Here is a 144,179-nt window from a genome sequence, read left to right as displayed (position 1 = left end):
AAGGGCGTCATGATTCAACTCTGTTCATTCACTCCACCAGCTTCTTTGATTTCAGATGCTGCCACTTCTCTTTCCCTGGTTCCTAATCTCCCCCTCCTCCACTAGTCACCTGCATGTCATTCAGCAATCACCTGCCCAGCATATATCGCTGCTGTGTTTCTGCAGCTTTATAGCGTTCTATTACCTATTAGTGATGCCCAGTGTCCTTTTCTTTCTCTCTCTCTCTCTCTCTCTCTCTCTCTCTCTCTCTCTCTCTCTCTTTTCCATTCCCATGTCTCTGTTGTACTTCTGCGTGGATATTTCTGCTGATTGTGTTTTTGCCTCTTCCAACTCTGACTGACTTGACGTGCAGTTAAAGATAACACTTCTCTGATGCAAAGTAGCCAACAGCCAGTTTATATTCATTCTAACATCACATGGTATTGCAATCTTTGCATTCGTTGTTCAGTTGAACCATGTAGCTGTGCTTCCGTTGTCCTGAGTTGCCTTTTTGTGTCTTCCATCTCTGGCAGTATCTTAAATTCTTGTTGGCTGTTGCAGGATAATTTCCTCACAGCAGCACAGAAAAATATAAATTAATTAAATCACCCTGGATTAGCCATTGATGAGAAGCATGCAGAGCTCTATCACAACATGCGGTTTGATGATAATGCTCTTAACAATTAAGAGCAGCCACAATTTTCTCTGGCTGACCAGAACATACATGGTCTTAAAATGTGGATTTAAGATGGTGATTCAAATGTTCCTGTGGGATTCTGGTTAAAAGTGACTCCACAGTATTATGTATTATGTATCATGTCTGATGCTCGCTGATGCATTTGTGCTGTGATCCTATGCTTATGTCTCCCAAAGGATTCATATCTGGAGACTGAGCGAATAATTGAATAGAATAAATCAGTGTGTTTCTAAACACGTTGACATGATGTCTTATGACCTGACATAATAACATGAAGCATTATTCATAAGGTCTGGTCATGCTGGACGGACCAGACACTGAATCCCAGGTTGTCATTTTGTTTGTTTTTAGCCGCGCTTGAATCCCACAGGAACATTTCTAGCACTACGGATTCATGCTACAACTGGGGATGTGTGTACGTTGCACACAAGTCTACAAGTCTGAAAGACGTGCCTGGGCAGGAGCAAACCCAGAGAAGATCAATTGAGAAAAGCATCAGCAAACAGTGTCTGGATGTTTTCTGAAACCTGAATGCATATTCTAAATGTGCCCACAATACAATTCCACACGCTAACTAGAGCAGGAAGGAAGAACCAGCTCATCAGCTGTTGTGATGCAGGCCACTAATTTCATGCACATTTGTCATATTTTCACACCCAAGCTGCACCACGGGTTCCACTCAGGCAACACAATCAAGCTGTCAAGCAAAAGAAAGGACGTCTTCAGATGCAAAATACACAAAAAAACTTCTAGCCTTCCTTCTTACTGCTTTTCTTTCCTAGTTTTTGTTTTCAGTCTGTCATTTACTTTCCACTTCCTCTGTAATTTTCATGCAGTGCTCTATTGTTAGGAGAAAAAATTGGTAAAAAAAAGCTGGTGTGTTCGTGTCTTTCAGAATATCATCTTTACAAAAAAAAAACTTTGAATTTTAAACAAAAATAATGAGGTGTTCATATTAACTCAGTAAGATGATTCCTGCCACATTGTTGTGGAACTGTGATTTTGATACACACATTTACATCGTGTGACAGCTACCTAAGCTACTATGTGTCACACTGAAATGGTCCTTTACATTTGCCAGCTTATGCATGTACTATAAAAAATAGACAATGAGCTGGAAGGACACCAATACAGTGTTGAAGACAGCTGATGATACCGCGAACAAGGTCAGCATGGAGCAAACTGACAATATGACACATAACACTTTGGTTAATGTTGTCATTTTTACTGAGACGTAGCTACAAGAATGGCTCCCTATACAGTTTGTATGGGACCAGCTGTTGTGTATCGTTGTGGAAGAGCAGTTTTAATGTATTATATACCTCAGTAATTACAGTAAATAACCCTCAGGTCATTAACATTGGCATTCTTATTACACCTATTACCAGCTGGAGTGGTTGGCGATAGCAGAAGTTTTATAGTCCATACTGAGCCTTAAAGCTGGAAAAGGAAAGCTCGCCGGTTGGAGCACTGTGTCAGCAAAGCAAAAGGTTTAGCCCTGGATTATATTGAGAGATTTTGGCTCTCATAGATTTTGCTGTCCTTCAATGTAGAGATAAAAATATATATTTTTTATATTACTTATTTCTTATAAGATGATGAAACCATAGACAAACTAACAGTTAGGTTTAGGAAGACCAGACAGGTTGAACACATTTACAAAACATAAAGAAAGGTAGATTGATAGGTAGACCTGTGAGGACCGAAGAGGATGTGTACTGTAGATGTTACAGAAGATTTTATCCCACTTTAGAAGTTTTGTGCTACTTACAATAATCTACAGAAATAATTGCCTTATAGAGATGCATATCAGCTGAGGGAAGATAAGACTGACTCTGACTGTGCTGTATGGTGGCTGCTGACAGTCTGCACCCTACTTCCTCACAGAAAGAAGCAGCTGTTGTCAGTTTCAGCAATAGATGAAGGTAACAGATTTTTACAGCAGACATATCATCATCGTATTCAGTATTTTTTATTTATATTTTTTGCTTTTTATTTATTTATTTATTTTGGTCAAAACATAGTAATGAATTGAAAAATCTAATTGTTTTGCATCTGTTTCATGGTTTCATCCCTTTAAAGTCGTTTGCTTTTTTTCATGGACCCCCTGACTCTTGCACTCTTGCATGTAGTCTTGTCATTAATTTAATATTTGTTTCTTTTCATCAAACAGTGACTGCTTCCTTTTTTTGCTGCCTAGAAATCTATTACAGATGGCAACAACTGAGGACTTTAAGCTGAAGTATGACATGAAAGTCGACTAGACCTCTAACTGCCAACAAGTTTGGACTAATTATTGTCATGCTAATAGCAAGTGCAGTAGTAGTGAACACTATGCTCACTAAATACTGCAGAGACATGGGAAATAGCCACAGATTCTCTCACATGAATGCAACACGATCAAAGAGCTGATTTGCTTAAATGTCGGTGCACTCCCCACAGTCTGCATTTCAAAGTTTTGTCTCTGTACTGCTTCACAGTTGGGTTGAGTGAAGTGGAACAGAAGCTAATTGACTTGTAGTTGTGTTGCAGCTCTCAGCGTCAGTGTGGAAAAGGCTGTATGTGCGCACACACACACACACACAGATACAGACACACAGATACAGACAATTACACATGCTTAGAAGATCATGGGGTTTTAATTGATGTGTGTGTGAGAGAGAGAGACACAGAGAGAGAGAGAGATGGATTTCATTGTTTTCCTTGAGGGTTTTTGTATGCCGACACACTCACACCTGTTTCTATGGCTATACATACATACTGTAACCAGAGCAGGTCTCATTAGCAACTGATGACTCATTAAAGAAGGTTGACATGGTGCAAATGCATGTTTGCAGGGATGCTTATTTTCATTTCTCATGGGGACTTTACATTGACTTATTTTTTGGAGACATACACTAACTTTAAACACAACCACTAATCGCTAACCCTAGTCACTGTTGTTCAACATTGTTACACTAGAGGACTGACATTATCATATTTGTGTGTTACATGTCCAGGAAGCAATTAACCTAGCCTAGCTTAGCTAAAAGACCAGAAAGAGGTTCAAGACTTGACTCCCTCTAAAGCCTCATTCAGATGGGATTACCATTACAGGGGGAGGTGGGGAATGAAATATTGCTTATGCACCTTGTTAATTAACTAATCATTCCAGGCGGTATTTTAACCAATGGGGAAATTAAAGGATGTGGTCAGTAATAGGAACAAAGCCAAAAGCCAAGGAGGTGAATTTTAATCATAAATCATATTCTTTCTTGTTGAAGTCAAGTCTTGCTCAAGTCAAATTTTAACACACACACACAGTGGCAAGAAAAGTATCTGAACCTTAGGATTTGACAAAAACCACTCAATACGCTTATGTGAGCCATGCTCGCAAAATCAGTTTTCAGATGATCTATCACATTACAAAATTTACAAAAAGCTGGAAAGGGTTGCAAAGTAATGTCAAAGACTCTAAATATTCACTAGTCAGAAGTTAGGCAAACAACCTACAAATTGAGACACTTTGGAACTGTGGCTACTCTACTGAGAGGTGGGTCAAAATGACCACAAGTACGCAACAAATACTGATCAATGAGAAAAAGAAACAACACAGAGAGACAGCTGGAGATTTGAAGGCTTCACTGGAACTGGCTAACATCTTTGATCATGTGTCTACAGTAGGTGAAACATTGAATAAGCAGGGTGTATGGCAGGACTACAAGAAGAAAAGAACATTGCTGCACACTTGAAGTTTGCCAGAGAGCACATTGACTCCACAGCTTTACTGGCAAAATGTTTTGTTTACTGAAGAAACTATATTGAACTATTTGGAAAGAACATACAGCACTACATGTGGTGTAAAAAGGGCACTGCATATCATGATGAAAACATCATCCCAATCATAAAGTATGGTGGAGGTAATATCATGATTTGGGCCTGCTTTGCTTGTTCAGGGCCTGGCCAGCTTGCAGTGCTTGGGAAGAAGATGAAAGGACAATGAACGGAAACACCGGTCCACAACAGAATGTCCTTAGAAAAACTAAATCTGCCTTTTGGAGTGGTCGAGTCAGAGACAAGACTTCACACACAGGAGACCTCCAAACAATATGACAGAGGTAAAGCGGTTTTCATTGGTAGAATGGATTTTTAAGGTTGTTCTAAATATAGACCTTTTTTTTATTATTATTTTAGGCACATTATATTTGTTATTCCTGACTTTTATGAAGATCAGATCACATTTGTTGACAGATTAATGCAGAAAACCATGAAATTTAAAAAGGTACTTTTCTTGACACTGTAAATAAATGAATGTGACTGACACCTGCATTCATTATGTTATGTCTATAATGAAAAAACGTCCATAAATCAGTTTTGCAATCAAAGAAAGACCCTAGATCACTAGTTAATCTGTATCTGGTCTCAAAAACAAAAGCCTATCTATGGTCTCTTGAACTAACAGGCAACATGCTAACACACATTCACCTCAAGTTTTGGGCCTCTGAGTGTGGTACCCAGCTTCACAATAGTATATAAAGACAGAAAGAGAAAGAAAGAGCAAAACACACAATACCAATATGAAGTCTTTATACTTTTTTCATACAGATGTTGTGAAGGAATAGAACTGCATTATCATTCAGACCAAGCATGACAGCCCACATTCTACTTAAATTGCCTGAATTGAATTTCCATCATTTCACATTACTGTTTTGAAAAACAGTGGTTATAAACAAAATCATCCTCCTGATTGTGAATGCTGCAGAAATCAGTGCAATTTCCCAGGAAATAACAAGATAAAATTGATAGAAAATGTTATAGATATGTTTTTCTTTTTGGAATGGAAACATCAGAACTGCTGGTAAATGTAATGTTAGGACAAAAAAACAGCCTGTTGAGTCCTTGACACACATTCATGGTTCTCTTTTAGCCAGTAGGACGTGTGAAGAATTTGCTCCTAATTATTAGGCCCCCTTTACCTGGCAGAGATTAAAGTGGTTTTAATTACATAGTAAAATTAGTACTCCGGCAGAGACACACACTCTCACTGCTCCACATACAAATGCATCAGACCAGTTTTAATTTAACTTGAGGGCCTGAGGGAATCATTTAGAGTCAAGTTATTCAGCACATATCAGCTTTCACATGTTCAATATAATAAGGGTGATGATCTAAAACAAAATTCTTCCCTCTGCCCAGTGGTTATGGAAGGTTGTGCATGTATGTCTGTGTATGTGGACAGGATTTTAAGATGTGGATGAGAAATCGAGATTCGGTTGAACCTTGTGTCTGTGGGTATCTTATATACATCTTGGCATATCCTGAAGGCAAAACAAACTTGCCTACCTGACGACAATGTCAAAACACACATGCAAGCAAAGTGTATCTGCATTGAGTGGCTACCTGTTATTGTATGTTATCCATAGGGGAGACTTAAATGTTCCCACTGCAGCATGAATAGCTTTCATAAGAACTAATTGCTATGCAGCAATGCTGCTTACACTTAAGGAAGACAGAAGCTTATGTGGTCCACCTGCTCATTGCTATGCTGATATTATGCAGAGTGAAGGCTCACGGGAGAGTGAAACTCCCCAAACATATCATTTGGTGGATGCTTTTAGCTATGTGCTGCATTATAACCCTGACATATGGTTTTGGATGTGTGAAGTGTGAGATGGTTCTTTGTTACAGCACGATGAAGAATTCAGTTCTAGGCAGTAACATTTTAGTAAGCTACTGTGCACACACTGAGTCTTTATAGTGCTTTAAAGCCGCATATTCATTTTTTAATGACATGTCTCAAACTGTTGGATGGAGTGTCATGGTGCATTGTTTCAAAGTCATCTTGTCCTGGCAACATATCCACAAGGTCAGACCTGCTTGAGGCCAGGTTTATTTTTAGGTTTTACTCAGTGTAAACAAAATAACATTTTGGACTTAAATTAAAGTTTTGTACAAATGACATCTTTAAGTTCTTCACAACTGTCCAGCAGAAGCTTTTGCTCTGTTGTGGTGGCGATTTGTTGACATCTTATCAGTCAGCTTTAGTGGAGTGGGAAAACTGCTGTATATGGTTTCCAGTGTCAATACATTTGGTCTAACAATAACCACAAGAGTTCCCACTTATCCCAGAAGACTTCTGTAAATCCACTTTTGTGATCCACTTCTGAAGTGGATACTTAAAGATTCTCATATCCAGGATTAGAGCAATAAACATTTCTCAATGTATCTTGGCTCTATTTTTATTCTGGGATTTATTTCTGCTTTTCCGTGACTCTCTTTCAGTTTTTCATGATTATTTTTTGTGCCCCCTCTGCCTTTTTTCCACTCACCTCTATTTTTTCCACCTGCTTGGAGTTGCAGACAAATGAAGCGTGTTATACAAGGTACACAAGCGTGAATAATCAAACGCAATAGTTATCTTTCTCCAAGCCGACACCTGCAGCACCTAATCTGCAGACAAATACGCAGATGCATATGCATACGCCAAAACACACCCTGGAGCTAATACACACAATTATCCAGAGACAATGGAAGCAAAGTGTTGAGCAGACTTATAAGCAGCTTTATTTGACGGGGACGCATCTTTCTCAACATGTTCACTCCTCTCCTGCATCTTTCCGCCCTCTCCTGCCCTGGATTCTCCTCCAGAGACAGAGAATTGGCTCAGGGTTGGAGCGAGACAAAGAGATGGAGAGATGAGAGACAGAGGGGAGAAAGTAAATGTAGGGAGGTAGACCTGAGGGGGAGATAAGCAGAGACACAACTAGGCTCGAGAGTGAGGCTGTCTAACCCTGTCTCTCTCATTCCATGTGGTCTGTTGCATAGAGACATCTTGAAGTAGAGTCTATAATGAGTCATTAATTTGAACTGTTCTGCACACCGATGCTAATCACAGTTGTGAATTCATTTCCATTTAATTGGCACATATTTTTGCTTCTGTTTTGCCTCATCAAATCACATTACAGTGCTAAATTCAAAATACTTCAATACATACATTTTCACTTCCAAGCTGAGTTTGTATTCATTTTCTTTACCAGTGTCTCCCTATTTGGCTTCACAAGTAAATTTCCTGCAGCTGCTAGAAAGCTGTGAAATTCTCCAGACAGGCTACTAGTCCAGAGTCCCAACTTCAAAGTGCTGGAAATCGAGAGAAGATGAATTTGGTCATTTTTAGAATATGGGCATCAGAGGTATTGAAAACAGATCACAGTTATCCAGTGTATACACAGCATCTACAGCTGCGTCATGAACATATTCATGTGTCTTCACATTTAATACATTATACTGCAATGTCAATTTATTTTAAAATGGACAAATTGTAATTTTTTTCCCATCAGTCTACACACAGTAATCCATAATGAGAAAGTCAAAGCAAGGTATTAAAAATCAGAAACTCTAATCTCTCCTTTACAAAGGTATTCACACCCTGAAATCTGTACTGTATACTCATTAAGTCCCAATTACCTCACATGTTTTTATAGTAGTACATGGGCAGAACATGCTAGCCCCACACAGAAAGGCACATAACTTTCATAGTTATTACCTTACTGCCACTTTTACTATGCAAATGAAATATTTACTGCCTACAATATGCTTATCACTGTGTGAATCTCTAAAAAGGCAAAGTACTACCAAAGAAACAGCAGAGGAAAACAAATAACCAGGAAACACACAGTAAGTTAAGAACATGGAAAATTACAGATAGATTGTTTTCTACTACACATAATATTTCTTATTAAAGATTTAATTGTTTTATATATCACTGACTTTCATCAAATGGCACCTGCTTTATTGAAAAAAAAAAAGAAAAAGCACACACGCCCATTGCCCAGCCATCACCCTCTTGAGCTTGAGCCTTGGTGAACCTTTGAACCTCAAAGTCCACATTCAACTTCAAAAGTCATATGCGCTGACTTCACTCTGAGAGCTGCACAACTTCCACTTCCACCCAAAAGCAGAAAAATGTAGAAAACCAAGCCTGCCTTTGAAATATTCTAAGTATTCTGCAGCATTTTCAATTTTGGTTCAGACTTTTCACAGTACAATACTTCTACTGAGACTGAGACTGAGACTTTGGGTTTTCAAATTGAGACATCCAGTCCTGTCTGAGACAGCTGGTATCGAGTTAAACGAGATGACTGACAATTTAAACGCCTGCTACAGTTCCACCGACAACATGCCAAAATCAAATCAGGCTTTTTCTTGCCAGTGTGCACCATTTATCCCAGAAGGTGCTGTATTACTCTGCCCCAATGTAATGGTAATTGCAGCTCACGTGGAGAAGGAAGGTCAGTGCACTAGTTAGTCATTCAAAGTAGCTGTTATTATTTCTCTGTAGATACAATCTGCTGTCCACATGATGAAGGGGTGTACCTGTTGGAGAAAAAGTAGAACAGGGAAAGATGTGGTTATAGTTCTAGGTCTGGAATCAGACCCCGTCATTGGCCTCAATAATTCAGTGGCAGCTCTTTCAGTGGTCATTAAGCATTACCAAAGTAGGACAGTCATTCACAGAGATTGGATTGCTATTTTTGAAGCAGTTTCTACAAAAGCTCTGCCTCCCGAGACAATCGAAAGTTGATATCGACAACCTTGTTGCGATAGAGAACGTACAGAAGGTTGTGTAATAGGTTTCCCTGCAAACATAAGCATGTGTACTTTCTTTCTCTCTTGTTGAATAGAGTATTCAACTCCCCGCCTCAGCAAAGACAACAGTAATGTCAATCCTAAATCCGCCCCCACTGTGGAAAGACAAGAGTTACAGCTCAATAGAAGATGTAATGTACCAGCTGGTGAAAAAAAAAAAAGGGAGAAGGAACAGTGCAAAGGAGATGAAAGGAGAGATGGAGTGAGTGGTTTGAAATGTGCCCCATGCAGAGTTTGTGATGGACCATTACGGCATGGAGCACAGCTTATGCGGCAGTCACACACTGAACTGAATCGGCAAAACCCATTTTTTGGTGGTGGTGGTAGTATTCCTTAAATGCAATCTCGTGCTCATCACAATCAAACAGAGCTATGGAGGTTGCTGAAATGTGGTTTATGTAGATAGTCATTACATTACATTACATTACAAGAAAGCTCATACCTTTTGTACAAACCTCTTTCTAATTTTAAGACTGCGGTGTACTGTGATGGTGTTACGCAATCAGCGGTGGTTATCTAGCCGTTTAACATTTCAGGTTATCTGTCTTCTGCCAGGCTCTTTCTGTGAGCGCTCGCCGAGGTGTCGCTTTCACCACCTCGATCCCCAACAAACAGAAGAACAAGAACTTTTACCAGAAGGGCCAGATAATATGTAAATTGATGAGCCACACATCGTTTTAGTAGTATGCCGGCGTGTGGCAGTGGGAGATGAATTACCATTTTTATTTAACCATTCAGTTAAGAGTGTTTCAGCCAGATACATCAGTGATGGACAGTCTTTGTTCTCAGGAAACGTTTGAAACAGTGGGTCATTGATTTTCCTAAACTCTGCCATTATTGTGCATGTGGCGTGCTGTAACAGCTGTGTGGATGTCCACAGTGAATGTTCAAACTCATATGTGTAGGTGAAAACTACTAAACAATGGATCATGCAGGCATTTTCACGTGTCACTTTTCTAGCACAGTGCTCAGTAGGTTTTGTCACAAGGCAGCGTACTTGTCCGTGCTGTCAACTTGTGATGGTGAAAGAACTTAGAAACACCAGACAGCAGTTCTTTGCTTTTCATGAAACATCAGATATAACATACTTGTCGCTGCAGTCAGTGTCAGGCGAGGACGTAAACAATGCAGCAATTCATTGCTTTGTAATTGAAAGGAGGATTCGACCCTCTTTTCTCACTTAAAAACCAACACATTTGGAGATGGTAATATTCACCGATGCGTAGAGCAGCCTTGTTTAGGAAAACTGTTTCTTGATTGATTGTTTCTTATTGGATTATAATGTATTCATCGCTTTAATATTGCAGCTGGTAATGATGGAGCTTCTTTTAACAGATAAACAGAAAAACTGTTTGGCAGCTTGTGAATTTCACTTGATTATTCAGGACTTTCAAACACTGAATCATAAGTCAGTAAAGGAGTAAGTCATCAGATTAGGAAATGATAAATGTGTTGTATGTTGTGAAGTGACATAATAATAAAACCTTTTGAAAGCTATAAAATCCATGTTTAGGAACCTTCACGATTCTTGTTTTGGAATAAGAACGGTATTTTCAACTTGCTAACAGAGGTAATGTTACGTTGATATAGCACATTGCAAAACCATTTGGAAGACAGGACATGGCTTACAGAACCTGGTCAGTCCATAATGTGGCTTTTGATGTTGGTATTAGGCCCGCTGATATTGCTTCTTTAAATTCAAGCGATGTTGTCTGTAGCCTCCTTTGCTGCTATGTGTAATTCTGGTTATGTAAGAAAATCCTATCAAAATGCTATTTGGATAAAACATAATTGAAATTCAACGAGCACATGGTGTGTGTGGGGGATTGCTGGCTCTATCAGCGTTTCTCATGGTGTAGTCTGTTGCAGCATCTTGCAGTGGAGTCTATTAGGAGTCATTTATTTGAGCTGTATGTAAGATTGATGCTAATTGCACCTCTAAATCCATTTACTGTCAGAAAGAACGACAGACAGGGAGAGAGAGCAAAACCGAGAAGGAAATAGACTCCAATTTGTAGGCAAAGCAGTATCATTTCTTACCCATCACACAGTTTTGAGTTTTGAATTTTTTTATTTTTTTTAACTGAATAAACTTATAAAACTCACCTTAAATGGCATTAGAGGGAAGTTTGAAAGCAATAGATTAGATTGTTCCAGTGCAAGCCTTTTTGTACAAGGTATGCCCTTTAAAAACTTTTCAGATTTGACCTTTACCAACAGTAACAAAGGAGCCAGGACAGACTTTGTGAGTCACTAAGCGAAATTACCACCTCATAGCAGGAAGAAGATGAAGAAACAAAGTGGTTTGAAGTTTGTAAAACAAAAACAACCCCATCACTGCGGCTGTACGTTTGCAGCATTATTGCAGGTTGAACTGAAAATTGAAGACACAAGCAAAACTGGAACAGACAGAAATGATGTTGTTCATCACATACGCATCCCAATGAGGTAATACTTGATGTCTGAACACTGATTTATTCAGGCAAATATTCAGTCTCTCTGAAGGCCTTGGTGCACAGATGAAAAGTCGGCCTGTAAATTACGATACATGGACTATGCAAACGTTCACGTATGTATGCAGAACCTTGCAGGCAAAGAGAAACAGCACACTCACACACTCAACAACCTTTATCAGTGACATTTCCAAGAGAGGGAACATCAGTTGTAAATGACAACTTTGTCTCATATCACATAAATCCCAGACTCTGCCAGGCTACATGCAGATTAACATTAGTGCAAGGTATAATTACCCAGACCCATCATTCAGAGCCTCTGGTCATTTTCTGCTGCTGTTACAACCTGCAAAATACAACTTACAACTACAAATACATACATATATATATATATATATATATATAGTATAATTTTTTACATTACCAGCTTTAAGGTGAATAAGTGTACTTTCTCTGTTTCAGGTTCACAGTTCACAATATGTGACACGGTCACTGTCATGTTAACACACACCAGCTAATTAGGCTAGAAATATCTAGTATTAGTTCAGTGACTAACAGGAATAGGTTAACATATGTCTTCCTGTTAAGGCCCTTAGCCATATTGAAAGGATCCAAGACAATGAAACGCATCAATAAATAAAGCTGTTTGGTTGGCGCAACCCTTTTTTCTGTTTTATCATCTACCTGCCGCCTGTGTGCACTTGATGTAACACAGAAAGAGCAATTTGAACTGTACCTTCTTCAGCAACTATTAGTAAATCATCAGAATACTTGAGGCAAGAGATTCCATGAAGATAAATGGTTCTTATAACCTCTCAAAGTCACATCTCACAGTTAAGGATTCATCCCTAAAGCCAAGTCTGGAGGAGCTGAGAGCCTATCTGTCTCCAACGCGAAAAGGCCCTCGTGGGCTTTAAACCATAAGTGTGCATAAGTGTGCTCCTCCTCCTGGGCAGAGGTACTGCTGATAAGGATGTGTATGGAGCAGAGGAAACAAGTCGTTCAGGAGTGTAACCATGACTCTGGGTTCATTAGGACCTCTATAATGTGCACCATACTTGTTTCACCTCTTACTCGAGCATGCACTGACCTTCACTGACCCTCTCACATAATGTACAGTGATGCGGCTACTTGCCAGTACCCAGTTCAAAAATGCAGGAATGGGGTGGGATGGAGTGGGGCTATTCATCTAGGTACAACCTAGGAGAACAGTGGTGCCATATTGGCTGATATAAGTTATTTGATAGCCTACTTAAAACACTTAAAACACAACAACATCCTACAACAGTAATTTGAACTGCAGAAAATCCACAAACATCTCACAGCTTAAAGATACTCTGAGATTATGCATCATCACCTCTGTTCTAGAGCCTCCACAGTATCTATGCTAATCTGTCCCTGTCTGCTTAGATACACTGTCGCTGCTAACTCCGATATATTCTGCACGTGCGGCTGAAAAACAAGCTCTTGTTTTTATGTCTTAACACTGAAACAAAGAAGCAGGTGTTGAGCAGTATTAAAAATGTCTGTCCATCTGTAACACGAAAGTTTGCTGCAAAAAAACTATCCGGGTTTGTGTGCACCGGTCAGGGATACGAGGAAGACAGAATGACAAGTGACAGCTGCTAACAAAAATCTCCAAAGAAAGAACAAATGGTGAATATTTGAGTCTGTGTTTTAGGGATGATTCATCTAGGCGGCTCTCCAAAAACGACAATTGAAACATATTAAATATTCAGTCACTGCACCTAAGGGCTATTAATGACAAACTTTTTCTCAGCACCCTGTTGACTTGTTTTGTTGTACAAAAATGTCAGCAGTATTATTTCAGCCAAACTCCAGTAATGATTCCACACAGTTAACAAGTGTTTTTTCCATCTATCTCACGTTTCTCTTCTTATTCAATTTTTTTTTTTTACATAAAGACTTTGCCCTACTTTTCTATTTGTTTTTATCCACCCAGTGTGAAATTTAACTTTTGTCAGCAAAGTGGAGGAAGTCAACAATGTCTCTGCTAATCTGCTGTAGCTCAGGAGTTACTGCGCATTGTCTGCTAATTGCAGGTTGGCGGTTTGATCCTGTCAATATCATTGTTGAAGTTGAAGTGTCTCCTTGGAAAGAGAGTGAAAACTTACTGTGCTTACCACCGATGGTCAGCACCTTGCTTCACCACCAGCGCGTGTGTGTATGTGTGTGTGTGTGAGTGGAAAACTAAATTGCAAAGCACTTTGTCAAAGTAGAAAAGTGCTACGTGAGTGCATATGTGCGTGAATGGAGTCCATTCAGCTGGAGATTACCAAAAGTGCATTGCATATCTATTGCACATCATATCATGTAATTTAGTGGAGAAAATGCAGTAAATTAGTAAGTATAGAACTTGAAGGCTTCATGCAGCATCACAAAGAAAAAGAAACTTACTGACAAACAGAACAGTTTTTAAAAACTTTATAAAACATTCAGAAAGATTCAGGGCTTTTTAGAATTGACTTTAATCAATCAATCATTCAATCAATTAATCATTCAGTGAGCGTTTTGACCCTGTGCGAGTGAGAACTTCTCAGACAGAGATAGAAGAGACACGGTGAGAGAGATATCACTTCCCTGTTCTTAAAAAAAAAAAAAAAAAAAAAAAGGTGAATAAGTAAAACTGTGGAGGGAGGAGATTAGGAGGAAAGTTCTCCCGGTTTAATTTGCTATCTCGCTTATCCTGCAGTGACCCCGCTGCCTCTCTTGGCTCTAGCGGTTCAGTTATGAATATAGACCAAGCTTGAATCACTTCCTTATGTATTAAACAGCAGATAATGTTCATCTGCTCGGCATAGCGATAACAGCAGCAGGGCAGGCGCTCACGCTGAAAGCTTCAGCAGCAATGTGCCGCTGTTGCCGTGCAGCTTTAGCGTGGTGGGCGCCGTCGCCTCAGAATAAAAACTTCTCATCTCTGATAAGTGTGATGTCTGCTAATTAACAGTACACAACATGCTACAGTTTAGTTTAGTTATCTGTATTTATTTGACCTTTTACAGTTTATTTTTCCAATGTTGACTCCTGTGGGATTAAAGGCGTTACTGCCAACAGCTTTCTAGTTATGCTAAGACATGGATTTAGATGTAGTTAGTCTGTACTTTAGTAGTTTTAGTAATGAGTTGGGTAGGGATTCTACTTTTTCACCTGAATAATGTTGTTTTTCTGCAAAGAAATCCTTGCTGGCAGCACACTCCACTGATTTCCTACCAAGTTTAATGCTGACCTATGGCACCAGTGAGATTCTGATACTGACTGAATGATGTTGGGGAAAGTTTGTCTCGTAGTACACGCTCAGACAAAAAACAGCTCTGCGTTGCTTCAGGTGCTGCTGAAATAATGAAATACGATCCAAGACATCTGTTCGAAGCATCAGAACAATGAGTTTTAGAACTTATCAGACGCCAGACGCTGCGCTGCAGTTTATTATGATGTATCATGATATCACTGAGGAAAGCGTTTTATATTTCACGGATTTGTGGAGTAACTGTAGAATAATATGTATGGGGCTGATGTATGTAGCCACAGAGCTCTCCACACCACCTGGTTGTGTTAATGTTGTGGCTGCTCCAGGGTAAGCAGCACCGTCTGCATATCAGACAGTGGTTTTATTCAAAGTCAGGATCGAGGACCTGACTCTAATCATTCAGAGGTATGTCCATCTGAACAGACATTACTGAGCAGGTCAAATGTCGAGCATGAAGCCCTCATTTGCCAAGAATTATCAGTGCTATGAGGAGTTATCATGGAGAAGAAAGAACAAGCTCAGAAAATCTCAGCTGCCACTGTGACAAGAGTGTGGTGAACAATAAACTGACTATGAGTCAAAATGTCACAATACCCCTTTGGTGAGACAGGCAGCCACTTTAAATGGAATACATTACCAGTGTAAGTGGTAGTTCAGAAAGAGGCAGAGACAGAGATGGCAAGTAAATGAAGGACGTGGGAAAGAGAAATTGATATTCACAGCCTTTCATTGGCTTATTACTTATAGTATGTTGCTGTTGACACTGTTATTGTCTGCTTCAGAAAAAAATCCCTTGAATGGCATTAAATTGAAATGAGGTTGACTCCTGATGCATGGGCAGTATTGCTTTTTTTCCAGGTGCAGCTAGTACCTCAAGTCAAAACTGTGTTTAGAGTATATGTGAATTCTTATGTGAATTACATTTGTCTTAATACTATAACTCAGAGTGTCTTTTTTTTATGAGAACACCGCTGCAGGGGGACTTTAATCCCACCAGCACTGTGGATCTAGATACAACACTTATCTGTCGGTTGGTTGGTCCGTCACTTAGATCCATACTCATACAAGTCTGATATTTAAACTACTGGACTGATGGCCATGAAAGCATCATGAAAAGACCGTGCCGGCCCCCAGGTGACGAAGCCTACTGACTGTACTGATCCACTCATTTCTCTCTGTAGTGCCATTTCTGTTTTGCGTGACAACAGTCCAACACCTCAAACTCAAGCTAAGGGAGCTGACTCACTCATCCTGTTCTTTTTTGTTCCCACTCGCTGCCTCGTCTATGTCTCCGACTTCCTTCTTCTGTGGTGTCTAGTGGAGACAAACCCAGACAGTGCCAAGATTGAAGCTTTCTGTTAAATCGTGATTAGTTGCTCAACACTACAACTATTTTCTACATCACATCCTTCTATTATACTATTTCTAAACACACAGGTCAGATCCCACAATTCATCACAGCTTGCTGTCTATGGCTTTAAAGTGCTGCAGCTAAGCTACTAATTAGCTTCCAGCAAATATATAGAAATATCTGAAATTTAATTTGCAAATATCACAAAGTATAATAGTAAAGTATCTGCTTTTGTTCTCGAAGGTCACAGCAGATGTTAGTTACACAACAACAACAGTTATAGTTGCAGGAAAAGTGTGAGAGTTACATGATTTTCTGCATGAACTGATCATTAAGCGTGATTCTGACAGACACCATGAGCTTAAACTAATGACAAACATCTCTAATCTTTGAACAAACTCCTCGATCATTCAAAGTACTGGTGGAAAACAAACAGCTGGACCCTCAGGCTGCTGCTTTCAATAGCAGCTAGCCGGAGGCTTGTCAGGCGTTTGAGGTGCAAACTTCAAGTGCAATCGATGTAAGAAGGTTGGAGGTGTGATTTAGATCATGTTGCACTGTCAGTGTAATTACCCAGTGAGAATATGTTTGAGCTGAAGCAGTTATGCAGTTCAGTGATGAACAGTCCAATATGCCTCCTGAACAGGCAGGACTAATCCTCACCTACCAGACAAGATCCTCACCTACCAGACAAGGTCGCTATACTACAAATATAACTCCGGACTCTAGCGTTTTACTGGCTGCACAGGCTACTTGTTCAACTAATCAAATCCCTGTTTGTTTTAGTCCTTTTGCAAAGTCAGGTAGCGTTTTTTTTTTTTCAATTTCGACATCATTCCTCTCAGACTGCATGCATCGTAACATCGAGTCATTGTTTATAATGCGCGGGCATCTTGATGTGCCGCCGCTAACTGACTGCTGGGAATCACAAATTGATTCTAAAATGAGAACTAGTGCTTGATTAGCACCTCTAATCACCAGCCTCATCTTGGCAAATGCGTAGTGTGACTCATTTCAACGCCGTGCGCCGCTTCAAAACAGCTCTTAATAAGAATCTGATAATCGCAACTAAAAAAAGAAACTTACTATCTCACTTTTTTTTTTTTTTATTACACATGAAGTGATGACATATTTTGATCCACCTGTATTAGTCATGGTGCACACTCCTTTTTTTTCTGTGTGCAGCCATTGACAGAAAAATAATGTTAATAATAATGAAAACCTCCAAAATAATTCCCTGGCTCTCTTTCCTTTACCTTATCTCTCTCACCCTTGTTCCTCCCTGAAAATATGACTGTTGTGGGGCTTACAATGTGTCTGCCTTGCCCATGTGAGCCTCTTTGAGAAACTCTAAATTCGTTGCTCATATCAGAGCGTAGACTCTGAGTTTATTAGTAATGCCAGCCTTGTTGTTCAACGCTGAGCGAATAAGAGGCTTGCAAGGGAGGCTTATCTCTCAGCGTGCACCCACACACACACACACACACACACACACGCAAGAACAGGCGCAGCACAATACAGAAACACACAGGTACGAACAAAAAGGCAAATATGTTTACGCACAGACAAAGCCCACGGAAGCATGCATGTAAACACAAATAGGAAAACACACATGCGCTCACACAGTACACCTTAATGAAGGTGCACTCATGAAACTACATACGTGTACTCGCTGAGGTGCCAACCAGTGAAAGACAGTTTCAGAGTGATTGTGGTCTTGTCTTGTTTGGTGCTGCATGAATAAGAGGCTTGCAGTGAAGGCTTATCTGTTGGCAGTGCCGACACACACACACACGCACACACACACACACACACACACATCTATACACTTTTGGAAGTCTTATCTAAGTCACAGTAGATAACATTGCAAAGCAGAGACTAAGGAGCAGATCTCATCATGAATGGAACAAGTACCTGGCTTAGAAAACTCACTCAGTCAAACGCACACACACACACACACACACACACACGTGCAGTTCCCTAGGTTACGGAGCAGATGCTAGGACCTGGAGCACAGTTATCCGACAAGGCAAACATGACTAACAACGCTGTTAGCTTGGTGATATGTATGCACTGGGAAAGGCATATGGCGGGGCTGGCTGATAACGAGAGGGACGATATTGGGCAAATGCATGAATCTCGTATGAGAACAATCTGTTAACGATGGGAAACAATTAAAGCTGCAATGGATCATGTTTACTTTATTCTGATGTGTGTTGTGCTGCGTCGGTCATCAAATTGATTCAAATGGAATTAACAAAACGTTTTATTTATATTTTGAAATCAAAATCTCGCCAGTTAAACGTGAAACGATTAAAGAAAAGTTTCTGTGATGCAGTGATGTCATCAAGTCAGCATCTGAACCAATCAGCTCCTAGCTCAGTGGAGATCTGTTTGTGAGCTACTCGTGCCTCTAGCTCACTTCTTCTCTACAGAGGCCACAGTAGTTAGAGCCATTACCTCGAAGTCGTCTCTTTGATGTTGATCGGGGCTTAATGTGAACGGGAGAATTTGGTTTTCCCCCGACTTTAGGCTTTAGGACAGAATCTCCCGACATGCAACATATCCTGGTAAATCTGCATCCAGAGAGAAGCACTGCCTGAAGGACAAACTCTGGGGAAAAAAATATTTGCTTTGTGTCCTCAGTGTGACAACGATCACGCTGAGAACGCTGTGGTGTTTGTGTTGGAAGGGACTACTTTTTCCAGGAGGAGAAGATGAAACTAACACGACCTTATATCACAGGATCACTGTAGCAATGTGTTGATGAGCACTGAAGGGAATATTTAGATCCTAAAAGATGCAAAATGTACTTAACGCATGAGTTAGGAGTCAGAACTACTTTAATAATCATGCATTTGAAGGTGGATTCTGATCCTGATCAGACAATTTCTAAAATGAAAAACATGAATTAAAAACAAACTGTAACACTGTGGAACGTTTGTGCAGTTAAAAACTACACACACCACAGTAGAGAAGATCAGAACCAGACTCTCAGAACAGCGTACTATGACAAATATATTTCTACTATATTTTAGTATTTCGACTTTGTGACTCACCAACTTCTTAGTGTTTTCTAATATCAGTGGGTTTGAAATGAAACTCCAAAAAAAAAACTCCAAATCCACTTTTATAATAAAAACATACATTACAGCACGGTAGCCCCACTACTTTTTAAATTATCCAATACTTACTTACACAAAAAAATAAGAATTAGAATTTGGGTTTGACATTAAAAGTTCAACATTATACTGAAAACAGGAGATGTACAGTGTAGACTTTTAGCTTTACTGTGCTATTGCGGTGATAACTGTGTGCGCGCGTGCACTTCAGTATGGAGAAAGTGTTTCTCAGCCTTATTATTCTCGAACAAAGCTGACTGTGAGAGCTGTCAAAACTTGGGCTGCTAATGAACCTCATACTGGATCTGGAGCTGCTTCACGGACTATACATGACTCAACAGCTTAGGTTAAGTTTAGCGTCTAAATGCTTCACTGATGGAGGTATATTTTCATGACAGATGATAGTTTTATTGTTCTTTTTGATTATTTCTGTACATGTAGAACATACTGATGTCTTTGTTCTAATCAGTCATGCCGCCTGTTCCCTGTTCAGAAGCAGGTTGTGTTAGCCTCCCCTTTGCTCCAACTGGTTTCAAAAATCCATTTACAGCACAGAGACACGGTGTGCTACTCACAATTAACAATGAAATCGGTGTGATCCATTAGGGTTACACTGATGTTTTTTTTTTTGGGTGTGCTGGGACATCATTTGTTAGAAAATATCGGGCCTAGTTTTAGACAGTCATTTTCAGTTTAGTGCGACTGCAGTTGATATGATATTCTTGAAATGACTCCAGCGCCGTCAGTGCAGCTGGATCCTCTTTATCTGCGCATTTAGTTTGAAGATGTAAAACCATGCCTCTCTGTCAGAGCTTGCAGATTGTTCAAGATGCTTAAATTACTTCTACTTTCAACTTCCATGCTGACTTTAATGAGGGTGAACTCTCATTAACTCGAGTTTCACCACAGAATCAAATAAGGCCAGTGAGGGATTACTCATTAGTCTGGTTTCCATGTTGATAATGTGCACTTTCTCCAAAAAATGTCAAAGTTGATTTCTTTCTGTTGTTGCGTGTTGTTGTCAATTACCTGAATATTTAATAAAGTCATACATAATGTATGGTATATTCCGAACAGCGTTATGTGCTGTCGTAAAATTAACATGGCTCCAGATGAAATCAAATGTGCAGGGAACAAAGGTAATAATAATAAACTCCTTAAACTTTGAAGTTTTTTTGTTGTTGTTGTTGTCGTTTAATTTGTTTGTATCATAATGACTCATATGCATGAGCTGATTTCATTATAACCGCAGCACTACTGCCGTCAACTGTAGTAATGAAAGCAAAGGGGCAGCTTCGAGTCCCGTCATTCTACTGTATGTAACCTTAAGCCAGTTTACTGACAAAAGTACAGGTGTACATCTCATGTTAATGTGTTTACATGCATTGTATGCAAGAAACAGGACATTTCCTTCACTAGGCACCTTTTCTTTTGTGCTTGTGGTACATTCACACAGATTAGGATGTTTTGGTGCAAACCTATAGCTTCAGATACTGTATCAGGTCTGCACACATATTTATAATCAATGAAGATGTACAGTAATCTTGCTGCATACATGAGCAACATATAAATAGACGTTATTAATATGTGTGCATTTATAAAACCTGTCCACAGGTAAAAGCACCTGTTCAGGGGACTGTGCTGCTTTTTCGATTTTCTATTTTTGTCAATGGTTTCTTTTTAGTAAATCGACCATAGGTTATGGCATGATCTCTCTCGGGACCACATCTCCCAGAAGCCCTCATTCTACAGACTAATCCTGCTACAAACCCACTGACCCCGGGATTCATCAGTTGTTATTGTTGTATGTTACTACAGTGTAACATTAAATCTTTTCACCTTGATTGTTGGCATCTGGCAATTTAATCAGGTTCCCGAAAATCATACCCTCTTACAGATTGTACATGTCACCATAATTTGTCAGTTGCTGTACACTGAATGATACCATTTGGTTTAAAATAATACAATTTATTAATTCATTTCAGCTTTTCTTTCCTGGGATATACATCTACATGTAGATATATTAAACAACACAGGACAGAGCACCTTCTCAAATCAAATGATCCACTTTTTAAGTGAGCAAATATACTGTTATTACCCATGTGTCCTGTGAGATTGATTAGTTGAACAATAAATGGCTCTAAATGAGTCCTTGGTTTTAGCCTTGGGTTTTTCCTGGGGACTTCATTTGTAAAAATGAATAAATGACAAGAGAACTGTAAATGGGAGAAAAGCAAGATATTGTGATTCTGAGAAAAGACACTTTTAAACACAAATAATACCGGCCACAGCCAGACAACAGCCGATTGGCCATTTTTGCACAATTACAGGCTCTTAATGTTATTTCTGAAGCGACTGCGGTCCAATAAGTGAACGTGTAGGAAATAGAAAATAGATGCAATGAAGAAAATTTGGGTCTTTTTGCTGAGTGCATACTTTCTTAACCACTCATCTGTGTGCAAAGAGATTTCAGCCAATACAACCTGCTGCCGTTTGCAATAGTCATAACAGGTAATCAATAGCTCGATCCATGGTGACAGAAGGCTAAAGCTTCAGCGGCTTATGTTGATACTGACAGTGCCTTTGTGTGTGCTCCCTTCGACAGCTTTTTCCCTCAGTGGAGAAAGTATGACACAAACACTGCAAGGTTGAGGATTTTAGTGGAAGCCACTTGCATGAGAACACTGACCCAGTCAAATTCTGGTAAGCAGAGGGAATTGAAAAGATAAACTCCAAGGAGTCAGAGTTTACATTCATGTTATATAGGATAGCAATAATATGCTGAAATCTGTAAAGCTAAGTTTAAGATAAGATTGGGGTTAAGGAAGTAAAAAGAACTCCTCACTGTATAGCAGACCTTATCTTGAATTGGTTATCGGACCTTTCTGATCACTGATCCAAGTCTCATTGAGGGGATTTTCTATCTAGCCATCCAATTATTTCAGTCTTACCAGTGTTTCCAACATGGTCCCCAGATGATCAGACATTCAATGCACTGATCAACACCACTGGAAGCCGACAATTTCAGTGGCTTAGGATGTCAAGAGAGCTGGTCAGCGGCGCGGTTGTGACAATGTGCTTGTTAAGAGAAAACCCCTTTGTTATATAGGTTTTATGAGCAGTAGACACAACAAACTTAGTGTTATAGCAAATGACACATTAGCGAGCTGTACTCTGCAGAAACTGTGGTGCCAAGACAATGCTGACCACTTGACAAACCAAAATAAGGGCAGACTTTGGTAAGGAAAAAAGAGGGTTTTGAGGATTAAGCATGTGCTGAGGGTCGACTCTGGATTCGGTCATTATCTACAGAGGAATCTTGTGAGCCACATTCAGCCCCATAAATCCTACTCTAAGAGACACCTCCATATGTTTGAAGAGAATTCAAAGGGATAACCTTTTGGTGTGTATGTTTCTTTGCTGATCTAATCTGATTTACTGGTTATATAAATAAGTCACGTAAATGTTTACATGCTGTGGAACAACAACATGTTTTTTTACACTATTTTCTTACATTTAAAGACATACTAACACGTAAAATGGCAGCTTGAAGGGTTGACAGTAGCTGAGGAAAATTGTTATACATCACCAAAGCTTGTTTTTTTTCCTGCTGACCTGCAAGGAAGAAGATTGAAGTGTGTGACTGAAGCTTAATGTAGTGTGTGCACACAACCTTCATTTAACCTGCGCTGATTTTTAAGCCGTGGCCCACTGTGGGTTTCCATAGAAGGGACATGTTTGGAGTCTCAAGACTTGCTAATCAAACGAGGAACTGATATCCAGTTTAGACGGTTAGTAGCAGACCTCAGAGGCGTGCATTTAGCTGAGCAACTCCCAGCTGTAAATGTAAAGCTGTAAAGTGAGGACTGAAATGCAAACACCTCTGCACATAATGAGTAATGTTGAGTAATGATTGAGTCACGGGTGATCAACAATTCTATCAGGCTCCTGCAGGCCACCCTCCTCTGGTCTATTGTGTTCACTTTATTCATCGGGACAGCAAGAAAAAAAACGTAAAACGTGAAACATAAATTTATAGCAGCCATAAAATTACCTATAACCATAACAAAGAGTCTTTCACAGCTGATATATGACTGAGCGTAGACAACCAGATGAACCTGATTATGCTTTAAATGGTTAATCAACTGTCCATCTCGCACTTTTATGAGCACTCGGGCTAATACATGAAGAGCGATTTCAGCGGGGAGCTATCCCATCAGCCACCTGACAATGTCTCAATGACTTTAACAGCTGTTAAGAGCTAATCAATACATTGATTGGCAGCAGTAGTAGCCTAAGGGGTTAGATTACAACAGTTTATTGTCATGACCAATCCGTCTGTGGTCCTGAGGTAACACTGGTTGCATTGTTGCAGGATTTCCGGCAGTGTTTAGCTCATTCAACAGAGAAGTAATAACTATAAATATAACTCTTTCTGTCCTCCATGTTTCTGGTTCATTTCACATTTTTGTCATAAACATGTGCATGTGTCATCTTTGTTGTCGCTCAAGAAACGGCAAGATGAAAGTGAATCAAAACACCAGTGGTATCAACCTGACCCAGCATCCTCGGGGCGATTTATGTCCCCTTACCCCAACCCCACATCTGGATCGTAGCAGGTCAATCCATCATTTGTGGACACCGACTCACGTGATGTCAAATTTAGCTTTCACAGTTATTGACCAACAGGTGATGAAGAGGCCTCAGGGGTTAATGGCAGCAGGATGAGGGAATCGACCCGTCAGGGATTTCCCTGCACTTTATAATAGAAACGTTGACAATTTCAGACATGGGTTAAAAGACTCAAATAAAGCTCTAAAAGGGCATTTGATGAGAGTTTTTTAAGAATGCATGCAACTTCAGCGACATCCTGCCCTACGCTCCCTCCACATGTCCAGTTTTGTCTTTTGCAGTACTGAGCACTTATATGCACGGTCTGGCCGCTATTAGCGGGGGCATCGGCTCAATAAATACCTCCTTCATCTCATCAGTTGCTGCAAAAACTTGATAAATTCACTTGCTGCCAAAGCAGCAGTTCTCCTTTATCAGAACATTTCAATATTTCTGTGAAAAGGCAACATATACTTTATGATTCTCATTTGATTCCTGCTTATATGTTCAGTTCCCAAACTACAAATGGAAAATCACATATTTGTTCCATTAATGAAAGAAGTCTTTAGAGCTGTAAATGTTTAGCCTAATGTTGACAGATAGTATGGATTTTCTCTGCTCCGGTCTCCTATCCTCTTTCTGATCTCATTCACACTCATCCAGTTTACAGCAAAGGGAGAGAGGGAGAGAGAGAGACAGAGACATATATGAGTGGTACGCATCACTCCCTTATTCTGCAAGACTCTTTCACATTTCTAGATATAAGGGGAGAGGGAAAGGGAGACTATGGTTAGAAAAGCCAGTGCGGGGAGGTGATATGTGCGTCTGGTGTTACTGTGCTGCACAAAGGTGCCTGCAAATGATGGCAGTCGCACTTTCTCTTCCATTTGTATCGACAGCGGAGATAACTGATGAGCAGGGGAAGACTTGGAATCTAATTTATATAAAGCTGTCTGATTAAGTTTAATATGTAACCACGCACCATCCATCCAGATGAACACACGGGGTGTGGGCTGCCACAGTGCGCGTAAAAGGGAATAAGACGTTTTTCACCAACTTCCATGCAGCACGCTTAAAGCTGCGTCAAGTGGAACAAGGTTACCAAGGCGCAATCCGGAAATAAGGGGATTGGTACTTCAAAGTAAAAGTGTGGCTATTATTGGGTTGAAACCAGGTTAAAACAAAGTAATGAGGGGAAACATAGTTTGGGGTTATGTGAGGCAAAGTGAGCTTTCCAAAGTTATCTCTTCACATTATCCAACACTATGATTACTCAGTGCTCAAAGACAGTTGATAGGCTACACAGACTATTAACAGATTGGGATTAAAAGCTCAGTTTACTACATTCACATAAATTCAGACATTCAAATATAACTCGTCTCACAATCTTAGCACTTAGAGATTTATATTGTTAACCAGATAATATCCCTGAGACGTGAGTGAATTTAACTGGGTAGCATTCATTATTATTATAAACCACTGTGCAACATAGTGTAATACTGTATTAAGCTGTTCCTTTGGCCTACCACGTTTGTTTTAAGATAACCTCAAAGTAGTCATTTAATGAGGTCACAATATGAACTGGAATAAATAAAACTGTATTTTGACCCCTGGTTGGGTATTAATATATTCATTTATTTCTGTTTGGGTTATTTCATGGAGAATCATCCAAAACCTATTTACAGTCACAACTGAGTCAAACCAGTCAGATAAAGTGGGTCAACCATGCGTCTCTCTGGTGTGGAAGAAATAACGCACTTTATTAAGGTGGCCAGTGTGGGTGGGCTTTTATTTTGAAAACGGCAACAGGAAGTCGTGCACGGTGGCCCTGGCGCACTTGACATTGTCATGCCCGCTGCGCCGTGTGGATGAGCGGTGCTGGAGAAGCGCCCGGTGAGGAGGACGAGGATCAGCGGAGAGTGACCGGGCGAGCGCTTCAGACTCTATTTTACTCAGCTGAGTTTTTTTCCCCTCTATCTGCTCCTTCTCTTCAGAGTTCACAGAGGGTTGAGAGATATAAAGATAGACTAGGAGACAGGGAGAGAGAGAGGAGGAGGAGGTGGGAGAGCCAGGAGCTCACGCCTGTGAAGTCAAAATCCCAAAAATCTGTGGCACAGGAGCTTTAACGGTCTCCAGAAAGAGCTGCTGCTGTGGATTTCTAACCAACAAAGTCCGCTGGGGATGTGCTGCTGGAATTATTAGACTCCACCGCCCCTTTTTCTTTCTTTTTTTTTTTTTTTTTTTTTGCTGGGATACTGTTCTCTAGTGCTGGAATTTATCCTGCTTCACCTGCGCAGAGGGGAGGGGGGGGGAGGTTACAGCGAGCGGCAGGAGCAACCAGGAGCAAGAAAAGAAGCGGCTGAAAGGGGACGGAGAGGCGGGGGGGACCGTGTGAGTCTGTCTCGGATGGGCTTCTTCCCTCTGCCCGCGGATGGAGGGATGAAAGCGGGAGAAAAAAGACGGGGAGAGAGAGAAAGAGAGAGGAGGGAGAAGAGGAGGATGTAGTCGTCGGGCGCTGTGAGAATGCAAAACGGACGCACCCCTCTGGAAGACAGGATTGAACTATAAACCCATACGGAATTTACAGCCACCCAAGGGATACTACACGCATTTACCCTCAGCACATACCTATATGGGGCATCTTCTCTTACCTGGAACCTATTTGTGTGGAGTTACAACTACAATTACCGCTGCCATTCTAATTATGGGCTCTGGAAACCTTATTGCGCCCTGACGCTCGGCGAAGGGACCGTATCCGCAAAGAGGTAAAGTTGAAACTCTCCTATCTCTCTTAAACCTGCTCAGTGACGGCTCAGTCTCCAGCTCCCCTGCTCTCTCAGGGTGTCTCTGCGTCTTCAGGTTTCTTTCTGACTGTGTCGGATGGTGATGAGTAACAAAGAGATGATTATTTCTAGATCTCCTTGTAGAGACATTTAGTCTGGATGCTGAATTGGGGCGGGTGGAAGGGAGAGAGGCTGCACATTTGGATGACGAGGTGCAGAGGTGTAATACACACAACACGCTGCATATGTAGGATATGAAGCAGTGAGAACACCACAAGGTCAAAAATGAGCCCGCTATAAGTTAGACAGGCTCCGTGTGTGAGTGGATGTGCTGGTGGCCGCTCGAGCCAGACGTCGGCTCATTTCTGCAGCTCTGCGCCCGGTTGAGTGCTCTATGTGTGTGTGTGTGTGTGTGTGTGTGTGTGTGAGAGAGAGAGTGTGTGCGTGTGTGCACAGGCTACACGGTCGTTTTAGCACCCTGTAAGGTTAGTCATTGAGCAGCACAGGCGCGCAAAGCACACTGCGCCTTTGTGTGTGTGTGTGTGTGTGTGTGTGTGTGCGCCACACACTGCACCTGTACATCCACAAAAAAAAAAAAAAAAAAAAAAAAAAGGTGGGGGTGGGCAGTGAGCTAAAAGTTGAAACAGCAAAGCAACATAACCTGCCTGTGTGTGTGTGTGTGTGTGTGTGTGTGTGTGAACCCCAGCCCTATAGCATGGGCACAAAGCCTGATGACGATGATGATGATGATGATGATGATGGAGAGCCAGCCGTGCGCATGTCTGTGTGTGTTGACTCTCATGCCACTTGTCTTGACTAGTTTTATGTCAGGCGTGTGTGTGTGTGTGCGTGTGTGTGTGTGCCCTGACATGTATGTAGGTACTCTGTAGATGAGTCCAGTATCAGCTGGGACTGCCTCCAGCCTCCTGTGACCCTTAAGAGCGTGACAATGTCTTGACTAGCTTTGACTGGTATTCCTATTCATTGTGCTGGTCCACTCTCTGGTTTTGGTTTTGTCACCACAGAAGCCAACTGAAGTGAAAGCAAGGCTTCTTAAGTCCCGTGATTGTGTATGGGACTGACAAGTGAGTGATGAGTTTATTGAGTGATCATGATCTTCTATGCTACATCATTGCACCTCAATCAGTGACTGGACATCAGAATGGGTTGTGTTGACAATGGCGATCTTTCTGTGGAGCCCTCAGCAAATGGGAAGTTAATAAATTAAATTATAATGTCCAACTGATGTCAGATGATCAGTTTAATCCAACTTTTTACCAATGAGGGTGTGTGAAGTTTAATATAAATAAATACAAACAAACAGGACTGGGACCTATCATGAATTTTGTCTTTCTTTCTCGTGATTGCTAGATTGGAGTGTCATCGGTTCTGTACCGGTACAGTAGCTCGCATTGATTGATCAAGCTGGCAATACATTTATGCACACGAGCCACTCATGCTAGCGCTAATGGCCCGTGGATATGGAGGCATTATGCAAATGCTTCCCTGGCTCTAGAAAAAGAGTGTGGGTGAATGAGCGAGGGAGAGAAACTGGTGATTTTCAGTCCATTTTAGTTGTGTTTAGTCTCCTATTTACGTCTAAAAGGACTGGTTTGCCGTGCCATTAGGTTCACGATGAATGGCAGTGCATTTGTGCTACAGATTGTGTTTTATGTAAGACGGTGAAGAAAGAGGTTGTATTTTAAAAGCTACTCCTGACTTTCACTCTGTATTTTTCAATTTAATTTGCTTTGCCGGTGAATGAACGGCATTTAAGCAGCGCAGAAGTAAAGGATGAATGCGATCCACTCGTGTTTGGCTTTGCTGGGTGTGCATGTGTAGCGTTTTAAAATGAAGAGTCACTCCTCATTCCATAATGTGGTGCAGGCCGAGGTGAGGCAGAAGCAACATATCTCTTATCATACGGTGGTACAGGGCAGAAAAAAAAAAGGCTGTAAGGAGTGCTCTTTATTCTTTTTAGGGCGGGGGGGAATTTTTATTACGCCCGTCTTTCTTTTTGCCCTCTGTTTATCTCCCCGCAACCCTGTCGGTCTCTTCCTCTCTCTCTGTTTACCTATCTGACACAGGGCTGCAGGATCTTGCAGAGTGGGTGGTGGAGCTCTAATTCAATTTATTCTACTGCTCAGAGACAGAGGGTGGGGGGGGGGCATTGAGAAGAAAGAGTGAGATAGGGAGAGGGATGGAGACCACAGATGTTAGGGAACGTTTCCCATTACTAGTGACGAGGCAGAGCTTATAGGTAGCTGGCCTGGTGCCGTGACATCTGGATTGATTCTGCCATGTGAACGTGTGGTCGTTATACAACTGAAATAATATGTTCTTGAAATACCATGAGCAGTCTGAGGAGCAAAAACAAAAGCAAACCCACCGCCTTCCTCTATGGTTGAAACACAAACGATTGAAAATGAAGACTGAAGTTTTCAGATGACCTCAACTGGTGCCAAATATCTATGGATTGATTAAACAGTTGAGGATGAGTATTATGATGAATCTACACATATGATGGTTAGTGCATTTATCAATCCTCTGAGATTAATACCACTGTAGTTGTCTCTCTTATTGCAAATCAATAAGAAACCAAATGCATGTTGTTTCTATATAGATTTTACAGCAATGAGGTGAAATTCCAGCTTGCAACATATTACATTTGTATATCTGACAGTTTTAACAGTGTCTTGCAACAGTAATATTCATACATTATAAACACAACAGACTGTATATAAATATGTGGATTAAACAAAGTTTTGAGGCAAAAAAAAAATGCTTAAAAGTTAATTTTTATCAAGCTTTTTGAATTTCTTAAGGATTCATTTCAGCTTAACTTCACAAGGAAAAAAAATGTGGAATGGAAAATTTAGAAAACTTTTACCACTTTAAAGTTTATTTAATTCGTTTCAGACTACTCCAGTTCAAGGTATTTTAGTATTGGCTTACAAACCCTCTGCTGTTTACATCTGCTCCAAAGTATAGCATTAAGGTAACATTAGCTTTATGTGCACTGACACTTATTATATTTTGAAATAACTGTACAATATTGCTTTGCTGACATCTTAAACTACTGCTGTTGCCTCTTGGCACTGTTGAAAAACAAGTTACTCAAATAGTCTGTCGTTGCCAAGGCAGAATTAGTCTTCGGCTGTCTGGTAGCACTACTTACTCCCTGCTTAAAATCCATTAAAAAGTCTTTATTTACATTAGAACAAATGTATATGTTGTTCATTTGTAGCAGTCTTTGGCAAATGCTTTTAATTTCTTGTTGTTAGATATTGTGTTTTTGTCTGTTGCCTCCCTTTCTTCACACAACTCCTGCCATAAAATCACCATAATTTGTCTGACACTAGATCCTGCTTTTGGGGGATGTTTGTGTGAGTGTGTGCGTGTGTGTGTGTGTGTGTGTGTGAGTATGAGGAGTGGATGACATGACAGATGTGAGACACGTTGGGTGATAATGAGCTGTGTTCAGGATAGATAACTGTGGGTGAACGTGACACCATGCAGACAGACTCTTGGCACAGTGCCTACAATCCCACTATCCTGCAAGTTTATCCCCCCATTACTGTAATCTACAAGCAGGAAGAAAGTGCATACAGAGCTGATAAACGAGACATTCATGTCAACTTCTGTCTCATAAACTAAAGAACATAAAGAAAGAATTTATGAGTCTGGATTTAAAATCAAGGCTTTCCAGCTCTAATGTCACAGGTTGTATATTAGAACAAGGGAAGTAAGAGTGGGTCTAAACAGTTAACAGTTCCAAATTCATAAAGTTAATATGTAGTAAAATGCACAAATGGGGATTTTACACTGTAATTTTCCACCTTGGATCTTCATAGAATACAGAGGAGCTCATAGCCATTTAAACTCTGCACTAGTCCATATTTTCTGTCTGACATGAGTCGTAACTGACTGTGACCTCAGTATGCTGAATGATTGATGCTTATGTATCATGTTTACTGTGGCATTTCCTTTTGCATTTGCTTGTTTTATCCTTTTTGTCACTGCTTATTTAACCACAACAGCTACAGAATAGTACCTCTGTAAAAAAGTATCTGAACCTTTTGAATTTTCATGGTTTTCTGCAGTAAATTGTCATTAAATGTAATATGAAGTTAAGAGGAATAACGAATATGATGTACTTAAAGTAATAACAAAAATCAGATCTTTAATGTCTTTATCAAGAACAACCATAACAATGGTGACAGTGGAAAAAGTATGTGAACCCTTGGAATTAATAACTGGTTGATGCAGCAAAGCAGCCCAAGATCATCATACTTTACGATTGGGATGATAGGCAGTGCCCTTTTTTACGCCGAATGTAGTGAGGTGAGTTTAATAGTTCAATATAGTTTCATATAGTAGGCTGTCAGTAGCTGTCGGTGTTGTACATGTATGTTGTCATATCCATTGTTTAGTGTCTTGCATAAAACCCCCTGTAATTTGCCATCTTTTGATTGTATGCTGATGTATTGCAAAGGCCAATTTTTAAGCCTCTAATAGATTTGTCCTTTGATTATAGGCTTCTACAAAGCATCAATATGTTGTGTTGAGCACCATTTTGTTCTAGTCGAGCTGAAAAAAGACATACCTGCATACATATTATCGCTCAGTATAAAATCATGAGAAAAATCAGCAGAACAAGAGCTAACAACAACAAATTCTTGGTATGGAATAAGTACCACTATCCATTGCCAGGGCTGGAGAGCACTTACTGTACATGCAATGTGCTGAAAGAACAGGATAGGAGAGATAAAATACTTACTTACTCTGTAACCATAATTTTGACAAGATAGATGCCTAAAAGCCAACTCTTTAAAAGCACCCATTACATAAGGTTATTGCACTGTATATTCAGCCAATATTATGTAAAGGACAAAGCACAGCATTAGTGGGCCAATTCTAAGTGCATTTATGTGTGTGTTTGTGAGTGTTTACATCTATATTGATAGATGCAGTCACAACAACATGTTGTGACTGCTCTCTAGATCACCAAGCCATTTTATTGATGTGCATTTTGTGTGTGCACATGTATTTCAAGATAACTGATTAAACTATGGAAGTTTCTTAGGCAGCATTGAGAAGTGCATTATCCAGCTACAGCCTAAGGAAACTGTTGAGGACCAGCGATGTAGCTACTGTCTTGAGTAAGTTAGCATCATGGACAGCAACAGCATGTAGGTAAAGCCTGAAGCTGACATTTCAGGACCATGAACAGCTCAGTTGAAGTAGACATTTCAGAACAATAGACAGCTCAGTATGCAGCATCAGCTTTAAGTTGACATTTCAGGACCATGGACAGTTCAGCATGCAGTTACAGCTTGACGTAGACATTTAAGGACCATGGTCAACTCAGTTAAAGCAGACATTTCAGGACAATAGACAACTCAGCATGCAGCTACAGCTTGAAGCAGACATTTCACGGACAGCTCAGTGTGCAGCAGTAACTTGTTAACTGGGCTCAGTATAAAAAAAAAAATCATTAACTGGCAACATTAAAAATCCAAATCAGTCAGTAATAACAATTTGGATTTAAAACGACGTTGTCTTTGGTTACACAGTGAATAAATATGCACACTTTCCTGAATATTTTCTTTTGCTTTCACTGCTTGAAATTGAATGGGTTTCTGCAGGGATGTTTGAGACTTCCAGTGAAAACAGTGTCATATATCATATAGATAGTTTAATCTAAGGCTATGGATTTAATACACATGCTCAACAGAACTGCTCACTTTATATTATAGCAGAACTAAGTCAACTTAATTCTTTCATTACTGTTGAATTTATTTCAAAATGGAAAAAAAAAAACAAAGATAGATACCATTTGAATTAGGTGACTTGCTCTGATGCTATGTTATTGGGATGAATTACTGTGTGTTTGTTCATTTGTTTATGGCTGTGATGGTCCATAGCTGAGCTTTTGGTTGTGACAAATAGTTTAAAAAAAGCAGCTGTTAAAACGCTCTACATTAGGGGCTGACATTTCATTTGCAGCAACATCACAACTGGATGATAACATCTTAAAAACACCTGTCTGTAAATTGGAGCCTTTGTGTCAGTAGAGTGTCATCACCCTACTGTTGTTACTTCAGTAGTGTAATGTTGTAATCAGCGATGAGGAGGTCATCAATGATGAACAACGTTGGAGCAGCAGAGGGACTGAAAACTGAGTAGATTAAATGGTGCATTTAATTAAGAAGCTTGGGATCAGGAAGTCAGAGATCAGTCTTGGCCCATGCCAACAGTAGCTACATTTAGCCTAGCTTGTTAGCGCATGCCATCTGTTCACACACAGATTAACACTACACAGCAGGTGCTAGCTATGGGTACATTTTCTGGTTTAGCACTGTATAGGCTGCTATTCAGTAAACTTAATTTACTTAGAAACTCATTCAATACAAAGATGGAAAGTGATGAGCTCGCTCTGCTATTGTGTGCACGGTATGTGCCTTAATAATTTCAGAAAATAAATTAAAAACCACAGAGCAGGATGTGACTCGATGTGAAGGATTTTAATTTTCTTTACTTCACCTTCATATGCACTGCTTCTACCTCACATACCGTATGTCTGAGGTGCTGTGGTTCTCCTTAAACCTACCATATGTTACCTCTAAATTAGCTGTCAATCATGTTCAGGAGCCAGGGCAGAAGGAAATTTAGCCTAGAAGAGAAATCTTGTTATTCACGAGTGTCTCAGCATTTCTGGAACAAAATGCTGACAAGCAGAAACATTAATCATTATGTCTGAGGTGACATCAAAGGTCAGAGTTATTCGTTTCTTTTCATTCAGTATTGTGGTAGTGGTCCCATTTTTCAAAGTAAAGCTCGACTTCTACAATTTACTTCATAAACTCTGATTTATTATGTGTACTTTATACGGGTTGTTTACAGGTAATTAAATGAAACCTTTTTTGGTTAAAGACATACATCATATCACTTTCACTTGTTATAAAGTGCCTTTGTTTTTACATCAAATCAGTAGACTGTTGCAATGGCTAGTTAAGGTTTGTTAGTTAAGGCCATCTGCTTTATAAGCGGGGATGACTTCCAAATCACTACATCCGACTTAGCTAGCTTTTACACCAAATACTATAAATAGCAGCCAGCTAATCCTAGCTGTTGGCTGTGTTTTGATTTATTTTTTTTTATTCTTTCTACTTGGCAGTAGTGCGGGCTCAACAAACACTCCAAAATTTGACGGCTTGATATCTTTGGCTGAAGAATGTTGATATGATTTGAGGCAGTTGCCAGGAAATTCAGGAAATTTAGAGGATACTCTTATGATATTGAGCAATCAAGTTAATTATTTTTGAAGATAAACAACTCACTGCAGGGAGGTACAAGACAGCAAGACTTGAGCCCACTGGATGGATGTGAGAGCGAGCTCGTTTGGGTATGCGTTAGATCACGATTAGAACGGTTGCAGCATAGAGAAGAGCTGTGATATCAGAGTTTAGACTGTGGGTAGGTCCAGTGATGAATTTCTTTCATCCAGCCCTTGAAACTACTTGACTGTAATGATCCCAAAGCAACCATTACTTAGGAAAATCTATTTTTGTGGCACTGTTTTTTTTTTTCTCTCCCTCTGAGACCCATGAGTACACTCTCAGACAATGTGTCATGTTGACTTTTTTGAAGTGTCATCTTAACTAAGTATGTTTTTTAGAAGGCATTTGACCCCAAATGTTAACAGTTATCTTACAAACACATACGCTGTTTCACATATTACAGCTTCTGCTGAGGAGCTCCCTGACTCTTTGGCTCCAAAGCCTACTCAGGTGCTAGTCAGACGGCATCATACTCCGTTTCAAGTAGACTGCATGAAATATGACTTACTCTGAATTTATGTTATAGAATTGAATGTAATTATATAAAGTTAAATTTTAATGATTCTTTTTTGACAGTAAACATATATTTCTGTCTTTGTATGGAAACATGTTATTTCAATTTGTTCTTCTAGGGTTAAGACTTTGTGTTGTGGTTAAAGATTAGTTTAGGGTTAGGTGATGAAAGATGCATTATGTCAATGAATGTCCTCACAAGTGTAGCTTAATACAGTGTGGACTTAATGTTACTTATTTTTCTTATTTTTCACTTAGAGCAATTTGATGTTTGCATATTTCCTTCCCACTCTATTAAATCTGATTGCATTTCACGGCAGGTATGTAACAGCAGAACAGCGTTTAGCTGAATTTATGTTAAGATGTTTATAACTGGAACTTTTGAGCATACTAAAAGTTTAAGTTGTACACACTTTCGTCCATATGCTTCACTATACAGACACCCAACAGCTCTTTGAGCTACATTAGCCCCTACTGATATTGTTCAGATGTTGGATTACATACAGAATGCATGCTGTAAGTGAGATAAATTATTAAATATAAAGTTTAGGTGAGCAATCAGATGTGGTTGTTGTGAACTAAAACAAAAAATTCAACTTAAACTAATTACACAGAATGATTTGTAAATGGTGGAGGCATAAAATTCACAGGTTGGCCCTTAAAGTTTGAAATCATGACTTGCGATACGCTATCAGCAGTATATGTTGTGCAAGAAGGGATGAATACGCCATGATTAATGGAAGAGATGAAGAGAGAAGTAGATTGTGGATTCATAAAACGCATACTCATACTGTGAGAGTCAGATTGCACATACAAAATACAGCATGCACACAAAGCATCTACTTATGGAGGCAAGTATCGTCACACACACGCACACAAAGTGGGCCGATAAAAGGAAGTACAACATTACCGCAGCCGCCCCCCCACCCCCCCCCCCCGCCCCCGCCGGGAACTGAAGTCAAAGTGTGACTCAACAATTTTCCAGCACCACATAATGAGTCAGCACATTTACGAGATGCAGAAAAGGCATGTGAAACATTGGTTTTACAATGCCTGTGGGCACAAAACAGCATCAGCCATGTCGCCTCCAGGGTATGGTTGATTATTTTTTTGTCAGTCTGCCTTCATGCTGCAGCTAATACAAGGATTTACTCTGGTGTCTGTGTTTGAGAATACATACCTGGGAATTTGTTTAAAGGGTAATTCCATATTATGTGTTCTAAAAACCCTTATTACACTGTCTTACCACTTTAGCTGGAAATGAGGCTTGGTGCTTAAACTTGTGCAGCACCAGAGCAGATGCACAGCAGATGTTAAAGTTACCATTTGCTTTTTATAGCTATTAGTAGGACTAGAGCTTAATAACGAGGAATATTAGTTGGACTACTGCTATTCAGATCAAGCCAGTGTGGCGAACCACTTAGCCTGAACAGATACAATGTAGAGGCTGATTCAAGCTGCTGAGTATTTACTCTTCTCCTGGGTGAGGGTAGAAAGCAGCTTAACATGTTAGGTCAGGTAGGTTAGGTTAGGGATAGATAACAGTGGCCTCTATGATGGAACATTTTTAACCAAGGATATTGAGGTAGCGAAGAGGTGCCCGCCCCCATTTTGGCACATTTAACTCTATACTGATACTGACAATTTCAAACATATGAAGGGAACTTAGCCCATATAACTTTAACTTGGAAACCACCAAAACCAAGTTTATGTATTTTTATTTTTTTATACAGTATAATAAATCCACACACTACATTCAATTTAAAATCTTAAAGACCTGCTTGGCAGTAAGTAATTGATAGCCCAAGTCACTGAGAGCTCTGTGCCGATGCCTCCACGTTGGTGCTAGGTAGAGGTTTTACTGAGTCCAGGTATATTGCAACACACAGTGAGTCACAGCCTGTGACCCAGTTGAGCTTTGTCACTCAGCCTGACCTCGTTCTGGCTGCACAGTAAAACAAATCTGACACTACTGCAGCAGTTTTCATCAGGCACAACACAACATGGTAAAATTACTGAGGCCTTCCAGGTAATTTGTGCTTGATTTAAAGTGGGCTATAGGGGTTTTGACTCCACTGCAAAGCAAAGTCACTGCTTTCAGAGCTCTTCAGGTGTGTTTAATGCATTTAGTCTTTTGAATTAAAATAATTAATTACCCAACTTTCCCCAACCAAGATATTGGCATATAAAGACTGAAGCATGGATGTACATAAACAGTTCACAACACTAAGCATTTTATTGTGTGCATGTGATCTCAGGTAATGTCAAGCTTATAGACAACAGGCTAGTTGGCCTTAATCCCGCATCAGAAACAAGTACAGCTGTGTGTGTGTGTGTGTGTGTGTGTGTGTGTGTGTGTGTGTGTGTGTGTAGCCGTATTAGATGTAGCATGTTAACCACCACTTACAAGACTAGACACACACAGAAACTACACTGTAAGATAAGCTTGTTAGAAAGGCTTTGGCTCAAAGGAAGCATCTGATTGTTCTTATTGTATCTAGGCAGGTTTTGTTTGTGTGTGTGTGTGTGTGTGTGTGTGTGTGTGTGTGTGTGTGTGTGTGTGTGAGTGTGATCAGAAAAATCAAACCCATAGGAAATACTTCATGCCGCTGTCGAATTAACACAATGAAGGCAAAAGCTTCTGTTAGAAGTCACATTTGAAAAAGAACAGCATGGTAACATGGTAAACATCATACCTGCTGATGCACCTCTTCTGTCTGTGTGTGTGTCAATTCATTCAGCATTAAATTCTCTGTCAGTACTGACCTGATTTCAATACCAAGACAAGGGCAAAAGTATTCTGTAGTCAACATTATCAATAATCTTCATTGTCTATATGTCTGTACTTTAATATGTATGGTTTACTTTTAGAAGCCTGGATTTCTGTCTTTTTGGGGCATGTCAACATGTGTCTGTTGAGTGTCTTTATAGTTGCCTGTTCTGCTCGTGCCAATATATTCTCCATACTCAAGGTTTATTGGCAACTAAATTCTGTACACATTTCCAATCTCTCTCTTGTCTCCACTTTGTCTTTTGTGAGACAGGCTGAAAGACATCATGGTTTGAGTGTTTGCTTGCTTCTTTAAGAAAGTGTACATACGTGTGTGTATGTGTGTGTGTGATCATCATGTCGTGATCTGAAGCCATCTGGGTTGGCTGCCTGCCTCATTTGCATTTCTGGTGTTAACTATTATACATATTCATGGCCAGGGTCTAAAATGATATGAATATTCATTTTGCCTCTAGGCCGTAGACGGGTGGAGTGGCTGTAATTCCAATCAGAAGAACAAAAATTAAGTCAACCTTTTGTGTGGTGGACCAACATTTGATAACGTTTGATATGCAGAGGGACAGAAACAAACTTAACTTGTTCAACTCTTTGAGTGGTAACTAGCCACCATAATTCTGACACACAATGATGGCATTAGCCATAGGGTCAGCTTACATGAAACCATAAAACTAGCAGGCTGAATTCTTAATTACTTTAGTAGCATCATTAAAACTTTACTTGCTAAAGCGGTTTGGTTCGTTTCAGTTGTTAAATGTGCCACTGCACTATCTGGCGAATACATTTTGCAAATAATAAGTCTAACATTAGCAAAGCCATAGACAGTGGATTATGTTTCATATCGAGTCGTGTGCATTCAAACACGACTGCTTATCACATCAATGCACTATGTGGGTCTATATTTCATTTAGTTTGATAGTTATCTAGTGTCACTGTGGTTTTGTCCCTGATGTGATGACTGTGTTCTCTCACAACTTTGGATCTGTCTCACTGCTTGCTGTATGTGCTTTTGTTAAAGTAGGAAGTGACACGTGTGACAATGATGATAAATGAGGCTGAAAACAGCAACAAAGAGTGCTGGCTGGGTTGATAGCATTCAGACCTGTGCTGTTCATTTTGAAAAAAGTGGCATCAGTTACTCTACTAGACTCTGCAGGCCTCAGTACAGTACTCCCATAAGATTATTCTTTTAGCAATGTAATATAATATATGAATTATATTAAAGTGAAATCGATCTTTGCACAAAAGCCAAGTCATTTAGAGGGAAGGAATCCTGGGTGTAGCTGACGAGGTGGCACGTGGTAGGTGCCACCTCGTCAGCGCTCTCACATGCATAGTTGCTTGCATGCATAGAGATACACAGTCTTCTCAAGTACACAGCAAACTCTAATATGAATGCAAACTAGTAAAATTCAGAATTGACTATTTGTGAAATATTTGGGGTTGTGCAGTTCACATTCTGCAACACAGACAAACACACTCACTATGACACATATATATTTACAGCCAAGCTGGATTTACTTTCTCTTGACAGACATGTCAGAACACAAAGAAGAAAAAAAAAAAAAACAGTGATGCAGGAACAAGAGGTTGTTTTAGGAAATATGGCATGCCTTGAGTCTGTTGAGTGAAAGTAGAGGAATATGGGATGTGTTTAACTTCTAGCGGCCTCACAAATGCTGCACACATACACACACTATCCCAAGTGCTTTAAAAGAAAACACTTGGGGGGAGAACAAAGAACCTCCTTGAAGAATCAACATGAATTATTCAATCCATCAGACAAGAGGACAGAGAGCGAATGAAAGAGAGACACAGGGGGGAATTGGAGAAAGAGAGGTGGAGAGAGTGTGGGTGATACAAAGAGACAGATGGATTGACAAGGACAGAAGGTTATTATATTTTATTAGCAGCAATAATGACAGGGACATTGAGAAGGTTGTCAAGAGATTTTTGATAAAAGAACGCAGCGTGCCATCAGGTGAGGAAAAAAATACCAGAAAATATCAAATTGACAGTGAAGGAGTTTAAGTACTCATGAGTACTTGCACCATGAAGCCGGATACGTTGGATATGGGTCTTTTTCTGTCTTGGGAACCCAGGTACAGCGTCTGGACCTCGGCTGGAAACTGGCCAGCAGCAGTTCTGTGTGACTGTGACTATTTCTGAGTCAACTTAGGGGCCTAGGGGTTCAAATATTGATATGAACAGCATTATCCTTGGTTGGAGAACATCCCTCTTTGTGTCTCTCTCTCTCCTTGTTATTTCCTGCCATCTCTCATGTCTGTGTTATCAAGCAACAGAATCGCCCCCAAGAACAATACTATAGGAAGAGTTGTTTGGGTACTGGTAGTGCTAGTGCAGTGCTTTAGTAGTAATGTACTATAGTGTATTTATTGAGTGGCCAACAAAATATGTTTTTTCATATATGGCGTATTTTCTGCTTAGCTTTCTTCTCGATACTGTTTTTTTTTTTTTCGAAAACAAGTTGCTTTACAACTGACTGCTTTGCAACCAACCAAGCCATACCCAAGAAACTGCATCGGCAGAGATGCCAGGTTTACTAATTACGAGCTGTTGACTTGGAAAAATCATTCGCGTCAGTCTTCCAATTTCATTTCTGAGTCAGATCGGGAATTGTTCCTTCTTGGTGAAAAGCACTAGAGACGTGTCAATAGAAACTCGGTGCAAATAACAATAGCTGCAAATGCAGGTGAACAAATGATAATTCAGATAATGTTATAGGAGCTGTACACATTTTGTTTGTATCTACACTTGTTAAAAACACAACTTTTGCTTTATGTTGGCGAAGTTTTTTTCAAGTATAACAACTTTATGCTTTTAACCTTATAATGCAGCTTTGAAACTTTTGTGGAGCCAGATTGAATTTAATCATTTATTCAATAGTTTGGGAGAAAAACAGAGTAAGGCAGGAATGTAAAGTGAGAGTGAAGGGGGCTTACCATGCTTTAAAAATACCCTGCAAGAAGTTTAATATCAGCTTTCCTAATCTTCTTTCTCAATTTCATCCCTCGGTGATCAGCTCCACAGCTGGCAGCCAGCCAGTGCTACAGTGAGGACATTTGCATTTACTTAAAACATGTCCTTTGTACATTAAAGCACATTTTTGCCGGAAGGACACAAAACGGTCAGATTGCATGACGTGTGTCATCAGGGAACATAAAGATGTTTATTGTGAGCAGTCAATGATAGTAGATTGGGAATTTAAAAGGCGGGAAGTGATCAGTTTGGTCTATGCTCAATTTCTTAAAGGGCCCAAAGACTGATGGTCTTATAAAGAGGTCATTTTCATCAATGTGTGACCATTTGTTCAAGTTGGAGCCAGAGGCGACTCACAAAAGGTCCGTACTGAGTAATATGACTATGTTTCTAATTTGTCTCCAAAGCTGCGGGGAAGTCAGCTACTTGTTATCTGCTAGCAGCTGTTCTGTTCCGAATGACAAGAACCCGGTGCAACACGGCCCAGACACTTGGTCACCTACACACAGACACACACTGGGCCAGGCTGCCAGATGCTGCCCAGACAAGGTAATTGAGAGGAGGATTGCACGGGCAAAAGAAGAGACAACAACGAAGGGAAAAAAAAGAGAGTGTGAAAGAGAGCGAAAGATGCATGTTAAGTCACACGGGAGAGGATAACGGAGGTGTGAATGTGAAGAGGAGAGAAAACAGGAAACACAAGAAAGTCATCTTGGAAATGTGTGAAGGGATGAAAGAAGGCAAAGAACGGCAGAGAAGAGGAAGTGGCGCTCAAGTCACATGGGACATGGTGGATGGATGGATGGATGTAGCGATGGATTGCTTATCAGAGGTCAAATTAGCAACTGTGCACCACACCACCGCACCCGAGGACGAGGACGATGAGGACACAGAGGAGGGACACGAAGACTGCAGGAAGGACAGAAAAGATTGAGGAGACTAAATAGGAGAGAAGTAGCACAATGAAGGGAGTAAATGTGAGAAAGATGGTGTAGGTGAAGTAAAAAAAAAAAAAAAAAAAAAATTACATCCATTGGCAAGAAAATTACTTTTAACCTTGAACAAAAATGCAAAACTGCATTTATGAGACGGGGAGAAGATGTGATTTTCACCTGGGGACGTTTGTTACTTAGCTTTTATGCCAAGAGGTAGATGAGATAAATTCCCCTCTCATGGCTGACATTCAGCTTGTTCCCTTCCCTCTCCCATTGACTGAATACATACGTTATCTCTTTACATTGACTTACATCACCTGGTACAGTGCAGCTGTACTAATGTCGTCCACACGTTTGCTTCCAGCTTGTACTATCACAACATTAGGAGAACTGCGTTCCCTCTCTTAATCCTGCTGGAAAAGCTCTGTTGTTGAGCTGTTCTGCACCTTTTCTTAGCAGACATTTATATTTTAAATTATAAAATCAATAATCACTAATGACTAATACATTCTATTTTTTTTTAGGGTGTTGTTACTGTTATTATGAACTGAACACTGAGTCATAGCTAACAAAATATGCTTTTTGAGATATGCAGCAGATGAGTAACCTGACTTCTCCTCTAACTTCTCTATGTTTAGAGACAGTGGAGACTTTATTTACACGTGTCGGGGAGCTGACTGACAGTGCTGTGACAGAGACATGCAGACTTATTTAGACGTCTAGTGGGCACTTGTGCTGGTTTCAGCTTTAGTTGGATTTTTTTTTATTTAAAAACATGGCAGCATTGCTCCATGCAATGTATTGTTTTACATTTTGTGACACACACACACACACACACACTGCCATACATTAGTCTGAACGTTTAAAGGCTGTTTGTACAGCTCAATTCAGTTCACAGTGGGCAAGCTGGGAGCAGCTTCACAGCCAATTCTCTAAATACTCCTACCGTGTGTGTTTGTGTGTGCGCAAGTGTTTGCCAAAGGGAATATGGCAGCGGGTTACCTTTGCCAGCAAGATTCTTCATTAGAGTTATGACGTCAGCAGAGAGACACAGACAGAAATGACAGAGATTTATTCGGATTAGAGTGAGATTGAAGAAGCACCACACGCGCACACACGCACACACACACACACACACACACACACACACACACACGTGAACACATGCCTAAGGCAGTTTATTACCTCCCTTGTTAGAATGACCAAAATGAAGAGCGCCTCCACCTGTTTCATTCATTTCAATATGAATTTAGGGTCAAATCTGAACCCCCCCCCCCCACAATTCCCACGGTTAAGTCTTAATACATTTCCTATGGAGTGATGCACATGCACAAACACACATGATTGATAGGTCTCAGTCTTGGCAGCAAGCCCTACCTTTGTGTTTCCTGACTATTCAGGGGCATAATGGATCCCACTTACTGTAACATTGACACTTGTGCACACACACACACAGACACACAGGGGAAAACACACACCTGTGAAGGCTAAATTGAGATGTTTCAACATGAGACAGAGGGAATCGGCACACACAATGGTACGTATGCAAATCTAGACAAACAAATTGCAAACACACACACCCAGACACACAAAAGAAAGCTATACTAGTCAAACCGTTATTGTTCTCAAAGAAGAAGCTTTTTAAAGATTAGAGCCTTAAAAATGCAAGCTGGTGTACGGATGCTCCTTGTTTCTGAATCACTAAGCGTAGGCTTGTGAGATCACTAAAACATGACCTTTTGACAGTAGTTTTGCTGATTATTTCCAGGTTTCTATGAGAATATCACAGACTTTTGGGGACGGCTGTGGTTCAGGAGGTAGAGCAGTCATCTATTAATCGTGGGATCTGGGTTTTGATTCCTGGCTCCTCCTGTCACATGTCAGAGTGTCCTTGGGCAATAGACTGAACCCTAACGTTTCCCCTGGTCGGGTCAGCTGTGTGACAACTCTGCTATCGGTGTGTGAGTGCTTGTGTTTATGATTGGGTGAATGAGAAGCACTGTGAAAAGTAAAAGAGCACTATATAAATGCAGACTTTTGGACCACACTATGCATGTATCAACTTTATTAGCTATACTGGCAGTTTTCAATTGTGTCTTTCTCCTGTGTGTCACCTTTCCCAGTGATAATGTTGCAAATGAACCCCAATTATGCCCATAATTAGACTATTTTTCTGTCGTCTTTTTGCACTGAAATCCGTTTTTCTTAATGTCTTTCTATTACAGTTAATTTAATAATAATGATAATTACATACTTTATTGATCCCCTTGGGCAAATTGTGGTTGGACAGCTGCCAGACAGTACATATCGGCGCTACTACGGACTTTGTGTGTCTTGTCCAAGGACACCTTGACAAGTAGCCAGGGATTCATAGATGACTGCTCTACCAACTGAGCTGCTGCTGCCCCATAGTTATAGGAGGCAAACATTGATCACACAGCTGATGCTGTTCATGTTGATTTTTTTTAAAGATCTTGTTTGTGTGCTTCTTTATAGTAAACACACTTGTTGCTACTACTCTAAATAACACTTTCATAGGGTGCAGACCGACGATTGAACGTTTCATTCTCAATAGACTAAATGTAAATAACGAGAGATGAGACCTTTCTCTCTAGGTATAAACAAAACATCACTGAATAGAAACTCTTTATTAGAGACCCCAAGGACACTCTCAAAGAATGCTTATGAAGTCCTAGACCCTCTACTTGACTGATTTAGGTCACCACTCCCCACAGATGAGGGCGAGGTAAGTGGGGAGAGAGGAGAGCAAAAACATGTTGAGTACGTAAAGCTGACAGCTGTTAGAGTTACAGGGTCATTACCGCCATAATCACCCAGTAATGACACACTGGGAGAAATGGAAACAAAACACTCCCTTCTCTCTGTTTTACCCCGCTACTCTCTCTACCTCGCTTCACCTCTCAGTTTGACCTTGCAGCAATTAACCAGTGTGCAGCCCATTCCTCACTGATTGCAAACTGCGAGTGCACGACCGCCTTTGTGTGAAATAAGATTAGCTGGAAACACTGTGATTTCCAACTGTGTGTGAGCGACTCTTTGAAAGCATGTGTTCAAGCCAGTGCATGATGAGTCAAGAGGAAAGTGGTTGTGACATGCGGCATGCTTGGTGGGCAGCAACGTGGCAGGAAAGCAGAACACACACACACACACACACACACACACACACACACACACACACACACACACACACACACACACACACACTCACAGTGCACTAAACAACCTGTCACCAATGCATTAGAAGCTTTTAGCACTTCTTAGCAGAGCAGCCTTCCTTGAGACTGTGAAAACACACAGCACAAAACACCCTTAAACCTGCACACACACACACACACACACACACTCTCTCTCTGTGGGGATCGGCAGTTGGAAAACATGTTTATGATCATATGAAAGGTGTCTGTTTTGAGGACTTGGACTATGTTCAGGCACAGAGTGACAGGTCTTTCATCCAAATAAAAAAAAACCTCTCATGTCATGTTTTGTAAGCATTTTTTTTTGCAGCACAGGACTACAAGAGGACTCACCCAAAGCCTCCTTTAGCCCCTTGCTGAATCCAGTGGGATGCACACTGGCATGGGGTTCGATAGTATTTTGTTAAATCTGAGTTCTGAATCATTTGGTACTTCCAAAAGATTTACTACCATCCATCCATCTACCATGCTATAACACTAAAAGTCTTTAAGTGTGGAGACTTACAGCTCTGTGGATGGACTGAATTTACCGTTTAGACAGAGGCGATTGGTGTGTTTACATTAGATGAACTGTGAACAAGCAAACCGCATGCAATTACACACACAAACCAAATTGGCGGAGAAAAGCAGCAGCGCTGGTCTGAAAGGATGATTGAGTCACTACTTAAGTCAAGAAAGTAGCCTTTAAACACAGCAGGTCAGAGTCTGGGACACAGATAAATACCAGCTGTTCTGAATGTGTGTATGTGTCAGGGAGAGAAATCAAGATCGTGTGGGCGTTTGCATAAATGTTTCTCCATGTGGGAGAAAGCTTGTCAGCAAGAAGTGATTGTCTTTTCTCGCATGTGCAAAAACAAAAAGGGCAACGCTGAAGAACCCAGCGTGTCTGTCAATGCTCATGTGCACACACTTATTCAACGAGGAGCTGCCCTCCAGGGTGAAAGCAGCGAAACACGGTTTGAGTTTTGGCACCAAGGCAGTGATGAGTTAAAAACCTGCAGCCTCACTTTGTTGTGTGACTCTGAGAAAACGTGGAAGCATTTATGCGATACGGTGGGTGCATGCTTGTGTGTGTACTTGTGCTTATTTTCGAATGCTCCTGCATGTGTGTGGAACATAATTGCCGCATGTGATAAACGTGAAGTGATAGATGAACTTTTTGCAATTATTCTGCAATGTTTTTTGCACAATGTAGTTTTAAATTAGCTTCAACGAGGAGCTTGTGTTGGCCATACTGAGTTTAAAGATGGAACTTGTGTGTGTGTGTGTGTGTGTGTGTGTGTGTGGAGCCATGAGACCCTGCTGGAAATAGCAATTAGTCGTTGAGCATAATGTGTGTGAACTGAACTCTCAATTAGAATTAATTCACTTCATTTACTATTCCCATAAAATGTATTGCAAGTGCTGGCACCCTGCGGACTTCACTGTATGTCTGCGCACGTATGTGTGTGTGTTTCATATCCATGTGTTGTGTTTGTAGCTCTCGTCCGTTGTCTCTGAGCTGACAGTGGTTAATACACTGTTCAGATCCATCATCGTCAAAATCTTCAAAAACGAATAAGAGCAGCATTATGAGTTTGTACTAACAAGAACCCTGACGTTCTCTCAAGAGAGAAGCAGGGTTGCAGTGACCCGAATTCATTTAGTCACGTTTATGATATTTGCTGCTCACTAAAGATGGATTTCAAAATCCTAATGATCAAAAAAGAAACAAAAAAAAAAACTCCAGTGCTCTGAAAGACGTCCCAGTGGTTTGAAGATTTGAATGTTAACTACGAGATAACCCTGTTGAGAATACCGTATCTATTTTACATTTTGGACTGTGAAGCTTTTATTTTTTTGACTGAAAGACTGAAAATGCAGTCACACATCACAAAAGAAAGAATTGAATTAACTCTTTTCAATGAGCATGTTGCAGTTATCCTTTCTTGTATTGAAATATAAAACATCTTATCTTCAACACAGTATTGAGTAGTAGTTTTATATATTAGTATTAGTTTTGGAGCTTTGAATGAACATAAAATTTGTTATAATCGGATTTGTCATATTTGCAACGGCTGAAATAACAAAATGAAGGATGATAAAGATGATAAAGATATAATCTGCAGCATTTAGCAAACTATTCCCCCAAAGAGTTGGTGGAACTCAAATCAGAGCTAAAAGATAATGAACATCACACTCATATTGATTAGGATTAGGTGCAGTGCAACACGACTCCATTGAAGTTGAGAACATACAAACTGGGAGGCAAATATTCTATTTATACAGTGGCTACTTGTGAACAAAACAAAGCCATGTCTCCAGGAGTTTCCTGATCTATCAGAATCCAGCTCCATCATGAACTCAAGCAAGAATAAAAGACAAAGAGAATGGGTATTTGGTAAATGTTGACCCCTTTGACTTTCAGGATTCAGGATTTAGCCAGATTCACACCTCATATTACAACATGTCTCTAAAGACAGTCTTCCTAACTCAATGCTCTTGGACATCAACTCATCCAACAATAGCTGTTCATTATTCATTCCTGTGTGTGATCTCCATTGGTAAATCTGTGACTATCTGAACTACCTGCTTCCTCTTCCTGTTCTTAACATTTCATTGTTTCAGTTGCTTATCTACTGTTATGTGTCAACTGACAGAATTTAATTACATAGTGACTCAGCCATGTCTCTGATCACATCTAGTTTTCCTGAAGTTTAGGGCAGCAGCTATCAGTTATTCTAGTGATGAAGTACTCTGCAGCAGTAAATATAAAGAAGAGAAAATAAAACTTAAAATGAACAACTAATAGGTTTTCATTTTAGATAAATCTACATTTTTGTTGATTCAATTGATTAAACTGCAGAACTAAACTTGTTTAGTGCATTTAAGGACCATTTTTACATTCTAGGATTCTAGGAAGAGTCAACAGAGACTCATCCTGCATAGGCCCAATTTAGCACATCGCATATCGGTATTTTCTTACATAGGTATTTAAATAAAGTTAAGACATACTACCAAGTGATCCTTCTCTGTAATCTTGATGGGAAAAGACTTTTATTATCAGCCTGCAGTAAAGTAAAGAGAAAGATTAGGCAAGAGAGATGGAAAACAAAGTGACAGCAGTGACTAAAGGTGGAAGCAAATTTAATGTCAGCGAGACAAAGAGATACACAGATCGAGAGGACAGCGGTAAAAGTTACAAGCCGAATGCCTTTTAAACAGAGGCACAGTCACTGTCACCCTTGCAAGCCTTCAGTGTCTGCCTCAATGACAGAGCGAGACTGAGAGAGCAGGAGAGAGAGCAAGGAAGAGCAAGTGTAATGTCATCTCCAAAAGTGAGAGAGGTAAAGGCTACGACCTGTGTATAGCTCACAGTACTCGACACTATGACTGTTAACAATGCAATTACATTAATGGCTGGCAGGCAGCTCCGTCCTGCCTAAACCAATGTGGTGGAAAGAAGTAAGTGGAGGCTTCGGAGTTAGGCTTGAATTGATCTTAAAATGTGGTCATATTTTCATCAAGGTTACAGTAATGGACGAACATGCTCAGCTGCATATTGGATACATCATTCATACACAGCGTAGGCAAATGGACATTTGACAACACCAACAAAAGTGAATTCACGTAGAGACTTGGCAAAGCTTCAGTACAGTCAATGAAAGAAGAATGGAGGTGTGGGTCAGAGCCATGCACTGTGATTTGATTAAGCACAAAGTTATGTAATTATGTAAGAGGCAATAAAACAATTCACAGCCTGTCTTGAGGCCCTTACGATTTCTCTTTTGTGACACAACAAATACTGTATATGGCCTGTTGGACCCTTGAATTCTGGTTTATTGTGTTGTATCTTCAGCTTGGGTCGTCTATCAGTAATGTCATGGTAAAAAAAAAAGGTTGTCTATCAGTAATCTCATGGTTACCAGATGGTGGGTGTTGCCATTATAAGCTTATGTAACACATTCTGGTATTATTATGCAAGATTCATACATAGATTAAACAGTAATCTCTAAAATAATGTGTCATAGGGTTATGAAAGGTAGGTCATAGGCAAGAGAAACACACATCTGATCAGGGGAACGCTGAGTGGTTACACACACAATCTGCATTTAAAGCAGTTTAGTGGTTGTGTGTTGAGAAAACAGGCAGAACAGAAGCTGACTGAAGAGTGCGAGACACAGCTCGGACCTACAGGAAGTGGATTGCTTCAAAAGACACACACGCTAGTGTTACTTATAACAGTGGGCATGTGTAACTTTAGCATGTTTGACATAAATTCCTTACATAAACTGAATTAATACATTATACATATACTGCACAAATGTGTTCATCTCTGTAAGTGTGTGTGTGTTGAACCGCGCCTGTTTATAAACATAATATATTAATAGATGCGTGCAGCCTATAGGGCAGAGCAATAACACAGAGGTTCACTGGGTTTAATGATGCCAGCTGTACTGAAACATACTGTATGTACAACACTCAGTAAACCTTAAGAGTTGTGTTTGGTTTACATGCATTTGTGCACAGCTCGGTGCATCTTTGCAGAAAAATCTAATTTGAATGGACCGACTTCAGACTAACCAGCCATACTGTTTGTGTTACTCACCATATGCTTCAAGTGAACTTAGCACAACTAAACATACGACTCACATATGGTTAATTATCCATATGCACCACGGATTTCACACCACACAGGACTGACAAACAAGAGTAATTCCATCTCAAAGCGTAACTTCCATACTTCCAACTCCAGCTTCAGTTGTAAACATGAACTAATCGATCCCCTCCTTACGTAAATGTTCACAAATCTCAATCCAATTTTACAGAGATGATTATGGCCAAATGAGCAAATTCTGGGGTGGATTATTCCCTCTGAGTGTTTTATTATGTATGATCCTGCTGGTTTATCAGGCAAGATGTAAATGCGTGTTTGTGGAAAAGAAACACTTTAACTGCTAATGAGACTCAATTCACAGCTCAAATGTTTGGACTGAGTTTTGGCCCTATAGTTAAGCAGTTCCCAATTCTGCAGATACAGAATTGGAAACTAAAGATCTGGTTGGCTGCTTGTGAATTACAGAACCGAGTTAAGATGGAAGTAGTGAGTCAATATGTGTGGAATAGATTGCTCAGCTGTTGAATTAAATCAACATTAAAAAGCACACACTATAGCTGATTATTGTTGTCCCTGTGTACGTGTGTGTTGGTTGATTGTTTCTTGCATCATATATTTTAATTATATATAAGACTTCATCTGGAAGAATATTGCAAGTAAGTAAATTGTAACTTTGCACAAACAAGACCTAACCTGTCTGAGCAACAAAACACCAAACTAATTTAAACTCCAGTAAAGACAGGCACACACACATTTATTATCACATGAGCTGATCAAGAAGATATTATTATGTCATATTGTGACGGCGGATCAGATCAAGTCGGACCAAGACGGCCCCAGTTAGGTTCAGTTGGTGTTCACAGCTGAGAGAGAGAGAGTCGGAGAGTGTCTGATTAATTCACTGTTAAAGGCCCTCTATTTGTAATATGGTCACTCTTCAGTATTATTCCCCTGTGGGTGCTCATGGTTATTCACGTGTTACTGAGCACCTCGCTCTGATCATCTCTCGCCTCCAGTATCTCTTTGTAGAGCTAACAGATCTTCATTTCCCCCTACACCAGCCTGTCCAATTTTAGCAGCTGCTTATTTACCTTCTCTCCATTACTGATTTGGTACAGGAAGACACAAGAATCTGCCTCAGGCTTGCAGAATTTCGTTGGTTTCCAGCTGATATGGCTGTTAGTGTATAGCCAAATGTATTCAGTTGTAGAGTATGTGTGTCACTTTGTGTCAAAGATTAAAAAACAAGGAAAGGAAATCAATCTTAATTTTTTGTTGTTCAGTTTAAGATGCAATATCCAGTTTGTAAACTTCATATGAAGTTCATACGTTATCGCTAGAACATGGGATCATATTTCTAAATAGTGTTTATCTGCTCTTGTTTACTGATTCTCCATCTTTGTGTCACCCTTTCTCAGTGTTGCTGCACCAACTCTTCAACTTTAAAAAAACGTATTTTACTCTTTAGTCTAAGTGCGGCCACTATTTCTGTCCCTGATACACAACCTAAAACCTGCTGCTGCAGAATATATGCTATATATGCTCCTATTTCTTATAATAATGGGATATGCAGATACATAATTATATACACACAGATATGTAGTGAACATGTAGTACACTGTGTGTAGGATGGCCAGTTTCATGGGGCCTGCAGATCAAAGCTGTTTGTGTCTCAGTGCTGGACTGTCTTCTCCCTCTTTCTTCTCCAGCTATTTCCAGTCTTGTCAAGGTTTGTAGAAATGATTCTGGTTGAAATCCAGTACTGTCTCAGTACCTTGGACCAGAAATATCAGATCACATAGAACTGAAGTAGCAGTTTTCTATGTACATTTGTGATTTCCTGTGAATGACATGTATTGTATGTAATCAATCCTGCATTTCAAGGATGCTGCAACAATAAGAATAAGAAGTGCAATCAGATTATCCTAAAATATAATTATTCTCACCATCAGCATCATGCTTTTTTTTTTTTCGTTTAAACACTGATAAACTGTAGACTGCAACATAAGACTGTAAATATACAAAGGTAGCGATTAGCTGGTGAACAATGTGGAGCATTTAGCAGCTGAAGTGTCAGATATTTTTGCTAATGACTTAGTAATGATTACATCGGAGCCAAAGAAAGGTTAAATATTCAGACAATCGGAATGAATGTGAATGTTGCTGCTGCATCTGCTAGATGATACTTGCTAACATATTGACCTTAACATAATAAAGTGATAATATGTAACTAGTGTATATACGTTGCCATGCTGCCTATGTGGCTCCTACAAAGGTTTGATGGTTACATTAATAATCCTAACCCCGTGATCTCTTGCGTAGCCTCACTGGACCCTTACTAAAAATTAATACAGACCTTCCAACCTATAACAACTAAAAATGCCCATTGGCCATGATATAACTACTGTTTCTCCACAAAGCTAGTCTCCTATAATGACCACCCAAATTACAGTACAAACAAATGAAAATTTGTTCCAAGCTTTAAAAAAATACTGTACAATTAGAAATGCAACACGTTTTTGTTTCTACTTTTCAACCAGAATTTGTTCCCTATTTAAAAACACAGCTTCCTCCATTATGCATGTTTAACATCTATAACTGGTCTGAAAAAAATCTACATATTTGCTTTATGCTGTTTTTCAGCTCCTTTTTTATTTTCTTCTGTTTTTTGGGGGGGACAACCATCTGTGAAGATGTAGCCTAATCAATCTGACATATTGCTGCAATGCAGCTCAATGGACTTAACAGGCTGGAACAAATAACAGTATTATTGTGAGTGGATTACACTTACGCATGCCTGGACCACCTGTTTCAGGAAATCAAAATGGCATAAATCTTAAATAAAATAAATAATTTAAAATAAAATAAAAAATAAAACTTTATTTCACCACAGGAGATTAGGCCTGTGTTGACTTAGCACGGGAAATGATAGAAAATACTAAACAGCTGTCTGCTTTGCCAGCAGGTCGGCTGTCTGAAATCGCTGTTTCAAAGAAGGCGGTGTTTCTGTCTGGAGAGCCTCCCCAGAGGCTAGATTGCTGCTAGATTTCCAGACTACCTGGTGAAAGAAATGTGGTTGTAACCAGGCCTAAATTGCCTGGTCACAGGCAAATGCTGCTGTGATTCATCCATGCTTAAAAGGAGTTTGCAGCCTAATTTCAATTGCTTTTGTTTTCTGGGCATGATTCTGTGGCTGCAATCACCAAAATGCAGCTATCTATCAAAGTCTATCTATGTAATCTACCTGGCAGTACAGTTTGACTGGTATAGCTGTGGTTCTAATGCTAATTGATTAAACAATTAGCTCCGTCTGGGTTGACCAGATCCATTTAGTCACAAATTTAAAGTGAGCTTTTGATTTACAAATATTGAACATACTTATTAACAGAAGATAACTAGTAGATTTTGGCCCTTACACCACATTTGTCACCTTTGATTAGCACCTTACAGATATGCTGGACTTCACAGATAAACAGCTATGATACAGTAAGACATTATAAAAGTTAAGTATTAGCAGGTTCAGAAATATAATCTCACTACTTTCATAAATAAATCTGGAAGTCAAAGCTATATATATGTGTGTGTCTTTGACTCTTTGTTGTTTATTTTAGATGTTTACCTGAGACCTTTGATTAATTCTGCATATGGGAATCCACACATGCATCTACTCCTCAAAGTGATATACTGTGTGCTTGGAGTGAACTGTCTCAAAGTGAAATACCCATTTAAAGCTGGAGTATTTTGTAATTCTGCTGAGTAGAAACTTATAGTTCCAAAACTCTGAATATATATTGAAGAAAGAAAAAACAGAAGTCTCAGCACTTGGCCAAGAAATTGTTGAGTCACTGTTATTGATCAACAGTCTGCAGCCTTCACACAGATGATCATGATCATTCTAAGCTTATAGAGCATATCTGAATGTAGTGTGCATCTTCTTTAACCTGACGATTGCCAGAATACTCTCACTGAATAATACACAATCTAACTTTATTAGCATCGAAATTAAATATCTATGTCCTGGGTCCCACTGGTGATGGAATCCAACATGACAGGATTTCACTTTCTGGCACTAATTAGTCAGCAGCTAATAAATAAGTAACAGAAGGATCTTGGCTCATAATGAAAGAGAAATTAGAGCTACAGTATGTTATTTACTTTGTCTAAATAAACTTAGCCTCACTTAACCTTTCCAAAGCTAACACATTGAGTGTCTGTATACTTGTGTATATATACACTATATTTACTTAATGTTATGCCTTGAAATGAAAAAAAAAAATCTATAATAAATCCAATAAAACAGAACTTAATTAAAAAACATAACCTGTCTGAACAATACATTCTTGACTTTGTACAATTGATCCTTTTTTTTGATCGGCCCTTTGTGTCAGTAATCCTCATCAGTGCACAAATGTCCACATTAAATTCAGGCAAAGTAAAAACATCATAGTGTTTTTCATAGTTGCTGAGTTTAAAGGCTGCATTTTAAATCAAGCACTCAACCAAGAGGTGCAGGAGCATTTTGTTGTGTTTGGAGTTTTTTTTTTTTTCAAGAGACTCTGAAAGGCTCAAAAACCAGCAAGGTGGCCTTTTGCTGTGTCTTTTTTGCTGCCATTTGCTGCCTCTGATAGTGTGAAAAGAGCTTAAGTCGCTAGCAATGGGATTTTAGAGAAAGCCCTGTCTGCTCTCAGTGCAACTTTACCCTTTGTGTGTATCGGTGCTGAATGTGTTGAGCGCTATAGGACTGACGCATTAGTTTTAAAGAGATAGGTGCTGACTTTCTTTGCTCTGCTTCTTCTCTTTAATTTTCACTTCAGTAACAATGTCCCCTACTGTCCTTCAGTTTAGAGCCTGCTAAAGGAGATTGAGTAGTGTATGACTGCAGGGCTTTCAAGCCTCACTTAGGCTGGAGATATACTTAATGTTTACTACTTGATTCATTATCCAACATGGCACCTTTGCATAACATTCACTGATTTGAAACTTCGGTTGTGCACAACATCAGAAACGATGTAAGATGCATTCCAATGGGACAGTATCAACTGAACTTAGCAGCAGCTTTGAAACACTACAACAGTAGTACAACAAAAGCTTTTCCACAGTTACCTGCATCTCTGTATTTATTTCATCATTGCAGGTTTCTCTGCTGTGATATAAACATTGATTTCTGTTGTCATGGATTGAGTTTATTTAATGCGAAGGCAGATGTTAGTGAAGAAGAAATTTAATTGTTGGATAAAAATGGTTAGGACCCACCCTGTCTACTTGTGGCTAACCTATTAGGACAAAGAGATACAGTGCCTATAAAGATATTCAACCCCTTGGATGTTTCATTCTTTTATTGAGATTATAAATCAGTCATGGTCAATAAACGTTGGTGACTTTGACAAAAAGTTCGGAATTAAAAAACACCTCATTAATGTCAAAGTGAAAACAGGTTTCTACAAAGTAATGTTAGTTAAATGGGTTCGCCAGTAGGCATGTGGAAAGACTCCATGGTCCAGTGGAAGGGGGTTCTTTGGTCTGATGAGACCAAAATGGTGCTTTTTGTCCATCAGATAAGACGATATGTTTGACTCGCACCCAACACTGCACATCACCACAACCATCCTCACTGTGAAGCACGGTGGTGGCAGCATCATGTTGAGGGGATGCTTCTCTGCAGCCGGCCCTGAAAGGCTTGTTAAAGTAGAGGGTAAGATGAATGCAGCAAAATACAGGACAATCCTGGAGGACAATCTTATTCAGTCTGCAAGACAACTACAGCTTGGGAGAAGATTTGTTTTCCAGCAAGTAAATGGCCCGAAGCATACAGCGAAAGCTACACAGACATGGTTTAACGCGACAAGGTGAATGTTCTGGAGTGGCCCAGTCAAAGTCCAGACCAGAAACCAAGAGAATGTGTGGATGGACTTGAAAAGTGCTGTTTACACCCGATCCCCACACAACCTGACAGAGCTTGAGCAGTTTTGCAAAGAAGAATGGCATAAAATTCCTGTGTCCAGATGTGCAAGTCTAATTGAGACCTATCCACAAAGACTCTATGCTGTGATTGCAGCCAAAGGTGCATCTACTAAATACTGACCTGAAGGGGGTGAATATTATTGCAAACAGTGATTTCACCTTATGTATTTTTATTTACTTTACATTACTTTGTAGAATCTGTTTTCACTTTGACATTCACTTTGATTAAGGTATGTTTCAGAATTTTTTCTGTCATATATAATATAATAATACATAATATAATTATAATAATAATGCATACAAGGCACATGCACATCCACGTCATCTACAGCATTGTTAGTAAACTTCTTTGAACAGGGTGTGTCTGTCATATGGGGCCCATCACACAGGGGCAGAGTAGACTAAATATTTCCTCTATGCAAATAAAGAAAGGAAGACGCCTTTAACTCCCACATTTATTCTAGCTCTTCTATTAGCCCCTGGCAATTCTCAATCTTCTGATGTTCCTTCTTATTGATGTTGCCATCTCTTGGGATTGCTGTTTGCTCTGTCTGCCTTACTATGTCTAGTTGGATAGCCATTACCAGTTTGTCAGTCTGTACCTGGAAGTCCTGCAGGATCTCAGGTTCGTCATTCTCAACCACCGTTGGAGCTAGATCCCATTTTGACCTTGGGACTTCCAGCCCATACCTAACACAGATGTTTTTGTATGCTATACCAGCCACTTACTTATGGCCTTCCAGGAATGCCCTGTCTGTTAGCATCTTATCCTGATGTGTAGATTCTCTCAGGGGCAACTTTATACAGCCTGCACCTGGAGTCCTACTTGGCTTCTACTGATCTTATACTTAGAGCCTGTTCCTTTGCTGCTAAGTGCTTGTGTGCTATACCATGTCGTAGTCATCTATTTTTCTCATTGGATTTTCTGCCTGACTTGATAGCATGTACAAATGTGATTTGCCCGTAATATCCTACCAGAACTGGGTGTGTTGAGGATGAATGTAAAAATAAAGTTCACAATGGACTCTAAATGCACCTAGTCAGATTTCTATACAGCGGTTTTAATGCTCGACACATACAACACAAAGACGAGTTTGATCTCATGTCTTCCTATGAGGCAGTTTGGGCTTCTGCCATGACAGCGTATGTAAGGGGGTGGATCGAGCCAGATGTACTGAAGGATGATGGGAACGGAGAGGGAGCTGGGTGAGCAGAGATGGATGGATAGAAGGATAGGCAGAGAGAGAGAGACAGAGAGGGATGAGTAGCAGTCACCGAGATGTAAGATGAGGTGGAAGAGAATGGCAGATGCAGAGATGAAAGATGGTCCCGCTGGAGAGACCCCCACCCACCACACAGCACTCACACACATATCATCTGGTGTTTACATTTTTATACGCAGCTATGTGATATAAAATATAAGAGTGGTGTCAGGCTGTGAAAACGGAAAATATCTTTCAGATTGCTGCCACGGCTTCCTGTTTTTCATTCTTTCTTAATTTTATTTTAGCTTGTTAAAAAGAAAACGTAACTTTTCCTTTTACAAGGTTTTGGAATAGGCAAAAATTTCAATTTAATTCAGTTCAGTTTAATTATTGATGATTCTCCATAATTTTTTAGACTGTATGTTCCCTAGCTCCACCACGTGGCTGAACTCAAAGTTTTTAGTGAAACAACTATTGCATCAACATACATTCATGGTCACCTAAGGTTGAATCCCATCATTTAGTTAAACTTTGCTCTAGTGTTACCATGACGCTTACAGGTTTACATTTCAACCATTAGTGGTTGTGATCAGGTATAAGCAGATGTTCATGATTTGTAATCATTTTTATAGAACTTTTAAAGAGTTAGGTCTTAGTAACTTAATAAAAAAATACAAATAAATTCATATGATGTCATTCAGATTTTGTTAGGCCAGTAAACCATATATTTAGCTTTGTATGAAAGATATAGTGGTAGTGCCATGGCAACCGAAGCTAGACCATGAAATTATGTCTGTTGTGGTATGAATAAACTTTTAATGAATACAATGAGCCCAGGGAAGCTTTTCAAATTATTTTAGCAATGCAAATAGTCAAATAAAAAAATACAGCGAAGCCAGACATAATATAAGATGCTGCCAAGCCAAAAACAGTTTTTCATTATCTGTTTTCAAAACCCACAGTACACACTTGTAGTCCGACAATATGTAAATCAGCATTTGGCCTAGCATACTGGGTAACTGAGCTGCATTTGAACATAGTCACAGCTGGTGTTTGTTGTGTTGTCTACACTGATATCATTGTTCTTTATGTTTGTGTGTGTTTGTTTTGTGGACATGTGGGGCAGTGAATCCATATTCACAGCTGCTTAAAGTCGTGGCTTCACAACAAGTGAGCAACGTTGCACTCACGTTTGTTTACCAGAATTCAAACACACACACACACATGCTCACACACATACATAATACACATAAGTATATGAATATGCTGAATTATCTAACCCTGAAACAGTGATTAACCACACCTCACACTCAGATATATATGGGCGAGTCTGTACTGTACTCTAACCTAAACTTAACTACTGAGTGGGTTTGACTAAAAGATGCTGCTGCAGTAATTAGACCTCCTCCATGCCTCCTGCTGTGCAAAGACAACACTGTGCATTTTGTAAGATAAGCTGAGTCAGCATGATCACTGAGGGTTAATACAGCAGATGTAAACTAAAGAACTAGAAAAAATATAAGGGGGAAGTTTTGGCTCAAAACTCTTTGCTTGACTCATCTTATTTGTTGTTTGATTTGCTAATTTACAGTGTGATGATACTAATGTATGAATGTAGACAGTTATTTTTTGCTCTTTTAATGTAAGTATACAGTACCTGCGTTGATAAAAAATCTAAAGGGAGCAGCCTGTATCTCAATAACCATTTTTGTTGTTAAGGCACTAAGAAGTCCGGCAACTTGTTTGTGCATCTGTTCCACCGGCGTATTAAATATCACAGCAGCACAGATCAGTCGCTCTGTCTGCTCCGTCTTTATATTTATCTCATCTTGGAACACTGGCTACCCTTGGTATTTATTCTGCTGCACTATTTATTCAAGCTGCTGTTCAGTTGAAGGGGCAGAAAAGACAGAACACAAAATTGTTCTGCAAACTCAAAACTGTAAAAAGCGAAGAACTATTTAATATGACCGTGTTCGCCACAATACAGGTTACTGTTTTCTGGTGGAAGTTTTCAGCTGCATCTCTGAATTCAGGAAACCTGGCTAATTGAAACAGACCAAATCCACCGGCTGTAATGTCGTACATTATTTTACAAAACCTACTTGACAGTACTCCCGCTTTCTATTTATAAGCTTAGAAAATAATAGTAGGCGCAGCAGTTTATTCCCTCTGCACAGTCCCGTATAGAATAGAAAGCTCAGGCTGTGAATCTGCAGTGCAGTGCTGTAGACACGCGCACAGACAGACAGACAGACAACACACATCCAGACGCTGTTCTTCTCCTGCTTACTGACCTGTTTCAATAATTCACAAGAAGCTGGCAATGGGCTCCTTCCCTGGACTCGGTCAACCGTTGCACACAAGAGCTCACACACACACAAACTCGCATAAAAAAAAAAAAATGTTTGTGATGCTTTTACATCTGCGTTTGCTGCTGTACACCACAAGAAAGCTTCACAGACTCTGTAAGGATATGGCTTGTTTCACATCCTGGCTGTATGCATACCTGTGTGACAGAGTTAACTGTGTATTTGGTCCAACATGTCCATCTGACAGAGTCTGCATTAAGTGTGTACGCTCTACATGTGCTTGGGTATCAGTGAGCCTTACAGCAAGTGTTGCTGCTTAATGAGGGAAATAAAAAAATGTTTCCACACAATTAACAGGGACCACCTGGTTTGACTCCACTTTTTTTGGAGAGCTAAAGCTAAAAAGAAGCTCAGTCTTTAAACTCTAACCCATGAAAACATTGGGCCGGTGGACATGGCCTCCCACAGCAGAGATCAAAGACGGCGTTGCTGCCTAATGTAAGTGCATGTTTCATCAGAGATCCCAAAAATAAACAGTATCTGAGCTCTGACTTCTGACTTCTGACTGACAAATCCAAACATGTTTTACTGATATGAAAGAGTTTGGATACATCAACAAACCAATAATTCGCACAAGCGAAGCTGATAGCAAGGAACACAGTCAACTCCTCTTATGGATTCTTTGCTGCTGATAAATGAATCCTCTACCTGAAGCCCACAACGTCATTTTTGAAATTAGTAGTATTGTTGTGTGAGGTATTGGTTTTTGATAAAAATGTACACATGTTACCAACACACCTGTCTAATACTGTGAATATGTTTCAATTATTTGCTGGTACGACCGCGCTATACCTGCATTAAACATAAATATATGATGCACAGGGAGTACCTGCTCACTGTTCGTGTTATGAACTATAAAGTAAAGAACAAACAGGCTGTAACTCAGCAGACATCTTGTGCCATGTAGCCTAGTTAATGGCCTTTCTAGCTTGGAGTTACGTAAGATATTGAATAATTGAAAGTTATTATTTTTAGGAGACCTTTTTTCTGTGGACAGAATTGCTTTTCCTTTTCCATGTGGGGATTGTTCAAAGCTTTCATCAGCATCAGGAAACCATGTAGAGTAGGGTTATTGTGATGTGCCACCCCAGGTACCCGATCTCTAAATGATACATGCACTGTCGCAAAGTCCAGACCAAAACTGAGTAAATGTAGTCTCGCTCTGGGGGCACGGGCTCATTAGACTGCACATGTTGTCTTTCTGCAAGAAGCTAACCACCGGCCCACCATTTATATAATGCTGTTGTCTGGTGCAACTTTAATGCTTTGTGCTGTAATGGATTCCATCAAAGTTTAATGCTGCTTCTGCTGCAATTGTCAGATGACTAAAAAATAGATATGATGGTGAAGGACATTTACCTTGACTACTTTTTTTTTCATATTTCAAGCATATTTAGGTGAGATAGATGGAGTAGATGAATGTCATTTGTCTGTTTATATCCATAAATAGCTGTTGTAACAAAGTTTGGTGTGGAGTTACATAAAAGCCTTGGACTGGATTCTGCTGTGCAGGCAATTTGGCGGAACACTTCCCACTTTGTAGTTGTAGTCGTGTTTCTTTCAGGGTCATATTCAGGGTGGAACAATATTTACATTTTTAAAGGGGTTTCATAAATAAACTAATGTTTAGAGAACACACGATGATTCGTTTATAAAATCGGTCATCGGTGTAGTCGGCGTGCTGAGCGTGCAGTATGTGCTGCGTGTGCCTGTCCTGCACATGTGTGTCTTTTCTCCCCCTCAGATCTCAGTAGATGTAAAGCTCATATCCTTGCAGGCACGACATATTCTGCATATTAACACCTTCTCTGCTCTTTGGCAGATTTGCTGACAAAGAGCCTTTGTTTTACCTGCGAAATCATTGTAGTTTCAGCTTTTTTGGTTTAAGGACATATTGATCATTCAGTTCATGTTATCTGTCTATTCATGTGTACATCTATCCATCCCAGGCCAATCGTTTGTCTAATAAGGATCACATATTTTTGTTATCTTTCAATAAATAAAAATAAATAAGATCTGTATAGTCAGTTTTACCTGTGATAGAAATCCAGTGGCACATTTAGGACAGGTAGATATTCTAAAGAAGATAAAGTGGAGTGTGTTTGTGCTGCTCTAGGCACATTTCATTATTGGCTAACTGTGATAGCACTTACGTGCGTGTGTGTGTGTGTGTGTGAGATCCTGCTGATACCAGACACCACCACACTAGTGATGTGAGAGCAGTTTCTAACTCTCTTCTACATCTGTCTTTATCGCCTTCTGCTTTTCTCTGTTTTTCTTTTCTTTTGCATTCATCCACCTTTTCCCTCCAGAATTTTTTGTCTGTCCAGGTTTCCTGCTTCGCCTCACCCCCACCTCGTCATTTTCTTTTTTGCAGTGTCCTTCTCGCTCTCCCTTCCACCTTACTCTTTGCCCTCATTGTTTTCCTCCTTGCCTCGTTCGGAGCCCTCCCTCCCTCCGTCCCCATGCCTCCGACCTGCTGCCTCAGCTGGTACAGAAGCAGCCTTTGTTTCAGCTGTGTCCTCTATCCTTTGAAGGAGGAAAGCGAGGGATATAGGGAAGAACTAAAGCACGGACAACACAGAAAAGAAGAAAAATGGGATTAAAGAAGGGTGGGAGGATAAAAAGAAGGGTGGAGGGTGCGAAGGAACGGAAGGGAGGAAGAGGGATATGTTTGGATCAATGCTCAGGGTTGTTCAAGTCATTGATATCCAGTAGCAACAGCATGTGAGGGCAGATTTCCTGTGTGAACGGGTTCAATCTATAAGATGAGCTTCAGATTAGTACACTTCCACTCGGTTCAGTGGTGCACAGTTACAGCTCCTTAGTTCTCAGGGAAAGGCCAACCAAGCCGTGTATTGATAATTAGGCTGTTTTTAAACACAGCCAGTGCAGGAGAATGTACGTGTACACGTGTACTGTGCTGTAGAACAGGTAAATACAGACACGCTATATATATAACAAGTTATATCTATGTAGTGTGGATATAATGAAAGCAGTTCATCACTGACGTGTTTGTGTTGTTTGAATGTATTATTTAACACCAACGTATTCTTTATTCTCTAGTGACTGAAAACAGACGGAAGATTTTGGACCTGCATCATCATCCGCGATGTTATAGCTGTGGTAACATGTGATTGCCGAAGCAAAGAGTCATCCGCTTTTACATCCTAGAAGGTAAGACATGCGGTCTACAAAGCTACAGCCCACAGGTGCACTTTAAGATGCACTAGAGCATCTCCAAAGCTCTCCATTAAAGGTCCCTCCCTTGAACATGATGGGGGGTGGCTGGGCAGACTAGCCTCTTTCCTCGGTTAGCAGGCTCTGACACTGCTCAGCACAGGTTGAATCACAGTGAAGGAAAGCGGACTGTGTCCGGGTCAAAGGAACAAGCTCTGGCTGTGGATCTGCAAGTGCAAATGGAGATGCTGTGGAAACTACCTCAGTGTGTTGGCTTTGTCTAACGTTGTCTGGTCCTGTAGTGGAAACTTGAATAGAGTTACTTAGTTCTCCCAGTTTCCCCGTGGAAACCTGACTAGCCCTGTTTTGCCCTGTTGTGGAAATCAGCCTTAATTTAATTGCGTGTGAATGTGTAAGTAAGTACAGTAATCTAGCTCATGTTTGCTGGTGCAGTCATAATCAACAGTGCCTGTGGTCTTAATCAGTGCTGTGATAGTGACTGATGTGTATACTAATGTTCTCAGGGTGGAATATGTTACCCTGCCATCCTCATATCTGCTTTCTCTGTCAGAAATCCACCTATAACCTCCTTACCCCTGCGAGAGTGGGCTGCTGATCCTCTCTCCCCTGTGCCCCCTTTTTTATTGTTGCTCTCTCTCCTTTTTTCTTATCCACTCTTCAGCCGGCTGTTAGATCTACACTTCTACCCTCCATATATCCCTCTGGGATGTGGCTGACTGCTGAACTCAGCTAGAAAGAATTAAGGGGAAAAGAAAGAGGGAGAAAGTGTGAAGACGAAGTAGAGGATAGGAAGAGACAGTGAGTTCTGTTTGGGAAAACTTGCTAATTGTGGCTACATCTGTAATCTCGGTATATTTTCAACCTTGAGTTGAGTTGTGTTCTTAATAACCGACTGGTGTGTGTGTGTGTGCGTGTGTGTGTGTGTGTGTGTGTGTGTGTGTGTGTGTGTGTGTGTGTGTGTGTGTGTGAGATGAGCTAGACATTTGTAAAAACGCCCCGGGCAATGTGAAATCTGTTGGACCATAACAAATCCCACACACATGCACATTAAGGGTGTTTGTTGAGATATAATCATAGCTAGAGGTGGAGGATTCAGAGCATATCATGCAGTCCTCTTGGGGTGAAAATATGCACGCGTTCGTCATATCTCCCACTATATCTTCATCATTATCCTCAACATGCAGAATTCCAAAAAAGGATGCTCACACCATCCATCTTTATGGTCACTTCACATACCTTATGCTATTTATGTGTAAACTGGTTTTGCTGGCTTTCCTTCTATTTTCTATATTCCTTATGTTTACATATCTAGTATTGTGACTATAAATCTACGTTTATATGTGTAATGTTTAGCCATATTGTGTTTTTCTGTTGTTAGAATAGGTTTGACCAATCAGAAATACCATCATTTGAGATGCTAGGGGAAATAGAGATGCTCCTAGAAAACGGATACATGGAGAAAACCAAGGAGATTTACTCAAGTGCTGCACTTAGGAGTACAGTGTGTAACTTTTTCAAATATGCTCTAAAACCTACTTTAATTTTGAGAGTGACTGTTGAGACTGGATCGTCCAACCTATCTGAGAATTTCCAACATTTCTGCTCGATTTGTATGTTTTGGAGCATTGCTATTTATTGTAATATGAAAACGACAACTACCTGAAGTGCTGGGCAGAGCACAGAGAGGGAGGGGTGAGGAGCAGACAGCTGAAGACTCATGTCAGCAGTAGTTTCAACTGGATATTGTTGCTTGCAAAGTACTTATACTTGTAGTATTTCTATCTGAGTGAATATTACAATAGACTCAGTCTTTAGCCTTTTTAACCCTGGTTAGTATAGTGGGTTTGATTCCCTGATGGGAAGTAGTCTATAATTTAATGGGGGCTGTAGCTCAGTTGGTATATGTGATTCTGACATAGGTAATAGGTGGATTTGTGTAAGACTTTTGTTCCTGAGCAATATTGCTTTGCTGCTGTAACAACAACTCACTTTTATTGATTTTGTGACAACTGGAATGAATAACTGAGTTTTGCACATGATAAATCAAATAATGTCAACAAGAAGTATGGAATTACTGTAGGTTGGAGTTTGGTGTCATACCACAGGCTTTACTTTAGACCTACACATGAATATTATTACTGTATATACATATGTGATCACGACACGTCTACATCCTAAACAAAAGTTGTTCCTCAGTGATGTAATTGCATCTTTATAAAAAAAAAAAATTGCCAAAATGGGCCAAGCTCTAAAACTGTTTGATCATACATTTCCAAAAATGCAATTAGACTGCATATTTAATTAGATCTTGATCTATAGCAGACAAGATTGGTCAATTTTTTACATTAGTCAAGCAATAGAAAAATTAATTTGATAACTAATTATTTAGTCATTAAGTCAATTTCAAGCAATAATATTAAGAATTCCCTAGTTTCAGATGCAACATTCAGTGATTTGCTGCTTTTCTTTGTCACTCACGCTGTAAACTTAATGTCTTGGCTTTAGGACTGTTGGCTGAACATAACAAATTAATTATATGTTGCCACCTTGTACTACAAGAGCAGTTTTTTTGTATCAACGATAGCATCAGGATTATTTTTTTTCAAACTCCAGGAAGAATTTTTCACATGTGGACTAGTAATAAACCTGAGAGGAACTGATTTGTGTAAAATTGATGGAGAATTGACTGGTTTCTTTTCAGCACCTGTCAATCATCCTCTGCAGCAAATGAGCAGACACACTGAAGGTGAGACACAGGGAGAGTCAGAGCTTGTTGCCTCAGGAAGAGACGGAGAGAGATGCACAGAGAGAGACAGGGAGTGAGATGGGAGATCAAACAGCAGCCTGTGTTTGTTTTATCTTTTTAATGAACAAAGTGCCACACATTTTAATGCTTTGGAGTTCACTCAGAGGTCTGCGTGCCGATGGGGGAATTCAACCTGCAACCATCCAGCTTCTGAGAGCGACTTTAACTAATGCTCTCTTTAGAGCGAAATCACTCGTATATATAGATATGTGTGTGTGTGTGTGTGTGTGTGTGTGTTTGTGCATGTGCCAGAGCTCTCGACTGCGCGGCAAAACGCATCAAAGTCAAAGTCAAGTCTCGCTGTGTCCCCTGCTCGCTTTGATGAATGGAGGCCTGGATGGATGAATAGATGGATGGAGAGAGGAATGAATGAATGACTGAAAGTACAAGGAGTTCGGAGCGGCTCGACGGATGAGGGGGTTGGGAGAATACGTGAGGTGGAAGTAGATGGATGAAAAGGTGGGTGAATGGATTTGACCTTTCCGTCACCCTCTTCAGAGACGGCCCTGTATGGTTGCATCTTTTTTTCACTCTCTTTTTCACATTCTTTCTTTTAACATTTTCCATCGTAGCTTGGCTATTTTTTTCCTCCTCTTACTCCCCACCTCTCTTTTTGTTTTTTACTTTACCAAAAAGAATCATTCCTCTCCCTATAATCATTGTCTACTTCCTCTTCTTGACTCAGGTTCTCTCATCCCCTGCTTTCCTCCATTTACCTAGTCCTTGAGAGTGTGTGTGTGTGTGCGTGTGTGTGTGTGTGTGTGTGTGTGTGTGTGCTCTCTCGCAGAGAGTTGAAAGACTTCTTGGATCCCTGGGGGGAGTTTGGCAGTTGAGTCCCGCCGAGGGGCTAGCCGGTCACCAAGCTCACCTCTTTTCCCGGCTTTGCCTGTGGCCCCTGTGGGATAATAGGGTTGTGGAGCAATACGAGCAGAGGAGAGATAAAAGAGAGAAAAGCAAAGGGAGGAGGAAAATCATATGTGAGAGGAAATGCAAATACATAAGATACACACCCTAAGGTACAGTATTTAGTCATGCTTCAAACTCTCGCTTCCATTGCCCAGGCTGCTTTTGTGTGCAGTTGTTAGTCATGCTGAACACTGTCAAAGTGGTCTTTGCTTCCCTTTTTGTTTTCCCTCAATCAACAGAGCAGACAGACACTTATACAAACACTCCCAGCATGACACACTTGATACAAGACACAAAAGGACACAGATGCAATTTACCGCCATCTAAACCCGTATCATATTTTTGCCTGGAAGTAGTAGTGTGTCGGTGTCCAATTGTGCCACTGTGTTCCTCGCGCTGCACCCTCCTGTAAATCGCATCAGTGCTTAAAGTAGGCCTTACTGGGAGTTGACGTGTACCGGAGGTTTGTACAAGTGTGACAAGAGTGACAGACATATTAAAGAAAATCTAGGAGAACAGCGAAACATGGACCAAGAGATGTTATTTCTCAAAGGAATCCTTTTTCAGCTGCATGAAAACATATTATCAAGGCCTTACAGTGGGTAAATGCCACTAGTCAGATTTCAAATCAGAGGCAAAGAGTCATATTCGAGAATATCAAGAAAGTCCAGATGGCACCAAGTGGGAATACTGTGACCTGGAAGACAGAGAATCCTCATAGACGTATAAAACCAAGGCTTTAACTTGACATTACAAACTACTGGAAATGAGCAGGAAGTATCCTCTTTGGTTTGGCTGAGCACATCTCCAGATGCCACTGACTCCTGCTGGATAGATGTTCTTTATTATCAATCAATTTATCATTCCAATTAAATGTGTGTAGTGGGGTAAAAAAGCAGGAAATTCTATTTTATACATTGTAAATTAGTATGAAAAACATTTCAAATTTAATTTGCTTTAACTGTCTCTATCACTACCTCATCACACTGCGCACACTCACATTATTTCTGACTTCCTCTCAAATGTTCTTGGCCATTCTCTCCGTCTCTCTGTGTTCTCTCACCGCAGGCGGCAGCAGGAAATGGAGTGTGTGAAACAGGACGTGAGGGCAGCCATACTTGTTTGTTTTATACTGAATCCCCTCAGCCTGGCTGGAAACCAATGATGGATGATAAAAATGGATGGAGACAGTGAGGTTAGGGACACAGACAGAGGCTGGTTTTCACTCCAAGTTTTTTTTTTTTAAGCTTGTGATGGCATTTCAAATTACAAAAGGTTAAAGGAAGTGGAAAATGTCGATGTAATGACCCAAACGACGGCAACATATTCAGGCAAGCAGTCTGGAGAAATAACACACTAAAGAGGAACATTAAAACATGATATGGCAAATGTGCACATAACTGTTCTTGAAAAGACCTAATGTATTATTAGCCTCTATAATTAGTGGTTATATTTAATGTAACGTTGTGTTCTAACAGTAATACTCAGCTATTAATTAGAATGACTCAGTCCTCCACAATTAAAAGTTTTCCCCTATGTCCAGGCTGTTCTCAGATTTCTGCATACCCTGTAGCAAGTCAATGGCAAAGAAAACACCACACATTGAGTGGGTGTACTGTAAATAGAAAATATAAAGCATAGTAAGGTAAGATGTAGTATGATTTTGGACCAGAAGTAGATTTATGAATGTGTAAAATTAGAATAGAAATAAAATAGAATAAAAATAACATAATTAGTTGTCCTTAAATTTCAACCTGACGTTTTCAGTTGTCGTACTTTCTTCCCTCCAACTCTGCCTCTTTTTTCATCTCCCTCCTCTCCACCTCTGTCTCCTCTTCTATTTATGTCTGTTATGCCGGCTTTATGTCCCTCTGCTTCTCTCAGCCATCACTTTGTCTTCACCTGTCTGACAGTGTGCTGCTGGTGATTTGAGTGCATCCACATTCATCTATATATCACTGTTGCAGCCTTTAGTAACTCTTTGTGGACCAGCGGGTACACTGTATCTGTATTTGTCTAACAAAGGACACATGGAGACTTTAAGATTACACCACTGTCCTTCAGATTACACTTTATGAAGATTTCCCTGACGTAAAATTGATTGTTTTGAAAAGGTTGTCTGCAGTTTACGTAATATGCAATATGGACTAATATACTGGGTTCTATAAAGTTACATAACTTGACATTGAGAGGAAAAGATTGTATTTAAAATGCATGGAGGATATTCTCTGATGCGCCGTGCATTTATGTTCCCTTAGATGCCCCTTTTTCCTCTTAGAAAACCGTTGTGTTCAGTCAGACAGCTTGCAGATGCTATCCTTCCTTCCCTAAAGCTAAATGTGTCTCTACCAACACGTCTGGCGCTTTTTTGTGTTCTCTCTCTCTCTTTTTTTTTTTTTGCTCTTCTCAGATTTCCCCTCGTCCTCTTCCTGTTAGGTAGATCTATCTTATCTCTTCTTCTTCTTCTTCTTCTTTCTTTCACACCGTGCTCTGTTCCCACTCTTCATCTGCTTCTCTGTCTATCTTTCTGCCTCATTTCTTATTGAACACCTTGGTTCAGCATTACAAGGTTTTCATTCTCTTTCTTCTTCTTTTGTGTGTTGGCCTGCTTGTCAATGTGAGTCAGTGTACAGTACATCCTTCTCTCTCTCTCACTTCATCCCTGTGTGTATACCTTAACCTCCCTGTCTTTCCAGGGGTAAAAATAGACGATTGAGCCCATCTTGAATTCCTAACAAACAGCATGTACTGGAATTTTCATGATTGCTGGAGTTGTGTTGTGGTCATTATAAGGATAACCCTGAGCTTCATTTTTCTGGGCATGCTACTCTAATTAAAACAGCATTTCACCCTGCATATTTACTTCCCTCCCCAAAGCCAAATGTGATCTGTTGCTTGTTATTTCTAGGGTTATTTAGTGCAGAGCTGCAGTGCCCCATACTGGCTGGAAAACAAGTTTGAAGGTTTTTTCTGCAGCCAATGTGTGAAATATAGACCTGAGTTGAGTAGATGATGACTTCAGTTCGATTCTTGGTTACTAGGTTTTGGATAATAGTAAAGGCCAATTCAGGACTAATCTGATCTTAGACAAATGCATAAACACACAGATGTGTTTCTAGAAATGGTATTAGGTTGGTTGATGCTTCATACTTCATTCATCTATGTATTATTCTTTATCTGTCTGTATCTGTCCCATGATGCTTTGTTAACTTCTGATGTCAACATTGAGACAGTAGGTACAATGTGGATGTCCAAATATGGACATAGATGATTGTGCTTATTGGAGAACTATGCAGTCCATTACCTCAACAGGAAATGTGCTGTCTGCGCCTTCATAATGACCTGTGTGTGTGTGTGTGTGTGTGTGTGTGTCTGTGTGCATAAAATCCTTTTACTTTACACATGGTCAGCACAGTGTATAGACTAGTACAGCTTAAATACAGATGAGTCAGTCAGTGTCAGTCAAGGCAACATACAGCAAGATCAATAATAAATCTGCACTGTACAGTACATTTCATGAGCTATCTACAACAGTGTACTGTAAACTGTGGTGTCATTTTTCATGTTAAACCAGATACACATATAGTATAATGATTGAATCCCATTAATTCCCAAAACATTTCCCCACACAGTTCTCTTTACAGTTTTCCCTCTTGTAGACAAGCAAAACTGATGTAGTGGGTGGTGAGAGCTCCATGTCAGGTTTTCATTTCTAATTACAGTTAATCACACTATTTTGTTTGAAAACAGCATGGGTCCATATGATGTTCATGAATAATCAGGAGAAACATCATACGTCCACACGCATCAGTTACCATGTTCTGTTAACAGGTGTCCTTGTTTCAGTCACTATTTTATTGGGTGCTTCTAAGACTGCCCGGCTCCTTTGCGTAAGATGTTGCAACCACAGTGTCCATCAATACCAGCATGTGTTGGGACCTAAGGTGTCAGAATGCCAGAAGGATAGCAGCGCAGTACAGTGGAATACAGCAGGATAGTGCTGTCCTTAGTGCACTGATTCCCGCTCTGTCTGGGAGTGATCTGCCAACTGGAGATGCATCACTAGCTCCACCGCACATCCTATGCCAATTTTCTCTGTGCTCTCCCTCCAGCATAGGGCTAACCCTAAATGCTTGAAGGCAACCACTGTGGCCGGTAAGGGACTGCTTGAGCTGATTCCCACATCCCAAAGGCACATTTACAGTTAATTCTCAAGTAAAGATAGCGTGAGGTCTGGGAAACAGAGAAATGTGCCTCTTCTGTGTCAGCATCAACAGCTTACTCTAGGAATCCACCACTAGGTACAGGAACTAGATCCTCTAAAAAGTCTTGGTGTGCAGAGTGCTACAAGCATTCAGAAGACAGTCATGACACTGAGCAATGTCTAGAGGATTGGGTCTGAACATTGTCTGAAGCTGCTTGTTCATACATGCACCACGGAACAGGAGATAGTCTGGGTCAGATGGGATTAAGGAAGCATGACACATCATTTTCACACATGGATTGGCCACTACAGAGTCCCAACCATAACCCCATTGAGAATTGTTGGGATGTGCTGGAGCAGACTTTGCATGGCAGTTCAACTCTCCCATCACCAATACAAGATCTTGGCGAAAAATGAATGCAGGTCTTGACGGGAATAAATGTTGTGACATTGCAGAAACGATGCCACTGTGAATGTATGTTAATCAAAGCTAAAGGCGGTTCAAAGAAATAATAGAGCGTGTGACTTTTGTTTTGGTGGGAAGTGTATTTTGTAGCGTTGTGCTGAGCAGATCACCTGAAAGGAAGACCCGCTTGCTCGCTGTAAATACACCGGAAAGTTACCTGCTGAATTCTCTCATGGGCTCATATGCACATTACAGAGACTTGATACTGGGGGCTCACAGGATACAGTTTGTTTATTATGTAGGCCGACTGACTCAGCCATTTGTGTTCTAATATGCATCTCACCCGAGTCAAGTCAAGTCTGAAAGCAGCATGTAGTGTGACTGTTATGCACATTTCATTTCATATATTAGAATATTAGTACTATGCATTTGCAATTCAACATCATTTTGTTGTAGTAGACTGAGGTGGAGATAATTTCTTTACTGTACCATTTTATCCACTGTAAGACACATTTCATATTTTTATGATGGATTACTGTGCTAGCTGTTTTCTCGATTGTTTGATTGGTTTGAGAAATATTGTCCATCATTGCTATAAAAAGCAAAAGTGTTTGTTTCATAAATAAATAAATAAAAATAATATCAATAAATGAAAAAAATACACATACAACACTCGGTAGGTTTTTTGTATTTTTATAGGTTGCATATATGTCAATGTCATCAACATGCATCATGTTAGTCTGAAATCCCTGTGCCAGGCAGTAGCTGTACATTCAGCACCATGGAGAGCTCTACTGTCCAGTATTAGCAGCCTGCTTATCCTCAGTTGTGGTAGTCATAGGGCTGTTTAAGCAGCAGGATCATAGATTTAGAATTGATACTCAACTTCTTTGCACAGCATGGCAACTGTAGTACAATACTAGTTACATTCAATTCAAGCATCATGAAAATGTCTGGGCTTTATATGTATAATAGTCAACATATAGAGGGATCCTGTGTAGGGCAGGTTCATAAACACAATGTGTCAATAACTGTTGCTTTTTTTTGAGGGAGACAGAGTTTTCAACTCTGGTTTGAGATCATTTAAATATGACTCTATATCACTTAGAGAGACACCTGCCTTACAATAGGTAATATTAAATCTGGCTGCCATGATCAACCAAAACAAAATTACTTCTAACAGTAGAAATATTTGGAACCAAAAGTCCAACTTAAGGGATTTGATTTGAGGTAGTTACACTGAATTTTGTTACAGTTTTAACTAGAACCTGGTGGAAGAGAGTGCATTATTATTATCTTATAGTTGTTTTCTTCATATCTTTCCAAATTAAACTTAAGTTGGAAGAGAACACTGCTCTACAGTGCCAGTAATAAAAACAAAACAAAAAAAACACTGCCTCTAGTAATTATGGAGATGTCTGTTGATGTTGAAATAGTTAACAGTATTTGTGACACATTTAAAAAGGAATATTTATAGAAAAAATTAACCATTCCTCATCATAGGGCAAGTGTAATTTCACAGTTTTTTATGTTTTACACATAGTCACACACACTCACACACACGTTCACCGTAGCCAGTGAATGATTCTATGACTCTGAAGTGACAAGTAGCTTTTGATGGATAAATTTAGATTAGTCGCACTTCCCCGGTATTACCAAGCGATCGCTCGCACACGTTGTGCAGGTATTTTTATTCGAGGGCTAAGCCACATGCGCACACATACAAACAAGCTGTATTTAGCCTACTTATTGTGTTGTCTATTTGTGCTGGTACACACATGCAAATCAGCAGGCACACACACACACATGCCCAGTGGTGATCTGTATTTAACCTAGATACTAGTGATTAGCCAGTGGCTATAGCAATTTAGCACATGTCTACATGAATAGCTGAATCCATTCATTTATATTATATTATATTATTTCTTTCTACATTACTCACACATCTGGCACCTGACCCAAACTCAAAGAAAAACAGACATTTATTAAGGTAAAAACACTAGGGAGAAAAAAAAAAGACCAAAAAAATCTTGTCACACACAAATATCATGCAGAGGGACTCGTTCTTTTTACTCGGTTTTCTAAAATCAATCAAGCTGCATTTTGTTGGGGAGCAAAATATCCAATTTCTATGTAAAACCTCAACCAAAAGCTCCCTGTGTTCCCAAAATCATTTAGTCTCAATTTAACAGTATGAGGCTTTAACTTTAACTGTTTTGATGAAACCACAGATATGAATCCTTCTTTCTGCAGTGTTTCGAATCAGCCATTTGTGCTCGTTAAAACCGATGGACTCAAATGACCTGCAGTGAATAATACAGAATAATACATCTAACTTCTCAAAAATACTATCTGATACAAATCCAGCATGTGGTGAGCTGCACTCACATGTAATGACTTCTTGTTTAGTTGGCACCAACTTAGGCCAAGTTCCTTTGAATTGAAACAACTATGTATCTATGTATATGGATCTTTGTGGCCTCCAGTATTGAGTTAATTAATGCAAATGAATCAATCAATCATTGCACAGGCTGTACCCTTGACCATACAAAAGAAGCACTGATGATTTTTTCATCGTCAAATGCTGAATGTAAATGTCTGTTCATTTCTTTCTCATATACTGCAGCTTTAACCTGATATACTGGAGCTGCAACCATGTGCAAACTTGATATAACTTAAAATGCAAATTGATCTACTGAGGGTGTGCACTGAGGACTGTGTATGTCATATGAGCCATATAGGACATACAGTATAATGCTGTAGATTTTGCACTTTGCCTTAATAAATATGCATAGCAGGGCGCGTTTGCACAAAACAGAGAAAGTGAAAAATGCTAATACATAAACTGTTATTTGGGTGATGTGGAGGCATGGGAGCAGTGAAAGAGTGCGTCAAGAATGTGTGATTTCCACTCGGTTTGATTAATTTTGAATGACGGAAGAAACGGCAGCACAAATATCTGTCCAGCAGTCCAAATCTTGGAGCTGTTATGTCCAAAATTACAGGCAGATTTGGAGCCAGTCATAGAAGAAGGTCATGCAAGCTAAACTAAGCCAAAACTTTTTGCATTTACTTGGGCCTTGGTCATTCCAGTGTTCAGTAACTGTTTCTGTTCAACTTATATTATTTAATTTAGAGTGGGTCAAGTCTAAAACAGACTTGCAGACCCCGCAAACACCAAGTATGTGGACAGGAATTCTTAGCATGCTTTGAATGTGCAGATTGCTTGTGACTCCAACTGTGTCATAACAAACTCTGTGGCCCAATACTCTGGGTCAGTACATGATAAATGCACAGCTATCTCATGGTTATCACCCTGTTTTGCAGTCTGTAGTTTGATGAAGTGTAGTACAACCTCACTCTGCTGCTTTTAGCCACCGAGCTGCTTCAGTTGAGTAGGCAGGGCAGCTGAAAAGTTTTGCTCAAGGGCAACTTGGCCAAAGGTTTGCACGGGAAGTGCATTCTTCAATATGATGATGAAAAAGTTGCTTCCATTTAGATTTACTATTTTCATTGCTGTGACAGGATGGGACACTGGGGAGCCAGGTAAACATTGAGAACAAGGTTTATGCAAGTATTTTCTCCACATGCTGCACATAGAGCTGCTCTTTGTCTCTAGCCATGCATCTTTCTGTGATTCACTTTCACTCTGTTCTCTCTGTTGCTGCTTGCTGAGCATCTCTTGAAAAATCATGGTAATTCTTGTCAACTGGCTTTTTTTTTCTTATACTGAATAGATATAGTTTGGCATTTATGCATGTGCGTGTGTGTGTTTGATTGTGTGTTAAGTGTGCGGTGTGTGTAAATAATGAAAGAGTGTGCTCATGTTTGGATCGGTGTAAATTATTTAGCCAAGCCCACTCTCTCTCAGATCCACAAATACACTATCTCCTGTGACACACTGCCTGCACGCCACAGTCGTACCTGCCTCTTTCTGTGCCTCTCCTCTCTGGCTCTCTGTATCATCTTTCTTATGGGGCACCAAAGTTGAAAACAGTGAGGTCAAGATAGCTTTTTTTTCAGAAAGTCAACATCTTAGTAGGCTGGCTTGGAACAAGCAGCTACTTTGGTCTATTTCAGACTTGACCATGTCTAAAGTACAACCTCCAACTACAACCACATAGTGTAAAAAAAATAGTTGGATAATGGCAGGATGCAGTTGGAGCAGGACCCATAGAGTAATCCATGATAAAGCACAGTACTTTTGCATTTCATTTACATTGTACACATTTAGTTGGTAGTTAGACTGACATTTCATTTTCTTTCTAAGTAACCATGTTGGACTTTTCCCCAATAACAATTGATTCTAAGTGTCTGAAGAGCATCTCTTACATCTTTACGCATTTTCCGCAGCGTCACTTAAATGCAAGCGGCTGTTAAGTGCTTCTTTGTTGAGGCTTTCCATTCATTTGATGAGAATGCTGATTACACCTAAAGTCACTTTAGCTGTCTGTAAGCCATGTATCAAAAATAAGAACGTGGATTTTTTATTTATTGCAAGAACAAAGAGAAATTTCAGTGATCATAAGGCCTAATATGCAGCTGACTGATTTCAACTCAGTATCCATTAAGATTCTGTTTACTCGATGGACATAGGTTTAATAAAGTGAATTTTAATTGATTAAGCAGCTCCCCCGGTTACTCAGACATTCCTCTGCAATCATTTGTGGATGTAATTTTGTCAACTTCTCAGTGTAGTGTATAGATCAAACAGTACATTCAGTTAATAACTTAACACAGGACATCGCCACAATTCAACATTTCAGACAGAAGAAATGAATATATTAGTCAAGAAGAGACAGAGGAAGACAATGACGACAGAAACTCGATCAGCTGCACCAATCAAATTAAGCGAATTTGTTCTTGTGTGTGTATTACTTTAGACTCTCATTTGTTAATTCAATCATGATTCATTTTACATCCTAAAATCACATAGTAAAGCAGAGATTAAAGCAATTTAAAAACCAGTGGAACATAGTCGAGGTTCCTCCTGCATGGTATGGAGATTGGCCTCTTACAGCTTACAAGAACACAGTAGGTTGCAAACAAACTACAGGCGTATTTATTCTCTCTCCTAACCCTCCTGTGGAAGCACAGTTGCACTATGCGCACACGCACTTCTATTCAAGCTTCAATTAAAAATGCATTTGGATGTCTGTAGAGAGTTTGCCCCCGCCTTCACAAATGTGGGAGTTGACAAAATGTATGTCACTGTAGCGCCGAACTGAAAAGCATGAATTGGCCTTTAAGTGAACTTAAACATGCTGACTCAGCCAAGCTTACGGGGCCATATTGGAATATCAGGATCAGACCTGTATGGATGATGGGGATGGGTGTTGTTATACAGTTTAAGATAAAAATAACAATAAAAGATGCCTTTTAAAACTAAAAGTATGCACAACATCAACATACTTATATTATGTTAAAGTTTGTCTTCATTTTTAGCACATTATTGGTTATCAGCTTTCTATTGATGGCCGCCAATATTGGGTTCTGACTATTGACTGAGCTGCCAATATTATGATCCTACTCACATGCTCTGGGGATTTAACGTAAATTACTGTCCATTAAATTCAAAGTAATGACTATAAATTACAAAATAATGGTGGTAATGAGAAAACGAGAAGAGGGCACCATAACCATGCTGCTTTGTTAATGCTAATCCTCCATTGCTATTAGGCTGTAAAACCGTAACTGCACAATAAGAAGGAAGCACTAATTAGGCAGGATATTGTTGTCACTGTTAGCCTTTAGCTGTGATAAATAACATGATGAGGCAGTTTTGTGTTTCCCATCTAAATAACATGTCCACAGGCTTACTTTTCACTGAGAGTGGGAGGAACAAGTCCACCTTACTTTAAAACAGCATTTTCATGAATCACCCATCTTTATATATACAGATATTATTTATTTATTTATTCAATTCTATTCATTTTTTTTTTTTTTGCTAAGGGCCAATTTGCAACACTATATACTATATAGGTAGTATATAGAGGTTTACATTTTATGTTTATTATGCCACAGCTATAATGGATCATAATTTGTAATTTTTTAGATTTATGTTAATTCTTTAAATTCAACTTTAACAGTTGAGTTTAAAGAAGCCACAACATTAATACCATCTGGTGGTGGCCATATAGCCTCACATGCAGCAAGATGTAATGCAGGTTCTTTTACTTCGTTTCATCACAGACTGACTCACCGATGTTGAGGTCAGGGTTTTATATGAGCCATGACGAAATGTCGGATTCTCACCGTTAATTCCTTCAGTCATTGCCGTGCCGCAGAATTAATCAATCAGACCCTAGACAATTTACAAAAGCCAAAGAGGGGTGGGCTTCGTACTGCATCTGACACCTCCAACAGAGATTTATATTATGTTGTGTAAAGTTAGATGCAACAAAAAGACTTCAAATTCCCTTCAAGCAACAAGCAGACAGGTAAAATGAATGAACTGTACAATTAGTGATGAAGGCTCTTGAAAACTAAAGTAGTTTAACCTTGTTGCAACCTTGTAAGCATCTACGTATTCCTACATGAACCTGATCAGTGGAAAGGTATCACTTATTTTGAAATCTCCTTTCTTATGGAGTGGAGATCTAGTTAGACAAAAATAAAACAGGCAAGTAATTCCTATTTGATATAACAGTCCGAACTGCTGGGGATTGTCTTTTATGCATGTTAGCTGTTTGATTGCTTGTACACCAACACAGCACAGAAAGAAAACTCAATAGTTCAGATGTGAGGGGCAATGCAGTGGGCTGAGGAGATGTTTCGGAAGACGAAACCGCGTCCCCTGTGAGAAATATCCGTTCAGTGAAATTTGCCACGCTCTGGTTCCCCAGCGAGAATTTAGCTGTTTCATTTTTAATTGTTTGGAAGATGAAAGATGGCTGATTGTTGGTTATAATTTCAACTGCAATCAGTTCCCTTCCTCACACACTTCCCACTGTCTCTGCTGTCAAGTGCGCCTGCACAGTGCAGTCGAAGTAAGATGAGAGATGGATGGGCGCGGAGATGAGAGAGGCAGAGCTTTATTCTTCCACAGTCCTCGCCGCTCTCTCGCTCCGGCTATTTTCAGACTCTACACACAAGCGCGCGCACGTAAACCAACAATGTGTCATTACAAGCTAATGCCATAATATGTTTGCCATGCCCTCCCACTACACTTTGCGCCACAGGACAACCCCGTTTAGTGATCTGCATATAGACAAACGAAAACAAGGTCTTCGTGTGTGTTTGTGTTTGAATGTGTGTGTGTTTGTGTGGAGATGCATATGTGTGCCAAGTGCTGTGTGTATTCTTATGTAAGCACGCAGCCTCCTCTTGCCTCGAGGATGATGATGGAAAGTGTTTGTCATCCTCCCACCTCTCTGTAGCTCCCTCCTTCCTGTTCCCTTTCTCCATCCATTCAAATCAAATGTGATTTATTGGCATAACAGAGACATTTCCAGGGTAACATAACTGAGCTGACATACACAAATGGCTAATTATGAATTTCAAATGCATATCAACTGTGATGTACGCTGCAGATTTGTTATTCAAACAGTGTCACACAATGTCATATGTTAGGCTCCCCACACAGTTGTGCAGGATAGCAGAGTGGAGGTGGGTGAATGATCCCACAGGCCGTCTGCAGACACTGCAGTGCCTCCACACGGCCACTAGGAGACAAGAAGCTGGACTGTAAGTGGATGAATGACCGGGTGTGTGAGTTGTCTGGATTTATGAACTGCTTTAAATTCTTCAAAATGATGAAACAACCTGACTTGTGAGTGTGTTTGTGTTTTTTGTATTTCCTGTTCTGCTGAGTTGCAAAAACTTGTTGAAGAACTCAAGTCAAACATTATTGTAACAGAGGCAAAACTAACCAATCACAAAAGAGGAAGTGCAACGAAGTGCAACAAATACAATAGACTGCTTGGGAAATGCACCACAGCATTTAGGTTTGCTGGATGAATGCACTAAGACCTGCAATTCATCATATTTTTTTTTTGAGCCCGTGGTGCATGTTGTATCCAGTGTATGTCATAAAAACTATTTATGAAATAACAATGTGCATCCCTGCAACTTTATTGTGTGGCAAACTGCTACACTCACTGACTGTCTGGTGAATAGAGTAAAACATTTAGCAGCTAACGAGTCAGAGTCAGATTTAGGGCTTGGTACAGACCAAAAAACTAAAGTGGAAAAGTTGAATCCACCAGGTGGTCTGTGACCCAAAACACAGACTCTTTATAAAGTAGGTCTGTGCTGCATTGCCAAATGACTTGGGCTATTTTATGACATTTCAAAAGTTAGCATGAAGATTTCTGGACACTTGGAATTGAGACACGTCTTCTCTTGTTGCCGTCTCTCTTACTGCCTCTGTCAGTCTCATTTGATCTCTCTTTCTTACTACTCCTTTTCAGTCCATTACTGTCACTATCTGTCGCTCATATATTCTAATATAAAACAGCCTGACCCAATTCAGATAGCTTAAATAAAATATTCATTGCCCCTTCACACTTCATGATTAATCATTTTTTCACCCAAGAGAGCCCATTATAAAAATAACCCCCCCATGTATGAGCCGTAGAGTTATTTGTTTTTTCTTCTCCAGTCATCGTAGTTTTGAATGTCTTTCAACATCAGTTTCTTAGATTTTGTCACATTTTCACAATTCACTATTTAAGTATTTCATTTTATTATTCTCTACTTACGTTTCCCTTAAGTAGTTTGACTCGAGAGCTTCACTACATTAGGAGTGTAAAATATTTATACCTATTACTGCTATCAACTCTTTTCTCATTGCTTAGTTCATATACTCAGTTTCCTCGGCTGTGGGTTTCAGACATCATCAAAATAGTGTTGAACACAGACGTGTAGTTACAATGTTTAGTTGTTTAAACATACTCATCTCTGTTCAGTCTAGTGGACAATTTCATCTCACAACACGTTAAAGAGTATGGCTTTAATACATTTGTAAATTACTTACAGCTTCTTTATCTAAAGTATTAACATTCGTGCTGACTTGTTTTCCTTTGATATTAATAGCAGTTAGGTTATTGGTTTGGTTTTAAACCTTACAGGACAGATTTGCATACTGTATTTCAGTAAACTTAACAAACACACTTTGTTATTCTGTGTACCATTTTAGACAAACAGTGCTTTGTTCACTTGCCAATCAAATTAAAATGCATGTCTCTGCAACGTGAATGGAAACGGCCTGCGAGGATAACATCCAATCTAAACAATAGCATTCTGTGTGATACTGTGTAAGTTAAAATATCTTGGAATAGGTGTGGGTGTGAATGCGTGATGCATTACTGCGTTGTGTAGACTCTCTAGAGACACTGGCCTGATTGTTTAAATCAAAATGTATGCATGTACTATGTGTTTATCTGTATGACAAAGTGTATTTGTATTGACAGGATAGATTAATGTTGGATTATGTTTTCTCCCGACACAGAACGTATCTCACACTCTTCTTTATGCTTCTGGCAGTAAAATGCATCTATGCGCTGTGACAGAGTGAAACAAATGGTGTGGTTTTATTAGCATCAAACACTGAGAGGAGCCTCTGAGAGGATGAAAATACACAACAGTAAAGACATAAAACAGCATTTGTGAGTCAAAAAAGGCCCTTATTGTGTTTCATATTTGTTAGATGATATATTCTCTGTTAGATATGGGGAAGAAAAAGACAAGAAAGCTTTGGCGACACTGTTGTGCTGTACAACTGACACCTCTTAAGGCATTCTCACACCTTTTTTTGGTTTGCTGCAGTCATTGTTTTAAGCCTGGAGTGCTTTGTTTGGGTGTATAAAAGCACTGTGATGATAGTGAGACCTTGCTGGGAGGCAGGTTTGTTGGTTCATTACAACAAACCACGGGCCTTTGTTTGGATGGAAAGTGTGATTTGAATTTTATGGGTTAAATAAGCTAATTGGTTAGCTGATGACACCCTCCACGGTTTTGTTATAGCGCCTAATACCTCCACCGCTGATGTTTTGAATCTCAGTTGTGCTGTGTGTGTGTGTGTGTGTGTGTGACTGTGACAGTAGGCTGGATTCTTACTGTAATGTATGTTTGTGTTCTGGCAAATGTGACCAGCTGCCTGTGTTTTTAGCCACATATTCATACTCTTTCACTTTCTTTTTCTGCAGGTCTTTTATCCTGAGACAAGTCTTTCTTTCCTTTTTACTTTCAATTCAAGCAGACCTCAACAACCTCAGAACATTAAAAAGCAGGTATTCAAAATGAATGGATGGAGTCAGTCTTTGCTACAATCCGCGTCTGTCCACTGACATTTTATCACACCAGCTCTTTTGATTTGCATTCGAAAGCTCCTTAAGGCTTCTGGCCGTCAGCTGCTTCTTGATTGTGTGCAGCTGAGAGCACTGAAGGTGTTATTTAATCAAATGCTACATGCAAAAATCCATACCATCTTTGTATCGAGACTGCTGTGTTTCAAAAGGGATTGAGTGACATTGTGACAAACACTACTTCTACGCATCTGTTTCCTACAGTAGATAAATACCCATGCCCAGCAGGCACAGCATGTTAACCTTGAGAGCATGACACAGTACAGGCTGTACTGTATCAGTGATTTTGATTAGACCTTAGTATACATGTACTTTATTGAACAGATGGCGGCTGATGACCTGTAGCGTTTGCGCTTCACCTAATTCAATTCACAGTTTTACATTTAAAAGATAGGTTGTAATTTTTACTGGCATCACCAGGCTAAGACAATGAGCTGAGAAATTATTTTACATGACATATTCATCAGCGTTGTACTGATGTACTGTAATACACATTTAGAGGAATAGTCATAGTGATGTTATGGCATGGAAAATGTTCTTCTGAACATGATATCATCTGATGGCCGGTGATGAATGCACTCTGGAAGGTTCGGAAAAATAGTGCTGTCAAGTAATGGTGCGGAAATGGCATTGTAGACCAGATATTACACAATACGACCATGAATCAGGCACTTAAAGTATTACTGTTAGGCTCTCATTGCCAAGATCTCCTATTACACATCTTCCACTTTCTCTTTTTTCTATTACTGCATCTCTTGCCCTCCCAGTCATGCACGTCATGTGCAGGAGTATGTTTATAAGATGTAAGGTCAGTACCCAGTCGCTGCATGTGAGTCTATATATACAGGTTTTAAGCATGTGTGTGAATCCATCTGTGCGTTCTCTCTTTCCACTGCAATCAGACTGACCTTGGCGGTGATCTTCTCGTATTGCTGGCAGCTCATGTTCTCCAATAAATCACCCAGCTGACTGTATCTCCCTTTGATTAGTTTGATTTTATTCATTTAATGCAATTCCATCATGAAGAGGAGACAGTGATGAAGGGGAGGAAGTTGTAGAAGGCTTGCCTCAGCTTTGATGCGCGGTGCTAAATGAGCTGCACGTTGCATATGTAGTGGAGCTTTCTATTTCTAGCTCTCCTAAAAGCAAACAAAAGCAAAATTACATAAATGAAGAAGGGATTTCACAATGTTCTTATTTGCCACAGGTGCATGTTCAGTGAGTTAGCTGCTCATTGTAGTGGTGAAAAAGAAAATGAACATATACTTGAGAAAGAGCCTTTCTTAATAACACTTAACGTCTACCTAGGTTTATCTGAAATTTTAGATTCAGATAAGTATAATGTAGGTTTTTGTGTATCTGCATTGGTTGTTTGTTACACGTGTGCTCGTATAGGCACGTGCAGGGCGTGTTGATTTATGTGTGTTTGGCCTCGCTCGGTGCAGCAGTATCAAAGTGCACTAATTGAATAAAGAGTAATTGTGATGTATTTAGGCAGCTGCTGACCCCTGTTGTTCAAGTGGGTAAAGCCATTAGTTTAAGCATAAGATTTACTGCAGTGGACACACAAAAGCCACAACAAAGCCAAAGAGTGGATGCTGGAGAACGGGAAGGCAGTGGGTTAGTTAAGTGGCTTGGGCGCTGGTGCTTTTTTCTTATGCATTGGATGCTGGTACGAACAACCGCTGTACATACATGAAGGCACAGGAGCCCATGTAAACTATTAATTCACTGGAGAAAATGAAAAACAGAAGCTAAAAGGTTTTCCAGTGCTAATCTCCTCCATACTTTAATTAATATCAGTGTGCTGCGTGGAGAAATGCCAGGACTAAATGAACTTCAGTTTCAATAAGCTTTGTCTTGATTGTTTGAAATCTTTTTTTTTTTTTTTCTGAACTATTCTTCAAGCACATGTTCATCCACTTAATGATTCAATAAAAGTTTCTAAGAACATGCTTCTCATCACAAGTGAAGGAGAAATGTCCATAAGCTTCTGTATTTGCACCACCTTGCTAATATCTATACAGACAACTGTAGAGGCTGTTAGGACATCTAGCGTCTGCATTGATCTAATATTCTGTCTCAATAAATCTCTCGCGGTTGCAGTTCTTCGTGGATTATTTGTTTTAATAGTAGTATGTTGCAGTAAACAATGTCGCTCTCCTCAAAGAGAGCCCAGCACTCGGAGACTGTCGGAGAACACTCCAACATGTGAAGTGTTTTCCTAACTCTGACATGACTAATCTATTTTAACAACACAAGTGCCATAGTAAACTACCTGACACTCCTCAGCAAAGAGCACTGCAAACCAGTGGATGGCACTTTAGGATGACAGAGCACTTTCCTTTTTCTAATGCCACAGTCACGTCATGTGGTAAAGACGGTGACTACAAGCTCTCAACTTACAAATACACTTCACAACAGTCAGTCTAAGATAAATACCGTTCTGAAATGGGTTACAGTATCTAACAGCAGATGTTCAGCTGTGTCAGAAAGACTACAAGTTCAGGTATAATGCGACTAAATGGCTGTTAGAGATTCCTTCAAACTACATCCAACCTGCACGGGGGGGTCAGTGACATGTCATGTGATAATGATATACTTGCATTTATTAATATGGTAATACACACTGCTGGGTTTACCTTTATAATTTTCCAGTTCAGCCAAGCACATCACTAAGAGCGGGGGGAAAAAAAAGCCTACTGGAATTATTTGTAGAGCACGTTATATATAACACAAGGCAGCGGTAGTTTTCTCAACGTCAGTCGAAGACAAATTGTCACAAATCACAAGTTGTAGAACACACAACAGCGAGGTTGGTTTTCCGCTGGGCAGAGCAGACGGTTTAAGGCTAAACCGTGGATGCAATTTTAACCACAAGAATGGGGTTTAAGAGATAATGTGATTTTGTTCGAGACAATACCGGTTTAAACCCAGATTTCAACCTTTAAACCGCTCAGCTAATGACTACATCCTCCCTTGGAATTACATCAGATTTAAATATGGAAAATTAGGGTTTGAACACAGGAAAATGACAAGAAGAGAAAAAATGAACATGCTGAATTTGTTATTATTATTATTTAATACTGAAATGTATGCTTTGCCATAAAACACGTGACCTCAAATGTTGCACTCGCTAATTAGCCGTACTTTAAGTGTGAAAAAGCTGATCAGGGGCAACGCAAGTCTACAGAAATCTTCAATCGCAGCTCCTTGGCAGCATCATAAGAATTTGAATGTGTGAATACTTCCAAGCCGTCGCTTTTAACTGCCAAGTTGTTCTGCTAGTTATCCCCCCCCCCTGTGAGATTTGAACGCAGCCTGAGATCGGTTTCAGTTTACGGAGCGCGTGGAGAATCCATTTCCGCTGTCCGGGAAGGCAGTTGTTCATCAGTGAGCCAGCCGGGGGTGAAACTGGTTTTATGGAAGACCTTCAGGGTAGCCGGGGTGTCAGGGTGGAAGACGTTCAAAGCAGTGGATAAAGCCGAGCTGCACACATGTGTGAAACACAATCGTATTTTACACACTACACTACAAACAGAGCTTAATTTGACTTCCTTGCCCATAATCCCTTCGGTTAATTCACCGTTCCATTTGATCCCAGTGGTCTTACATGTCACCTCAAGCTACACACACTCTTCAGCGTCGGCGCGGAGAGGGGCTTGTGTGAAACCGAGCTCGCTCCTGGTGTCGTTTTCGTTTCTATTTGTGTGTGACACAAGGCTCATGCATCCTCTCCTATAGTTGGACAGCACAAAGCCAGTATCTCCTCTCTCCTACCTCGTCTCCTCTCGCTAAATGAAATTCATCCCTGTCCCCCTTTTCCTTTCACACCTCAGCACTCATTTTAATTAGCTCATTCTCTGATCTCTTTTTTTTTCTCTCCCTCTCTGATAATTCTCCCTCGTTTCCTTTCCATTTCTCCGTCTCTCTCACTCATTCGCTCTCATTACAGTCATTTCTCAGTGTAATTAATGAGCTGATATCTGCTTTTGTGTCACGAGGGTCATGAGCTCTCTCTCTCTCTCTCTCTGTCTCTCTCTCTCTATCTCTCGCACTGCTTGTCTGTGTAGCTTGAGTGCTTATGAGTCATCCAGCTCTGTTTAGCTGCCGCTCTGTCTTTCTGCTCTTCTTTCTCTGCACTCAAATAGAGAGGGAAAGAAAAACAGGGATTGTATGACCTCCAACATCGCAGCAGATTTCAGCTCAGTAATTACACACAGGAATGATGGAGCTGTATAGAGAGAGGACCACACAACTAGACTAGACAAAGGTGAAGGGCTTCTTCATTAGAACAGAGCAGTGATTTGATACAGAACCAATACATGGCACTTGTATTAATGTGCAGTATAGGTAACAGGAAAAGTGTCCGTTCATGAGACAAATGCTACAAATACAATACAGCTCCTGTATTTGTCTACAGACACTGCCCTTCCAAAAAAAAAGTCATCACCTGGATTTAACTAAGCAAATAGGTAAGAGCCTCCAACTGGATAATTACTGCATGGCGTTATCTAACCATAACTGAAGCAGTGAGTAGCTTCTCATTTCTTAAACAACCATATCAGACACTGTGGTTGTGGTAATGATGTTAACCTGTTTCAGAAGGGTTCAATTATTGGCATGAATCAAGTAAAGAAAACATCTAAGGAGTTTGTTGAAACTACTAAAACTGGGTTAAGAACTGTCCAATGGAAGAAGGTCATCTGGTCTGATGAGTCCAGATTTACCCTGTTCCAGAGTGATGTGTGCATCAGGGTAAGAAGAGAGTCGGGTGAAGTGATGAACCCATCATGACTAGTGTCTACTGTACTGTATAAGCCTGTGGGGGCAGTGCTATGATCTGGGGTTGTTGCAGTTGGTCAGGTCTATGTTCAGCAACGTCGTGTGTCCAAAGTTCAGCTGACTACCTGAATATACTGAATGACCAGGTTATTCCATCAGTGGATTTTTTCTTCCCTGATGTCACGGACATATTCCAAGTTGACAATGTCAGGACTCATCAGGCTCAAATTGTGAAAGAGTGGTTCAGGGCACATGACACATCATTTTAACACATGGATTGGCCACAACAGAGTCCAGACCTTAACCCAACTGAGAATGTTTGTGATGTGCTGGAGAAGACTTTGCACAACGGTCCGACTCTCCCATCATCAATACAAGATCTTGGCAAAAAAATCAACGCAACTCTGGACGAGAATAAATTTTGTGACATTGCAGAAGCTTATCGTTTAGAGTGTGTGACTTTTTTTTTTTTTTTTTTTGGACAGGCAGTATACAGCTACCATAGGAATGTGGAAAGTGTTTCTTGGGAGACATCCACATGGTTGGACACATGTAAAGTTTAGTTTAAATGATTTTGGTAGGAACAAATGGACTTAAGGCTCACAGCCCACTGACAGGTTAAAAAATATTGGCACTGGTGACAAATCTGTAGACAGTAGGAGAAAATAAAAAATCAGCAATCCTAACCCAGTCATTTTAGTCATCTACATCTCATGAAATGTCTGTATTGCTACTCTCTTTATGAAACTTACTGTGATGAAACCCACAATCTAGCCAGAAAACACAGGATGTGGTGTTCGCAGTTTTAAACGAAAGAATCGCTGGCTTAGCATGAGCAGTGACTGCCCGTCAGTCCAGTCCACATAATTTGACTGGCAGTCAATGTCAAGGAAGCGTAGTGCTGAAAAACAACAATTCACACCACAGATGGAAGCAAAGTTGAACAAAAAGTGAGGAGGAATTACAGTTCTGTTACTAAAAGCCATTCATTAGTGTGAACTACTGAATCACTTAATGACATGAACAACCCATACACTTGTACACATTGAGTAAAAGTAGCTGCTTTAATCAGTCGGTTGGCTTTGGAGATGCTCTGTCATTCATCACGTTTGTTGAAATGTAAAGGATAACTTTAAAAGGTTTTTGAAGGTTGAAGGTGGTGGAAAGTACTTTTGCCTTTCCAAGTTTTAATGCTTCATCCCACCAACCCCATTTCACCCAAAAACGAGTTTTGTTAAATAAGAAAAACCTCAACTTTTGTTTAACTCTCACCGAGCTTTAATGTGTGTATGCCCGTGTGTGTGTGAGTATGTGTATTCACTGTGATCCCTTTAATCCTGATTCTCCCATGTCCTTCAAACCCCAATCAAGGTTGTCATTAATGAGCATTTTCTCTCTCCCTGCCTCACCCTGCTTCGTATCTCTCCCTCTGTCGCACTCTCTCTGTCTCTAAACCTATCCTAATTAACTACAAGCACCGCTGCTTACTAATGATGGCTGAATTTGTGTATGTGTGTACATGCACAGCAATAAATTACTCTAATAAACATCTCCTCTGGTTTGATTAGTGATGCCTAAAAGTTGGCGATGATTGAACTGAGAGGGCTTCGGGTTCATCTTGTCATGTCTGGTCATTAAGAGTTTCACCATCACATCATCAGATTCATTGCAGTTGTCAAGTGTAATGCTCAGGGTGGTGAAGGGTTTCCTGATGCATGCTACGATATTGGACATACATTGAGAACAGGCCCTTGTAAAGTGCACGTCATACTTGTCCACACTGCACTTCTATCCTGCCTATAATATATGGCATGCACTTAACTCTCCATATAACTCTCTGCATTCAGAGCGTCATACAGTTTAGTTGATTTAGAGGTAAGTGCAGTGGGCGTACTAGTCTATTAGCCCAGTGTAGCATGAGAAAGTTATACCCAATAAAGTGAATGCTGTAGAACACTCTTCACAGTGTCAAACACACTGGGTTTTCATTGCACTGCTCATTGCAGACTTGGCAGAAACACTGGGAAGATATTAAAAGGCAATGTTAATGACTAGATGAGTGTCTGGCTGTCAGGTTCTTGTTTATTTCTATATTTATTTCCACTACGGCTTATCCATCACATGCTTAGTTGCAATTAAATACTGTAATTAACGTCTCTGTTTTCCTCTTTTCTTGTGTCCCTGTCAAATGTTTCAGGTGTTGTTTCCAGGTGGGGTGGTAACCATGGAGAGGCTGTTGCTCTGTGTGATGCTAGTAGTTGCCATGGCAGTGCGGGCACAAATCTGCCCGAAGCGCTGCGTATGTCAGATCCTGTCGCCCAACCTGGCAACCCTCTGTGCCAAGAAAGGTCTACTGTTTGTACCGCCAAACATTGACAGGCATACTGTCGAGCTGCGGCTGGCTGACAACTTTGTCACAAGGTACAGCGACAGCCACACCAATAATAATGTTGAAATCCATTCTATCTAGAAAATAAAGATTTGCCTTTTCATACTATCAGCTGATTCTAGCATAGTGTTGTTACTAATACTAAAGCCTCTATTATTACAACTATTGGCCTTGTTAAGGATTTTCTACATTATACTTGTCTGAATTGAGAATTCCTTTTTTTTCAAAATCTCCACTAAGACAAATTAAACTAAACATCACATATACATTTCTTCAACTACTACTACTAATACTGAATTGTAACAACAACTAGTATCTAAAACTCTGTTATAGCAGAATTAACAAACTGATCTATGATATCACAGGGCAACAAACCATGGAGCTTCTGCAGTGAAGCTTATTAAGATGTTGAATTTTTGCATCAGGCGGGGTAATTTAACTCTTATCTGTGTCCATAGTGTGAAGAGGAAAGATTTTGCAAACATGACACGGCTGGTGGACCTAACGTTATCAAGAAACACCATCTCCTACATCACACCTCATGCCTTTGCTGATCTGGAAAACCTCAGAGCCCTGCATCTCAACAGGTATGGATTTATCAGTGTGGTATAATAAACTATTTGAGATGTTCTGCTCTATTTCCGCAGCAGGATTTGAATGCTGAATGAGATTTCTATTTCTTTGTTCTCTTCTCACAGCAACCGGCTGACGAGGATAGGCAATGATACGTTCAGTGGGATGTCAAAGCTTCACCACCTCATTCTGAACAACAACCAACTGGTGATGATCCACCAGGGAGCGTTCAATGACCTGCTGGCACTAGAAGAATTGGACCTCAGTTACAATAACCTGGACTCAATTCCATGGGAGGCGATCCAGGTTAGGATCCCTTTAAACCGCAGCCGCATTTTAAATCGGTTTGGATGGAGTCCCCTGAAAAGAGCCAAGTCCATTAAAAAAAGCCATGAAAGTCTTTTTTCGCACCTCTTCGAAATTAAAATGATTAAAATAGAGAGATCATAGGGGGCTTTATGTAGACTGTGTATTAAACCGAATACAGTTATTCATTTCTAAAACAAATTCAGTGCCGACAGTGACTATTCTACTATTTCTTGTCAGTCGATGAGCAGTTTTATTGTGATCTAACTGTCACAGCCTCTGTGAACCAGCTTCTTAAAAACAATCAGGATTTTGGAATGACTAACTCGTTGCTCTGCAGCTGCAGCAACGCTTCATGATTACAGCTTTAGTTTTCAGCTGTACAGCAAATATATGCTAACGCTGTCATTTAAATTCAATATTTTACCGTTTCAGATTACCACTGCAAATGAAGTGAACCCTGTCACTTTGCTCAGAGTAATAAAAGATGTTGTTTGTTCATCTCTGTCATTCTTCCAGAAAATGATTAGCCTTCATACACTGAGTTTAGACCACAACATGCTCGACTTCATTCCAGAGGGAACCTTCTCCCTTCTACAGAAACTGAACCGACTGGACGTCACCTCCAATAAACTCCAAAAGCTACCACCAGATCCTCTTTTTCAGCGAGCGCAGGTATTCTTACCCGTTTTTGTTGACTTCCTCCTGTGAAGCAGTTTGTCATTGTTACACAACAACACCAACCTAATATATTTACCACAATTTAGCCACTAGAGTTGGTGATGCCTATCTTTCAGATGATCAAAAAGTTCAGGGTTTGACATTATAGTCAAATGAATAGGAAACTCTTTCTCTTAGTTTTATTCATGTATTTAACACCATTGTTTCACGTCACCAGGTGCTGGCCACGTCAGGGATCCTGACCTCTTCTACCTTTGCATTGTCATTTGGCGGGAATCCTCTCCACTGTAACTGTGAGCTACTGTGGCTGCGAAGGCTGAACAGAGAGGACGACCTAGAGACATGTGCCTCACCTCAACACCTCTCTGGACGATACTTCTGGTCCATCCCCGAGGAAGAGTTTTTGTGTGAACCGCCCCTCATCACCAGATACTCCCATGAGATGAGAGTGCTCGAGGGGCAAAGAGTTGCACTCAGGTATCAATTCTTACCTAAAACACATGAATGAAAATGGGATAAAGAAATGCAATTGGTAAAAAAAAGTTTTATCATGACTGTGCCTCTTTGCACCCTGCTCCACATAACTCACAGAAAAACATCCACGCTGTTTTATTCCCTGCATTATGTTTACAAGCCACTCAAGAATACATGAAATGCCGACTGCTCAATGAAGCACAAGACAGGAACATCACAGTAAGATTTTAAGGACAAAACTAAATCAAGACAACAACAGGTCTGAGAGATGATGATTACTTCATTTGCATATATATTGGTCACCCGCTTCCAAACATGATAGATGTTAGGCTTTCAAATATGGAAATATGATGACAATGAGAAAAGTGAAGCAAAGAAAGCCTTTAGCTTCATACGCAAGGTATAAAATGGAGATTAGTAGAGGGTCAACTCATTTAACATTTCTCATGTTTTGCAGCATTTCAATGAATAAATCTGCCAAAAAAATAAAAAATAAATAAAAACCCACAACATGAAAAGCCAAGGAGCTCTCAGGAGACGTCATTTGATGGTGGGAAATTTGACGACAGCGAGCCTTAACTGGGTGATATTTGTAAAATACATGGCCAGAAAAAAATCAGTTCTCCATTTATCTTTATTTCTTATGACTGTAAACAGTAAGAAATGCTTTATCTAAAGATTGTCCTTTAACTCTCAGGAATCCAAAAACCCCAGAGACCAGTCCACTGTCACATTAGGCCTCATTCAATGCATCCTGTGTGCGTGGAAACCAGAGTGGGCAGATCATATCAGGAACATGAGGCGCACGTACACACAAACGCACATACGCACACATCCTCCTTTGCATTGAGAGAATCACACATATGACTCACTTTTATAAGAGATGCAGGCGAAACTCAGCCAACAGGTGCAGAACTGGATCATTAGACTGATGATATGTTTGTATTTTTTCTTAATGATTCATTAACACAAGTGGTAAAACAAGCGTTCTGGACCCATTATTTAACTTCTCCTTTGCGTTCGAACAGCAGCCTTCTGTGCGCAAGCAGATTGCACCTGCCTTTCAAAGGTATTAAATTCAGACGCAATCCCAGCCAGGCTTGACAAATCACAGTGCATGTGTATTTGTATTTTCTCCTTTCTGTAATTTGCGCACTTAGCCTCCATTTGCATTTTTTGTGGGTGCTATCAAGTTTGCACATGATTTAGTTCATGGAGTGGTGATTGGGCAGAACAACAAGATACCCCAAAAAACACAGGTTCTGAGGGCTTTTTATTGTTTATTATTATTCACCCAAGTGATGGTGAGTACTATACCAGTCCACTACATAAATGTAATTATTAAATACAGATAAAGCTGATAATATTGAAACTGTGCTACCCCACACAAATTAAGTCCCAGTGGGAGGTACAGTAAGGTACAACATCCAGCAGTGCTCTGCTGGATGATGACCTCATTCTGTCTTGTTTCTAATATTTTCCACTCTACTGGTTGTCACTCCTTAAAGGTGTAAGGCGAGAGGTGATCCAGAGCCAGCAATCCACTGGATCTCTCCTGAGGGCAAACTGGTGTCTAACTCCTCCAGAACGCTGGTCTACACCAATGGGACTCTAGACATTCTCATCAGTACCGTGAAAGACACTGGCTCCTTCACCTGCATCTCCTCCAACCCTGCCGGTGAAGCCCACCAAACAGTAGACCTGGTTATTATAAAACTCCCCCACATCTCCAACAACACCAACAACATCCAGGAGCCTGATCCGGGCTCGTCGGACATTTCTACATCGACCCGCGGCGGGGCCAGCGGCAGCAACGTCACGGGTGATGTGAAGGGTGGGGTGGATAAGAGAGTGGTGACGGCTGAGGCAACGTCGTCGACTGCACTGATCAAGTTCAACTTCCAGAGGACTATTCCAGGCATTAGGATGTTCCAGATACAGTACAACGGCAGCCAGGACGACTCGCTGGTGTACAGGTAAGGCTGGCTGAATCACTATGTCACCGTGACATTCCTCACAGTGGTGTCAGACAGTTTACTCAATGGAAACTGAATCATGATATGACCAATGTGGAGGTAGAGAATTACCAAAGTCTGAGGTGCATAGATTAGATTACAGTAGATTAAATGAAACTTTAATGATCCTGTTGGAAAGTGTGATCACAGGAAAAAGAAAGAGAATGTAGAGAAAACTAGATACAGGAGAATAATGAATGTTATGTGCTACAAGGGCGTTATGAGGGCTCTACTAGGGCGCTACAAGGATGCTACAGGAGCTTCAGTGCTCCGATTCTGTGAAATAAATCTAGGTTACAGAAAAAGAAAATAAAAGCATATGCAAAATATAGAAAGACAGCGACTAACCAAGAAACCCTTATTGATCAAATATGTGAATTATTCAGGTTGGGTGAAATTTAAAAGACACGCATTGCATGACTTTTTTACGACAATCTGGAAAACATGAAGTGGTGATAAAGTAGGAGGTGATGATGAACATTGTTTACTACATTACAGCCGAGACGTATTGAGGAAAATATCAGGGCAAATTAGACCAACAGTGAGACGAAACTGGCATGGACAGACAAAATGGCAGACAAACAGAGACAGGAGAAAGTTCCCCATCCTCGGTCGAACCCGACAAAACAACGCAGCTCACTGCAGCCTGCCCAATCACCAGAATGGCCTTGACGGGGGGAGAGCTCTGTTAGTCTTTCTTGACTCTTGCCATTTGCTCAGGATTGCACAGATTAAATGGATCTCGCAGGGAAGGATTGTTATTTGAGCTAAATATTTACTCTGGTGAAATAGAGGATGGGGAATTAACAAACACGCAGAGCCTTTGTGGGAAAATCTGCCTCCTGCATTATCTGCCTTCCGTATTGCTGCTAATCCCCCATACATACTTCATCAGAAGCCATCGTCATCAAGAAGCAGGGGAGCATTGGGACTGACTATCAGGGTCGCGATGATGACAGTGCCCTAGGTTGTTATGAAATTCATCTCTGAAGACAGATTCTTTTACCACAAGCTACGAGTGTATTACTCTTGATTGTTTTAGTCTTTATCTCTAAGTGAATACACCAATATGTAATTAACAGATATAAATTGTATAAGCATCTGCTGATATTATCTGGCTTAGGTATTATTCTTAATCTCTGTACATAATTTATAATGCACTTAACCCCATTCAGAGGATGTGCCAATGAGAGACGGCGCCAATGGGATTTATAGCTGTCTGTCTTGTAAAGATAATGTCACGCTTTTCCCCCTCTCTCTCTCGCGCTCTCTCTCTCTCTCTCCCTCTTTCGCTCTTCCCTCTACTTAAATCCTTGCATTTGTTGGACTTTCATCCTACAAAAAGCCTGCTTTTATACTTCGAGCCAGAGACTTTAAAATAATCATTAAGTTTGAGAGCATGACAGGCACAAAACAAACAGCTTCCTGTGGGGGCACGGAGGAGGAGTGATTAGACAACCTTTCACCACCCACCCTAATAGTTCCTCTCTCTGTCATGCCGCTCAAAGCACGTCTGTTTTCTCGTCTTTTCATTATCCCGTCTTTCTCTGTCTCTCCCTTTCCTCTTCTTTTCCAATATTAAGCACAGAAGTCATTTGTGTGTCTCTTTCTCTTGTCTTTAGATAGCGGATTGATTTCCATTCAACACTTCTGCAGGCACAAAGCAGCAGCTCATTGATTCAGCTTTTTCATTAGTCAAACACAGAGCAGGGAAAGAAGAGGGATGGAGAGATAGAAAGACAACGGAGAAGTGGCACAAAGCAGAGAGTGGAAAACGTAGGGAGGAAAGGTGGCGAGAGTGTGGAGACAAACAAGGGAAGACTGATCCCATTGTCACCAGTGCACTTACTTTTCAGGTTCAATGAGGTTCTTATTGATTTGCTGCACACTGACATTTCTGCTGTTCACTCTCCACCTGCTCAACATAATGCTGTTGGGTGTAGGATGCATTATGTATGTTTCCTCCATACTGTATAAGTGTGCAACAGTTGGAATCTTTAGCAACACCCTGTATGTTGTATCTGTAATGTAACTTCTCGAGAAACTTGATTCTGTATCGATCCCTGCTGGAAAACCCCACCCACCACTCCTTCCTTATGGAGGTCAGGATCAGCTGCAAAAACAGCACTCCTGGAGCTGACGGGGGTTCAATGTCTCGCTCAAGGACATTTGAGACAGACAAATGTTTACTGGTGTCTTTACGCCAGCTCTCCTGCTTAAGTATTAGGTTTCTATTCTGGAGGCAGGACTGTTGTCCAGACGGTCACAGTAGAAAACCGCCTCAAAACAGCAAACTAACTGTGTTTCTCATTTAGTTTAAGACATAAATGATTAATTTATATAATATAATCAAGTTTTTGTGTCTATTATTAGATTAATATCTGGCTGAAATTAATAATGTTTATATGTTTATACAATTTGAAAAATGATACTGTCAGATGCAATAAAGATTTTAATTAAAATTTACAAAATGCATGTAGTATAAATTAAGCTAGTTTTAAGTGCACCACATGAGCTTTTTCAATTAATATAAGCTGTTGTTATTGGAGATTTGGTTGTGGACTTGGTTCGTGATTGGTTCACTAGTTTGTCTTGCGTCTGATTTTGGACCAATAATATCCTACTGTGGCACACTTCCTTTCTCAGTTGATTGGACAGTGTTTGTTTCAGACAGTGCACGCCTAACACCAGTTCAGGTTCAGGTGGCAGACACATACCAGCAGCCTGAAGTTAATGATGAGGGAAGACAGACAAAATTGTAATGAAAGGGCACGAGGAGAGCAGGACAGGGAACCAGAGTTGTTCAGAGAAATGCAACTTTTTGTTATTTCTACCTGGTACAAAGTAAAAAAATTAGATAAAGCAACTTTTTAGGCAAATTCAGTTTTGACAAATCACTTAGTGGTAATGAATAGCATGCCTGTAGATTTGAGTCAACTCTTGGGAAATAAAATGTGTGCTTTTGCACAGCAACAACTATCAATTTATAATAATATTATTATCTATGTTTTAGCATAATAGCAGTGAAGTGGTGCCACTTGAGAGTGGGAGGTTGGTTTCATGGCCAACTCTGGTGGACAAATGTTCAGACATGTCTGCAGATGTGGAGAAGCCATCGACCTGAATTTGTGTCAGTTTTAACAGATATTGAAATGATCTATTCCTGGTTAATCCACCCATCAGTTTTTTACCTGCTTACACAGGTTTAAGGTTTTGGTAAAATCTCAAAATTTGTAGCTTTTTTTCCCGTTTATCGCTGCTCGTCCAGCTTGGACGTATATTTTTCTCCTTCCTTTTGAAAGAAGAAAGAATAAGCCACTCACACAACCCTTATCTAAGCCTCAGCTTTTCACCCCCTATTTCAGGGTTAAATCAGAGGAAGGCTGATGCTGATGAAATAAAATGCTGACCTTTTACTCATAAGCTATTATGGCAGGGGCTGCACATGGAGGGCTTGGCCTTTACATCACACTGTTTTATTGAGCAATTCTCAGCTGTGTCATTGATAACAGTAAAATTCATCCCCAGCATCAACACCATCAACAATAAAACGGCCACAAATTAGAGCATGCTTTTATTCAGCGCCCTTTAATTACGGCTTTGAATGAAAAGAAGCTATGCTGGGATTATAGAAAGAATGAAAACACAAATTATAGAATGAATAGTTGTGTTGTATAGCCAATGAATTATCCAATAAAATATACACCCTCTTATATGACAAGATATATTACTGCTTTTCAGATAATAATAAGCCATTAAGAAGTTACCAGAATTTGGATTTAGTTTTGTCTTTACACAATTTAAAATTGAACCCCTTTTTCTTTTCTTTCTTTTTTTTATAAACTATCCTAATGTGAAACCTTTAGATTCCCATCAAGGATATAATAGTAGGACAGGTTATGCTGTATATATAAGATAATAAAGCAAAAGCAATTTGAAAGAATTTGATATTGGCCTCATGTGTAGTCTGTACATTTCTCTATATACTGAATGAAAAATTGTACCGTGGCTAATAAATGCTTGAATAAATCCCCTGCTATAAGGACCACGGTGACAATAGAAAAACTCAATTCACCCTGTACATGAACAAACTCAAATACTGCAAGGTTGGTGCTTCGTAAGGGATGAGCCAGTTGGAGCTATAACTAGGAGATGAAGCAAGCTGAGCTTTGAAAATGAATCAATAAGATCATTTGTGTTGTGTTTGCCAGGCATATATCCATACAAACAGGCCTTAATGTACAATGTAACTCAACCACCGCAGGCCTGCAGACATAAAGGCTTGAAACTACAGAATCTGCTGAATCGGAGACTTTCCTCTGACATTCACTAATACACACACACACACACACACACACACACACACACACACACAGTCCTCATCTGCTCTGTCTTTTGTTTTGTTTTGGTCTGTTTTTTTCCTCTATATTCTTTCAGCAGTTGTTTTCCACTCCAGCAGATCCATCGAGCTACAGGGGCTGGTTGCCATTTACCAAAAAAACTACACATCAAGCAAATTGTGTGGCAAGCTTTTTATGAGGCTACACAAGAGGGAGTGGGGGATGAATCCGGGCTTTAAAAAAAAAAAAGAAAGCTCTACTCTTCTTTCCCCTCTTGTTCTCAGTATTTTATCCTTGCCAGTGGTCCCTGTGGCATACAGTAAGCATAACACCTAGCTCAGCTGTGCTTAAGGCGTGAAAAGCATCCAGCTTTATCTCGCCATAATGTTCCAATTCTGACTTTATAGCACCATAAACATACTGCAGGCATAATGTAAGAGTATTATAGTTGTAAGTAGTCTATAGGGTTTTAAATGTGGACAAATAGTACAGAGGGAGGTACCAAAGCAGTAAGAGAAGGAGGAGTGGTAATAGGCCGCAAATGAACGAAGAACAGAAGGATCGAGAGGGACAGAGAACCCAGAGGTGATCTACAGGACTGTCTACAGGAGAGAAGCTGAAAGTAGGATATGAGCAGACACAAACTGAGGAAAATAGAAAAATGTTAAAGAAATTGAGAGGAAGGAAGGACTGAAAGACAAAAAAGGGGAAATATATGAGTAATTACATCTACAAAACGTACGTGAGATTAAAAAACAACAGACAAACAAGCAAATACAAAAGGATAACAGAACAAGCAAGAGTGAAGAGGCGGCAGAGAGAGTGAAATAAGCTAATCATGGCATTAAGCAGATATGTAGATGATTCAGCTAATCTACAATAATGGAGCTGAGCTAGGCAGATGGAGGTCTACACCCAGCTACAGATAGTGCTGAAACATCTTCCCTACATCTGGGACAGCGTTTGCAGCGCAGCACTTTGACATCTACTCGGGCGTGCGTGTTTGCACTAAGCTCAGCAGTAATGAGCTCTTGCTCAGTATGAATCTTACCTCCTTTTGTTTTCAATTAGAAATTGACGAAAGTCACTGTGGAGCCACGCTGGTGCGGTAACTATCATTCGAGAGAATAATTTACTGATTAGTTATTATGAATTTCATGCTTTAATTATGTGCCTGATTTACTATAATGGTCATTGGTCTCATCAAAGGTGTTTAAAAAAATACTCATTACTAAATCACGCAGATGGTATGAAGCCCATATCTGTTCTTGTCAGTTCATACATGGCTTATAAGGTCTCCACATGCCAGGGAAATGCATTTGTATTAAAATAAAGTTATAACTCTGACTAAAGATACAAAACTGGCACCTCACCTTGAAAGATATAAGTATGAATAAAAGTGCAATCACTGGTAATCCTCCAGCTAACCTGCTAATATTTCTTTCTTTCGGAAGGTGCGAGCTGTTTGTCTGTGTCTGACACTGAAAAAGGGTTTAATGAATAAAAATGGAAGGGAAAGTGTTAGCCAAGCTCACCTGGCCCCGGTCCCCCTCTGTCTACAAGCTGTGTGGGTGCTTGTTAACCATTAGCTCTGGCATCAGGGCCATTATGGCAGATAAGAAGCCAGTTTCTACGCTGTTTTCTGTCTGCCTTAGAGACTCAGGTCTATTAGCATGGCACTGTGCCATCTGCTGTGTAAGCCACATTAGTTTGGGGTCACCAGGAGGAGAACTACCATTAATCCTCCTTACGTTGGGCTTAGAAACCAGTTATTCCTAACTGGTTTGAGTGTACCCGCGCTTTGGAGAGATTTCGTATAAGATTTTATGGTAATTGGCTTGGTGATGTGTGAATAAGAAAGTGAACATCAAAAAGGAAAACTTAAAATGAACGCATTGTTTAATGTTTGTATTATATAAAACCAAAAAACAAACATGTGGGAGTAAGTGCAGTGCAAAGAAAAGTTTTTGAAAACCCATACAGTAACTGCTTTTACATGCTATTTTGTTGGCTTATCCACCAAAGTTTCCCACTTTTTAGGCTATTTAATTTAGACTAGCTTGCATTGCAGTAGCATGGGAGGCTTTAGCCAGAAGCACTGAATACCATTTTCTGAAATAATTGGACAACCTACTTTTAGATATATGTGACCCACATTCTGGTCCCTTTCCTGTTTGAGCAACACTACTGTGCAATTTTACTTTAGTTTATTTTATTTATTTTATTTTTTCCTTCTCAGATATTTCTAATAGTGGGTGTATCAGTAGTGCAGTGCAGCTGTCCAGTAATATCAGAGATGAAGTGCATGGTGTTTATGTTGCTATGGACAAAACCCAAATTTATACACTGATCAGATGTTCTTCCAAGCACTTAAGGGTGATATTCAAAGCATATTATTGACCTTGGAAACATTAACTGAAGAAGCGATCCTACCACGAGTTCAATTAAGGAGCCTTCCTGGACCTTTTGAGCACATTAAAAGATATTTGCCAGCAGCTAGAATTTGTCTAGCTGTCACAGAATTCTATGTGATTGAAATCATGATTAAAAACTGCCTTCAAAAATCCTATCCAGTATCAGCAGAATAACACATTTCCTACTGATACAGTACTTACTCTACTGTGACTACTGCTCTGGCATGTAAATAAAACAACAGCGTCAGCTGCCACTTCATGCTTTGGGATAGGGACACTATTTTTTTGAGCTTTTATTTTTTACTAAAGACTAAAGAGAAAACATGCTGCAGCACACCTGGTGGAATCACAAGCAATGACCAGAGAGGCAGCAATCAGCTCCAAAATAATCCAAAAGTAACAAAATCCAAAAAATACTTCAATGCAGATCACAGGAAACATTATGAAATACAAAGCAATATCCCCCTGCAGTAACATGCAACTACTAATGAGCTAGCCCAGAGAAATGAATATCATATATTAACAGTGGACGTTGTTCACCCAGTGTGTCACATATGATCTGAGCAGGCTCTGCTGCTTGGGGAGCAAATGACTGAAGATCACAACTGAGCTATAAGAAGCCCTGACCCTGCATCGCAGTGGCTCAGCACGACCTGGAAGCTCTGGTCGTGCGTGTTGAATCACAGCCACAAATGCCTTTCTTCCCCTTTTGGAAATAATGCGTGTTTGTGGCCTGTAGGCTTTGTCCAATATTTAATCAAGTGAAATGGCCTGAAATAGAACAATCTGGTATCATTGTTCACTGTTCTTTGCATGGAGGCTATCATTTGTCTTGAGACAAAAAGCTGAGAGCGACTAATGGAGATCACATTGGCCTCCTGGCTTTGTCCCGGCTGGAGTGAGGAAAGCTAGAGTTGATTAACAGACTCACACAAACACACACGCATGCTCACATCCGTGCACATGCGAACACAGGAACTGTTGGGGTTTTACCAGCATGCAGTGCTGTATCAGTGATGGAAGTTGGCAGAAGGCCAGACACGATGACAGCCACTGGGAAGAGGAGGCTGCCATGGGAGGAGTAGATTACATTAATGAAACACACACACACACGTGTATATACTGCTGCAGACACATATAAAGATAAGTACACAAATGTATACTCTTACAAAAGCATGCACACAGATGACACCCAGAAACACACACAAACACGCATACACACGCGCCCTAGGCTGAGGGCTTGGCAGAGTAGAGTAGATAGATTAGTGTAATAGTCTCGGCCAAGGCAATCATCTGCCCACTGTAGGGCTTCAGATACTGGCAGCAAGATCCAGCTCAGACACAAAGAAATTAGCCACAATGAATGAGTCAGTTTGGATGAGTTCACAATGCTAACAACAAAGTCAAGAAAGGAAACCCACTGACTTGTATGAAAATGCATTTTGTGAACACAGCATGCAGTGGAACAGGGTCCAAATGGACCACATATGTTGTCAATATCTCGATTGTTCCTTGTATGTATGAATTATAAATGGTGACAGGTTGGTTTACACGTCAATAATGAAAGCAGACAGTGCAATGCAAGTTACATTTGCTTCTGTAGACAGAAATGCTGCCATATTGGAGAGATGCCCCCCCTCTTTAAGGCACGTTTGCCTATTTACAGTGCACTTTTAAATGCCAGACGTTCCAGTGTGCTATTTACTCAGGTAACCGGCACCCTGGCTTTAGCGGCGTGAACTTAATTGTGAGGTACAACAAGCACATCAGATACACGTCGCCTTGTGTAGCTGTGCAGCAGGAAGGGACTACTGCATAGAGTTGGAGTAAGACTGGGGTCTGGTTAATAGTTGGCTCATGTCACCAAATAACTCATCACATTTATTTACTGCCTTAATACAACTACTTCCACATCAAAGCGAAGTCTCCCCACTTCCCCAGCATAGTGTTGTGTCTGATCACTTAAACACGTTTAAACAAAGCCAAATAGATCAGTGGTCATTAACACACTGAACACAACATGTGACAATTCTGCTTGACTTCAAGTCATGTCATAAATGCTGTTTCTCCTCACCTTGGCGCTGTAAAGCATTCATCGATTTGTGTGTTTTTGGTCTGACGTGTTTCACAAGGGAGGTCAAGAGTTATTTTTTTAAGAAGTGGAAGCGGAAATGAGGTGGGAAAGGTGCCTGTTGTGAGAGATGTGTTAATGATTTGTATAATGGCTGGGGTTAGTGTGGATGCAGTAGTTTGAAGGAGAGTGGAAGGGATAGGATCAAGAAAACTAGTGGTAAGATGGTTTCAGAGGAGGAGGTTAGATGCATCATCCTCTGTCAAACAAGGTGAACGTTGTGCTGTTAGATGAGCTTGGTCGTCTCTGTTCAAAGAAAAGAACTGGGTGTCAAAGAGTCACCTTCTCTGACACCCTCCTTCTCTTTTCAGTCGCGGTGTGTTTTATGTTGTAACTCTGGCTTTACGATATTGTCATATGATACCAGTACAATATAACAGGGGGATCAATCTGTGCAGCCACAGACACTCTCCAGATAATGGAAAGGACTTTGTCTGCCAGGGATTTTGGTTTTGCTCTTTTTTTTTTTTTTCCTCATAGGTGTTACAGCATCACTTGAAGTTGGATAGAGTAGATTGGATATTCATAACACATCAACATTAGGACCACCACAGATGCTACAAACCAGACCAAACCATGGTCAAGCTGTGTGATACCAGCTGGTATTGCCATAAAACTAGAGGCCTTGATGATGTTTTGTTTGCTTGTTTGTTTTTTTTGTACATGTATCACCCATTTGCCTGTTTTAGTACTGTCGTTTTAAATGGTGATAAAGATTTCAACAGAAGACATTTTGTGTTTGTGCCCATGCGTGGTCCTCTGCTTTCCACTTCATATTATTGTGGATGCTGTGCTTTTTCTTTACATCTTGTAATTCTAAAGCTGTAATTCTTAAGCTTAGATGTGATGGACGTCAAACACATCACGATCTTTCACTCTAGATCATGTTTTATGACGAATTAATGCAGAAAACCATGAAATTCCAAAAGGTGCACATATTTTTTCTTGCCACAGTATGCAGTATAAATGCATTTTCTGAAGACGTGCACCATTAATGTGTTGGTAAACAGTGGTGTCTGTTTGAGTGCTTGACAGTGTGGGGGCTGAAAAAGAAAAGCAAAGGATGAACCCTAAATGTGCAGGCCATGCACACTTTACTTTTTATTAAGAGGTGTTAATGCTTTGCTAGCTAATGTGACACACAACCACGCACACACACACAAGCACTGCAGCAATAATGGGGAAATGAATCTGTGTTAAGTATGTATATACAAATATAGCTGCTTGTATCTGAGCTTGTAGGTGCCAGTGACATTAGCTGCAGTCATTAACCTGCACACTCGAATGTCACTTTATTTGTCCCCACATAGAAATATTGATATTGCGAGTGTGTGTGTGTGTGTGTGTGTGGCCAAGGTTCACCACCATAGCGATAAAAACATCAGGAGAAGCATAGGAGAGAACACTTATGGTCAGTCATCGTTGAGATGGTCTTATTAGTATTCATGGGGTCATATAGATGCTCTTGCTCTTTCTCGCTCTCTCTCACACACACTCACACACACTCTTACAGCCTTGTTGTGTTCCACTGAGGGCACACTAATGACCACCTACTAAAGTCATTACCCATCTCTTAATACTTACCATTAAACCTTAACATATCTCCTAACCTACACTCACCTCCAACTTTCAACCAGATGCTTAACCTGGCCAAAATGGCCCTCTGCTCCTCTTAGAGCACGCAAGGCCACGAGTTGTGAACTAGCTGCCCTCTTTGGTTTTAATGAGGAATTCCATTAGCATTTTAATAAGGAAGTCCAGGAAAGCTGACAAGTCATTTTTAAACTAGAAGACACTGAAGGACAGAAAAAAAAAAATCCTGTCACAGCGTGACAAGTTTTCAGTGAACAATAACTGTCTTTAAATGAGAGCAGAGAAAAGTATGTTTGTATTTGTTGGGGAAAAAAAAAAACATCTGATTTAAAGCTCTTTCCATTTTATATTTCATTTTGAACCAAAGGTTTTCTTCTTATTATTATACTTTTATATTAAGAACTAGAGAAATGAATGATAGTGACCTCTGAAACTGGGAGAATTAATATTCGTATTTCCTGTCTCCCCCTCCCCCTGTCCCTGTCCACAGAATGATCCCCCCATCCAGCAAGAACTTCCTGGTCAACAACCTGGCGGCAGGGACCCAGTACGACCTCTGTGTGCTGGCCATCTACGATGATGTCATCACCTCTCTGACAGCAACACGTGTGGTGGGCTGTGTGCAGTTCACCACCGAGTCAGAGTACATGAGGTGTCATTTTATGCAGTCGCAGTTCCTCGGTGGGACTATGATCATCATCATTGGAGGGATAATAGTGGCCTCAGTGCTTGTTTTCATCATCATCCTGATGATACGGTACAAGGTGGGTACCTGTGTCTCTCTGTAATCCTTTGTATTTCCTTTGACTCTGCATATTTTTCTACACCTGAAATTATGAAGAAGGTCAAATAAACAGGAAACGGTTCAGTTACATTAATTATATGGCATGCAAAGGGTAACAAAGACAAAATACCTGTGGACACAAACAAATGATGGACATTTGACTTATTGCTCATCTCCTGCATGAATGTTTTGAGATACAGGAATCAAGATCTCCGTTACCAAACGTTGCCCTGTTCTGTTCAGACGTTCGCACAGAACTCTGTTTTTGTCAGACTCCTGTGCAAACAACAAAAATATTCGAGACAACTGCGTGTGACACGGTTTAAATAACGTTCCTGAAGATTTGTGACAACAGTGTTTAACAAACATTACGCCCACGGCTTACTGTGAAACTTAAATCCCAAAGTCCCAAGAAAAAAATCTCATATTTTTACGAGTAGATGTTTTAAGTCTTAGTAAAGAAAGATGTAAAAGAAAATGTGGAACTTTTTGAGAGAGTAGAACAAGAGCATCATTATTTATTAATGTCTGCATATAACGTTGTGACTTGCAGTTATGAGTTATTATTTATTTATTATTTATAGTTTGTAATTTAGACTGACAGGACCATTTTCATTCTATTTTTTGTATAGGTCGTTTATTTAAAAGACAGTTTGCAGCTGAGAAACAAATAAATATTAATTTAATTCATATTGTGATATTTTTTTCTCAGGTGTGTAACTCTGGTGAGGGTGGTAAAGGCGTTTCACTCTCAATGACCAATGTTCACTCACAGACCAACGGGCAGCAGTCTCAGGGGTGCAGTGTGACTCCCAGCACCTCAAAACATGGCTCGATCCCATTAGACGACCTCTCAGGTGGCACGAAGAAAAGGAGCGGAGCAGCAGCAGCAGGAGGAGGAGGTGTAGGATGCAAGGATACGATGACTCAGTTGTCTGAGTCTTCCCTGCCTGATTGCTCAACGGCTACAACGGTTCTCGGTCAAACTTGGGTGGGAAGAGGCCCAACAGGAGCCGAGGAGCGGGAGAAAGTGGGTGAGGAGAGAGCTCAAGCTGGCGTCTCGTCGCCGACCGCCACTGGCGGATCACTGTCCAAGCCAAAGCGGAAACCTGCTCCGAGTAAGCCAGGTTCCGTTTGCTCAAACACCTCGGCCACGTGCGAAAACTTCCCTGCATCCGCCTCCCCCCGCCCTCCGTCCTCATGCTCCTCCACCGCTTCCTCCGCCCTCCTCCCTTCTTCCACCCCTCTGGAAAACCTCAACACCAACCGCAACAACTCCACCTCTCTCAACCAAACTCCGCCTCCTTTCGTCCCATCTGCTTTCTCCAGCCCCCTCGCCACGCCGAGCCCCGTCCCCTCCATCCGATTCAGAGAGACGCCCATCCTGCGCCGGGCTCCTCGCGCCTCCTCCTCCTCCTCCGCCAAGTACCAGACTCTTCCTGTAGAAGAGGGTGGGAGGAGCAGGGCGAGGAGGAGGTACTCGCTCAGCGAAGGAGGCTCTAAGACTTACTCGGCCCAGCAGGGAGCAGGAGGAGGAGCGCCAAAGTTAGGGCGCATAATGCGGAACAAAAGGAGCCAATCAATGAGCGGGATGCTGCTCCATAAAGACGGTGATGGAGACTCGGACAAAGGGCAGTGTGATTCAGACTGGATCTTAGAAAGCACGGTTTGAACTGGAACGAGACATAAAAGAAACTGGTTTATTCATTATTGTTTATGTTTTGTATGTCTGAGACTGTGTGTGATAGTGTGTGTGTGAGTGTGTGTTTGTGAGTGTGTGTGTGTGTGTGAGAGCATTTGTGACATGTTTTTGCCGTTTAGAATGTGTTTCTGGTTTGTATGCTTGTTGATGTTAGTTGTCGCTGAATGCTTAACTGTGTGTGTGTGTGTGTGTGTGTGTGTTCTGTGTGTTCTACTGTTTTTCCAACCATGTTTTTTTTTACATTTAATTTTTCAAAACCTTTTTCTCAGTTTACAGTTTTTCCACTTCGACGGTATCTGTTTTACAGCCGGTCATTCAGCGGGTGGAGGAATTGCCTTGTCTCGTAGCGTCCTCGAGTGGTCTCGTCGGTTCCACTTTATAGCACAAAAGAAAACAAGACAACTGGCTCGCCACGTCATTTCCTGATTCACACTCACCGTATCTGAAAATACCACAAAAAGGGAGTTATTACAGGAAAAAAGTGGATGAATTATTAAAAAAAAAAAAAAAAACCACCATACAGAAACTGAAAAGCACACCACTGTTAACGTTCACATGCCCACAGTAGGTCTGCGTCCATAACCGGGGCAAGAGAATAGCAGTCTGTGCCTTCTTTTGCAGTAACAGTCCTTCTGACAGATGATATTAGCAGACTTTGGACTCCGCTACAGCTCCATGACTGAGGGATTGGGACGGAGTGGGGGCAAACAAAGGAAGAGAGAGAGATTTCACACATAGCCTTTCTTACCTACTGAGGAGTACAGACGCTTTGTTGACATGTAGACAGACGCAAACTGGGACAAAAGCAACAAACAGATTAAAGATTTTAATGGACCTCTTATGAAATTAATATTTTTTAAGGGAAGAATAAACAAAAACATAAAAACCTTGTGAGCTTTACACTGACATGGGTTTACTATGGCCAGTGTTGGATCACGAGCTCCTGGACAACTTCTGTACAGAAAAAGACAACATGTACTGTGTTGTTATGTTGTGTAAAATAAAAAGGGATAAAATGAAACCTAGAACTGTCGAAAGTGTGTTTTATGTACATACAGCTCTAATGTACTTTCTAATCAGTTCATCCTATGGTCCATGTGGCTGGATTTCGAAGAAATTGCCTCAAGGCGAGTAACACGTTAGAATATGTTTCTGTTTGTTGGGTTGTTATTAACTGTGAGAAAACCTGTTGAGCAACACAACCATGCAAGTGGAATAAAAACTTGACAGGAGAGAGGGCACGACATCAGCTATAAGCTCTATATGCTGTTACGCTCTTATACAACTATCTGCCAAAGTCGTGTCAGAGCTGGTCCTCGCTCCACTTAACACAAACACGCTGTTGTTAAAAAAAAATAACTAATCTTCAAAAGCCACTGTCTTACTCAGGTCAGTACTGTATTTATCAGCTGCAGAATTCAGCAGGGACTAAATCCTTCAGACAACATGGGCACACAACTAGGGAGCTGCTGCACGGCGAACACCAAAAGAAGAAAACTGGGGTTATGTGACTGGGTTATATCACAGAAGAAGCTTCAGGATTTTGTTCTATGCAATTAATTATAAATTCAATTGGTAACCCAGTAAATTACAGCTCTCTAATTACTAAATAATTACTTAGTAATTGTTTCACAATTTCAATGAAATAACTGCATTTAGTGTAAAACTAGTTTGAAATTTTAATATAATTATCAGGTAATTTGCCCAAAATTGAAGTTAAATTAGTCATTTAGTATGATAATAAATCTCAGTATTATAGACTTGGTCCCTGTTGGGTGGGTGTGCAGTTCTGAGGTAAGAAGCACTTTGCTATTTTGCAGCACAGGGTGCTAGTAAATAGAGAGCTGTAAGTTACTAGGTTACAATTAAATTATACGGTTGTGATTGAAAGATTTCATGAGCAATTTTGGACTTTAAATAAATTCTTTGACGTGTAATTTTTCTAGGTCCGAGTGATTGTACAAAATACTTTATATATGGTTCATTTTGTTTATTTTCTGGTGAGACATATGCTGTATACACCCTGATATTTGGCTGAATGTCTCTTAGCACGTTTCACCTTTAGCAGAGACTTTTGGGCAGCCTTCAGCGAGCTTCCAGCACAACACTGGTTGGAAATTTGAGCTCTATTCTTGGTAGCACTGGTGGAGTTCAGTTTAATGTGTTGGTTCTCTGTTACAGACCCGACTCTTAAGCACAGTCTTCATGTCTTTGTGAGGGTTGAGGTGAGGACCTTTAAAAAGCCATTTGAAAAGCTCCATGTTAGCTGCTTTGGTGTGTGTTCTGGGGTCACTGGGACTCAATGCTTCACCTTTACACCCCTAAACATCGGGTCATTGTGGCCAAACAACTCAATCAACTTTCCTCCAGAAGGTTTTTTCCATTATCCATGAGTTCACTCATTCACCAGAGATGTTGTGTTTCCCTTGGTCTGGACAAACTACGTCCTCATCGTACTCAGTGTACTGAGCACTAATTACCTCTCAAATCCTCTTTATCTTTCTGACTGACACACATGCACAGTAATTCACAAACAACTTACAATGTGCTTTCACAGACCAGAACCTACAGTAACAGGGCGACCTTGGGGCCACCGCCAGTATGGGTGAAGTCACAATCTGTTAACATCAATGCAGGAAATTGATTCGCTTTGCAATTAAATTACTGAACATTCTTTGACATGAAACAGTTCTGACAGGCAGTGGATGGATGTTCTCACTTCAATTACCAAACATTGCTGTTTTAATGAGGTAAATTGAATTGACTGAACCAAAGATGAATCATTACTGACCTTTGAGAGGATATGCGAGTGTTTATTCTGTTTCTCAGCAGTGGTGGGCTCCCAGTGGACGGCCTCTGGGTGGAATTGTTAGTAATAAAGTCACATGTTTTACCCTGGCAAAGTTGTTTAATTAAAGAGAGTGAGATACCAATCCAAACTCCTGTGGGATTAAAGGCAGAATCACCCCCCACCACCGTACTCCTATCACATTCAGGTTCTCTAATGGGTTTTAAATTTCAATAGGCGATGACGGCAGCAGACATCCGGTGAATGTTTAAACAGACACCTGAGTCACTGGAGAGCCATACGAGAAGATGAGAGAGGAAACAAATTACCTCCCCACTATTCCCCTTGTTTAATTTGACTAAAAAGTCCATGGCCTCAGCTGTACGGCTGTCCCGTACTCCCACACAGCCACAGAAGTGAGCACACACACCCACAATCCCCCTGTCTTTAAATGTGCGTCAGTGATGTCCTGGTTTGTGCCTCCTTGACTGACCCGCTAATGCCTTTCTTAAGCTGGTACTAGTAAGAGGCTTTGGTGGAGAATATCCCTCCCACAGCCGTCTTTCTCCTTTTCTTTCTTATTTAGTACCTTTTGCTTTCCCGCTTCCTCCTACCTTTAATTTATCTTTTATACTTTGAGGACTTAGCAGCAGCTTTTTATACGTTGAGTGATAGTTTGTATTACTAGAGGCTTAAAATGATCACACATGCTAATTGCAGTTATTCATTAAATATAACTGCAGAGTTGGGAAAGCAAAGCAAACAAGTCGGAAAGTGGGTTTAAAGACGTCTAATGGAGAAAAGAAGTACCAGCAGAACAAGCGAGGGGATAGCTCTGCAGGCCAGATGGACTGGGTCTGCAGAGTGAACATGTCTGTCACGGTTCAAGTCTCAAATCAGTCGAGCATCAGCGGATGGCGTTTGTTTGCTTCAAACAAACCGTAATGTTTTGCAAGAAGACATTAATAGTACAAATAACTGCTATTAAAAGCTACGGTCGCATGCTAGCTCCTTCTTTCCTGTGTGCAGCATCTCTTTGTCCAAGAAAATGATGTACAATCCTGATAACAAAGTGCCAGATGGCAGTAAATGGCCTATTACAGATTGAATAGAGCAGAGAGCTATTGTGTATGTACTGTAACTCTCACTAGCATCTTTGTGGTTCGCTCTGAATGGGCCTTGACGTTATCTGTGCCTGGGTTTGTCACTAAAGAGAAGAGAGAGGGGAGAAGCTTTTTTGTTGAACTACTGTAAAAGGTTAATGAATAAAGCTTTGCCACACTGCACTGCTGGATGATGAGGATGAGGATGAGGATGAGGATGATGTACAAATGTAGCGCTTCTGACTGAACCTCCATTCTGATCATGACGGTGTTACACCCTGGAAGCACACACATAGAGAGTGATGAGATTCACATGTGTGGGTGACACAAATCAACACAAAAGCCCCCCTCTGATTATTTCAAAGAGATAATCACAGCACGGACGAGCAGAAAGGGCGAAATGATGTAAGGAAATAAAAATGAGTGTGAATTATTGTGCACTGAATGCAAAGCTGCATGTTATGACCTAATAAAAACTCTGTGAGGCCTTATAGAAGAGCTGCTGAAAGCTGAGAGCCCAATAACTCCCAAAGAAAGGAAGCGGGGCGAGAGTAAGCCGTCCTCGTGTGGTTTGCTGTGGTAACCTTGAACTGTGCAGCAAGCCTGCATTTGCACATTTACAGGTGAGTGATTCCATCTGAACGAGGGGGACTATTGTTGTAAGCTTAACACTTTAGGTTAGTTAGAAAAGTTTTATGCTGCTGCTGATGTCTGAATGTAATCTAATATTTATACCTCATCAATTCATTGTTAATTCATTTTTAATCTAGCCTATATGTTTGCCTGTAGACACGTTTCTCATTTTTGCACATGCAGCTGACTGGGCTGTGCAAATTAATGCTTAATGCTAAATTACGCGGTTCTTTCCAGGAAAGTTCACAGGAAAATATTAGTAATTAATGGGCCCATAAAATAAAGGGTTTCTGTGTGTGTGTGTGTGTGTGTGTGTGTGTGTGTGTGTGTGTGTGTGTGTGTGTGTACGGGCAAGCGATCGGGGTTGTGTTCCTCCAGCACAGCATCAGAATCTGATAGTCCTCCCCGTGTCAGCTTCCTTCACCTTCTTATTCAGTCAATATGATATATGAGCATTAGGGCAGGTGTATCTTACTATATATTATGGACTCACATCCACACACACACACACACACACACACAATATATCTACACAATATCCTGTGGCCTTGCAGTAAATTTCCCATTCTGAATTATCTGTGCTTTTGGGCTTATAGTGTTGTATAATAATGAAGTGAACACTAATTATTCTGCTCTGTGTGTGTGTGTGTGTGTCTGAAATTATTTTTGCCTCGCTTCCCTTTCTTATGAAGCCAGAAGGAATGCTTAATGAGTGTCAGCGTGTGCTGGCCAACTGTGGAGATGTGTTTGCGTGGGGGAGTGGTGTGTGTGGGGGGTGTGTGTGTGGAGAAGTCAGCATGTACAGTTCGAGAGGCAGAAAGTGCGACTTGGTTTGAATGTATGTGTGCAAACATCACCTGAAAGGGAAATAATGAGATTCATTTTTGAACAGCATCCTGTTAAATAAGTGCAAAGCAAGTTAACAGCATCGTTTTGCATTACGCAAATGGACCACACGGGAGAAGCAAATCGTGTTTTTCTCACGACGTGCATACAGGCTGAGGAAAATGAGGTTTCAACTCTGCAGCAGCGGAACAGCACAATAGTTCATCAACTAATCATCTGTGAAAATACAGTCAGAAAAAAAACATAACGCCTTTATACAACACAACTAAATCACAGTCAGCATGTATAAGGTTGCTGAGATGAGGCAGGTCACACGTGTAAGAGAATGTGGCATAATGAATTCCTTGCAACAGGGCGGAGCTTTGTGTGACTTGCATAATACGAGCAAAGCCTTGTGAGCACGCTGTACCTAAACATGTCTTCTGCGAAAGAAGCCTTGATGCATAGAAAGGGAGAAAGGGAGGAAATTAAATAAGAGACATTAACTTTATTAGTTTCATTGTGCAACTATAGGGCGCAGCCATGCTGGTTACTGTAGAGACTGTGGCCTCGAGCGTCTGAACGTCCTCTTCTTTCACGGAGGGTCTTTATTGTGATTACGTAAATAATCTCAAGGCGACGATTTCAGTGACTTGTTGACTCCACTGGGGACGGCGAGTTAGATTACTGTGTGAAAATCCATTTTGCAATTACAGTAAATACAGAACCAAACAGTGACATTTCCATCAAGCCCCATGTCTTTTCATTTGCATTTTCAATTTGTGTATAAAACTCTTGAGTAGAAATGTCTGAAATAAGAGTCAGAACATTGCAAATTGTTTTTATGCTTGGCTGATATTGTTTTTTTTTTCTATAGAAGCGACAGGAGGCCTGTGACATGCTGTAATTTGCAGCAGATGAAACAAAGAAATCTGTGCCGGCTGATAAGGACCTGGAACCTTCCTCAAATGAATACATGAAACAAACAGACACACATGCAAACGTGCATTAACTAATGTTTTCTTTGAAAGATTTTCTAAAAAGAAATGTGATTGAATGTGCATAGAAATATGGCTTAATGTCACATCTAACACACAATTACTATGCATCTAACAAACCTAATCCTTCATGCTCAGTCCTGGCTACAGGAAACCTCAAATTATTGCAAATCCTGCTTGCTGAGTGCTGAGTTGATGCACTGGTAAAACAAATGCTGCAGTTGTCACTACTGTAGTATTAGGCTATATTCACAAAAATAAGATGCACTTTAGTTTTACACTTATTACAAAGTGGTTAAAATTATTTAACTTTTACTTTATTAGAAGTTCAAGTTTTGCATTCAGAACTTGGTAGGGAAAATAGTCATTTCTGGCAGTTGCACACAGAAAACAAGAATGCAAACATATAAATATGTATTTTTAGATTTCATTTATTTTGCTGCCTGTACTCTAACTGAAAGCCAACTCCTCCTCACTTCTTCTCCCCATATTCTTATTAAAAAGCTCTGCGAGTGTGATGACACACTGTAGCCGAGTGCAGGGTGACAGCATGAAGAAGAAGGCTGGCTCAGTAGCAGATTGTGTTCTCTTAAAGCTCTTCTGCTGTGTCCCTGAAAACAAAATCCACACTGTGTCTCTGTGTTGCCGTTACCCCTTGAGTTCGACTTGCCAACCAATTAGTCACACAGCTCAAGCCTTAAACAGAGGATGAATGGTTGAAATAGGAGAACAAACACCTTCCTGCAGCGCCATGCTGTGTGGAGGATGTCTGGCTTGCTCATGCACGACGAAATGTTATAAATCAGAGACGGAGCTGAGCGCCAAATACACTTGAGAAGCTTTGGGGTGTGAGGGACCCGACAGAGGGATGAAAGGAACGAGGGAGGTGTTCGTACAACCCATGAGACACTCTTTCATCCATTTCTCCACCCTTCCCTCCCAAAGCACCTGAAGCGCACAGTCCCATGCAGCACTCGCCTGGGGCTCAGACTGATTTGAATACTCTGTGCTGTCTGACTTCTCATACACTGCCGCTCCCTCTTTCATTTCAAGGAGGAAGGAGGTGAGTGAGCGATAAAGAAGCAAGAGGGAGGCATGGAAAAGCAGAGATAGTAGCAGAGTGTCAGATAAGGAAGTGAGGAGGCTTCAATTCATATTTATGAAGTTGGGGGATGAATAGTTGGGGTATAATTTCCCGCACTTCTGTGATAAGTAGACTGTTTTTAACACAACACGTGTCCAAGATCCACTATTACCAGTGCTTCCACACAGCATGTCCTGCTTGTACATGTGGAGTTGAAAAGCTGCTGTAGTGCATATGGAACAGTACAGTAGTATGTTTGTATTATGTACTGGATTTTTACAAGGTGAGACACAAGCATTTTCTAAATGCTTAGTCTTGCAAACTGTACAGGCTCAGGGGTACAGGCTCAAATAAAAAAGAAAAAGAACAGAGATGCTTTAGACAATGTTCTAATACTACAATTATCACTTATAAAGACATATACATATAATATATATTGTTATCTTCATAGGGGTAGGTGGAAACAGACCTTGTCTACCTTGACACTGTCTGTCACCGACCTACTGGAATTTCATTTGTGCTTAAAGTCTTTCACTTGGGGTGTTGGGCTACATGTGGAGAAACATTTTTTTTTGGTAAGAAATGTAGAAAAATTGAAAATTCATTTCATTTTCATTTGTGGTTCTTGGTCTTTTTATAATGTAATGTGGCATCACTGCAGCAAACATTCAGATAGCTCACGCTGTGGTGGAAAAAAAAAACTATTTCAATTACTCGCTTCTACTTTTAGGCCCGTGACACAGGAGACACTAGAGGTGACTATAGACCAGGTTTTGTGTCACCTTTATAAGTCTTTATATCAGCAGGTGGTGATGGTGATTTTGCTAATGTGAAAAGCTCCTAATGCCACAAAACTCAGCCAGAAAAGCTCACTGATGACAAAGACAGTGTATAAATAACAGACAAAGCAGTTAGTGGATAATCAACGTCAGTATGATTCCTCCTGTAGGAACTATTCATGTATGAATCAAGTTTCACAGGAGTTCATCAAACGTTTGCTGAGATATTTATGTCGGAACCAAAGCGATTTACCACTAGTCTGACATTCGCATTCGCAGCAGTGAAAGGACCATTCGATGTTGCTGAGAATTAACTGCAGCTCTGCTTCCCACTTCTTTCTAGGGGTATCTGGCAAACGTTTGTAAGACATGAGGATGATGTTGAAACTTTAATGATATTAGTGAGTAAAAACCTTCAGGGAGCAGGGGTCTGGTTGACTGGGAGAAATCAGACTCCTCATTATGACTGAATGCAGACGAAGAAAGTTTATAGGGCTTCAAAATGGGATTCACTCGCGGACGTTTTTGGCCCTGCTGCTAAACTGTATGTTGTGTGGATCAATTAGCTGTTGGCAGCCTCTCAGAGCATGCTTGTTTACTTCCCCCGTGTTGTGGATGTTTAGAGGGCTGAGACGGTGGTAAATGCAGACAGATACGTAAGACAGGGGAGGCTGGAGTGCAGGAAGATGAGAGGGGAGATGTATTTTAGAAAATCTACCTCACGGTTGAGAGAATCCAGTACCTCAAAACATAGGAGGTGAAAAGCATCAAGAGTTGCAGAAAAAATTTGCAGAATAACACATTTTAGCAACATTTCTAGTGAGAGCTCATAGGGAATCAGTTTAAAAGACAAAGAACAAGTGTGTTTAAGAGGTGGAGGAAGGAAACATGTAAACATCCTGAACTGGGGGTTAAAAAGGCAGCGGAGGAGGAATCAGAAATTGTGGAGACAGTAAACAAACCCAGCCTCTCCTTCTCCCTTCCAAGAGCTCTCCATTTTTGTTGCAATTTCCTCCCCTCTCCTCACAGCCCTCCTTCTCGCTCATTCTCTCCATCCCAATAGCGCAGGCAGCATTTGCCAATTTACTCCACTCAGCACTGTGACCGTGCTCTTCAATCGCTCTCCGCGGATGGATGAATGAATGGCAAGTGGAAAGATGTTTAAATAGAGAAAAGGAGCCGGGGAAGGGGGAAGGGGAGGTCGGATACACTGATAGACTGACAGGGAGAGGGAGAGGGGCGTGAAAAAGGTGCATGAATACATGTTTTTTTAAGTAGAGGTGACTGTTGAGGAAGGAAAGATGGAAGGAGGAATACATGTTTTTTTTTTTTTTACCTTGCTTAAAAAAACAAGTCGTGAGAGAGATGGAGGTGAGGGTGGGGGGAGTTAACAGAAATCCACACAGTTTTTCTCTGGGGCTACAGGTGCCACATGGCAAAAATCACAATTTACACATCTTTGGAATATGTTTTGTGGTTTGCAGGATCCCTGGTTGCATTTTCGTCTTCACGCCCTTAGTGTCCTGCAGCACATCTGCAGAACCTCAGCCAAACGCTGCCTTATTTGTGCATGTTACACTGGTTCATTTATGCTACCAAACTGTCATATTGGATTCGGCATCCCGAGAAGGTGAAAATTAGTGATTAACCACGAAATGAGGCTCAAGCCATGGTTTTAGGAAATATACTCTAAAGAGAGGAGAGTGGAGAACACTGGAAATAATGTCATACTGTGCCTTTGAAAGGCAGCTTTAAAACAGCAGGAAGTCTTGTTTTTGCTGATGTTTAGTGACTTTTTAAATATGACTTTATACTAACTTTAAAATATTTGTTTTGTTGGAAAGGTACTGTAATTACAGCTGGATTTGTTTTTTTGTCAGTGTAATAAGTAACCAGTTCTCTGGTTAACACCGTCTCCTCTTGAATAAGGTCTAATAAAAATCAGAGTCATAAAATAATAAAACTTGCTGCACATATTTCACATTTCGACTTATACAAAATGCACCTAGTCATAACGTACTTCAATCAGTATCCCGCTGATTTAACACTGCACTCCAACAACACTGTCAGACTGCCATTTCTTTTAAAATGGACTGATGCAGTGAAACTACAGTTACTGTACTTTTTATTCCTCTTATCAAAACCTATTACCCAGAATGCAACCCAACAGTCAACTGTTTGACTGAGATGTAGGTGTGTTGTGGTGCTAGTAACGGGTAATGCAGCCCCTAGATCATAAACAGTACTGTGTTTACTTTTTGTGATGCTGTCATGAAGCCACAGGAGGACCCTCTCTCCATGAAGTACACCAACGTCTCTTGGGGCAGAAACCCCAGTGGATGGATGATGAACTGGTGATTTTAAATTATGTTAATCCCTTCATTCTGTGTATTTACAGATTAAAACAGCTCTCCTGCAGGCGGATGGTCCCTCTGCTTGACATGGAACCAGGAGACTGTAGACTGCTACATATGAGGCCCTGAAACCCCTACATCAGCGTTCCCTGTCATCTACATGGCTGCGTGTGTTGTACCAGATTATCAGAGAACAGACAATCATCAAGGGAAGGTGTCCCCTGACAGTTCCCCTGCAGAAGCACCCATTGGTGGTCCTCCCATGGGGGACATGGTGTTTCAGGAAATAAGACAAGGAGCAACAGTATCTGCTTTCATGGTCTGTGTACCCCTAATCAGCCACATGGGAAAAGGCCTGGAGCTCTTAGAGCTCTGATTATCTACATTACCAATGAGATCGATGTCATGGCATCAGTGTCAGTGGTTTTGTGTGGGACAGCAGAAGCTGCATTGTTGACCAGTGAATGAAGGTGTGGCCCTTGTGCCAAAGTGAGGACTGATATATTTAATTTGTTATAATCACTTGCTAATTTGTATATAATCAGTTTACTCATATTCATTCACTTTTCATCATGTTCCTATAATGATGTTTACTGCGGGAGGCCTTTCAAGGTTAGGGTCCTCTAGTCGTGCACACAGATGTGGAAGAGGAAGCTCCCTTTCTTTTCCTGTTTGGTAGAACAAGGAATAAACATTTAGGCGATGTTGCCTCCAGTGAGATAGAGCTGAAAGACAATGTATCTTTCAAGCCTTAGATTTCTTCTTAATCAGTTTATCTTAAGCACCTATCTGGAGCTGAACTTCTTTGCACACCATTTTCACATATAGTAGCCCACACCAAAGCCTATGCATATACCCTGATACGTAAAATTGGTGTAGTTCTCCTTTGAGCCATCGGTATTCTGCTAACTTTTTTTACTACCTCGCCTGCTGCACTATTGCTGCTTCTGTTGTTCCCACAGCAATTCAAAAATCACCTTTCTGCCCCCGCAGCCACCTGGAGGAATTGTCTCCCCAGTGGGTGAAGTTATCAGCGTCTTTCCTCACTCCCTGCTGTGCTGAGCTTGGTGTTTCCTTCTAGAGGAGATGTCAAATATGAATGCTGTACATACTATACTGTTCATGAACAGAAAAATCCAGTCCTTGCTAGTTTGTGCCTGGACTCACAGTATTTAAGGCTGTGGCAGCATTATTCTGTTAGATAAGAGGAAATACTAGTTTATATACAGCATTTATATCTATCATGACTGTTTTGTGCCAAAAGCTATGAGTGATTTGGTAGATATCAGGATATTATCAGATGTATCATCTTTAGAGGTTCAAAATCAAGGATGCAGCAGCCAGATGTTGTTGGAATGAGACATTTACATCTGCCTGGCTTTAATGGGCATCTTTTGTAAAGACTCCAAATGAATCCACTGCAGTAACAGGCAGACAGTATCCATCATCGAGGCAGACTCAGGTTCTTTTAAATATGCCCCTCAGGGTATTTATGCAGAGTTTACACTGCTCAGTATGCCATCTTGCACTTTATAAATCACAGGGCTGCACATTTTGTCTGCACTGACTCATTGTATTCACAAGTGAGCACGAAGCAATCATCAACCCGCCACCCACTCGTGCAAGGTGGAGATAATACAAAGAAACCCTTAAAGCAAAGCTGATGAGTACAATCCAAACACGTATTTTACCCACTCGTCTCACTGAGAAGGGAAAGTGTGAAGCCAGAAGTAAAAACCTTCTTGAAGAACTGTAGTAGGTAGCAGTGCAGAAATCAGCACATACATCTGCTAAGTACACTTCAGGGCAAGATAGTATAGAAGACGGGGCAAGAGTATGAAAAAAGATAAGAACAAGGAGGAGGAAAGAATAAGACAAAGAACTGTGGCAGAGAGAAGAAGTGAGAAAGAAGATGGTGAGAGTGGTTGCAAAGATCAAAGGGTGTTGTGTTGGCTGTTTATTTTGTCAATCCAATATTTCCTGGTACAGAGTGGAGAAAGAGGATCAAAGTAGGACAGCTTGTTTACTGTGTTGCGTTGGGTGTGTGTGCATTTTGAGCGTGTCTCTGTAATATTAAATCACAGTGATAGAGGTGTTAATGGGGCAGAAGGAAAATGCTCTAATTGCTTTTATTGGATTCTCTCTCTGTCTCTCTCTCTGTCTCTCTGTCTCTCTCTCTGTCTCTCACATGCGTGAAAGCTCCATACCATATGTGTTTACATATGGTATGGAGCTTTCACAGGTATAAAATTGGACTTTATGTAACAGTAATAGTCCAAACTTGATTGGAAACTCAACTGGAGCCTTCGGGTGTCTGTCTCCTACCACCCTCTTGTTTTGCTTGACTTAAAAAAGCTGCATTAGTCAATTATTTTAGAAAAACTATTCATTAAATGACTACATGTAACGTTAAAGTGGTCACTTGTAGAAACAAACCCAAAAAGAATTATCAGCCAACTCAGCAGTTCCCCTCAGCTCGAATGATTGCTTTCACATCTTTTAGCTGGTTGCTTTGGTTCTGCACCTTGCAGCTTTAATATATGCGTTCTTCTGTGATTATCAACCCCAATAGGCAGCTTAGTCCAATAAAAAGGCCCTCACTGTATGCCACCCTCCCAGCACTAAAAAGCAGACAAAAAAATACATGAGAACATGCTGTATCATTTACTGTAGCTGCTGAAAAGAATATTTTCTCTTTAAAAGGTTATGTTGCTCCACATCTTTCTGTGTTAGCACCGTGTTGTATTCTTTCTTAAGCATTTAAATATAGTCCAAATCACATGACCAGGCAGTGGAAAGAAATATATTACATTATAATATTAAATTCAAAAGCATTCAGATCTTACACTATGGCATAGTCTACATTTTTATTAGTGTTGCCATTACAGACGAAAAGATTTTCAATAAAACAAGGTCTATTTAGAAGAACTCAGGGACATGCAGTGTTGCAGCCTTGACCTCATCCATCACTGTAAACCCGATAACTCTGGTTATTCTTCTTACATGACATCTGAATGCCACAGTCACTGCATTTGAACAATTTTAACAGAACTCAATATTAAAAGAAAAAATCCCCACTCTTTTCTTCACTAGGGTTATGTAAAAGCACACTAATGAGAAAAACCAAAAACCAATTTCACTCAGCTAAGAAAAGGTGCAACACACATGTGTTCAACATACTGGAATATGTTACGTTAGGGCGCTGCTGCAGTGCATCTGAGCTGGTTTAGGGATTTTTTTGAAATAATGGAAGCCTATGAAGGCAGTGCGGTAAGTTAATCCTGCAGCAGCAGCAGACAGTAGGAGCTTTGTGGTGAATACAGCCGGGGGATTCAAATCTTCCCTGGCTTCATTAGCTGTATGAAGGAAGAAAGGTACCAGTGTGATGCTTCAAACCAGGTCATTGTTTTAATAGTTGTGTGTGCTCATAAGAGTGTTTGTGTTTTTCCAGAGTGCAGTGACAGTGATGTAATTACCGCTGCTGGCAAAAGAACAGAGAGGCTGAGCCCAATGCATGCAAGCATACACAACACAACACACACACACACATCTGAAGAAGGAGAAGATGGCAAAAAAACGTCTTGGCAGAGACACTGTCACTAATACTAAGCACACACCAGATTCTCCAGTACCTACTGACCCAACAGTGAACCCCCAGTGTGTGTTTATATCTTGATGCACAACCACATATACAGTTTTATGGTTCCTCAACTCTTTCTGATTAAACTCGGATTTTAGCACAGAGAAAACTAAATCTTTTTTTTGTGTTCTGCTTTTCCACATGGGTTGAACAGGTTTGCTCAAATGATCATTTCAGTGTTTTTTTCCCTGGCTTCAAACCTTTTGTATTTTAAAAAGTGAAAAGGTAAACAACAGGGCAGACTGCATCTTCAGGAGGAGGCACATAAATATGTATGCATATACAACCACATATACCCCAGCTTCTCAGTGTACCATGTTTAGCTTTTTTTTGTTCATCATAAAACAGAAGAATAAAAGAGAACTGCTTTCAGTGTGGATTGAGGCTGCTGGAGGGAAATGTGTAGAACACAGGGAACTGCAAAGTGCTGCAAAGCAACAATATGTCTGATTATTTCTGCCAACATGCACGTATTCACAGCACTGCTGCATTGTCATCTTCATTATTAGCAGCACCAACCACCAGTTCAAGATGGTCTTCTTCTCCTTCTTCTTCTTCTTCAATCCCAGAAAAAATGATAATACTGTTATGTGCAACCCTGACTAATGGTTACTGCAAAAACCTGAACTTTAAAGTTTACAGACTACATGTCAAGACATTTAGGATTTATACTGAAGAAATAAATGTAATACAGCTATGACATTATTCAGGTAGGCAAAGGACTTCCAGGTGTTGTGAAACCTGCAGGACTAAAGGAGGCAACATTTTTGTCCACCAAATAGCTCCCAGTGATTTCAGAGCACATCAGTTGCCCTTTGCGGTGACTTGGGTACATGTCACACTTTTTACAATCAAACCTTTGTTGCAGGCATTTCAATGTTGTTTAGTCCGAGGACTGCTGTATTCACACACAGGTATAGGTACAGTGTATGTGCCCTTCAGCCAAAACTGCAGTCTTGACTGGAAAATGACTATTCAATAAAGGACTTTCTGTGGCCACCACAATATCTAAACACAGTGAGACGTTTAGTAATACAGTTTATTGTCTGAACAGACAAACATCCATAAAAATAGCATGTTTCCCCATTGTTCAATGTAAAAACCAAGAAAAAGCTGTGCAGACATGTATTCACGTTCCTCTGCCTGTCATTCCACCTGCACGACCTCTCTTCACAATCACTGGGATGAGTGTGTACTACAAATACCTGGCAGCATGTGTGCATGTGGCATGTTCCTATTAACTCGCTGTTTTGAGTAGTGTAAAGAAAAGGTTTGCCCCGTGTATGGATTTGAACACGTCAGCTGTCAGTCCATGCCGGGCACTAAGGTAAAGTAATGCTGATTATTATGTGGCTTGTGACAAACAAGCCACTTTTCGGCACAACATCTACAGACATAACAACACGACTGACCAGATCCATACAACCGAAGGTTTGATTTATTCTGTTGGTGTACACAGATGTCCGTAGCTGAATGTGCTCCACCACACGTGTGGCAGTGTCAAAAATCAAGTCTGTGTGAAAGGTCAGAGCATTTAACTAAACAACACTTTTAAATCCAGACTGAGCTTCAAAATGCATCTTAATCACGAGGGGTGTGGTTGAAGGCTCCTGTGACCCAGTTTAAATATTTCTATGTTACCATTTATTGCATTGCATTTAGGTAATTAATGTTAACTTTTTTATTAGGTTAAATTTTTCTATTAGAAATCAGTCCAAGGGACTTTTCAGTAGTTTTTTATTAACTTGTCATTGGCAATCAAGTATCTTACTCTTTGATGTTGGGTGAAATATCATGGATCAGGCTTGAACTGTACCAAAACACATCAACTGAAATGCTGTGGTGCAGTGCTTGATGTTAAGACCTTAGCCAGCAAGATTCTCCGTAATCCCATTATCTAATATGGACCTTATTTTCCCTGCAGATACGTGCTCAGATCAAGCAGGGGCAAGTCCCTCACCTCACTCGTGATTTTTTCACACTAATAGGCATGAGAAGTGAAGGGGGTGTAGCTAGTCCCCTTATAGCGCACAGTATGAAAGTAATGTAAAAAAATATATATATATCAAAATAGGAAAACACCTAAAAACTAAACAAATGTTTTCATGTTTTCATTTTTCTATACGAAAGCATTTTTTTGCAACCTTGAAGTGCTTCTGCTTGCCTGGGATGGTCAGGTTTACCAAGATCACAGCTGTCAGAAGCCCAGTGAATGCACACTCAGCTGCTGAATTGTGATGTACTCAAAGCAGCCTTTAAAGTGACTAAATTACTCTGACACGTTTGCACTGTAGACTATTGAAAACCAACTAGACCATGCTGACCTTTGAGGGGATGGTGAGTTGGAGATTCCAAAATGGAGGAAGCCTATTAACAGTGGTACTTCAGTTTTTTTCTAGGATATTAGACAGAAGTCTTTGTCCCATTAACAAGTTAAAGAAATTGCCAAATAATGGTTAACAGTTAAATTCCTATTATAAATACTAGGTGAGCTATTTTATCTTTTCATTAAATTTGTTCTTTATTGAATGAAATGTTTTACAGTTTTCTTCTTGTGGGGACAGCTATTATTTAATAATATGAAAACTAGTGGCATCTTCCCAGTTTGCTATAATTTTTGTGCGTTCTTGTAGAAAGGTGCAGACTCGTGTTTGTGTTCCTCCATGCAGATGCATTAGCACCAATGAAGACATTTACTATAGTTAACACAATCCTTAGTGCTTCATCACCCTTTAACTTCGCCAGAAATCAGGGACGGAGCACGTTACACTCAGAGAATCAATATTAGTCACATATCACTCTCTTTTATCTCCTCTCTGTGGCTGGCCTTGGCTGGTGTCGGCATAGCAACATTCCACTTCCTCTAAATTATGGCGTGGCAGCCAATCAAATACGAGCACTGACCCTGGAGAGGCAGCGATAACAAATCAGCTGCAGAGAGGAAGTGTGAGTGTGTGTGTCTGTCTTGGTGCTGACGTTGGGTGGTATGCAGTGCTGGATACTCACGTCCTCATTCCTTGTTGAGCAGAGACCTTTGACTTGAGGCTGTCTGATCTATTTTTCATACTTCTGATGGCCCAGAGCCTCCTCCATTTTCTCCACTCTTCTTTTTCACCTCTCCTTGTCCTTGTCGCCTTATTACCGTCTGGTAACATTTTTCTGAGTATCTCTGCTGTACCACTTGGGTTTGATGATACCTCTTTGTTTGAGGGTGGTAAAATGGGCTCTGTCTCTGAACCCCTACAGTAGTATTTCATATTAAACAACGATACGTATAACAGATTGTAAATGTAGGTATGAAATTAAAGTCTGCATGTTTCGATGTTCAGAACATCAGCCTCGGGTACAGTCCATTAAGCATGGTGACGCAAGGAAGTTACTACGTGGCACATACAGTACAGTGTTTGCTTTCTTGCAAGAGGTACAGTAGATGTCAAACTCAAGACTAAATATTGGTAGCAGAAACCATTGGCATTGATAAAAAATTAGAAGTGACTAGAAACAACTATCATTGCTCTGCTTAGCCAGGTTAGTTGTTTCCCGGACAGCAACAGAACAAATGCGTCTTCAGTTGTTCTGTTGTCGTCTTTTTGATGATACTGCTCGTCTCTATTTACTAAAAATAGATCCAAATTTGAATTGGCTCCACAAGCCCTTAAGTTTTTAAATAGGTAATGTACATCAATTAAGCAGGACGCCAGCTGGTCTGGGTGGGAGCTGATCTTGTACTAATGGATGAGGGTATGACAGAGTGTGTCTTTGCATGAGTGAGAACGTCTACCGTGACATCTGTGATGTGGATAGAGAGCATCTAAACGTATATAATTACAAATATATTGACCTGAGAAAGTAACTGTGCTATTATTGTTAAAGGAATAGTTCGACATTATCTCAGGCTCTCATGTCTTTATGCTACGCTATGCTGACCATGTCCTGCTGCAGCTCTCTCTCTCTCATTTTGTGTTAAATCTATGGTAGCTGTGCCTTTCTGCTGCATTTCAACAGAGCCTTTCATTCTGACTAGCTGAATGCAGTCTGGCCTTCTGTCCTTTGCTTGCAAGCCAGGAACAGACACCAAGTATTCAATTTAATCTCCTTGGAAATTTAAAGTAGTTCTTAAGACAGTATTACAATAACAGGACAACCTTGTTTGTCTGTCAGCTGACTACAGTATCTCACTTTAGCATTAATAATAACATGGCAGCTGAAAATAAAATTTTAACAAAGCATCAAATAGTCTGCTCTCTGCATGAATCTCTGACTGTGTCTCTCCTCTTTGTTTGTCCTATTTTAGTCATTGTTGTGTTTCACTCTGTCCCATCTGCTCTACACTTAATCCCCTTATGGCCAACAACCACTAACCTGCTGGGAATTGACAGCTCTCTCTTTCTCTCAGCATATTTTATTTTGTCTTGTGTGTATTAAGGACGGAAATACACAGTGTTGTTTGCAGCTGTAATCTCAAATGGAAGCCTCCAACAACAGCTTTACTAAATGTCACCACCTGGATTTAACTAAGCAAATAGGTAAGAGCCTCCAATTGGATAATTACTGCATGGATTATTATGTTTCAGCTGGCAACAGGTTATTTAACCCTAACTGATGCAGTGAGTAGCTTCTCATTTTTTAAACAACCATGTCAGAAGACACATCCTGTGGCCGTGGAAAAGATGTTAATCTGTTTCAGAAGGGTCAAATTATTGACATGAAATAAGTGAAGAAAACATCTAATGAGATTGAGATTAAGAACTGTCCGATGGAAGAAGGTCAGGAGGTCTGATGAGTCCATATTTACCCTGTTCCAGAGTGATGGGAGCATCAGGGTAAGATGAGAGGTGGGTGAAGTGATGCACCCGTCATGTCTAGTACTTACTGTACAAGCCTGACGCAACATTTTAACACATGGATTGGCCACAACAGAGTCCAGACCTTAACCCCATTGAGAATCTTTGGGATGTGCTGATGAATTTCAACACAGGTCTCACCGTTCACTTTATTACTTCTTCATTAAAACAGAACAACAACGTTACAACTCACACTGCCCCTATTGGTGAAATTACAGTATTTCAACACTCCCACTTAATTTCACAATATTTAGGACTTTAAAGAATTCTGAACCCTTCTCTTTTACTCAAGTTGGCTACTCTCCCTTTTTCAAAAGACAAGAATAACTTAAATTTCAGACATCTGTCTTTAACCTCACTTATCTGTGTTCAGTAACCCTGAGAAGCTTATTTCCTTTCTTTTACATTTCTTATCTATATAATGATTTTACTGAACAAGGAAACATCTTTATATGATCAGGTCGTATTCAGCATTCGCCTGTCAAAAAATATTCAACTATTCTCACATTAAACAAAGTCCAATCTGTCCTCTGAGACTTTCAAACCTCTGTTTGGTCAACGGTTTGGTCAGAATGTCTGCTTTCATATCCTGTGTTGGACAGTATTGTAGTTTTACTTGTCCATTTTGCACACATTCACGTATGTAGTGATATCGAATGTCTATGTGTTTGGTCCTCGAGTGATCCACTGGATTTTTTGCGATTGCAATGGCACTTTGGTTGTCTTCCAGGATCACTGTCGGTGTATCCTCCATTCCAAGATCACATAGTAAACGTCTCAGCCAAACTCCTTCTTGAGCAGCTTGACTAAGTGCAACATACTCAGCTTCTGCTGTTGATAGTGCAACTGTTGCCTGTTTCTTGCTCAGCCAGCTCACCGCTCCTCCACTCAGTAAAAACACGTTGCCTGTTGTTGAGCGTCGGTCATCTTGGTCACCAGCCCAGTCCGCATCTGAAAATCCAATTAAAGATCCAGACTCTGACCGCTCATATTTCAGGGCAAGATTCACTGTCCCTTTCAAGTAACGAAATATCCTCTTCACAGCAGTCAGATGAGCAGTATTGGGATCTGCGTTGAACTTTGACACAGCATTCACAGCTTGAGCTATGTCTGGTCGTGTAGCTATTGACGCATACAACAGACTTCCTACCATTGACTGATAGTTCTGTTGGTGTACAGGTTTACTAACACCATCATTCTTTTTCAGTTTCACACTGGTATCAGCAGGAGTTGCTACAGGATTAGCATTTTCCATCCCGTATTTCTTAAGCATGGCTTCAATATAGTTCTTCTGATGTAGAAAGACACAGTTCTTCTCTTTGCTTTGGACCACAGAGATGCCCAGGATGTAGGACAACTCACCCATGTCTTTCATCTTGTAGCGCTTCTTGAGCGCTGCTTTCAGCTCGTTCATGCTTTCAGTCGACTCTGTTATCAGAATAAGATCATCCACGTAAACTGCAAGTATCACAAGCTCTTGTCTTGATCTTACAAACACACAGGGATCTGATGTGCTCTGTTTAAAACCAAGTTCCATCATGAACTCTGTGAAGGCTCTACTCCAGCAACGAGGAGATTGCTTCAGTCCATAGATTGATTTTTTTAGTTTGCACACCAGGTTTTCCTGTCCTGGTTGGATGTATCCTTCTGGTTGCTCCATATAGATTTCTTCTTCCAAGTGTCCATTTAGAAATGCAGTTACAACATCCATCTGATGTACATGCAGATTGTTTTGATTTGCAAACGCTAGTAGTGCACGAATGGAGCTGAAACGCACCACTGGTGAAAATGTCTCATCATAGTCAGCACCATACAACTGTGAGTAGCCTTTGGCAACAAGTCTGCACTTGTATCTCTCCACTTGTCCATCACTATGATGCTTGACTTTGAACACCCACCTTGAACCTACAGCTTTTCTATCTTTTGGTAAATCCACTAGATCCCATGTCTCATTTTCAAGCAGCGACTCATATTCCAGATCAGCTGCTTCCTGCCATTCCTTTGCATTAGGACTCTTCAGAGCTTCTTTCATTGTGAGTGGCTCTGTCACACAACACATATTTGCATGATGATCAACGACGACTGTTTCAGCAAACTCGTCATATCCAAATCGCTTTGGGGCCTTTCTTAATCTGTCGCTTCTTCTGACTGTGTCGTCAGCAGTGACTTCATGTGTTACATTCTCATTTGTGTCCACAGTTACCTCATTCTCAAGACGAGACTCTTCTGCTTTCTGTTTCCAGTCAAAGTTCGTTTCATTGAAAACAACATCCCGGCGGATTAAAATCCTCCTTTTCTCTTCATCATATAGGCGATAACCCTTAGCGTTGCTTGCATAGCCTAAAAAACGTAGCTTCATAGCCTTTTTGTCCAGTTTCTGTCTCTTCTCACCTGGAATATGTGCATAAGCAATGCATCCAAAAACCCTCATGTGACTCATGTCAGGTTTTTTTTCACACCATCTCTCATAGGGTGTCTCTTGCTTCAGTACAGATGTAGGCAGTCTGTTCTGAATGTAAGCTGCTGTGGCTACAGCTTCTGCCCAGTACATTTTTGGCAACTTAGCATGTGACAGCATACTTCTAGCTGCTTCAACTAATGTCCTGTTTTTTCTCTCTGCAACACCATTTTGCTGTGGTGAGTGAGGTACAGTCACTTCATGTTGGATGCCTTGACCTTTCAAATATTCTTGAAACTCTCTTGATGTGTACTCACCCCCATTGTCTGTTCTGAGTCTTTTAACAGCTTGTCCACACTCATTTGTGAATGTTCTTTCAAATTCTTTGAATTTGGTTAACACCTCGTTCTTGTGTTTCAGGAAGTACACTTTGCAGCATCTAGAGTAATCATCAATAAAAGTCACAAAATATTTTGCTCCACCAATAGATTCAGTCTGCATGGGACCACAGACGTCACTATGAATCAGCTGCATTCTGTGTTTGGAACGAATTCCTCCAATCGACTTGTATGGCTGTTTAGACAGTTTACCTTCCACACATGCCTCACAGAAAGAAACATCTGTTTCTGTGGAGAAGTCCACTCCGTTTACCAGATCTTTCAGTTCTTTAAGCTTGGTAGTGTGACCCAACCGCTGGTGCCATAAGCTGGTTGCTAGTGATGCACTGTGACAAACAGATAAGTCCTTCTTTACATTCAGCTGATAAAGTCCATCAGCTCTTTGTGTTCCCATTCCTTGAAGGGTTCCATTTCTTCCACGTATGTAACAGTGAGACTTTCTGAACTGCACTGTGTTGCCTTTCTTGATAGCTGCTCCCACTGAAAATAAATTCCCTGACAGCTTTGGAACATACAACACATCATACATTGTGGCATTTTTGACATCACTTGTTTTGAAGGTCATGTTCAACTTTACATTTCCCATTCCTAGGGCATCAACCACCCTGCCATCACCGAGCTTCACAGACTGTGCTTCCGTGAACTCTTGGTAATCTTGAAGAATGTTATTATCACATGTCATGTGCTTTGATGCTCCTGAATCTATCAACCATTCAACCTGTTGTGGTGTGTCAGTTGGATTTGTCTCTTTGCTGACAAAGGCACTTCCACCTTCTGCATCTTCACACATCATGCTTTTAGCCTTATGAGTTTTCTTTTTTGCTTTATACTTCAAACTTGGACAGTCACGTTTAATGTGACCTTCTTTTCCACATTTATAACACCGCCACGTGGTTGGTCTTTCTGCTCCTACTGTCCTGGAGTTGTCTGGGACAGTTCCCCAACACTGAGATGACATCGCTGATGAACCACCTGAAGTAGCTCCACTGTAACCCTCATGTGCATTAACCCGTTTTTGCTCTTCATTTATTAAAGCTTGTTGAACAAACTGCAGCGTCAGATTGTCCATCTTAGTTTCTAATGCAGTGACAATGGTAGCATAACTAGGTGGCAAACTACCCAAAAGTGTTACGATCTGATCTTCTTCTTTAATATCAGCTCCCATAGCTGACAGCTGATCAGTCAGTTCCTTCATTTGCTTCAGATGTTCAGTTAACTGACATCCTTCCTTCATTTCACATCGAAAATATTTTTTCTTAAGGAACAGTTTATTTGCCAATGTATCTCTCTCAAAATGGCTTTTAAGCGTAGTCCACGCTTCTTTGGGAGTCTGGCAGCTTGTTACCAGGTACAGCTGGGGTGTACTCACGTTCAGCACCAACATGGAGAATGCTTTCTCTCTCCGTTTGCTAAACTCCGCTTGTGCTTGTGCGTTAGCATCCGCGGCTAGCGTCTCCGTCTCCGTTAGCATGCCCCACAGACCTTTAGCCTTCAACAAGTGCTCCATCTGAAACTTCCATGTTGCCCAATTTTCCGGTCCGCTCAGCTTGTCTATAAACAGCTTATCTTCCATTGTGAAAACTCACAACGCTGTTTAGTCCACAAAATACAGCGAAAACAGCCTTTTAGCGTCCTACTGGGCCCATAACCTGATGAATTTCAACACAGGTCTCACCGTTCACTTTATTACTTCTTCATTAAAACAGAACAACAACGTTACAACTCACACTGCCCCTATTGGTGAAATTACAGTATTTCAACATGTGCTGGAGATGACTACGCAGTGGTCCTACTCTGCCATCATCAATACAAGATCTTGGTGAAAAAATAATGCAACTCTGGAGGGGAATTAATGCATCTCTACTTTCTCAATCGCTACTTTTTTCTTGGCCCCTTTTTCCCTTTCTCCACAACATTTATTTTCTCAAAACCTCTCAGTCTGGCAGATCAATAAAAGGAAAAGATTGTACTGTATTCGCAAAGACATACAGTGCTATTTGAGAATCAGTTGATCAACAACTATTGAAAAATGCATAAAATGTTGCATGGTCATATAATGTGTCTCCTGTCTTGCCACCATGAGGTTAATATTTTTGGATTCTGGTGTGTTACCTTTACACTAAACCTTGATAACTATTAAATCTAGATCAGACAGCCACTATGTTAACGCACTGCTCTGCATAGAATTGGCCTCGTTCAAAGATGCGATGATTCATTCTAATTTTTGAGGCTGTATTACATACTACTAGTAAATACTGCTGTTGATTTATTGAATACTGCCTCATTGTGAAGGAAGTTTTTTGGTACAAAGAGATGATGTATGATGTAGGATGAACAAATCTGTTACAAGGATAAAAGATGCTATAGAAAAGTATTCTGGCATTTAGAAAATCACTGACTCATATCTATGCTACATTCCTTCTTGTTTACTCAATATACATTTAGTTATAGTTGACTGCTATCCTTCTGTATGAGATCATCATCTACATTGACTTCACTCCTTATCTCTCTGGACTCTTCTGCCAATGTTGTTCCCACAAAACTCTCATCTAGTGTTGTTTATCATGTGTCTATCAATTGATCTGTGAAACATTTTCATTGTTATTATCTTGCTCCTGCAGATTTTGAATTATTTCATTCTCTCTACAATCTCACTCTCTCTCTCTGTTTTATCACTATTGCATCAATACACTTAAGGTAATGAGGTTTGCATTTTGCTAATGCTCATTGGCTTTACTTGCAGCCAAACTTTGAATGCATCTACAACATCCTAACAACTGTGTCTTACAAGTTTCAGGCCCCTGCTGAATGTGATGAGGTTCAAGGTACAAGGCAAAGGCAGGGTAAGTATAAGGAGGTCTTGCCTAATGACACCTACTGGTCACAGCCAGGATTCAAACCCTAGTCTCCCACATGCAGAGGAAGCCACCTTACCATTACACTATCCAGCTGCTGGTGGCAGTGATGAAAAGAAAGAGAGGATTCTCCTCTGTTGATAGAGCTCTAAATCTAGTGGAGATGATCCACTGCAGTATTTAGTGAAAAGTGAAAAACCCATAGAGGCTACTGCAGGCTGCATTTGTGGTTTACAATCAGGCAGACAACATATCTCATATTGCATCAGGGACCTCCTGAAAAACAAACTAAACTTCCACCGCCAGTTCAAGCTGGCAGTCATTCCAGCAGTTTGAGCTGCAGGAGGGCCTGTTGCCTCCTATGATATGATTGTCATGGAGACTAACATCCAGCACATCCCTGGTAAAGAAGTAAGATGGCACCCAATTTGTGACATACATTGACATTGAGAAGTTGCTGCAGAGTAAGAATCCCATTAATATTCTTCTGAGGTTATTTATGTTCACATTTTTAAATCTTACTGTTTCTACTGTTAAATAATTGCCTGTTGATAATCCTTTTCTTTTGATCTGTGTTTTCCAGTATGTCATAACATTTTTCTGTATTGCTGCTTACGTCTGCCGAGGGAAACTCGGATCTATGTTATTTGTTGCCATCAGGGGCATTTGCAGACTCATGGTCCAACACATGATACCAAAAGAAATGTCTCATGTGACCTAGGCTGATATAGGGCAAACACACACAGGATAAAGCCCTTCATCATCCTGTCATCTGGTCCTTCGAGGTACGGGATGCAACCTTAAATGTTTTCTCTCAGCAGACCAAAGGACATTTGATGAGTGACTCTTGGCCGTGCTACAGTAAAACCTGCATTATAGCACAGCAGGTCTTTGGACTGCATGAAACTCCTGCCACAGCTAAACCTGCTCTTGTATCTTCTAAATTCACCAACCCCTAAACCGACGTTACCATTGCAGTATTGATTTGTAGTTTTTACCACCAAGTGTCTACTTTAAACGCTGTTAAAGTTTGCTGTTGAACAAGCTGTCTTGTCGTTCGCCCCCCCACCACACAATAAATGTAATTGATAAATCTCATGTCTTTCGCCTCTATGATGACTCACTGTCTGCACAAAACCAAAAGCATAAGCTGAGTTAGAACTTGCTAGTAAAGTAAAGTAAGTAAAAATCTATACAACAGATGAATTGTAGTGCTGTTACAGAGATTCTGTATTTTAGGTGATCACATTTGAAGTCAGATACCACAGTTAAAATTATATATACATCAAAATTTTATTTAAACATAAAACTGTTCAAAATTCCTGAACTTTTTTGATTATATCCAGAAAGGCAGGTCATTCACTGCATATTCAGTTAATTATTCTTCTCTAATTAAACTGTTAAAAGGTAAGAGTGAATCTCTTTTACTCACTCATTTGTGAGAACCAATTTATTTGCCTTAAGTTAATAATTTCTACCTAAACATTTGATAATTGATTTCCTCGAATTAAGAGGCCGATCCCCTCGAATTGCTAAATTGCGCCCTTAAGATAGAATTAAATCTCTCAAATTACTTTAGTCAAATTATTAACTCTGCAAACTGGAGTTGCAGGTGGTTATAGCTGGAGCAGTCAGTTTGGAGGGAGAACATTATTCATTTTCATACAGTCTAATATCTAACTCCTTCCAGTTGAAGGTTAATGCAGGTAATCTGAAAATATGGACAAAATACATGATGCAACACTTTTAAATTCAGATTCTAAATAATAATTGGGAAGATTTTAAATAAAATTTTACATTACCATAATATACTTTCAAATATGCTAATTATGTCAGTCTTAATAACATGTTGGTGTTTTCAGGTTGGTTGGTTGGTTGGTTAGCATTTTATACTCATTCTGACCGTATCCACTACTACTAACTCTGAAACACACACAGTATTTCTCCATGTCCTCTGTATGCAGTTATGTGGCTTGTTCAAAAAGAGTGATAACGGGAAAATTCTTATTGTTGCTTTGAGCTGGTGGCCAACAATCTCTGACCATCATGAGATTTCAGTGTTTCACAGAAAGTCCAAAAAAGACATGTGGACCTCAGAGGATTAATTATCTCTATAAACTGTGATTTTTGTTTTTGTACTTCTGTGTTGTCCTGTCGTCCGGATGGGTGATTGATCTACGGTGCCAGGGTTTCTACTTTGATCCAGCAGATCTGGACTGGATTTTTCACTTGTTAAATACTATCCACTGTTTCTTCACTTACAGCCTTAAAGTCTGATCGCATAAACTAGACCACAAAATATACTAGCACAGATACAATTGCTGAACAATGCGGAAACAAACATTTCTGCTTCCCCATGCTGTGTGTGTGTTTGTGTGTGTGTGTGTGTGTGTGTATGAGTAATGAGTAATGTAATGAGTGCAAAGGGTTTTCTAGGAGCTGATTGGTTGCAGCCTACAGACACAAGTTTTAAACATCGGCTCCTCCTGTAAATATTAGTATTGGCTTGATGTGTGGATAAAATGACGACCATAAGTACCCATTTATACAGTACCTTCCCAGTCTCATTTAGTACGTGTCGTTCTGAAGCAGAAGAACAAGATGTAATGAACATATGAGTGCTGAGATAAACAGGTAATCCCTGAGCAAAGACTCCAGCTTGGCTACTTGAAGATATGAGAAAAAACTGAAACGTCAGCTCATTGTGTGCCTCAACCGACCTGAGAAAAGAGCTGAGCAGAGAAAGAGAGAGAAAGTAACACAAAACCACATTTTAGCAAACAGCAGCATGTGTTCCATGAAAACAGGAGAGAAGAGGGAACAAATATAAATGTGTTCACAGAATTAGTAACAGTACATTATGGTACTGGAAGAAGAAGAGATGTGAGAATAACACAAGAGAAATATATAGAACAGTATATCATTTCCAGTGAAAGTAATATTAGTGCATATACCATTGTACATCTGAGCTCTGAAGATGCTGAATATTAAAGAGATTGAGGATGAGATAAGACAAGAAAGGACAAATAAAGGAAAAAAGCCAACCAAGTATTCCAGTCCATTGACCACAACTGACAATGTCCTCCATCAGCTGGGCAGCATATGCTGATCCAGCCCATCGTGCTGATCTCTAAAATGGGTTTTAAGTCGAGTAGGAAGGGAAAGAGAGTAATAGCAGAGGAAAGACCTATCATTAAAGAGGGAACATTTGAACTGAGGAGATCCCAGTCCCCTCCCAGAGTGCATTTCATTCTTTAAGTCTGTCTACGCCTGGTATTGGAGTGTGATCTTCTATATATCTGATCTGTATCTTCTGTCTAGGTGAAGGGGAAAATACACATAAATATGAGTTCACAGTCCCACAGCAGAGTCTGCGGTGGGAATGTGATGCATTCTGGGGAAACTTGTTCACAAGTGTCATCTCTGTGGGAATGAATCGCTGGTATCTAACTAACTAACTAAAGATAGCTTCTTCTTCTTCTTTGTCTTCTTCTTCTTCTTCTTGCTTACTGCCCAGTGTTGCCATCGTGTTTTTTGTGCTCATGTGAATGTGTGCAAATGCCCAATTATAGTATGACCAGCAGCACCGGCACACTGGTGGTGAGAGTTTGTATTCATTAGAGAGCAAATACTAACCGCAAATTAACCATTAGGAGATATAGGAAGAGCTGTACTACTGACAACCTCGAAAAATGACGCCACACACAATTAGCTATTTATGCGGCCTTGCATTGACGAACAGATGGGTAAGTGGTTCCATTATGAACAAGGACTCTCTGTTGAAATTGCTGTTTCAGTGTCTGATCAGACGGTGTGAAGGACATTGCATGCTTCTACAGACAGTGTCCAAGACAGAGCCATTGCTAACAAAACCGCTCAAATCACAAGGATCAAAAGGAAGAGCAAGAAACCTTCTACAGCAACATACAAGTGAACAGAATCATCTGTGAATGTCAGAAAATCTCCACTGGACTGATTTCAACGATGGAAGATTTAAATCTTTTATTAAAAATAAAGGTAGACAAACAGAATATGTAATAATAATTTAAAGGGATAGAAACTCAAATCAAATAGTTGATTTTTGTTGTAAATAGTAGATCTTTTGATCCAGAAAACTGTATTTAGTAACACATTTATATTTTTCTAATTAATCTTCTTAATTTCTCTTTAAATAAAGTTAAATGGTATTAAATGGACAGAATTGATAATTAATATTTACTGATATTGACCAAGGCTATACTCAGTTTCCATTGGCAGCAACTGCAGTATTTACTTCAAGTGTGTGCTACTGACTAAAGTACTTCATACTGTAGCCTCAAGCAGCTATGATGAAGTCTGGTAAGTTTACCTCGTTCTACCTCCACACCACCTTGTTCCATTTTTTTCCCACTTGCCATCTTCAGTCCCAGCCGACACAGATTTAAGTGACATGACTTGAAGACATTTATCAGACTTCACACAGCTTCCTCTGAGGCCACAACAGACTTTATAAAACTTATTTTTTTCAAATATGAAAACCTATAAACAGACTTTGATGTGCAAAATCAGTGAAGTTCCTCTTTAAACACAACCACAAATACCTTAGTCATGCTTTAGTTGCCAGAAGCTAATGATTTAGAGACAAACCTTAACAGACATTTTACTGGCAGGTTTTCTTATAAGCCTTTAGTTTGTTAGTCCATTGATCAAGTACTAAAAAAAAGAAATGCAGACAAAATGCATCAGGTGCTGATGCTGATCAAGTTTAATATCAGGAGTAAATTAGGTCTCTTTCCAACTTTTTCTTCTCTCTTATCATCCCCTACCAATGGATTAGTGCTGAAGTGGACTCCTCATCTAAAGCTGCTATTGCACCTCTGCATTAGCCGTGGACGTTTTTATTCAACCGGGTGATATTAAGAGGTCTTTGGATTATTTAAAGGTGATAACAAAAAGGAGAAAGGAAATGCACAGAAGCAAATCGACCACAAAGCAGCAGAGGAGATGATGATATGATAGAGGCCAGTATCTCTTTCACACTCACTCTCCCGTGTGATTTCCACTGTGATTTAAATCACAAGTGCATTTATGTACAAAAGTAAACATTACCAACATTGATTTAGTGATAACTGAACTATATAATTGTTGCCTCATATCTTCTAAGTTACTTAGAACTCACTTACTGATTTCGATGAAGTATGAAATTGTGATTTGTTGAGTCATTCGCAGTATTGTTTGAGGTCTGAGTCATCACGACAAGAAGGACTTACAGTTATTTGATGTTTGAGTGATTGGGTTCTATGGTGGAAGTATTTTCTACAAAATTTCAGAACTGTTTTCTTAGACCTGCTGAAAACAACAAATCCACAATATGTGTGTATGTGTGTGTCCTTGCTCTCTGTATTCACACTATTTGAGTTCAAGTGTCACTGAACTCAGGAGCAGGCAAAGATAATGAGCTTACTGAGTTTAGTATTTAACAACTTTAGGAGCTCAGTGTTTCTCTCAGCATTTGGTGGAGACCAAAAATGAGCAAAAGGAGAGTACAGAAATATATTGCTCCATATCCATTGCAATATCCACTTTACAAGGTGATAATATTTCAGTGTTTTGCTATTAGCTAAAAATGTAATCGCCTAAACTGATATATTATTACTGTATTTGATATATAATCATATTAGGTTATGGTCATAATTAAACAAATTAGAATCTAATTACTTTGTAATACTCTAGTCCAACTCCACCAACTCCTGTTTAGCTCATTATTCTTCTTTATTCTGGATTTTCACAATCACAGCAAGGCTAAGTGCTGTCACCCTGTTGAAAGCTTGCTTTTTCCAGCAAAAAAAGTCTGTTAACACTATATACACTACATTTCCTAAAACAAATGGTAGACCAACAAAATGACAGGGTGGCTGGTAAATATAGTGGGGGCATTCAGGAGTTGGTACAGATGAAAACAGGCTTGAACAAGCAGCAAATACTAGAGGAACACAGTGCAGTGGAATGATAATGCTGTAAAATCTTAGCACATAGCTAATAAGATAGCTATGTGTCTATTAGCCAATTTGGAAAAATCTCTCCCTTCATGTGGCTGTGAATACAGAAAAACAAGCATGTGGCAACCAGAAAGATATGGAGGCAAAGGTCCAAAGAGAAATTCAAAAGTCTAGAATAAAAGGAAGATGACAGAAGATAAGTTATATACTTTGCCAACAGACTACATCGACCTCTGTCTGTGTCTTCCTCAGTCACATGTGACTTTCATATGGATTAATGCCAAAGGTCATTGATGGGCCGCTAATCCAACTTTGGAGAAGGGGGGAGGTGGGCGAGTGGTTGGAGGGAGTCGACAATTCTGGATTTAACAATCGATACTAGTCAGCCCGACGCTTGAGCTGTCCACCTTAAAGGGAGAAAATACACAGGTGACACATACAGAGTGTAGGCAGGTTTAGGACATCCAGTCATGGCATTTACAGTAGTTAATGGGATGATTGTGTGAGGGTTCAGCGTGTGTGTGTATAAATAAAATGTTTGTGTGGGTCAGTAGTCGTCCGGATGTGTGAATACTGGTACATGCAACTGTGTGTGTGTGTGTGTGTGTGTGTGTGTGTGTGTCTCACACAGGCATCAATCACTGTCACGTCGCAGTTAATACCTTCACTAGTACTCTGTGGTGGTCAGCATGAGGCTTTTAATTTGCCAGTCTTGTCACCATGTCATGACGTGGAGGGGGTTTTATTTTGACGTCTAGATAAATCAGGCAAACAGGCTTTTTATTTCTGCTAGTAAATGAACTCTCTGACAGACTGAAATTAATGGTGTTTTGGCATTTTCTGTATCAAATGCACAGTTTAACGTGTGTAAGGGAGAGATTTTTTTTTCTCTAGAATCTACTGGCCTAATGTAAATAAGCTCTTTTTATTATTGTGTTTGTAACAAGAAGACAACAGCACCATTCAAAGGAGAAAACCTATCATTGCCCCAGAGCTAAATACAGATTTATTTAAAAAATAGTAGTAGTATTACAAGATAGGTCTTAACAAGATATGTTAACACTAATTATCTTCTACAAAACAGTTGATTGAATTATAATTTAACCATATTATAGTGTCTCTGCATGATTTTGGATTATGCAGGTATGTCACCCCCTTCCCTTTCAGACAGGCACTCCTTTTCATTAATCTGACAGCGCCAGGAGATGTCAACTTCATGTCTGAATGAGCACCCTGGTCATTTTTCCATCTCAGTAGTAACTGGAATCTTACTAGAGCCGTGACCTTCAGTAGACATTAACCAGAGGAGCTGTATGTGAGTACGCTCCTCTGGGACATTATCCTACCAGCTCCCTAGTGCAAACTGGGAGTAATGTCCAATTGAGCCCTAGTAGCAAAAACATCAAGTAATTGCCCTGAGCTTTCCCTCTCAGTTGATCCACTCCGCACAACACTAGAAATTACACCTCGTTTCTAATCATACGACTTCAAAACACAGATTTCCACAGTGTACTTTTTATGTCAAACAGACTATTTCGCCATAGTGAGAACCCGTCTCCTGCTACATGTGTAAACCAGTCAGGATCTACCAAATGGCCTGTATGGCTGGGGCCTTTGGACTTCCAATAAAACAAATGCATGTACGGTGCAGTGCAAAAAGGCAACAAGGACACGTGCATGAATAATTATAAGTCTACGTGTTTTTATGCTCATCTTTCTATACCAGTGAATTCTGAAACACTGACATTGTTCATATTATGACTGAGAGGTTTGTACAGTAGGGTATGAATAATGAAGTGAGCTAACCAAGAACATGTCCAGGTCTGTCATGTGGAAGATGTATTAGCCATGGATTATAATAACGGAGGATGAAGGATGTTTTACACAGGAAGGTGAGAAAAGAATCAGCAGGTTTGAGGTAAAAGAGCTCAGCCAGGCTGTGTTAATGATGATAAACTAGGTTCTAGATTACACTGCAGTGTAACAGATGGGTGTGGCAGCTACTGGTCAGTCAAAATTAAAGTATGTGAACTGTCCAGGGAATGTGGCATTGGACAGAAACAGGACATTTAATTGCATTATATTATTAACATCACTGGTCTTAATCTTGTTGCGACTAATTTACCTGTCATGACTAAATACAGTATACAGTATATGACAGAATGTATTAAAAATACTACAGATACCCTGAGCTGGTATGAGCATATTTTATTGGACTGGTATTGGTTAAAATAGAGTTGGTCGACATTTAACCTTTCGTTACTACTGTAATCTGTGTTTTGGCAATCTAGTGCTGCTCTCCTCCACAGGGTTGTGCACTGCACCATGTGCCAACATGACAAATCATTTGGCCACAGTGACAAGTGATTGAGTTTAGATAGTGAAGTTGGCAACATGCTTGGATTTGCTGATGCTTTCACTCAGCTACATTCAGCTATTTTTACCATAGTGCTGATCCCTGCATTTACTGGACAGTAAGGACGTAGCTTGACTTGCCACTTATGAATTCCCGGAGTAACTTGTTGGTTAAAGTTAAACTGGGGGATCTACTCCGCCTCAACAAACTCCTTCTTCAGTTTGACTTCATAGAAATCTCCCAGCACAGTTTGACTCATCCCTCTTTTTTAAATTATTTTCAATATATTAATAATACACAGCATGTCAGGCTTAGTTTTTTTTAGCTTCATTTGTCTTATAGAGAGGTAGAGAAACAAAAGTGTTGGGAGAACAACAGAGGGAATGGGAAATGTGTCAAAGCAATACAGAGGAAGTCAGAAAAGGAACGACAGAACAGAGGCAGATAGGGAGACAGACTGACACAGTCAAGAAGCTAATATAAGTGACAGTATTTTGCTCTGTCTCCAAACGGAATTGGACTTCAACCCCATGCAGTCTGTTCCCAGAGGAGGGAAATTAACAATCTGTCTGTTCGTTTAGTGACTCCTCATTTCCTGACGCCTCCCAGCGCCTGCCAGGAATTTTAACAAGGACCAGACATGACAGTGAGAGACAGGGAAACAGAACGGGAGCCGGAGAGATGGCGCCTTCATTTCATCTGGGAAAGCTGGTAGTTTCCTTGTTGAGATAAAGGTCAGATTCATCTTGCTGGGAACTGTGAGACTAGGTAAATCGAAGTAATGATTAATTGCGGATAAAAATGATGATAACAGCGTGGCCTCATGAATCACTCACCTAGAGAATGTGTTAAAAGCTTCATTGCACAGGTTCATTCAGCTGCTTCTTAAGACAGTAGTATTCACCGCTGTTGACAAGTCAATTCATCATAAGTGACACTGGGCTTGTTTTTCTGTAGAGTCATTTATGGATATCAGTAGGTTGCTGATTTTTTGGCCTTATTTCTAAAGTGTTGTTTTGAACCTGCTCCCAGTCTCCCCTCCCTCTCCACTATACCTGCGTATAGTGTCAACATAACACTGAAATTTGTGAAGAAGAACTACAAATATTTCTTGTCTTTTGTCAGATATATTCTTCATGATTCCAGTTCTCTCCTGTCTGTCTGTCTGTCTGTTTTCCCCCTCCCTACCACATGACTCTGATTAGTCATTGTCCACACCTGTGCCACTCCTTCACTATTTAAGCAGCTCCATGTGCCTCTTCACTCTGCCAGATAGTCTCACATCAACCTGAGAAGACATACTGTCCAGCATTTGTTTGGATGATCTGATCCTGGTCTGTGTATGATCTGGACCGTCTCTTGACATTGCTAATAGCCTATCGGATTTCTGTTTTAAGTTCTGCCAATCTGTGTTGACCTGGATTGTTGCTGTTTGGACCTCTGATTTAGCTTTACGGACATTAGTGCTTGGACTGCTCTTCTGTGTATGACCCTGGATTTGTCTCTCATTCAGCACCTTGGATTTCTGGAAAACTGTCTACTGATACTGTGTGTTCTCCCTAACCAATTGTGCTTGTGCAACATGGCTCATTCTTCAGTATATATCATTCCTCCTCTGCTCTGTCAACACGTGCTTCATTCTGCTGTCGGCCATCTTGGAGGCTCCACCATATTCACCGGTCAACAAGCCACCACCAATTTCGGTTCACCACTCAACAGTCTACGGCACCTCACAGTCTGTAGTTCACCTCTCCCTGCTACTGGAACACCACGCACGAAGATTTCAGTGAGTAATCCTCAATAACATTACCCAAGATCCAGCCAGAGACTCGATCTGTCTCCTCCTAGACTACCATACTCACCTGACGACAGCTTTGTTTGGAGATTCAGTCACTGCATTATCACTATTAATATCACTATTTTAATCCTTTATCTCATACTCTTGTGTTATGTGATCTCTGGCAATGGAGTTGGATCTTGTAACGACATTAATGTTTAACATGGGGGTGACTGTGGCTCAGGAGGTAGGCCAGTTGTCTACCAGTGGTGGGATGTTGGTTTGATATGTGACAGGCTCCTCCTGTCACATGTTGAAATGCTTTGAGTGCCAGTTGGGTAGAAAAGTGTTATATAAGTACAGACTATTTATAATTTTAAGAGAATAAAAAATAGCAACTTAGAAGAAAACAGAGTAGAAGGTGAGTGCCAATTCTATTAGAAAAGAACTGTGGGGAAAAAAAAAATGAAATACTGTAGCAGTTTCCATTTCCCCAAACGGATCAATGAAGTATGCTATTATTAAAGGATAAAATGTCCTGGTCATGTGACATGGCACATGACTTTTATTCCAGTTTTGCCTTTAATTCGTCATATTGCCTGCAACCTTTGACAGAAGACTGACACATCTCATAATTACTCTGCTCTGATGCAAAGAAAAATAGATTGCATATAGCTTTTCTCTCTTTAGATTTCATATTACCTCATGTCCCTTTGGACTTAATAAGCAATCTCCCCCTATACAGCAGATTCCAGTCAGTTCACATTCCTTTAGGTATAAAACTATCTGGCAGAAAAGCTTTAAGATCTTTTTAACACGTCATTTTTGAGTAATATGAATTGAGGCGACTGGGGGCAAAGTTTTGTATCTGTATAAGCACTGGGTTTCAAGAGAGATTTATATATGAAGGGATCTGTACATTTCTGCTACTCATTGGTGACTTCATGACAGCTATTTGAATTTCAGCATACGTTCATGTCATTCATATATAAGAGCAGGTCCTGAGAGATATCTGCACCGAGGGCAGACTTCTACCCAGAAACATTCATCTTGCTGGGAACTGTGAGACTAGGTAAATCGAAGTAATGATTAATTGCGGATAAAAATGATGATAACAGCGTGGCCTCATGAATCACTCACCTAGAGAATGTGTTAAAAGCTTCATTGCACAGGTTCATTCAGCTGCTTCTTAAGACAGTAGTATTCACCGCTGTTGACAAGTCAATTCATCATAAGTGACACTGGGCTTGTTTTTCTGTAGAGTCATTTATGGATATCAGTAGGTTGCTGATTTTTTTGGCCTTATTTCTAAAGTGTTGTTTTGAACCTGCTCCCAGTCTCCCCTCCCTCTCCACTATACCTGCGTATAGTGTCAACATAACACTGAAATTTGTGAAGAAGAACTACAAATATTTCTTGTCAATAGTCAGATATATTCTTCATGATTCCAGTTCTCTCCTGTCTGTCTGTCTGTCTGTTTTCCCCCTCCCTACCCCATGACTCTGATTAGTCATTGTCCACACCTGTGCCACTCCTTCACTATTTAAGCAGCTCCATGTGCCTCTTCACTCTGCCAGATAGTCTCACATCAACCTGAGAAGACATACTGTCCAGCATTCTTTTGGATGATCTGATCCTGGTCTGTGTATGATCTGGACCGTCTCTTGACATTGCTAATAGCCTATCGGATTTCTGTTTTAAGTTCTGCCAATCTGTGTTGACCTGGATTGTTGCTGTTTGGACCTCTGATTTAGCTTTACGGACATTAGTGCTTGGACTGCTCTTCTGTGTATGACCCTGGATTTGTCTCTCATTCAGCACCTTGGATTTCTGGAAAACTGTCTACTGATACTGTGTGTTCTCCCTAACCAATTGTGCTTGTGCAACATGGCTCATTCTTCAGTATATATCATTCCTCCTCTGCTCTGTCAACACGTGCTTCATTCTGCTGTCGGCCATCTTGGAGGCTCCACCATATTCACCGGTCAACAAGCCACCACCAATTTCGGTTCACCACTCAACAGTCTACGGCACCTCACAGTCTGTAGTTCACCTCTCCCTGCTACTGGAACACCACTCACGAAGATTTCAGTGAGTAATCCTCAATAACATTACCCAAGATCCAGCCAGAGACTCGATCTGTCTCCTCCTAGACTACCATACTCACCTGACGACAGCTTTGTTTGGAGATTCAGTCACTGCATTATCACTATTAATATCACTATTTTAATCCTTTATCTCATACTCTTGTGTTATGTGATCTCTGGCAATGGAGTTGGATCTTGTAACGACATTAATGTTTAACATGGGGGTGACTGTGGCTCAGGAGGTAGGCCAGTTGTCTACCAGTGGTGGGATGTTGGTTTGATATGTGACAGGCTCCTCCTGTCACATGTTGAAGTGCTTTGAGTGCCAGTTGGGTAGAAAAGTGTTATATAAGTACAGACTATTTATAATTTTAAGAGAATGAAAAATAGCAACTTAGAAGAAAACAGAGTAGAAGGTGAGTGCCAATTCTATTAGAAAAGAACTGTGGGGAAAAAAAAAATGAAATACTGTAGCAGTTTCCATTTCCCCAAACGGATCAATGAAGTATGCTATTATTAAAGGATAAAATGTCCTGGTCACGTGACATGGCACATGACTTTTATTCCAGTTTTGCCTTTAATTCGTCATATTGCCTGCAACCTTTGACAGAAGACTGACACATCTCATAATTACTCTGCTCTGATGCAAAGAAAAATAGATTGCATATAGCTTTTCTCTCTTTAGATTTCATATTACCTCATGTCCCTTTGGACTTAATAAGCAATCTCCCCCTATACAGCAGATTCCAGTCAGTTCACATTCCTTTAGGTATAAAACTATCTGGCAGAAAAGCTTTAAGATCTTTTTAACACGTCATTTTTGAGTAATATGAATTGAGGCGACTGGGGGCAAAGTTTTGTATCTGTATAAGCACTGGGTTTCAAGAGAGATTTATATATGAAGGGATCTGTACATTTCTGCTACTCATTGGTGACTTCATGACAGCTATTTGAATTTCAGCATACGTTCATGTCATTCATATATAAGAGCAGGTCCTGAGAGATATCTGCACCGAGGGCAGACTTCTACCCAGAAACATTAATTCAGGAATCAGTGTGGTAGTACAGCTACTTTCATCTTCACACATATGTCCATATGGAATCAAGATATGGAAATTATTCTGCACTTGTGAGTCCTAGTGTACAGGGCACACATGTTTATCTAGCAGTGATCTCTAGTATAATATAGATTATGTAGAGTGTGTTATTCCTTAGAATAATGAATGTAGCTTCAGAAGTGGGCATAAAGATATCTGAAAGAAGGATATATGCAGCTGTGACTAACAAAAAAGAAGGATGTATGAGTATAAGAAAAACAAAGACTTGCAAGCAATTGAATTGAGTTATTAGTGCTATAGTGCTGACCTATGGGAATAGACATTCTGCGTGAAGATATTTTGGAATTTAATAGGGAGCAGGTGTCAATAAAGTGAAAGGCACAAAGAGAACTCCAACATGTTTTTCCCCATGTTTAAGCAGCGCTAAAATATTCACTCTCGCTCAGCTCGGTTAATTAGCACTGGGACACTAATCAGAAACACCGGGCCCAAATCCACCGTATCGATAGAACAGCTGTACTGGGAGGATACAGAGAGTTCCTGCCGCTGCATGTGAAAATCTCTGACTCGATTGATGTCACGACTGCAGTGCCAGAAGACTCCCCACAATGACATTGATTCATCCTGAGCCGCGTTAATCAACTAATCAAAGAGCCACAGATTGGCTGACCAGTTTCATTGGTTCACACAGCACAGAGTAGAGGCAGTGCAACAAAACACCAGGTGGAGAAACACTGTATGGAAGTTAGATTTCATCATCAGTGTGCAGCATTTAAAAAGTTATATTCAATGTCCATTCACCACCCCTACAGCTTAAATAGTCTTCACTAGAAAATTCAGTTACATTCATGTCCTCTAGTCAGAAATGAGAATAGGAATGATCATTTCAGTTTATTTCAACCTGACATGTTTCCCATAAATGTGGTTGTTGTGTCACATCTGTGATCTGTTGTGATGTTTATTCATCACATCTGTTGTAGAGATTTAGGGAAAATCCTTTTATTACTATGATGTGTATGCTGATGATAAAGATGCTAAAGCTAAAAAACACTTAAGGTGGTGCTGGAGTACACAGGGGTACTTAGAAAAACGAAATGGCAACTGTTTGGTGCTGCAGGGTCTCGAGAAAGGCTTGGATGCTGTGGGTTCTAGTCAGAGGTTCATGTTGAACACCCGAATGAATGCGTTGCTCTTTTGAGGGTGGGCTCTTCTGAAGTATTAAAAACTAGAGAAACAAAGAGACAACAAAAAACTACCCGAAGCTGCTTGGCGAGGCACTAAAGTATAAAGTAACAAAAAAACACTTAACAAGAAAAGTAATAACCAAAACAAGATCTAAGATAAAACAGGGAATATAACAACTGAAAAATCACTGCAACGAGCAGGCAA

At 40.3% G+C, this 144,179-nt stretch overlaps 1 protein-coding gene across 1 annotated transcript; it reads left to right on the top strand.

Moving 5' to 3' along the window:
• Positions 1-26,648: 26,648 nt before the first annotated feature.
• Positions 26,649-104,917, top strand: lrfn5a (leucine rich repeat and fibronectin type III domain containing 5a). The gene is made up of 10 exons (XM_026355700.1): positions 26,649-26,871; positions 61,885-61,995; positions 87,631-87,854; positions 88,281-88,409; positions 88,521-88,701; positions 89,221-89,376; positions 89,600-89,859; positions 91,365-91,832; positions 102,840-103,113; positions 103,846-104,917. Exons 3-10 carry the CDS (start codon positions 87,658-87,660, stop codon positions 104,803-104,805), a joined length of 2,625 nt encoding a protein of 874 aa, XP_026211485.1. The 5' UTR covers positions 26,649-26,871; positions 61,885-61,995; positions 87,631-87,657; the 3' UTR covers positions 104,806-104,917.
• Positions 104,918-144,179: the final 39,262 nt, after the last annotated feature.

Source organism: Anabas testudineus, chromosome 12 (assembly GCF_900324465.2).
Source record: "Anabas testudineus chromosome 12, fAnaTes1.2, whole genome shotgun sequence".
NCBI classification, from domain to species: domain Eukaryota; kingdom Metazoa; phylum Chordata; class Actinopteri; order Anabantiformes; family Anabantidae; genus Anabas; species Anabas testudineus.
The sequence above is the reverse complement of the archived record's forward strand: the minus strand, read 5'-3'. Positions and strand labels throughout refer to the sequence as shown.

Bases quoted from the DNA above. Each gene is read 5' to 3' on its own strand.
- lrfn5a (XM_026355700.1), top strand. From the start codon at position 87,658: ATGGAGAGGCTGTTGCTCTGTGTGATGCTAGTAGTTGCCATGGCAGTG. The intron at 88,702-89,220 runs GTTAGGATCCCT...TCATTCTTCCAG, and splicing joins TTCCATGGGAGGCGATCCAG to AAAATGATTAGCCTTCATAC. The intron at 89,377-89,599 runs GTATTCTTACCC...TCACGTCACCAG, and splicing joins CTCTTTTTCAGCGAGCGCAG to GTGCTGGCCACGTCAGGGAT.